The 123,788-nt window shown below is 42.9% G+C and overlaps 2 protein-coding genes and 1 pseudogene across 3 annotated transcripts in view; 2 read left to right on the top strand and 1 right to left on the bottom strand.

Moving 5' to 3' along the window:
* Positions 1-2,205: 2,205 nt before the first annotated feature.
* LOC115197767 (hydrocephalus-inducing protein-like) lies at positions 2,206-65,507 on the bottom strand (annotated as a pseudogene).
* Positions 65,508-97,912: 32,405 nt separating this feature from the next.
* Positions 97,913-112,749, top strand: LOC115196668 (purine nucleoside phosphorylase-like). Of its 2 annotated transcripts, XM_029757509.1 has the most exons (7): positions 97,913-98,046; positions 101,802-101,971; positions 102,320-102,411; positions 105,715-105,890; positions 106,155-106,345; positions 106,493-106,617; positions 112,580-112,749. In XM_029757509.1, the coding sequence occupies exons 1-7, from the start codon at positions 98,018-98,020 to the stop codon at positions 112,634-112,636; spliced, it is 840 nt and encodes a 279-aa protein (XP_029613369.1). In that variant the 5' UTR covers positions 97,913-98,017; the 3' UTR covers positions 112,637-112,749. The 2 variants fall into 2 exon arrangements, with proteins under 2 accessions (XP_029613369.1, XP_029613368.1); XM_029757508.1 differs by lacking the exon at positions 112,580-112,749 and having other exon boundaries at positions 106,493-106,693.
* Positions 112,750-117,881: 5,132 nt separating this feature from the next.
* Positions 117,882-123,788, top strand: part of LOC115196789 (calretinin) — a 13,432-nt gene continuing 7,525 nt past the window's right edge. The window contains exons 1-4 of the mRNA XM_029757699.1: positions 117,882-118,067; positions 121,547-121,623; positions 122,720-122,809; positions 123,088-123,168. Coding sequence (XP_029613559.1) covers positions 117,974-118,067; positions 121,547-121,623; positions 122,720-122,809; positions 123,088-123,168 — 342 coding nt within the window. The 5' untranslated portion in view covers positions 117,882-117,973. The remainder of the gene's footprint in view (positions 118,068-121,546; positions 121,624-122,719; positions 122,810-123,087; positions 123,169-123,788) is intronic.

Below are 123,788 nucleotides of genomic sequence, written 5' to 3'. Positions count from 1 at the left end.
GCTATGCTAGCTAGCTGGCCATGACTATCCAACACCACACTGTAACTCTTCCATGTCAAGGTAAGCTTTTGGTTTTGCTAAGTGCTTTTGGTTTTTGTAAGTGCTAAACTGCTTACTGACTGTGCACTGTAACTTTACTGCATGATTGTAGTGGTTTTACTAATGCGTTAGTTGTATTAGCTATGTTGACTATGACGTTACTTTAGCTAATATGGTGACAACGATGAAGGCTGTGTGTAGTGGTTATGATATGGTTTGGCTTGAAAAGGTTTTTTCACCTGGTCACATATAGCTGATGTGTTGTGCATTGAAGTCCACAAGTGAAGGGAAAGGGTGAGAGGATAGATGCGAGAAGGAATACAACGTGGCTGCTATGAAAGTGAACCGTGTTTCACTTTCATAGCAGAAAACATTTCTTAAAAGGAAGCAAATGGAAAAAAACTAGGATAAATATACCTACATTTGGCCAATAGAACCTACTCCTTTGCAGCTGTTGGACTAATGATTACACCCTAGATCAGCTTGATGCAGGCAAGAGTGTGCAAGGCGGTATTGAATGTGTCACTGTATGTCCATGTGTCACTGTCTGTCACCTCAACATTTTCTCTCATTTTGTGTGCACCTACATTGTAAACTTTCAATAGGCTATGTTGTAGCAACCATGATGGGTATAGGGAAAATTTGAGAATCATGTAATCGCTGTTACATTGAAATGGGTGAATGGAATATGAATGACAGTCATCCAATATGCTGTAACAGAAATAAGGCCATGCTCATGAAAAGTAAAAATCATCCTCCCTCATCTTAAATGGCACGACCGCCACTGCTCAAACTTGTGTCTCAAACAGACCGTTTCAAAGATCCTTACTATTTCCTCATAGAACATTATGTCATGTTGGCTCATTGGCTGACCTGGCCAATCAGTGTTCTACTTGCGTGAATATTTTTAATGACCGGTATATGCCCACACCATTCTGTTGTTGGGGTATGCCCACACCTTTAAAAAAAAACTTGCTTTTAACATACTTAATTCAAAAACTTTGGAAGGAAAACTATTTCACTTACAGTATATTGTAATTAAATTTAGGTCATACTTCATAGAAATCAGGAAATTCTGTACAGCTTCTTTAAAGCTCTCCTACTCACCAAATTAAAAGCTCTGTCAGGAGACTTCAAACCCCTGCACAATATTTAAATATGAAAGAATTTAACAACTCATTGACTGTGAGAGAATGAAGGAGCATTTTAATAGTTACCTTTCCCAAAACACAGGCACTCATCCTGCTCGCTCACTGCTTGCTAACTGCTCGCTCTCTGTCTCTTGCACGCACACACGCACACACGCGCACACGCGCACACGCGCACACACGCACACACGCACACACGCACACACGCACACACGCACACACAGACACACAGACACACACACACACACAGACACACAGACACACACACACGCACGCACACGCACGCACACACACACACACACACACACACACACACACACACACACACACACACACACACACACACACACACACACACACACACACACACACTTCCACCAACTATTCAACAAACACACTATTGAATTGCTGTTTATGCTAATTGGAAACATATATTTCATGCATTCTGAACACCCATCCTGTTCCCACAAATGAGCCCAGGAGGTACAGTATCTGGTGCTGATGCCAAATGAGTGCTATTTTGAGAGGAGAAAGTGCTCTCCCTAGTGGCTCTGAGAAGAACACATGGATCTAGACGAGAGAAACGAGAAGAGATAACACCCAACAACAGAGATGGTGAGATGTCTGCTATAAATGTCTGCTATAAAAATATTTATTCTTTAATCTCACAATGGATAAATATCCTAAGGCTTTATAAATAATACAAAGACAAATAAATTCATATTTGTAAAATAAATACAGTAAATAAATGTAATTACTGGAGCCTGCTGTATATAGTCTAAATATGCAAATATTAAACATATTAAAACATTTCAAGTTATTTCAGTGCTAAAATTATTAGCTTGACATTTGTTTAAAACTATATAATTGAGGAGAAAACATAGTATCAACCACAATGTGCATTGGACTGTAGACAATGTGTAGGTTGTCCCTCCTCTAGGAGGTCTTGTCCCTCTGGGCCAGCTCAGGACATTAACCCTTCACGTAGAAGACCCAGGAGATGCTCTGGCTGTGGCCCTCAGAGCATGGGCTGGAAATGGTCAGCGTCTGACTTATAGGGCCCCCGGTAGCCAGGGGGAGACCCCTCGAGCATCACCAGGATGTTGTGGGTCTTCTTGGGCCTGAGGGTCTCCAAACCCTTCACAGTGATGAATGGGTTGTCCACCTGGAAGGAGAAAGTGGTGGTCTGGACAAACACGGTTCTTAAAGGGAATGGACACGTTGGATCCACCGCAGATGGTGAAGGGGTTCAGAGCTTGGGAGGGGTGCAGCAGTACACATAGAACATTGCATTTGCATGTAAGGAAGTCTGTGTGTAGCTGGTGTATAGGAGTCAGGCGCAGGACAGCAGATATGAGTAAATAACCGTATTTTACTCAACATATAGTAAATGCAATACTAAAACAGAGCCCACAATAACGGACCTTCCTACATAGAAACAATCACTCACAAACAAACATGGGGGAACAGAGGGTTAAATAATGAACAGGTAATTGGGGGATTGAAACCACGTGTGTATGACAAAAACAAAACAAATGGGAAATGAAAAGTGGATCGGCGATGGCTAGAAGGCCGGTGACGTCGACCGCCGAACGCCACCCGAACAAGGAGAGGGACCAACTTCGGCGGAAGTCGTGATATTGCATTACAGTTGAAGTCCGAAGTTTACATACATCTTAGCCAAATACATTTAAACTCAGTTTTTCACAATTCCTGACACTTAATCCTAGTAAAAATTCCTTGTTTTAGGTCAGTTAGGATCACCACATTATTTTAAGAATGTGAAATGTCAGAATAATAGTAGAGAGAATGATTTATTTCAGCTTTTATTTCTTTCATCACATTCCCAGTGGGTGAGAAGTTTACATACACTCAATTAGTATTTGGTAGCATTGCCTTTAAATTCTTTAACTTGGGTCAAACGTTTCGGGTAGCATTCCACAAGCTTCCCACAATAAGTTGGATGAATTTTGGCCATTCCTCCTGACAGGGCTGATGTAACTGAGTCAGGTTTGTAGGTCTCCTTGCTCGTACACGCTTTTTCAGTTCTGCCCACAAATTTACTATAGGATTGAGGTCAGGGCTTTGTGATGGCCACTCCAGTACCTTGACTTGGTTGTCTTTAAGCCATTTTGCCACAACTTTGGAAGTATGCTTGGGGTCATTGTCCATTTGGAAGACCCATTTGCGACCAAGCTTTAACTTCCTGACTGATGCCTTGAGATGTTGCTTCAATATATCAACATAATTTTCCTCCCTCATGATGCCATCTATTTTGTGAAGTGCACCAGTCCATCTTGCAGCAAAGCACACCCACAACATGATGCTGCCACCCCCGTGCTTCACGGTTGGGATGGTGTTCTTCGGCTTGCAAGCCTCTCCCTTTTTCCTCCAAACATAACAGTTCTATTTTTGTTTCATCAGACCAGAGGACATTTCTCCAAAAAGTACGATCTTTGTCCCCATGTGCAGTTGCAAACCGTAGTTTGGCTTTTTTATGGCGGTTTTGGAGCAGTGGCTTCTTCCTTGCTAAGCAGCCTTTCAGGTTATGTTGATATGAGACTCGTTTTACTGTGGATATAGATACTTTTGTACCTGTTTCCTCCAGCATCTTCATAAGGTCCTTTGCTGATGTTCTGGGATTGATTTGCACTTTTCGCACCAAAGTAAGTTAATCTCTAAGAGACAGAATGCATCTCCTTCCTGAGTGGTATGACAGCTGCGTGGTCCCATGGTGTTTATACGTGCGTACTATTGTTTGTACAGATGAACGTGGTACCTTCAGGCATTTGGAAATTGCTCCCAAGGATGAACCCGACTTGTGGAGGTCTACAATGTTTTTTCTGAGGTCTTGGCTGATTTCTTTTGATTTTCCCATGATGTCAAGCAAATAGGCACTGAGTTTGAAAGTAGGCCTTGAAATACATTCACAGGTACACCTCCAATTGACTCAAATTATCTCAATTAGCCTATCAGAAGCTTCTGAAGCCATTACATCATTTTCTGGAATTTTCCAAGCTGTTTAAAGTCACAGTCAAGTTTGTGTATGTAAACTTCTGACCCACTGGAATTGTGATACAGTGAATTATAACTGATATAATCTGTCTGTAAACAATTGTTGTAAAAATGACTAGATGTCCTAACCGACTTGCCAAAACAAATGTACTTGAAAAACTAATTTCAATGACTCCAACCTAAGTGTATGTAAACTTCCGAATTCAACTGTATGTCATATCATCATAGACATCATTTTATGATAGTGCATTCCCTGATAGTATGTGTTAAATCTATCATGGAAATGCTAAAGGTGGTATTGTCCAATGTCTACAAGATATTCTCTACATTTTTTGGAGAAATGCAGTGAGACTCCAATAGATTTCCAGGTAACAGTGGCCATGAAGCATGTGTGCCTGGCTATGTGGGTAAATGATTACAGGTGGCTCCAGAACCTTGCAGGCATACTCTGCCTTGACACGGGAGTAGTGAACTTGACAGACAGAGTGTCCGATGCCCAGCGGAGCACGGAAGTAGAACGGTTTCTCATGTGGTGCTGGCAGAGCCTTCAGCAAACGTTCATAGTGGAAGTAGCCCAACTCTCCATTATGAAGAATGGGACGAGCGGGGGACTCGCCCGCTCACAAAGGCTGGTACTCAAATGACAGGGTAGCCTGCAATTGAAATAAACCAAACAAAAATAGAACAGTCATGCATTTGAATGATACACTGTGTATGCCAAGATAAAGAACAATCTTGTCATTACGTTAGATGCATGCCGACCCACCTTGGAGAATGCAGGCACAATAGTTGTGGAGACAGTGACATCTGGACTGCGGCACTGAGCACTGAAGTACAGGCTAATGAGGTTCTCCATCCTCACAGAGGCAGAGGCTGTCTGGCGCACCGGAGTCACCATATCTATTGTGCTGATGACACCCGGCTCTGTGGCCTTGTGGTTAAGGTAGGAGAACAGGTACTCCCCTGTAGACTCATTAGAGGAGGACAGGACACATATGATTGAATACAAATCAACTTGGAAAACAGCTGCATTTACAGCCTTCAACTATCAGTAGGTAGCAAGGTGGAGTGATGATCTGGGTTTTGGAATCTATAAGTACCTGAAGATGGTCAGTATGCATTTTTTTATGTACATCTACATGAGCAGATTCTCTCCACTGACGTCTGCATTGCATTGGCCCTTCTTGTAGGTGAAGAAGAAGACCGTGTAGTCCCTCTTGGCCAGAGCTGGTACATCCAGATAGTCCAGGCCCTTCAGGGGCACAGTGCTTGATGATCTCCACCACAGCAAGGAACCTGCACACAGAACATCTTAGTACTGGCAGCTGACAAAGTTGTGGTGATGTAGTGTAGTGTGACAGAGGTAAAAGCAGTGGCATTACAATGTGTTAAGCAGCTGATAAACATCCTGCTAAAGTAGTAGTGTGGTACTGCTGAGGGTTGGAGCGTCAGTTGTGGACAGGCCCTGTCTCAATGTACGACCACAGCCTTGGGAGCCTCAGAAGTGCCATGCAGAGTGTAGAGTATGCCTGTCCCATCTGGGAAGAAGAACACGGAGTCCTGGAAGAGGAAGAGGAGAGTAAGACAGTGTGGTCAAGCAACTGAGATGAATAACAGGATGCATCTACAGTACGTAATGGTATAATATACTGTATCATATAAACATATTATTTGACAAAACCAAAATAACTCATCTAAAAGGGCTTTGACGTTCATTGTCAGCAACAGAATGTGTCCTCATATTCAAGGCTCTTCACACTACAGACACACTCAGTCTGTTCTAGAGCTAAGACAGTAATCCCTCTAGACATCCGCGTTGCCTCCCACAATTATCTAATTTCCCGGCTTGCCTAGGGTCTGGTTTTCGAGACTACTAAGACGCTCCAGTAAAAGTGTCTCTCCCCAGGTGCTTCTGGCCATCGGGGGTCAAGACCATGGGTTTGTATGTGATCTCATAAGCCTTGTGCTGCTGGTAGGGATCAATGATGAAGGAGGAGGGCCACTCCAGTGTTCCCCCTCGATCACAGGCTTCAGAGTCCAGCGCTGATTTGTGAGGTAGGACAAGGTCAATGATGGGGGGCATGATTCAGGAGCCTGCCAGGGTGAATTTGATGGCTCCCTCTACGGTGTATGTAGAGCAGGTCATTATATTTCAGGTCCTGACTCAGCTCCACAGGGGCAAAGGCCACCTCAAAGGGAACCTCCATCCCAGGGCAGATGTAGCCCTCTGCAGGGGTGATGTCTCTGCCAAACCTCTTTATATCCCACTGGAACTAGCAAAATATCAAAATGTATCATGAGCACCGGTATGTGTGTCAGAGTACCTACCTGGCTCCAATTTCTCCAGTGGTCCGCATGATGCGTTTTATGGCCTTGCAGCGCTGAGCGACAGCTCCAAAGGGCAGGTAGTCCTGGTCCAGCTTGACCTCCATGCCATGACAGCAGCCATTCAGCACCAGCAGGGGGCGTACCGTGCCCAGACACTCAAGTTACAGCTCTGAGGTGAAGGGAGCCATGCGCTACCTGGCAGAGAATAGCACCTCCACCAGACAGCGGCCCCCAAAAGGCTTCAGGGTCACCTCACCTGACTTCACTAACAGCACCTACGGTACAGGAGAGGAATACACGTCTCACCACACTCACTCACACAGGTAGAACTCAACTAGTATGACAACTCTCAACTGTGTTCTCTTTATAGCTACATTCTGAGCAAAACATCCATTAATCTAGCTACTGTACTACTTGCCAGGTCGAGGTAGCCATATGGCTTGCCTTTCAGCGAGAGGACACAGTGACAGTGATGTTGAGGTGGTTCTGAGAGGCGTACAGTACCCTGGAGTCAAGCAGAGTGTGTTCAGTGGAGCTGAGCAGAAGGGAGCAGGTCAGATAGGAGTGGCTGTTGTTCACCAGGGGAATCACCCTCCTGATCTTCTGACCAATCTGCAGAGCCCCCAGAATCACCACCTTGTGTCTGGTGTCCTCAAAGTCAACCTGGGAGGATGAAGTGCACAGAAAATGTATGCATAAAGACGCATGCAAGCACACAACACAAGCACACACACGTATGCACACACACACACACATACACACACACAGACATCTCCTCACCTTCATCTCAATTCCTTGACCTAGGGTCTCGACCACCTGCTCGGCACAGTCATTGATCTCAAAGACCACTCGCTCATGGTATTGCACTGCCTCCTGTGGGTAGAAGGTGATGGGCACCTCCATGGACCCACCAGGGGGCAGCACTTCCAGCTGGAACCCCGCCTCCCGAAACGGGGTGTTAGAGAACTGACAATATACACCAGGATTCCCCAACTGACGGCCCGCTGGTGGTTTTATTTCTTTCTGAGCAACAAAAGAAATAAAAAATCTGTTCCCAAGTATTCCCACGCATAATAGAGAGACACGACGTGATCAAATAAAATGTAAGCAAGGTTTGAAATTGTTATGTTTTAGTCAAATATTATATCGGTTTGGGCTTCGTGCTGTCAATTTGCAGTCTACTAATTAGATGTCATTATTTTCCGGCCCCCCGACCATCCGCTCCGGAAAAAAACGGCCCGCAGCTGAATCTAGTTGATTATCTCTGATCTGGACTGAAGAGGAGAATAACACGCTATGGCAGCTCTTTCATTGAGAGTCACTAATATATATGACCTCTGCTTTTCCCTGCCAGTGCAGTGAGGCCCTCTGTCCTTTTCATTACATTTCATTTGGAAGTATAAACGAGAGAAAATGAAAAGGGCCAACAGCGAGCCTGTCAATGGATGTAGGCTGGGTTTTTTTCGGTTTTAAAGTTGTAGCTCAAACAAAGGCAGAGTGCGAAGCAACTTGTCAGCAATTACCTGATGCCCCTCTCTCCGTTGTTGCTTATGGTCAGTGTCTGTATAGCTGGCACCATCCCTGCATCGTAGATTAAGCCCATTACAAAGGTGTGTTTGAGGAAGGAGAAATCCAGGCCAGCTGAAATCAGGATGGAGCAGCGGAACGCAGGCCCATTCTTAATCTGAAAAGGTGTGTGTGTGTGTGTGTGTGTGTGTGTGTGTGTGTGAGTGTGAGTGAGTGAGTGAGTGAGTGAGTGAGTGAGTGAGTGAGTTGAGTGAGTGAGTGAGAGAGAGAGAGAGAGAGAAAATCATGAATCAGAACAAGTGGTAGACATAGAGGGAGAAAGAGGGAGATTCATTTCTGCTAAGAGATCCTTTGATGTTGAGGCCCACGTCTTTGAGCACACACTACTGCAGGGGGAAGAATGTCATTATAAAACTTCAGACAAAGCAAAGGAGTGAAAAGGTAGCTGTGAATTTGCATTATGAGGAGTTGAGTGTATAATTAGCCTTTCTGTCTGAGTCTTAAGCTTTGAAGCCGACATTTCTCACCCGTTTGAGTCCACCTGGTGAGGAGAGTTGCCTGGAGACAGCTCAGCAACGCCTCCCTCGGTGCTCTCACACAGCATATAGGCGTTCATGCTATAGCCCTCTGTCTTGACATTCATAGTGAGGGGCTGGACCTTCCCCTTCACCTGAACTAGCAGGTTAAAGATCACCACTCCATCTTGTGTTGGGGTGAAGGACACTACCACAGGAAACCTGCAGGACACCAAGAGAGAGAGGATGCTTTGTGTCAAAGGTATCACTGACAATGCATTAACTGTAACAACAGATGGACTGCTACACCATTCGGTTACATTACATTTAGATGATTTGTTGATGTACCACTGATAAGCTGAGAGTTGAGTCACACACCTGTCTTTAGGTGACACTACCCCTTACATAGGCTGCAGCTGCAAGCTGTCCAGATAGGCTTCCGAGTGGCAAGACATTTCTTCAACGATAAACTGGAAGGGCTGATTCTCCCTATTCACCAGATACACTGTTTGGTGAGCCTGGTCTGATAGAGCAGTGTGTACTTTGATGTGGATGGTCACCGCTTCAAGGTGAACTTGGCATAATCACACACAGCACTGATGCTTAGTTCCATAACTCTGAATGAGTTCTCGACCATAGCCCTGTGTCTGTCTCAATCCCCTGGGGACAGACAGGGCACACTCAATTTACTTCACAAGTTACTGGATTTAAAATACAATGGCCTCTCATCCCTTGCCTGACGACTCAAACGGGATTCTTCCACCGCTGTCTGTTCACAACATATTTCATTCTGAGACAGCCACCCTTGAAGTCATTTGTGGTAACGTCAAAATAAGGGGTGTTGTACAAAACAGTCATCAGCAATTGGATCATCTCTAACCAATCAGAGTATTAAAGCTAATGACACATTTTCAAAACGCTGCCTTACCCTGGCTCTGACCCAACCCATGGGTTTCTGGGACCAATCAGAATGGATAGAATGTGTTTGCATTCCAGAAATCGTTGGGGAGGGACTCAGATCCACATTGATTGTGAAGAAACTGATGTCCGTGGGCGTGGTGTAGCATTTGGCCAGAGCAAGGAGTCTGGGTAGTCAGGAAATATCCTCCCTGCATGGGTCATGATGATAAACAATAAATACAGTCACAAAAAGGTAGCCTTATAGCTATGTGTGACTTTACCTTCTTCTTTGCAGGCTGTTGACTACCCGCCTGCTTCCCAGAGTTAACCCACATGATGGTCCTGAGGCGGTCCTCTCGATTCTGGCACCTGGTCCACAAGCTGCTGGAACACCACCCTGCACAGCTTACACTTGATAGGCTGGGCAGTCAGCACTACGGGCGGCTCTGAGCAGAAGGTCACGGTCACCTCCTTGGCACAGTCTACATGGAGGTGGTCGGGGCTGTCTGTTCCTCACATCAGACACCTAACACACACGGCAACACACAGACAGAAAGGCACAAAACAACAATATGAGGTAAACAGGAATAATACAACAGTCGATACCAAACATCAAATCAATCATCATCCAGTAATGTACCTCAAGGCATATGGCTCCCTTTAGGTTGATGGTGTCACGACTTCGCCGAAGTCGGCTCCTCTCCTTGTTCGGGCGGCGTTCGGCGGTCGACGTCACCGGCTTTCTAGCCATCGCCGCTCCATTTTTCATTGTTCCATTTGTTTTGTCTTTAGAGATTTATCCGGGGTCTTGGCCAGGTGGTGGCTCCCATTACCACACTGCTGAAGGGGGGTCCTGTACGTCTGCAGTGGTCGGTTGAGGCAGACAGGGCTTTTGGGCACCTAAGAGCTCTGTTTACCTCGGCTCCAGTGCTGGCCCATCCGGATCCCTCTTTGGCGTTCATAGTGGAGGTGGACGCGTCCGAGGCTGGGATAGGAGCCGTGCTCTCTCAGTGCTCGGGCACGCCACCGAAGCTCCGCCCCTGAGCTTTCTTCTCGAAGAAGCTCAGCCCGGTCGGAGCGGAACTATGATGTGGGGGACCGGGAGCTGTTGGCTGTGGTTAAGGCTTTGAAGGCGTGGAGACATTGGCTTGAGGGGGCTAAACACCCTTTTCTCATCTGGACTGACCACCGCAACCTGGAGTACATCCGGGCAGCGAGGAGACTGAATCCTCGTCAGGCAAGGTGGGCCATGTTCTTTACCCGTTTTGTGTTTACCCTGTCCTACAGACCAGGTTCCCAGAATATGAAGGCGATCCTGGTTATTGTTGATAATTTTTCTACGTCCTGTCATCTCATCCTTTTGCCCGGTCTCCCTACGGCCCTACAGACTGCGGAGGCCTTGTTTACACACGTCTTCCGGCACTACGGTGCCTGAGGATATAGTGTCGGATCGGAGTCCCCAGTTCACGTCGAGGGTCTGGAAGGCGTTCATGGAACGTCTGGGGGCCTCGGTCAGCCTTACCTCAGGTTTTCACCCCGAGAGTAACGGGCAGGTGGAGAGAGTAAACCAGGATGTGGGTAGGTTTCTGAGGTCCTATTGCCAGGACTGGCCGGGGGATTGGGCAGCGTTCGTGTCCTGGGCAGAGATGGCCCAGAACTCACTTCGCCACTCCTCCACTAACCTCACCCCCTTCCAGTGTGTATTGGGGTATCAGCCGGTTCTGGCTCCTTGGCATCAGAGTCAGACCGAGGCTCCTGCGGTGGACGACTGGTTCCGGCGCGCGGAGGAAACATGGGACGCCGCCCATGTCCACCTTCAGCGCACTGTGCTGCGCCAGAAAGTGGGCGCAGACCGTCACCGCAGTGAGGCCCCGGTGTTCGCACCGTGGGACCAGGTCTGGCTCTCGACCCGAAACCTGCCCCTCTGCCTGCCCTGCCGGAAGCTGGGCCCGCGGTTTGTGGGGCCATTCAAAGTCCTGAGGAGAGTGAACGAGGTGTGTTATAGGTTACAACTTCCCCCCGATTACCGCATTAACCCCTCATTCCATGTGTCTCTCCTCAGGCCGGTGGTGGTTGGTCCACTCCAGGAATCTGAGGGAGATTCCTCCGCCCCCTCTGGACATCGAGGGGGCCCCGGCGTACTCCGTTCATTCCATCCTGGATTCGAGGCGTCAGGCCGGGGGCCTTCAGTACCTCGTGGAGTGGGAGGGGTACGGCCCGGAGGAGAGGTGCTGGGTTCCAGTGGCAGATGTGTTGGACCCTGAACTGCTGTGGGAGTTCCACCGTCGCCGGCCGGATCGCCCTGCACCTCGCCCTCTGGGTCGTCCCCGAGGCCGGTGTCGGCACGCCGCTGGAGCCGCGCGTCAAGGGGGGGTAGTGTCACGACTTCCGCCGAAGTCAGCTCCTCTCCTTGTTCGGGCGGCGTTCGGCGGTCGACGTCACCGGCTTCCTAGCCATCGCCGATCCATTTTTCATTGTTCCATTTGTTTTGTCCTGTTCCCTGCACACCTGGTTTACATTCCCAATCACACTGCATGTATTTATTCCTCTGTTCCCCCCCATGTCTTTGTGTGAAATTGTTTCGTGTTACGTGTTTGAGGTTACGCGCCAGGCTGGTGTTTATGATCCGTGTTATTGCACATAGTATGTTTATTTTGATATCATTAGCTTTTGTGACTGTGTTTTGCGCTCTGCACTTTTGCTATTGTGGCTGGAGGTTTTGACGCAGTTGCATTCATCTGCTGTTTTCTCCTGCCTCAATAAAGTGTGCGCCTGTTCACAACTCTCTGCTCTCCTGCACCTGACTTCACTACCAGTACGCACCCAACACCTTGACAGATGTGCCATTGTCTCACGTCAGATGGCGTCACTCCTAAGCAACGCTCGTTCCTCAACCGATCAATGCAGACGGCAATCGTGCTATCTGGTTTGAGACAAGGGTCCATGCTATCCGGGATCCTTGGGGCGTCTCTACCCCTTTGAAGTTGAAATTTAAAATGGTTAAGGTAAGAATTAACGTTAGGGTTAGGGTTAGGTAAGGGTTATGGTTTAGGTTATGGTTTGAGTAAAGGTAGGGTTTAAGTTTAGGGTTAGGGGTTTAGGGTAGGGACATACCAAGGATCCCGCAGTATCATGCCCTGGTCCTGGGACACACTGAACTCATCCCCCAGCACCTCTAGCCTCCAGGCTGCGGACAGCAGCGTGTTGTTACGCAGGTACAGACTCCTCGTGTTCTTCCTGAGGTTCACAACCAGCATAGGGAGAATGGAGTAGAGTAGTCGAAAGGAAAATCAACAGAAAACTACCATGGCAAAAACAAATCTCCTACTTTGTTACTGAAGCATGTTAAAAAGCTATACAGTAGTTCTGGGTAATGTTAATTACAGCATTAATTAATTTCAGACCTGTGCAGCAGATTCTTTCAAAATGCTTCTGCTCGCTTCGAGTTCGGGACGGACCCCGCGACAGGAGAAGCAGAAATGCTGGCTCTGGGTTCTCTTTGATACACCACACTGTCTCCATCAGCCAGGGCACAACCGTGGATTATTGGAACACTGTGCTTATCGCACAAAGTTTCAAAAAGAGAACAAAAGTAAATGAATGTGAAACTGTTCACTGATAATAGTAGTGAACAGTGATAACTTCTAGGTACGTTTGTATCACACAGCCAGGGTTCTGACAAATCTGACATCTCAGACTACATTCTACGATGTTATGAGGAGTTCTGATTGGCTTCTTGTCTCTCGATGGGTTTAAGGGTCATGTTGGGAGGGTCCAGTTGGTAGGTGGCAGCCTTGGTGTCATGCTGGAAGAAGAAGTGAATCTCAGCATCAAGTGGGGAGTTGTTGTGTATCACCAGCCTTTCCATGTTCTCTGGATACTTTCTCTCTTTACACCTATGGCACAGACAGGTAACACACAGGCATGCATCACACATGCTGTCCTCTACGGAGTTACAGTGAATAAACTCACAGAGTAGGGTAGTGGAAGTTAATCCCCTTACCTATCTGTGGTCTTCCCACAGAGAAGCGGGCCAAACTCATAGAGGCCAGAGCGGATGATGTAGCTCTTCTGCAACGCTTCATCAAAGGACCCTCTTCCTGTGGGCAAATACCATCCTGGGATAGACCAAACGACACACACTCAACACATCATTTACAGCGATAATAAAACATTTCAACCTAGAAAAAAGTATGAGATCTGACAAAATTCAGCTACTTATTGGTTATATTTCACAAGGAATAAAAAAAACACAAATGTCTTTTAGAAACAAACAATACTCACTGTGTGTATCTGCTGATGGACAGATTCCCCCACAGTACATTTTGGAACATATCTTGGTACCCAACAACTCAAAGTTCAGTGTTTTGTCAAACTTGCCAGGGACTTGGGAGTGGAATCAGATCTTCAGGATCGCCTCTCCATAGGGCGGGACATTCCAGTGGAATGTGGTGAGCCTATAGAAAACAACACAAACCTTTAAGTCACATTCATGCACATCAGTGTTTATTCTTGTGTATTCTTATGTAGTTTGCCCTCCTGTTGGGACTCCTGTTGGCACTGCTCAGTGTCAAATAAGCGAGTCACAGCGTTTAGAGGAGGGGAGTGGGTGTCATTGGTCCTGGACCCCTTTTTGGCTAGGGTGCGTCTCTTGTCTTTCTGACTCTCTCTGCCCATGTCTGCCTTCTTCCCCCGTCCTTCAGTAGAGGTCACCACCTCTTCCTGTAAGACCCATTCAGTTAGATCTGGCTATAATTAATAGCTTCATTAATTCATTTATCATCCCATTTAAATGGACAAACGTAAAGTGCATACAGAAACAGTTGTTAACGAGGTTAACAAGTGTTCCAGGGAATGAGCATAAGTCTAGACATAATGTTAATACAGTATCATCAATCATGTTTTTCAGAGTAAGCAAGGAGTTCAATATAAACAAGTGAATATGGTGGCAATAGTGGTTTGATGTGTGAAGTTATGCTATTTTTCATGGAGGACCTTTATACCTTGACCGAGCCTTAAGCTTCCTCTGGGGCTGAGGGCACCATGAAGGGGAAGCAACTAATGATCTGCTATGCACAGGCCTCTTCTTAGGGTAGGGTATGACAGAGAAGATAGTGGAGGAGGGGATAGGAGGGCTTTTGAGTCCAAGCCCTAAACCCTCAAACACATGGGGAACAGAGAAGAGAGGGGGACATCAATTAAAGATCATCATTATTATTATTATAATAAATTCATGGGCAAAAATACATAGAAAGGTCAATACGTATTTACCTCTTCAAGAGGCGGCAGTCTGTTGCTCTTCAGGGTCTCTGTTCCACTAGGATAGTCCCTCCCAAAAACAGAGAGGTTTATATGGCACAGTCTCCTTTGGACTAGTTTGTCCTCACCCTCTGCCTCTCTCTGTGCCCTCTCCTTGGCTTTGAAGGCATAGTAGTTGTTTGCTGCTGGGGTAGCGGCAGGACAGCGTCTCCATCCCGTCCATCACAACACCCCGGTGACAGTCACTCAGCTGCCAGGGGACAACACATACAACACATGCATCATTTACACGCTCAAGGATCACACAGGAGATTTATTCAGGGTCCATGGACTATAAATTATTGTTGTTGCATTGTTGAGAAGGAACCTGCAAGTAAGCATTTTGTTGGACAGTGTATACCATGTGTATCCTGTACATACTGTATGTCTAATAAAACTTGAAACATCCCAGACCAAGGACTGGGAGGCCCATATAGGCTCTGTGGGTCTCTGTACTGTATGTCACCTGTGGTCTCTCTGAGAGGATGCTCACCAACAGTTGGTCTGGTAGCAGACAGTTCATCAGGCCCAGCTCTACGACCTGGCTCACACTCACATTGATGCTCAGCTGCCGGTGGATAGGAACACCACCCTGCACAGAAAGAAAGCACTAACAAGAGACATTACAAACTCCTAGCTTTGATATAGTAATACACACTACTGTGATGAGCTGCGGGTACCATTGAAGGGGCAGTGATCCGTTAAATCCTCATCCGACCCACAACACTGTCCTTGTTACTGGTAGAGATGGATGGGGGTCGTTGACTTGACTGCCCTCAGCAGTGTGTGTGGCTATAGTCTCCACACTCAGAGTACCAGCACCCTGACCAGCAGAGACAACTACAAACACAGTATTTAGTTCATCCAAAGTTAGTTTAATGTTAGGCTTTGAGACACACTGTAAATACCTATCGATCAAGCTGAGACTCACCGGCCTCCTCCACCCTCTTCTGAGCATGCTCAATGGCAGCATTGGCACACAGCTTGTGGGCCTGCAGGTTAGCAGAGGTCATCCCTGAGGACAGTGCACACAGATAAATGCTTTTCTCACTGCTACTTCCTGAGAGGGGAGGCCCATGCACAATGACTGCGATGTCCGACGGTTTGGTGCAGCCTGGCCCTCAGGTGATAGGTCAATGCCCATGTGGTGGGCGATAGCTCTGGACACTGGGTTGACCTCCATGTCCCCCACACTGGCAGTCCTGCTGTCCACTGTGTCTTTGATCAGGTCTAGGGACAGAATGCAACATGATACCTGCTGTTTTTGCTCTCTATGACTATTATAGTGTCACGGATCCCTCTGAACTGTGTCATTGCGCACACCTGGTCCCCATTCCCACTGATTGTATTTGTATAAATGTTTCACCATTGGACTGTCGATTATTGTTACTATGTCCATTGGTCGTGCGAGCACCTGTGCTGTGTGTTTTGCGCTTTCGTGCCATTGTGGATTGCGCTGATGATTACGGGTCTCGTCCCGTGTGTTAATCATTGTGCTCTTGTGTTATTTATTCGAGGTACTCCTCGCTCTTTTGTTTGGGTTTCAACCCTGTGTGATGTACATGTGTTTGTTTGGTCTTCGTCCCCGTGCCTTTACATGGCACGCTGTAATTTGAGTGAAATAAAAAAAGCTATTACGCATTCCTGCGCCTGTCTCCCGAATCACTCATACCAGCGTGACATATAGTGTCTGTGGTATTCTGTGACAAAGTTGCATACTGTGAGCAGTGTGAATGATGTTCAGCTGGTCTATCTGTTTCTGCAATGGTAAGTCATTTGTACTGTTCGGAGTGTTGTAGTGTTATGTATTTGGTCTTGTTCAGTACCTCCACATGACGTCTCATCTTTGAAGGGAGCTGCCTTTTTCTTTTCCTCCATGAGTCGTCCTGGAAGGGGTGGGGTGGCCTGCTCCTCCTTCTGCTCTCCCTTCTCCCCTGCTTCAGACGCCTCCTCATCTTTAGAGGAGCCAGCCTTGGACTCTGGGGAACCAGACAATGCTTTGAGTCAGTGAGAACTTCCACTACAGATTATCTCAGGTCAACTCAATGCTTCCACTGCAGATCAAACTAGGCCTTTTATACCGAAAGTCCCAGAACTCACCCCAATGGATTATACATGACCTTTAAATCAGTAAGCTATCAGTAAATATTAATGTACTGCTCCGCAGACGCTTTCATTTTATAGATATGTCTTCTCCATCCTGATAAGAGATGTTCAGACAGTCTGACAGCAGAATAAAAATACAAGTGTGATTCCACCGCAGAGCAGACCTACCGTCCTCCTCCTCACAGTTGTGGTCATTATAATAGTCGATTAGCTCAGGAGTTAGTGACTCTCCTGGGGCGCGTGGGGGCAACAGCAGGAAATGCTGGCCATCATAGCCCTTCATCATACGCAGAATCTTAAGAGAGAGGGAGAGATTTAATCCAAAGCTCTTAAACAGTCTTTCTTAGTACTTGAAAGGTAATACAACCTAAACAGAACATAGGAGATCATTCAACATAAAATTGATGTTTTCTTTGATAAGAACCATGTCTGCCAAGGTTCACCATTAGAGGCAGTCAATAGATTTCACCTTCTCTCCTCCTGGTATTTCTTGGCAAACTCCCGGGATTAGAACTCGATGGGAAAGAGGCAGGGGTTCCATATGACCACGTCAGCATCCTCTCCAGCACTGAATGGGAGGGTGGGTCCCAGTTCCAGCACAGAGGAGGATAACTCCAGCTGGGGATCCTCTTCTTGCCCCTGGGCCAGCAGCAGCATCTTCTGGGTGCTTTGGGTCACTGACACCACCAGCCTCTGGTTGTATACCCTCTATGGAAACAACACAGCCATTCACGTCCAGGGAAGCAGCCAGACACCATCTGAACTGCAGCTCAGCCAACACTCTCTCTTTCTCCCAGTATTCCCTTAGTTGTCTCTGTCTCTTCCTGACTCTTCAACATTACTTTCACCAACCAGACACACACTGTAGAGGCTTCACCAATCTTTTAGCTAGGTTCAGCTAATCTCCACAAAAAGCCATCAAGACTCTAAAGCACCAGGCAGCAGAACTGTCATAGGTGTGTGTGTATCTGATGGAGGAGGTCCTTAATGCGGCCGAGAGAGATAAGGCCCTCTGTGAGTCTGTCCTCTTATCTGTGTCTCCCAGGGCACATTTCTGTTCCCAGCTGGCTGTGACCAGTTCATCCTGACTCCATCATTCATGAAAAAGATGAACTCTGGAAATACTGAGAAAATGCCGACATGCAATGTTAACAGAACAGACGAGAGAGAGACAAGTTCAAACTTCTTCTGTCATTTATGAGAGAGCCGTGTTCCCTGCAGTCATGACTGCTTAAATATATTAAACTGTAATGGGCCTTTTGGACTTACTTACCCACTCAGCTGGGCTGAATTCGACCTGGATGTTGACCCTGTCTCCAGGATACAGCACGCCTGTTGAAGGAAGCATCTCAAACACAACTGGAGAAGGATGCTGCTCCAATCTGGCCTTCCATCTCAGGTGGAGGGGGACATGCTTGTCAATCTAAACACAGGCTATAGGCACATATTCCTCGAATTAATAACAGTTATGAACAGTAAAGAAAGGGATAATCAACGAGGGGAAATGCGTTCTCTGGAAAATAATGAACGACGTGGATGGTGTCTTCCACAACGCAAGCCCGGAGTTGATTGTCCCTTTTATACCAAGGCTATAATTTAACACAGAATTGTGTTCATTTGCAGGTAGAAATGTGTTCAACATCCACTGAAGTAGCTAGGAAGTTTACTAGCTAGCGACAGTAGTTGCCTTGGTAACCAAACAGACTTGCAAGTTTAGCTAACCAAACCATCAGTCCTAGCTTGCTACTATGAAAATCGAAATCAATAATGCCAATCATGTTTTCGATTCGACTTTTGCTTTCAAAAGCAGCTCAAACATAGAACATGTAAGAACTATAGCCATTGAATTCTACCGTGCAAATATATTGTGCATTATAGGGAAATAATGCACGCTCTAGCATGCCCTTCAAGCCCATTAGAAACGAGTATTCAACAATGCCATGGTATAATACATTTAAACAATAACAGAGAGATACAATATCTATACCATAGCCTAATTAATATCTATATGGATCATTTCATTACTGAAGAGGACTTGGTGAATATTTGTATCGTGATATTGGTTTACTCTGTGATACAATGCAGTCCTATTGGTAAAGATAAAGCCCAAATATAAATGAGATGAGCTTCACCTCTCAGTAGACGTAGTGTGGACCCTGGGGTCTATAATTATTCTCTGAAGACACACAAGACAAGACGAAAAATGGGCCAAAGCCCTGCAGCTAATACCCTTAATATCCAGTTTTTAAATATTTAATCCATAATAAAACACAAGATAATGAACAAAAATGCACCTAATTAGCTATTTGCTTTAATGGTAAAAGCACATCATTTAGGTTAAACACGCTGACAAGTCATCTGTTTAAAGGGTGTGTTCTTTTGTGCTGTACAGTTTTGCTGCCTGCTGTTTGTGAAAATATCCCTCAGCTTCAACAAACCCCTTATAAACCATGAGGCAGTATAGAATACCAGTGCTTATGCTGGGTAGTGTACCTTCTTCTTGGGCTGTTGCTCTTCTGCGATGCTCCACTCACAGGGGACTGGCTCGTGGTTGAACAGCTGGACAGCGGTCACCTGAAACAGTCCACACTGGATGCTGTCAAACTGCAGCATATCCGTGGAGGTTGAGAGGGCGGATATGGTGACTACTGCACACAGACGGATCTGGACTGCAGGGCCACCAACTATCTGGGAATCACATCACACAGTACAACGGCACCATGGCACATTCAGCCTGTTTGACCTTAAAAAACTAAGGGTCGAAATATTTTCCACATATGTTGGAAAACAACAAAACAGCACATACACAGAGGATACTCCAGAGTGCGTAGCGATCTAAGGCACTGCATCTCAACGCAAGAGGCATTACTGCAGTCCCTTGGTCTAATCCAGGCTGCATCACATCCGGCCGTGGTTGGGAGTCCCACAGGGCGGCGCACAATTGGCCCAGTGTCGCCCGGGTTTGGCCATCATTGTAAATAAGAATTTGATCTTAACTGACTTGCCTAGTTAAATAAAGGTTAAATAATTGTTTAAAATAAAAAATCCATGTACTGAAGTAGAGACCTACTGTTAGCTATTCGTGCAACAGCTTTCCTGCTGTGCCTGTATAGGCATGACAGTGCTGATCTCCCCCAGATCCAGATTGGCTCAAACTTCACGTCAGAAGTCTCACTCTAACAATAGGGCAGGTTCTTCACCCCGAGGACAAGAGACAGCTCTGGATCAAAACCATCCACATATAGCATCTATCCACATATAGCATTATCTATCTACATTCATTCCAAATGCTGCCCAGGAACCCCCCTGTGCCTGTAAGTGATCGGCGGTCAGCCCAGAAGGAAACAGACATGGGCCCAGTGTTTGTCACTTTGACTAACTATGTGAGTAGAAACACTACCTTGGATCACATAGCTAAAATCCAGTGTGTACTCCATCAAGAGGATCTTAAACATGAGACTTAATGAGGTCCCATTTTCAGTAATGAGCTGAATATATGCATAGCCATGGTGTGATTACGTACCTGCATGTGAGCCTACCTGCTAAGCTTCTTGCGCCACAAATTGGCTTTGTGGCATCTTATGGCGACAATGCTAATGGTGAAATCTATGTACATGAATCACGGGAAAATAGATTAGTGATAGAGTTGACTATACTGACTGTAGGGGTGTAGTCCTCGTCAGACAGGAGGTCCTCTCCAGTTGTAGGCCGACTGGTACCTTTATCTCTCCTGTCCTCCTCTAGGGCCTCCATGGACTCCTTCACCGCTGCAGTATATCTCTCATCATCTACACAAGGCAAGAATGGAGAGTTACATACTGTAACAAAACTGTTTCACAGTATGGAGATAGAACTCCACAATGAGCAAAGGCACATACAGAGCACTGGGTCCAGACACATCCTGGGGAAAATGCCCTCTCCTCTGAGAGCGATGCACTCTGGTTCACACAAAGCCACCTGCAGCTGGAAAGTCTTGTGGAAAACCTAAGGGATCCCAGGGAGATAGTACAACGACAGCTTCCGCTCAGCCTTCGCCTCGATGTAGCCCTTTGAGTAATGAGAGACAGGTAAATGGTTACAGACAAAACACCCTAAATAGCTACAGTAAAACCACTAGATGTGTGTATGTAGTTATGCTAAATACTAAACATGGGGTGCTGGTAGAGAGGATTGGTACAGAAAGCACTGTATATCCTCTATACTATGGGCTGTCTCACCGTTCTAGGGAGGATCAGGGATGTCCAGGCCGAGTGTCCTCACACTCATCCCGGTGCCCCAACAGAGCACTGAACTCAAAGCCCACCTTCCCTGTGTTCCTCACGATGATTTTTACCTCGGCCAGATGGTCAAACAACTGCAGGAGAAAGAAGAGAAGAGGATGCAAAATAGATCCCAAAATTGATGCTGAACCGGCAAGGAGGAGATATTCTGCTGATTCACTCATTTACAAATCAAAAATCAAAAAGTCCCTGTTTGAATATCAATGATAATTGCCTGGATGCATTCATTGCACACCCAAACAGGGACGAATGAAAAACACAAGCAAAGAAAGCTTTCACAGATACCTTTATTCTTCACAAGTAAACCGGACACAACTAACACAGTTTCAGGATGATCATGGTATAGCTAAATACCTGAAGGCCAAAGTCGATCTCTGTTCTGTCCAGGCTGTAGGTGACCAGTGAGAGCTCTCCTTTGAGTTTAATCTCATACGTGGTGCCCTCCTTGACCTCACACGGAGCCAGAACCAGACCACTGATATCTGCCTAACCGTAAAAGGAGAAGGATACCATCTGGCTTTCACCTGGCTGCAGCAGCCGATACAGTAGATAGGTAGGATATCAAAGACGAGAGACGGAGAGACCGATAAGGAGGTATACTGTAGGTCAGAACAATGATAGAACGATAGATAAAGACACAAGGACATATGGATAGAGCAATCATGAGAGAGGGTAGGGGATGCACAAAGGAATAGTCGATAAAAGGAGAGGAACTGAGATTCAATACTGTAATTCAATTCAACAATGCTCTCGGTTAAGGTGTTCCTAAGGTCTGAGCAATAGAGACAGAGAGGAAATCTCATCAGCACGCCACCTGATAGTGTGTACTGTACTGTACCTCCTTCACTCCAGCACTGGGGTGCTCTTTAGTTAAATGGCTTGCTGTGCCTGTGTTCTGATCAGCACTGGCTGGCAACTGTGCTGCTGGGGACTTGTTGTGCTCCTGTCTGCTGGGGGTGTAGCTGTTTCACACCTGCCTCTGACTACCCATTTGTGATGAGAGTGGGGGTGACTGGAGCTGCCAGGGGATCTTTGGGAGACCCCCTCTCCTCCTTAGTCTCATTCTCTGGGTCTCTGTTCCTCAATTTCCCTAAAACAAAAAGTATAAACGGCATAATCTTTATGTCTACAGTATTGAGCTGTAAAAAAGGAAACTCACTGGATACTTCATCTTGGATCTCGTAAGCCAACCAAGTTACAGACACGTAAAATGAGCAATAAAACAAATCAGTGAATGAATTTATTCTATCACATTAAGTCCTCTCAGCATCTTCATGATTCTCCCCCAACAGCACTTCTCTCTCTCTCCCTCTCTCTCTCCCCCTCTCTCCCTCTCCCTCTCTCTCCCTCTCTCTCCCTCTCCCCCTCTCTCTCTCCCCCCCTCTCCCTCTACCCCTCTCCCTCTCCCCTCCTCAGTAGCTTCACAGTTGGTGCATCCATGATGTTAATTAATTACAGCATGCTCCATAATTAAGAGACATTATAAAATAACTACTACTACTAACTACCTATTTTGCAAGAAAGGAAACAGGACATATGTTGCTAGACAATAAACGAGAGACAGACATGCAAAATGACAGAAATGTACTGACATGGCGAGATAGAGAACCACACAACTGCAGAGATACAAAATATAAGGAGACATGGTGATGAAAGAGACCATGCAGGTAGAGCCTGCAGACTATAGTAACAGTAGGTGTTCTGGAGAATAACAGCAGGGGGCAGTATTGTATGGGGAATTCTATGATGTAGTCCTTTGACGTTCAGGCCGCAGGCAGAGATTCTTAAATACAGATCATTAATATAATCCAGAGGACCACTGTCAGGCAGAAACACCATCTTCTCTCACTAGAATATAGAGGATTGTAAGCTTTCTATCTGTTTTCATTTGTTTTCATTTGTGCGTGTTTGTGTGTGCGTGCGTGTGCGTGTGTGTGCGTGTGTGTGTGTGTGTGTCTGTGTGCCTGTGTGTGTCCATCACACTAATCCCCAGACACCTCAAGAGGTTTCCCCAAAACAAATTACATTTCAATAACACCAGACTGTCAGCAGAGAGAGGAAAGTAGAGATTCATATATTGTTAATGTGGTCCACGAAGCCCAATGCCTTTTCAACGAGTGTCTGAAGTGGAGACCCTCCTGGGAGAAGCTTACTATGGCTATTCTCTGCTATAACCATGGTAGACATAGCTTGGTTGCTGTCTATGTTCAGTTACTGTATTATGTTCCACTCCTTGCCACAATCCATGTCTCAATTGTCTCAAGGCATAAAAATCCTTCTTTAACCTGTCTCCTTCCTTTCATCTACAGTGATTGAAGTGGATTTAACAAGTGACATCAATAAGGGATCATAGCTTTCACTTAAATTCACCTGGTCAGTCTGTCATGGAAAGAGAAGGTGTTCATAATGTTTTGTACCCTCAGTGTATATAAACTCAATGTACACCGTAAACGAGTTTAGCTAAGCAGATGAAAATGGTGCAATAATAGCAGAATCACACCTGGTTTAATTACTGATAGGCATTTAATTAGCAGGGTGGCCGGCGCATTGTGAGAACCATGCAAATATTGATAGGAAGGGTCATCCACTTCTAAGAGGATGGGTCTGGAGAAGTGAAAGCAGGAGGTTGAGTGATTAATCTTCACTGGCCTGCACTTTAGTCGCACAGAGAGACAGCACTATTGATTTATCTGAGGCAGCTTTAGAACAATTAAAAACTACAAAAACTAAATCCTACCCCACCAGAAATTGGGACTGTATTGGCAGCTGAGATTTACAACAGAGCCAGCATAGGCCTTTGAATGCTTAGTGCTGCATTTGTTTTATTTTCTACTTCACTTTACCACGATTTCTGCTATCATGTGCCCTCTGTTCCCCATTGTCCGGGTCGGTTATTGTTCCCTTGTCTGTTGGTCTTGTGAGTACCTGTGCTTTGTTGTTTCGGCTTTCGTGTTACGTGTATTGTGCACTATTTCGGGTCTCGTCCCGTGTAGTGTTATTACGGGGCTTGTCCCGTGTAATTAATAGAGGTTTAAACCTCGCTCTTTTGTTTGGGTTACATCCCTGTGTATTTTATATACGTGTTTGTTTTGGGCTTTGTCCCCGTGCCTTTTAATGACATGGAAACACTTATCTCCCTCACTAGCTTTATGCACCAGCTGTCAGAGCAGCTCACAGATCACTGCACCTGTACATAGCCCATCTATAATTTAGCCCAAACAACTACCTCTTCCCCTACTGTATTTATTTATTTATTTTGCTCCTTTGCACCCCATTATTTCTATTTCTACTTTGCACTTTCTTCCACTACAAATCTACCATTCCAGTGTTTTACTTGCTATATTGTATTTACTTTGCCACCATGGCCTTTTTTGCCTTTACCTCCCTTATCTCACCTCATTTGCTCACATTGTATATAGACTTATTTTTCTACTGTATTATTGACTGCATGTTTGTTTTACTCAATGTGTAACTCTGTGTTGTTGTATGTGTTGAACTGCTTTGCTTTATCTTGGCCAGGTCACAATTGTAAATGACAACTTGTTCTCAACTTGCCTACCTGGTTAAATAAAGTTGAAAAAAAAGAACATGCTGTATTTTTGGATGGAGTAAATAAACCCCCCCTATTACGTATTCCTGCACCTCCGATCATTAATCAACGTGACAGGAGTCTATAGATCTTGGTTCAAGATGAACTGATATCTACTGAAGGCCATGGTATATTGTAGAGCTGCTTGGGGTTCATATTTCCTCAAAATAAATAGCTGGAAAGGGTAGCCAAATAGTTCTAGTGTAGCAGATTGGATCCTTTCTTGACTGGTGTGAGGAGATTAAGGGAGCGTGGTGGTAAGTAGTCACAGCCAAAGACAGGCTTTTGGACTGGTTTACTTTGTGTTCTCAAGCTGGATCCAAGGAATGGCTGCCAAGGTTGAACTAACTATGGATGAAAAAAGCAATATATGTGCAGAGGCGGACTTTGTGCTTTGGAGGCCCAGGCAGAGGCCAGTTTGAGACCGTCCCCCCATTGCACATTTTTTATGGGATTTATAGTAAAGACATATCATGATCTTTTCATCTGATTGTCAAACAAATCACTTCAAAAAGTAGGTTGCCTTTGCACGTTCATCCAAAATAACTCCAGCATCCAAACAGTGCGCTGTGCACCCGCCAACTTTCCGTCAATTTGCAAGTGGGTGAAACAATGTCACCAGAGAAAGCATCATAGCGAGCTAAACAGCGCCCCTCTGTCTTACTACAGTTTATGTAGCCCATGCCACAATCTTTCTGGCCAGTCAGCATCAGATACATGGGGTACATATACATGTCCTCTGCCTCGATGATAATGGCAATATTATCAGCAGCACCTGTCTTTTTATAGAAATATGTATTGTATTTGAGTCTAAGGGCCCGGGGCTGGGTTTCTACTAAGCTAACATATGGAATTGTTTTAAGATGGTCATACCAAGGATCATTTAGCTATTTCATTATTTATTTTAGGAACCCTGTAGGTAGAATATCATTTTTTTCCTAAACATTGAATTTGGCCTTACTGCTATTAGCCCATAGAAATGTGCTGCATTTCTGGGGGCGGCCCGTCAAAGTCCAGGACCCAGTTGCACAGGGCGGGGTTGAGACCGAGGGTCTCAAGCTAAATTACGAGTTTGGAGGGTACTATGGTGTTAAATGCTGAGCTGTAATTGATGAACAGCATTCTTACATAGGTATTCCTTTTCTCCAGATGGGTTAGGGCTGTGTGCAATATGATTGCATTTGCGTCGTCTGTGGACCTATTGGGGCGGTAAGCAAATTGGAGTGGGTCTAGGGTGTCGAGTAGGTTGGAGGTGATTTGGTCCTTGACTAGTCTCTCAAAGCACTTCATGACGACGGAAGTGAGTGCTACGGGGCGATAGTCGTTTAGCTCAGTTACCTTAGCTTTCTTGGGAACAGGAACAATGGTGGCCCTCTTGAAGCATGTGGGAACAGCAGACTGGGATAGGGATTGATTGAATATGTCCGTAAACACACCAGCCAGCTGGTCTGCGAATGCTCTGAGGACGTGGCTTGAGATGCCGTCTGGGCCGGCAGCCTTGCGAGGGTTAACACATTTAAATGTTTTACTCACGTTGGCTGCGGTGAAGGAGAGCCCGCAGGTTTTGGTAGCGAGCCGTGTCAGTGGCACTGTATTGTCCTCAAAGTGAGCAAAGAAGTTGTTTAGTTTGTCTGGGAGCAAGACGTTGGTGTCCGCAACGGGGCTGGTTTTCTTTTTGTAATCCGTGATTGACTGTAGACCCTGCCACATATGTCTCGTGTCTGAGCCATTGAATTGCGACTCTACTTTGTCTCTATACAGACGCTTAGCTTGTTTGATTGCCTTGCGGAAGGAATAGCTACACTGTTTATATTCGGTCATGTTTCCGGTCGCCTTGGCATGATTAAAAGCAGTGGTTTGCACTTTCAGTTTTGCACAAATGCTGCCATCAATGAACGGTTTCTGGATGGGGAAGGTTTTAATAGTCACGGTGGTACAACATCACCAATGTACTTGCTAATAAACTCGCTCATCGAATCAGGGTATACATCAATGTTGTTGTCTGAGGCTATCCGGAACATATCCCAGTTCACGTGATCGAAGCAATCTTGAAGCGTGGAGTCAGATTGGTCGGACCAGCGTTGAACAGTCCTGAGCACGGGCGTTTCCTGTTTTAGTTTCTGTCTATAGGCTGGGAGCAACAAAATGGAGTCATGGTCAGATTTACTGTAAGGAGGGCGAGGGAGGGCTTTGTATGCGTTGCGGAAGTTAGAGTAGCAATGATACAGAATTTTACCAGCCCGGGTTGCGCATTCGATATGCTGATAAAATTTACGGAGCCTTGTTTTCAGATTAGTCTTGTTAATAAATTCTCTGGGCTACGTGGGATGCTAGCGTCCCACCCGCGGTACACACTATCAACAGCCAGTGAAATATCAGGGCGGCAAATTCAAAACAACAAAATCTCATTGTTCAAATTTCTCAAACATACAACTATTTTACACCATTTTAAAAATACACTTCTCCTTAATCCAACCACATTGTCCGATTTCAAAAAGGCTTTACGGCGAAAGCATAAAGTTAGATTATGTTAGGACAGAGCCTAAACAAGAAAAAACACACAGCCATTTTCCAAGCAGGAGAGGCGTCACAAAAACCAGAAATACGGCTAAAATTAAGCACCAACCTTTGACGATCTTCATCAGATGACACTCCTAGGACTCAATGTTACACAATACATGTATGTTTTGTTCGATAAAGTTCATATTTATACCCAAAACCCCATTTTACATTGGCGCATGATGTTCAGAAAATATTTTGCCTCCAAAACTTCTGGTGAATGAGCACAACAATTTACAAAAATACTCATTATAAATGTTGATAAAATATTAAACTGTTATTCAAAGAATTATAGATAAACATCTCCTTAATGCAACCGCTGTGACAGATTTCAAAAAAGCTTCACGGGGAAAGCACACTTTGCAATAATCTGAGTACAGCGCTCAGAAAACAACAGCAGGCAATACAGATACCCGCCATTTTGGAGTCATCTAAAATTATAAATAGCATTATAAATATTCACTTACCTTTGATGATCTTCATCAGAATGCACTCTCAGGTATCCCAGGTCCACAATAAATGTTGTTTTGTTCGATAAAGTCCATAATTTATGTCCAAATACCTCCTTGTTGTTAGCGCGTTCAGTAAGCAACTCCAAATGTAGGAAGCGCGATGAAAATGTCACGATGAAAAGTAAAAAAAAAGTGACATTTAAGTTTGTAGAAACATGTCCCCTACAACTCATCCAGAACGCCGCAGCCCGTCTGGTGTTCAACCTTCCCAAGTTTTCTCACGTCACCCCGCTCCTCCGCACACTCCACTGGCTTCCAGTTGAAGCTCGCATCTGCTACAAGACCATGGTGCTTGCCTACGGAGCTGTGAGGGGAACGGCACCTCCGTACCTTCAGGCTCTGATCAGTCCCTACACCCAAAGAAGGGCACTGCGTTCATCCACCTGTGGCCTGCTCGCCTCCCTACCTCTGCGGAAGCACAGTTCCCGCTCAGCCCAGTCAAAACTGTTCATTGCTCTGGCACCCCAATGGTGGAACAAGCTCCCTCACAACACCAGGACAGCGGAGTCAATCACCACCTTCCGGAGACACCTGAAACCCCACCTCTTTAAGGAATACCTGGGATAGGATTAAGTAATCCTTCTAACCCCCCCCCCCACCCTCCCCCCCAAAAAAGATATAGATGTACTATTGTAAAGTGGTTGTTCCACTGGATATCATAAGGTGAATGCACCAATTTGTAAGTCGCTCTGGATAAGAGCGTCTGCTAAATGATGTAAATGTAAATGTAATGTCAAACGATGTATAGCATCAATCTTTAGGGCCTTTTTAACATAAATCTTCCATAATATTCCAACCGGATGATTCCAATGTCTTCAAAAACGTTATGGAACACAGCTACCTTTCACGTGAATGCGCGCCACTGAACTCATGTCATATTCTGAGTCACCAACTTCAAGGACTTCTTGTTCGCTCTCTGTTCACTGCAAAAGCCTGAAAAAAGGTTCTAAAGACTGTTGACATCTAGTGGAAGCCTTAGGAAGTGCAAAATGAACCCTAAGTCACTGTGTGTTAGATAGGCAATGACTTGAAAAGACTACAAGCATCAGATTTCCAACTTCCTGGTTGGATTGTTCTCAGGTTTTTGCCTGCCATATGAGTTCTGTTATACTCACAGACATCATTCAAACAGTTTTAGAAATGTCAGCGTGTTTTCTATCAAAACCTACTAATAATATGCATATCCTACCTTCTGGGATAGAGTAGCAGGCAGTTTAATTTGGGCACGTCATTCATCCCGAATTTCCGAATACTGCCCCCATCACTAAAAAGTTTAAAATCCCCAGCTACAATAAATGCAGGCTCAGGATATGGGGTTTCCAGTTTACATAGAGTCCAATGAAGTTCTTTCAGGGCCGTTGAGGTGTCTGCTTGGGGGGGATATACACCGCTGTGATTATAATCGAAGAGAATTGTCTTGTAGATAATGTGGTTGTGCCCCTGTGACCACATTTTGGACCCCCTTGTGGCCCCCCTAAATGTGGAGTATGAAATAATTTTTAGATAACAAATGTTTGCTATCGTTCTTTTTTTTACATCCGTTATTAGACAGTGGCAACGCGGAACACTAATTTAACCCACACATTTTCTAGAGGGACGGCTTTAGGAACACAACAGTATCGTACCACATGCAAAACGATATGACAACAATAACGTCTAATGTAACTGGCCCCTCTAACCGTACTACTGGCCCCAGCTTGGCCCCCCCCAGTTGAAATGGTCTAGAATCGCCACTGTCTGGAAGGAAACCCTTGCTCGAATTTTGTCTACCTTGTTGTCAAGAGACTGGACATTGGCGAGTAGTATACTCGAGAGCGATGTGCCCATCTACGGAGCCTGACCAGAAGGCAAGGTCAGTACAGGTGCATCAAAGCTGGGACCGAGAGACTGAAGAACAGTTTCTATCTCAAGGCCATCAAACTGTTAAACAGCCATCACTAACATTGAGTGGCTGCTGCCAACATACTGACTCAAATCTCTTGCCACTTTAATAATTAAAAATTGGATGTAATAAATGTATTGCTAATCACTTTAAACAATGCCACTTTATATAATGTTTACATACTCTACATTACTCATCTCATATGTATATACTGTACTCTATACCATCTACTGCATCTTGCCTATGCCGTTCGGCCATCGCTCATCCATATATTTATATGTACATATTCATATTCATTCATTTACACTTCTGTGTGTATATAAGGTAGTTGTGAAATTCTTAGATTACTTGTTAGATATTACTGAACAGTCAGAACTAGAAGCACAAGCATTTCGCTACACTCGCATTAACGTCTGCTAACCATGTGTATGTGACCAATAAAATTTGATTTGATTTGCATAACAGATTCATACATGGAAAACAGCTAGTCAAACATTTACTCAAAAGTGAGTATGTTTTGAAGTGTCTGTCCTATATCTGAGAGATATAGGAATTACCCGTATACCTTCTATTTATATTCACTTCCATTCATTTTTCAGCCCAGTACCAAGACTGATTTTCAGGATGTCTGCTGGTCTGACAAAAACTCTATTGCTCGGCCACCGTCCACCGCAGATGCTGTGGATTGAGACGCAGCCTGTGCAAAAACAAAACATATCTCTCGACGGATTTTTATGGGGATTTTTTTATTTTATTTACTTCGTATGTCTTGAGTGGAGCATGTGGGGGCCTCAAGCGGATAAATTATTATTATTTGACCAGCTCATGAGGCCCTTTGATGATGTGAGGCCTGAGGCAATTGCCTCTTCTGCCTAATGGTAAGTCCGCTAGTGTATATGTTTGCACTTTTTCTAGAAGTGTCTCAGATATTTTTTCCTGTGGGTTTCCTTCGATAATAGCTGGATTTGGCTTTCCTAGCGGGCAATCATCTTGCTTTTGCCACTTCAGAAAACTGTAAATCCATAATCCCAGATGTGGGCACTCCAGTACAATACAGTGCGTGTTTACACACATACACTGAGTGTACAAAACATTAGGAACACCTGCTCTTTCCATGACATAGACTGAACAAGTGAATCCAGGTGAAAGCTATGATCCCTTATTGATGTTACCTGTTAAATCCACTTCAATCAGTGTAGATGAAGGGGAAGAGACAGGATAAAGAAGGATTTCTAAGCCTTGAGACAATTGACACATGGATTGTGTATGTGTGCCATTCAAAGGGTGAATGGGCAAGACAAAATATTTATGTGCCTTTGAGGGTAGGTTAGTAGGTGCCAGGCGTACTGGTTTGAATGTGTCAAGAACTGGAACACTGCTGGGTTTTCACGCTCAACAGTTTCCCGTGTGTATCAAGAATGATACACCCAAAGACATCCAGCCAACTTACATTTACGTCATTTAGCAGATGCTCTTATCCAGAGCGACTTACAGTAGTGAATGCATACATTTCATACAATTTCATACATATCATACATTTTTTTCTGTGCTGGCCCCCCATGGGAATCGAACCCACAACCCTGGTGTTGCAAACACCATGCTCTACCAACTGAGCTACAGGGAAGGCTAACTTGAAACCACTGTGGGAAGCATTGGAGTCCACATGGGCCAGCATCCCTGTGGAACACTTTCGACACCTTGTAGAGTCCATGCCATGACAAATTGAGGCTGTTCTGAGGGCTAAGGGGGGTGCAAGTCAATAATAGGGAGGTGTGTTGATTATTTTGTACACCCAGTGTATGTGTCCTGTTTAGTTAATCTTTAATTCTTAGGGCTAGGGTCTATTTACCTGAATTTCCACCTGACTTATGTGCCCAAAGTAAACTACCTGTTACTCAGGCCCAGAAGCCAGGATATGCATATAATTGGTACCATTGGATAGAAAACACTTTTAAGTTTGTAGAAATGTTAAAATAATATATGAGACTATAACACAATTGATATGGTAGGCTAAAATCTAAAGAAAACCAACCGGAATGTTTTATTTTTTGAGGTCCCAGGCTCTTATAATGGAAAGCTATGGGTCCTATGCAATTCTAGCACTCAGATTGCAATTACTATGGCTTCCACTAGATGTCAACAGTCTTTGTTCAAGGTTTCAGGCTTGTTTCTTCCAAAACGAGGAAGAATTTGGAGTTTTGGTACAAAGAGTGTCAGTGGAACATCAGAAAAAGAGGACGTGCGCCTGATAATTTTACTTTTCTATTGAACATACTACTTTCTGTATGAAATATTATAGTTTATTTACATTTCAGGGTACCTGAGGATTAAATAAAAATGTAGTTTGACTTGTTGGAACAAAGTTTAGCGGTAGCTTTTTGGATTAATTTGTCTGCATGTTGAACGAGTGGATTACTGAAATCGATGGAGCCAACTAAACAGACCTTTTGGGATATTAAGAAGGATTTTATCTAACAAAACGACCATTCATGTTGTAGCTGGGACCGTTGGGATTGCAAACAGAGGAATATTTTCAAAAGTAAGTGATTTATTTAATCGCTATTTGTGATTTTATGAAGCCTGTGCTGGTTGAAAAATATGTTGATATGGGGCGCCGTCCTCAAACAATCACATGGTATGCTTTCACTGTAAAGCCTTTTGTACATAGGACAATGCAGTTAGATTAACAAGAATTTAAGGTTTTAAATTATATAAGATACTTGTATGTTCATAAATGTTTAATATTACGATTATTTATGTTGTCGACAGGTGTCCCGCTAACGGGACGCCTATCCCTAATTAAACACTCCTCATTAGAAATTCTTACACCCACAGTTAACAGGAGTGGAATTTGTTATCAGCCTCTTAGGAGAAAGTAAAGTGGTTTGATGAGCAGTCTGATGCTCTGCATCTTTTCAATTGAGGGCGAAATTAACAGCTTGACTAAATGCAGTCTTAATAAGGAGAAGTTCCATTCCTCGGCTATACCAGCTGCTTCTACACCATCTGTCCCCTTCTGAAACTACATGAAAACTGGAGCCCTCCTGTGTGCCTCAATATAATCTCAAATAAACAGTGGAACCACAATATCCACAACATTTATAACAATAAGCCACCCAATACAGGGAAGGTGAGGAAACGTTTAGGAGCACACACACGCAAAGGTCAGGGATATTCTCTGCTTAATTCGTACGTTTTAGAAGTGGAGAAGTGGAGGGTGGGGAAGTGGACCTCTCTCATCAGGCCCACTGTGTCCTGCTGAGGATGGTCTGCGTAGCGCACTTCCAGAACCTCCTCAGCCACTCACCTGGCGGTACGAGGGGTCAAAGAGCACCCACAGCTCTGTCTGCACTCCTACAGTCAGCACCCGGGTCTACAGGCACATAGACATGGGGATATGGTACCCGCAACTCAATACTAAGCATGAATAGTCACCTACAAATGTTACATAGTTAGATTATATTAAGTCTGAACCGAGGCTATTTTCCCTGTAATGTATTGTACAAATACTAGTTGTTCGAGGATAGGCAGTTCGTGTGTTAGATTCATACATCTAACACACAAACACATTTGAAAGTAACTACCGGTATTCAATACTGTAAACTCTAGAGACTGGGAGCATGTCAATTGATTATAATGCCCATATAAAAGCTGCCCTGTCGTCCTTAATAACTCCTTAAAGGTTAAGCAAAGCAAAAAAGACCCAATCTATAATCTCCATCTATCCCTCTCTTGTGTGGGCAGCACAATTTACTGCAGGCCTTATAGATGGGCAATTCATTCTCAGCCTCTCTCCCTCTTCTCAACTCTACTGCATTTCTTATCCCTTTCCTTCTTGCTGTCTTTCCTTACCCCTTCCTCTCTCTCTCTCTCTCTCTCTCTCTCTCTCTCTCTCTCTCTCTCTCTCTCTCTCTCTCTCTCTCTCTCTCTCTCTCTCTCTCCCTCCCTCCCTCCCTCCCTCTCTCTCCCTCCCTATCCCCTTTCCCTCTCCCCATCCCCTTTCCCTCTCTCTAATTGCTTTATCCCGGAGAGTTCCTCTGCACAAGCAGCCTGTAAATCAAGAGGAAAGACTGTCAACACATAGATGAATGGGACAGAGTCAGATAAAAGAATGCCACTGAGAAATTATAATTTTCAGTTCTAAGAAGCTGATCAGCAACAGGACCTGAAAGCAGCTGCCAGGAGATGTGAGATGTGTGTAAAAATATGCACAGGTTCAGCATGAAAGGGGCGATAATACAAACATTGAGCTAGAGTTTGTGCTTGTGATAATGAAAGTGAAATAGGGGGGACAGAAAATCATTATGATGATAGTGGTGACTCCTCATTCTTCCTCTCATTCAGAATTAAATCATTCTGATGATATGAGATAGAGAGTGCTTTTTGCTATCCCCACAAAATCCTTAAATTACTTACCCTAGTTTTTGTAACAATAGGCATAATGTGTATCAGGTTTAAGCTAGCAATATCAGGTTTTTTACATTGGATTCGTCCTCAAACCACCACATCCACCGATGTTACACTTCCACATCTACGGTGAAAGGTGACAAAACTAGAGCGGTGTTTGTCAGACCATGAGACATCCCGAAAGTCTGTCTTCTCGCGAAAATGTCTGTAGTGTCCGAACGGTTTGACCTGCAAACTATTATGACCACTGTATGGAAAAGGGACACTCTCACGACGGTCGTCGATACCAAGTCAGTACCATCGATGTGCCAACTTCTGTTTGTAGCGTCTGAACCGTTTGGTCTACAAACTAATGTGACCACTCTATGGAAAGGGGAGGTTCCCACAAACATTATGGTGTTCATTTTGCTTTATAGCTCCCATAAATATCACGGTACTCCTCTGAAGGTAACCAGTACCAGTAAAAATAAATGAATGGAAGTATGAAGGTAGTTTTGTGCCTACTATTATATTATAATAACATATTCCCTGAGCTTTCTTGTACCGCTTAGATACAGGACAAACACTTCAAAACCTTTCTTTTGTGACTGTATTTTTGCCATTTATGAATGTGTTATTCAATGCATTTCTCTGGGCTATAGTAGTAAATGCCAAATTACATTTTTGATACATAAAAGTGTCCTAAAGTTCAAAATCAAATAGCTAAATGATCCATAGTATGACCAATTTAAAACAATTCCATAATTATGTCAACTTAGAATTTTGGACTTGAGCCAGAACCCCTCAAGTCAACAACTTCCTCTCCTGTCCACTGGGCCCATGCATATATGTATTATTGGCAGTGGCGACCCGTCATTCAGGGCAGGTAGGGCAGAGCACCACCTGTTTTGAGCATCACACTTTTATTTTGGCATTGTCATTTTGCCATTAATACGTGTCACAATGTAAAAAATTGAAATGTCATTGAGTTAATAAAGCCGCATACAAACATGGTCTCTTTTATGCTTTCTTGAGTAAGGCAGCTCCAAAATGCAGGTGTTTCAGCCTAGCTCAGTGCTTTCTGTGGTGGTGGGGCTAGCCAGCAGAAAATACAGACCGTTGTGCCTGATTGGCCAGTTTTCTGTCATGATTGTCTCAGTTTTTTGTCACTCATGGGACAGTACGTCGTCCCTATTTCTGAGTTTAGAGCTTGAAAATGTTAGCCCCTTGGGTTCTGCCTAGTTATATTAGAAGTGCCGATCCAAGAAGGCTCAAGGTCATTGGCCATAGAATGACATCAAATCACATTATATCTACTGTACAGTAGCTTTGATTGGACTTATCATGTCAATATCTTACTTTCAAAGTCTTAGCAAGCAGTCATCATCAGTTGTCGACAATCTACTGACAAATACTTTTTAATCCTTGTCATATGAAGAGAAATTATAGATAAAACATATCGGTGCTCATTGGCCGTTGTGCATAAAGATTACACAACAAGTTGGAATTCGCAAATTCAACAATGAGTCATTTGGAAGGAACCAGTGACTAACTGCAAGTGTTGCAAAGAAACCACTAAAGTTAGCCTGCTGTTCAATGTGTTTTTCTTTTCAGAGTTCCCACCATAAGTCCAGAGAATGCCAGACTTTGATGACAAAGTTTGGTGACGAAATTTGCCCACAAAGGACTGCTGCGCCACCTTCACAAGGTGAGTCCAAAAATGTATTGTATGCTGCTGCATCAATGATGTAATATGCCAGGGAGATATGTATATGGTAGCCAAGAAAGTAATACTAAGTGTATGTTGTGTAGTAAGCTCTTAGTAGCCCATGTGCCTCACCCTACTAATTTGTATTGTAAACACATCGTTCGTGGCCCGGTGTTTGCTTGTTTGCCTACTTTTTTGTACAGCTTTGACAGTGCTACTGATAGTAGTGGTGGTGCTTGGCTTGCACGTGCAAATGAATAAAATTGGGTTATTTGACGTGTCAAATTCAAAGCTTGTCAAATAGTGTTATATGACATACCTTTTTTGACACACAAAGACCCACCTACTGTTTTAACTTGGTGGTGCACAAATAGCCTATAACCTGTTTTAGAGAAATGTAATCATCGAATATTGTAAGAGCTTTCATTGTCTGTTTAGATGCCCCATTTATTTATCCTACGGTTCTAACTTGTACAGGGAGTACACTGTAAGAACGGCACATGTTCTGAATTCTGTCGCTGTACATTTCAAAAGTGCTGAACAAATAGTTCTATTGACTACGTCTGTCCTAGCTCGGTCATTAATGTCTTTTATCGAAATTACAGATTGCCTCTTATCTGCTTGTTGTCCCCTTATGCCATAGTTTGTACATCTCAATTGTCAGTAGAAACCACATTTGTTTAAGCAAGTCTGCCATATTAGCTATGTTTTCTTAAAAGGCAGTAAATGAGGCTGAATGAACTGTAACGCTGCCAGACAAGACTCCGCTGACAGCCAGGTGTAGCAGTGGTAAGGTGTTGGGACTCTGCTGTTGGGACAGCTTTACCAGGCAGTGTAAGAAGATGGCCCTAAAAATTGTCAAAGACTCCAGCCGCCCTAGTCATAGACTGTTCTCTCTGCTACCACACGGCAAGCAATACCGGAGTGCCAAGTCTAGGTCCAAGAGGCTTCTAAACAGCTTTTACCCCCAAGCCATAAGATTCCTGAACACCTAATCAAATGTCTACCCAGACTATTTGCATTGCCCTCTCCCCCTCTTTTACACCGCTGCTACTCTCTGTTGTTATCATCTATACATAGTCACTTTAATAATTCTACCCACATGTATATATTACCTCAACTAACCGGTGCCCCCGCACATTGACTCTATACCGGTACCGCCCTGTATATAGTCTCGCTATTGTTATTTTACTGCTGCTTTTTAATTACTTTTTAGTCGTTTAGTCGTTTTAGTCACATGCGCCGAATACAGCAGGTGTAGACCTTACAGTGAAATGCTTACTTACGAGCCCCTAACCAACAATGCAGTTTTTTTATATATAAAAAACTGCATTGTTGGTTATGGGCCTGTAAGTAAGCATTTCACTGTAAGGTCTACACCTGTTGTATTCGGCGCATGTGACTAAAACGATTTGATTTATGTAGGCGCTAACAGTTTGTAGGCACCGTTTGTCACCGTTAAAGTGCAATTAATGTATTGTTTAGTGTTGTGTAGCGGCTTTGCTGGCATGTGTAACCGATGTGAAATAGTTAGCGGGGTGCGCGCTAATAGCGCTTCAATCGGTGACATCACTCGCTCTGAGGCCTTGAAGTAGTTGTTCCCCTTGCTCTGCAAGGGCTGCGGCTTTTGTGGAGCGATGGGTAACGATGCTTCGTGGGAGGTAGTTGTTGATGTGTGCAGAGGGTCCCTGGTTTGAGCCCAGGTAGGGGCGAGGAGAGGGACGGAAGCTAAACTGTTACACATGCATCCCACTTTTTTTTTGTTTGCCCCACCAAGATTTACATGCTAAAATCAACACTGATTATTGGTTACTAGAATCAGGGGCAAAGCTTTTGTGCTCTGCCAGAACCATTGCCATCTCCACATCATAAATCAGGAACAAACTGGTGCAGAAGTGTACAGTGTAATTTGCTTAGGAGGTAGGAGATAATCACTGAGATCCAGCTTCACAGAGCATGCAAAGCACTTCTGACACTGGAGCTGTAGAACATCGAAAAAACACAATGTCTCAACCCAGCCACTGATCTGCTGCACAATGAATGCCTTCAATGAACAAATGACTGATGTGAGGTCTCCTTTTTCAAGCATTATGAAATGTGTGTCATTGGGCATGGATGGCTGCACCATGATTGTAGAAACTTATGAGAGGAATTCCATGCACTTGCACCGAGGCTTGTTTCTGTTACGTAAGGTGTGAGCAGAGAGGCAGTGAGTTTTAGGCTGTGGGTGGTTGGTGTCGCATACTGTACCATCTCTGCTAAGAAGCTAAGCTGCTGAGAGGAGATGTCCAAGACAGGTAATAAGCTCCTTCCCACTCTGGTGACCTTAGCATGGCGTGACACACCAGCCTCTCTCAGACCACTTGGGTTAGAAACACAGGTATTCAGTACACACATTCAGTTAGCTCAAGACAACATTTATACCGTTATATGCAATTCTGCACTGAAGCTCAGATTTTGACCTTGTGTAGGTATAAATGTGACAGTTTCCTATAACTACCCAACAGAAATACAGCCCTGTCCTGCCCTGCCAAAGCTTTCCTGAAATACAGCCATGCTCTGCTTTGCTTGGGATTTCCTGAAATACAATCCTACAATTGCCATTCAAAGATATAGGGGATCAGCAGAGGCTGCAGTGGCATGGGCTTACCTCTGGTTCTCGCTTCTTTCCCTCTCCTGTTCACCATTCAATCAATAAGGACTCAAGGAGAAATGCATCCCAGTAATACGCCAGAGAGGAAGTCAATACCCAGGCCTGTGCAGCGTGACTATGGTCAGATGAAGGGGGCTTTAAACACCTTTATTTCTGTAGTATTCAACCTTGAGCCCCCTGTGTCATTATCTGAAATCCTAGCTAAGAGTGCACTTACTGTTATTCACATGTTTGTCCAAATGTTAACGAATGTCAATAACCAGCTGTGAATACTATTATTAAACACTGGTAATGGTACACTAAAATTAACTGGTTTGGCTGAACATAAAAACGAATCCATAAAGTTAGTCCAATGTGGTGAAACATACTAGATTCGTTTTGCAAATAAAATTGAATAATTTATTCAAAGTCCAACAACTGTGGGTGCTGACGAAGACCAATGCAGTCGGTGTCGACATTTTCCCCCCCGTAACACATAATAAATTATCCAAATGCACAGACTGTCACTGACGAACAAAGACTGTTAACACAGGCAGCCCAATTCTGATCTTTTTTTCACTATTTGGACTTTAGACCAATCAGATCAGCTCAGAAAAATATTTGAAAAGATGTGATTGGTCAGAAGACCAATACGTGGAAGAAATATCAGAATTGGTCTGGCTGTGTAAAGGCAGCCATATCTGTTGCTTGAGGGAGTGTATCAAATCAAATGTTATTTGTCACATGCACCGAATACAACAGGTGTAGACCTTACCGTGAAATGCTTACTTATAAGCCCTTAACCAACAATTCTGTTTAAAAAAATATTTACTAAAATAAAAAATAAATAAAAAAGTAACACAATAAAATAACAATAATGAGGCTACATTATGTATAGACTGGTAGTACCGGTACTGGTGCCGAGTCAATGTGCGGGGGTACAGATTAGTCAAGGTAATTTCTACATGTTGGTAGGGGTAAAACGACTATGCATAGATAATAAACAGCGAGTAGCAGTTTGTGTAAAAAGAAAGGGGGGGGGGGTTTCAATGCAAATAGTCCGAGTGGCCATTTGATTAATTGTTCAGAAGTCTTATGGCTTGGGGGTAGAAGCTGTTGAGGAGCCTTTTGGACCTAGACTTGGCGCTCCGGTACCGCTTGCCGTGCGTTAGCAGAGAGAACAGTCTATGACTGGAGTCTTTGACCATTTTTTTGGTCCGTCCTCTGACACCGCCTAGTATATAGGTCCTGGATGGCAGGAAGCTTGTCCTCAGTACTGGGCTGTACGCACTACCCTCTGTAGCGCCCTTACGGTTGGATGCCGAGCAGTTGTAATACCTGGCAGTGATGCAACCGGTCAGGATGCTCTCGATGGTGCAGCTGTAGAACTTTTTGAGGATCTGGGGACCCATGCCAAATCTTTTCAGTCTCTTGAGGGGGAAAAGGAATTGTCGTGCCCTCTTCCCAATTTTCTTGGTGTGTTTTGACCATGATAGTTTGTAACTTGAAACTCTCGATCAGCTCCACTACAGCCCCGTCGATGTGAATGGGGGTGTGTTCGGCCCTCCTTTTCCTGTAGTCCACGATCATCTCCTTTGTCTTGCTCACATTGAGGGAGAGGTTGTTTTCCTGGCACCACACTGCCAGGTCTCTGACCTCCTCCCTATAGGCTTTCATCGTTGTGTCGTCAGCAAACTTAATGATGGTGTTGGAGTCGTGCTTGGCCACGTATTAGTGGGTGAACAGGGAGTACAGGAGGGGACTAAGTACACACCCCTGAGGGGCCCCCGTGTTGAGGATCAGCGGGGCAGATCTGTTGCCTACCCTTACCACCTGGGGATGCGGCCTGTCAGGAAGTTCAGGATCCAGTTACAGAGGGAAGTGTTTAGTCCCATGGTCCTTAGCTTATTGATGAGCTTTGTGGGTACTATGGTGTTGAACACTGAGCTGTAGTCAATGAAAAGCATTCTCACAAAGGTGTTCCTTTTGTTCAGGTGGGAAAGGGCAGTATGGAGTGCAATTGAGATTGCGTCATCTGTGGATCTGTTGGGACGTATGCGAATTGGAATGGGTCTAGAGTTTCTGGGGTGATGGTGTTGATGTGAGCCATAACCAGCCTTTCGAAGTGTGTTATGGGGGCGTAGTCATTTAGGCAGGTTACCTTCGCTTTCTTGGGCACAGGGACTATGGTGGTCTGCTTGAAACATGTAGGTATTACAGACTTTGTCAGGAAGAGGTTGAAAATGTCAGTGAAGACACTTGACAGTTGGTCCGCGCATGCTCTAAGTACACGTCCTGGTAATCCGTCTGGCCCCGCAGCCTTGTGAGTGTTAACCTGTTTAAAAGGTCTTGCTTACATTGGCTATGGAGAGCATGATAACCGAGTCGTCCGGAACAGCTGGTGCTCTCATGGTTCTGTGTTTCTAGATCTCAACTTACTATCTTACTATCAAGTTGTGTCTGACAGAGGAGTGTTTGCCACCGTTGTCACATGTTCCCACCTTGGAAGAGTTAGAGGAGCCCTCCAGCAACATGTCAGCAGTGTGTCCCGTGGCGAACGCATGGGATGCAGGCTGAAGACTGGCCCATCTACAGCTGGGTGAACCAGGGAGCTGCGACCCTTTTCCTCCCTGGTTATATTGGTGGGCGGGGGGGGGGGGGGGGGGGGGGCCTCTACGGAGGAACTGGAGGTACCCCTCTGTGTTCCAGTATAGCTGGTGGGAGGGCTGACGTCAGTTGGTCACTCTAAAAGAGTACTGATATGGACCAGAGCTGGGGAGCAGAGGACAGAAAACAAGCTTTCAGGGAAATAATTGTATGACTGGTGGATTTGAATGGGATTTGAATGACTGATTTGATTGAATATGTAAAGTATGCACATATGTACACACTCCCTGCCTGTACCTGAAATGTGCCCCCAGGTCCAGACTGGGGACAAAAGCACGGTTGGTGACAATGGTAGTGCCCTTGCCATTGGCAGAGAGAAGGATGGTGTGTTTCATTATCCTGGATGGACAGGTGCAGCTTGTCCTGGAAGTGCACCCTCTACAACCATTTGATTATTATTTGACCCTGCTGGTTATCTAACGTTTAAAAATCTTGAAGAACAATCTGGCCTTAAATGCCCATATACTCTTAAAATCTCCACCAGCCACAGAGAAAAAGAGGACTGGCCACCCCTCAGAGCCTGGTTCCTCTCTAGGTTTCTTTCTGGGTTCCTGCCTTTCTAGGGAGTCTTTCCTAGCCACCGTGCTTCTACATGTGCATTGCTTGCTATTTTGTGTTTTAGGCTGGGTTTCTGTATAGCTCTTTTTGACATCTGCTGATGCAAAAAGGGCTTTATAAATGCATTTGATTGATTGTCATCTAGGTGAGCCACCAGCCTCAGCTCCAGCTTCCCCTGGGGTGGAACCTCTCCCTCACTGGGCTCCACCTGCTGCGAACCTGGAAAAAAACAGTGGCCTTCTGTTACACAGGTTTTTACATCTGATGTAGTAAACGACATAGAATCACTATGTAATAGGTGTAGTACTGCCAGTTTAACCATAGTTTATAATGCCGTAAGCCAAAACACATAATACAATTTAGCAGACGCTCTTATCCAGAGTGACTTAGTAGTGAGTGCATACATGTTCATACTTTTTTTGTACTGGCTCCCAGTGTGAATCGAACAGACAACCCTGGCATTGCAAGTGCCAAGCTCTTCAAACTGAGCCACATGGGACCAAATTCAATATACCTGTATAATGTATGATAGATTCATTGAGGGGCTTTGAAAGAGTATGTCTGTGATGTTCATTAAACATTCTCAGGTTAGTCAAACATCCAGGAGGTTAGCCAAAGGCAACAACAGGCAGTGAACCCTTTTATGTTTGGGCCCATAGAGATCATATATTCTATAAAATTCTGTGTTTGGGCCATTCTTACAGAGGGTCTGAGTGCTTTCGATTAACCAAGAAATAAAATGAGGGCACCACACATGAAGCAATTTGACTCCTTAATCAGAACCTTATCTGTCTCTTGGACCAAGCACTGTTTTATAATGAGCGGTAATGTAGTGATAGCAGGTCCGGGCTCCCTCCAGTCTCTTCCCTACTAATACTGTCTTCTCTGTGGGCCTTTTGGGAACCTGGTGAAGGCAGAGGAAGGCTGCAGTGGGGCAGCTCACTACTCGTCTATCAGTTTTACAGAGAGTGTGAAGCTGCTAATTGAAGCAATCACAGACAGGCTAGGGTTTTATCAGATCCAGGGCCCAAAAGCTGTGTTGCTATAGATACCAGGATTGATACAGAGGATTCAGCCTGCTTTCGCCCTATTAGATGTACTGAACAATCTAATTCAGCTTGAAAACTGAATCTTCATCTAAAGAAAAAAAGCAGAATTCCCCATTCTATACTGCACCATTCTAGATTGCTGATTGATTTAGATTCAACAAGGAAATAATCTAAAAAGGAAACAGACATTCATCTTCTCTCCCACTACATCTTCAGCCTTGTTCACATCAGCAGATAAGACCAAAGTGCACCAGTTGCTCTCAATATATCTTAACTATTAGCTGAAAGAGGATTTAAAATCAATTTTCCATGCAGCAGCTTCCTGATTGATTTGTTGCACATAAAGTTTTAATGGAGATTTTCAGATTGAATCCAGCGCTGTGACACTGGAGTAGGCTCTCTGATTGATAATACTTTATTTTTTCACCACCACACTGGGGGGCTCGTCCAACTATCTGGATGCTTCCATGGACTAAGCAGAATCATTACATTTGACTGCCATCATGATGTCTTCTTCAGGACCACGACCAACCAAAGACATTAATGAGCTCCGTGTATGTAGGGGAAAGGTGATGGCAGAGAGGTACAGGCACTACACTTCTGTAACAAACTATCTAGTCTACAAGGGCAGAAAGGCTCACTTTTTTTACAACTTCCTTGCGCTGACATTGGCTATGCAATGAGTTGGATTTAATTGGAGTTTCAGTGTGTGCTCGAGTGTGGAGGGGACCTTATTGAACAGAGCATGGTCTGCTGGCGACAGGAGATGCTCTTGATGTTACAAGCAGTCATGTAGAACCAACCGATCATGGATCATAGCTCCTGATTAATCACCATCAACAACATTATCACTAGCTGAACTTTATAGCTACTGGAAGTTACTGAGTCACGCAGACTTCTTTACTCTCCATAAATGCAGAATCTGATTCTTTAGAGGGATTAATCATAGGCCCCAAAGTCTGTTGCATATCGGTATCTTGTTCATTTGTACATTAACTTGAAGATATAAGTATATTCTGCTACCCTGTGAGACAGAAGCAGGGCAGATTTCTATGTCTAGTCAAAGGAAGATGTCTAGTCACATTTAATATATTCTAATATAGACTCTCTACAGTGTACTTCATTCTCACTTGTAGATCAAAGAGGGATGTCAGCTCATTACAGAGGGACTTGCAGAGAAAGGGGAGTAAATGGCAATTGAGGCATTCAGCCACTACACCTCACATAAAAGACACACGGTAACCATCCATGTGAGCGGTGTGTGACTTTGGGATTCATCTGAGAGTCATAGATCACTTTCTCAGGCTTTATGTGCCAGAGAGCTAGTGAGAGCTGAGCTGCTGGTCGATACATAGGTGATCATGGAGGGGTATGAAGAACAAGCCAGCTGAAATGTCAATAATCAGATCAGACTTGCATTACAGAGGTTTAATAAAATGTATTGCTTTGAACCATGGCATGTCAAGGAGGTTTAAAATGAAAACCACTGAAAAACTCAGTAGCTAAGACCCCAAATAGCAGATTTGATAGGGCCATCATACAATATACTTTATTGTCCATTTACATGCAAACGCATTCTGTGACGTCAGCAAACAAATGCACAAACACAACACAATATATTACATGCAGTACGGAAAAATGCAAAGTTCGTACACTCGTCACAATTTTACATTTCCACATATTGAAAGTCTCTGCGGCCTACTGTCCAACTGTTCAACAGCCCGATGGCCAATGGAGTGAAACATGCTCTTATTCTTACTGAACAGTGTGACCCTTAATCTCCTTCCAGAGTGCAGCAGCTCAAAACATTGGGCAGGAATATACTAATGGCAAAATATAAAGCATGCTTTGTTTTAAATCTTTTACATTCTTTTGCCATCAAGTTTTCACTGGCTCTTTGCCATGCTATTGAGCGACTCTGTCATTCTAGAAGAATGACCATCGATTGATGCTTGAAAATGCTTAGTAAAAATCCTGCCTTATCAACGCACAGCTCTTTAGCCTTAGAGGTGAAAAGAGTGTCAGAAGTATTTCCTCAGCACTGCACTTTAAAGATTTAAGCGCAATACAAGACACTGTGTGTGTGTGTGTGTGTGTGTGTGTGTGTGTGTGTGTGTGTGTGTGTGTGTGTGTGTGTGTGTGTGTGTGTGTGTGTGTACGTGCGTCTTTGCGTTTGTCTGTAGACTGCAGTACTTCAAGGTCCCAGCATAGCAGGGTACCAATGACAAGGTTGTTTTGCACCAAAGGGATTCAAGGCAGCGCTGGTTAATGAGAGAGGCATGAAACAGAAATAGAAACAGAGGGAAGAACACTATGCACAGTGCATGAATTAATATTATACATGCAGGTGCGTCTAATCCTGAATGCTGATTGGTTAAAAGCACATTCCAGCCGGTGTCTATTCCACAAGTTACCACTGGCTAAATCTATGACTTTAAAATATTTACTCTGTTCCATCTGACTGCCAATCAACTGTCTCATCAACCCAGCCAGGCAATTTATAAACTTGATCTCCACTGTAAAAATCATCTAGACATTATCTCCCATTTCTTTTAGACTAACATTTAGTTTTCAACCGCAGAGATTTGTATAAACCTTCCTGTCTGTCTCTCCGACATTTACAACGTTGTTTCAATATTCAAATTCGATCTCCAGCTGTCCCATAGTAATGAACGTGTCGGGGTTGGGAGTCGGGACGAGACAGGCAGCATTTCTCAGCCAGTCGAAATCATGAATCAGCTGGCATCATTTTTATGGATATATACAAAGAATTGTCAATTGAAAAAAGGTAAAACAAAACAAAGCAGCTAGTTTGCAGTCTTTACAGCTTCAGTGTTTGAAGTGATTGTGCTAGCGGTGTTGATGGCTAGCTCCTCTGAACAACAGTGACCTGACTAGAGCACATTTTCTATGTCAGGCGAAATCGTGCCTCATTAGCTCATTGTTATGGATGTATCCAAATAAATGTCACTAGAAAACAGCTTAAACAAATGCAAATGCAGCTACTGTTGTTATTCTTTTTGACATTTGACGTGACTGTAAGTTAGATGTAGTTGGATGGCTAGCAAGCAAATAATAAGAACGTTGCCAGCCGGTATGGCAATGGAACCATTAGAATGAACGACTGGGTTGTGTCCATAGATACAGATCCAATAGAACAAATGACCAACCGGATTGGGTAGCAACCCTAGATTTGTGTCAGGACTATATATTGTGGAATGATGAAATAGTATGAATAAATTAATCAAAATAACGTTTTTTATGAAAATTTGTAAATCATTATTTGAATATGTTGGTAACCCGTATAAAAGTGATAACGCCCTCAAAGCCGGTGTTTGGAGGATATATTTGCACGGTTTGCCGTGCTACAATTACCCTAACCCCGTGCCAATATATCCTCCAAACACCAGCTTCTCGGATATTATCACTTAAACACAATGTACAGTATGTCTAATAGAACAAACTCACTTTTACTCTGTTGGTACACACTATCTAAAATACTGGAGGCTCGGGCAGAGTAAACAAAGCCCCATCTTTAGTGAAAATTGTGCATAGTTAGATAATTGAAGATGAAATGATTATTGTTATGCTTCTAATTTGTGCCTATTGGTCAAGACTGAAAATGTAGGAGGACAGATGCAGCATGGTAATAAAGGAAGAGCCATGGAGCAAATATAAAGGTCTGATGAGCTGTTACTGGGGATTGGATTGCACTGGCAGCCTGATATCTAGAAAGCTAACAAAGCATTGAACAAATGAACTAATTAATTGCACACTCTCAATTAGGTTCGACATTAATCAGAGGCAGCATGTAGACAGAAAATGAACACGTAGGGAAACAGAGCTAAAGGTTGAAGAGATAGAGAATTTACCTTTGGAAGAAAGAGAGAGTTTGCCTCACCATTTGTGCCACAAAGCGGGCTGGTATCAGGGACTGGTTTGAGAGCTGCAGTGTTCTGGAGACATCGGTCAGAACCGGTATGCTGCCAAAGTCCACCTCTGTGGTCATCACATGGACAACCGCACCCTCCCCAATGCAGGACAGGAGCAGATTCTATGGAATTAGAAGACTTTAGATGGACCAGGGGTATAAACGCAAGGCTACACACACACACATACTGCTTGAAGCAGTGTCTGTCCTATATCTGAAAGATATAAGAAAGACCCATATTTAACAAACACAAAATCATCACTCAACTATTTCCATATATATACAGTACTTCAAAAAACAATTTAACTGGTTCCTGGGCTACCTTCAGACGAGTCTTGTAAGACTTGTGGGCATCTCGCCTTTCCATAGAGGTGTCATATTAGTGTGCAACGGACGCGACAGACAGGAGTTGGAAGATCGGCGGTACCGACTTCAGATGAGTCCCGTAACGCTTGTGGGTTTCGTAGAGCAAAACAGAGAACACCATCATGTTCGTGAGAGTCATCCTTTCCATAGAGTGGTCATATTAGTTTGTTGGCCAAATCGTTCTGCCACTACAGACATTTTCGTGAGAAGAGCGATTTTTAGGATGTCTCATGTTCTGACAAACACCGCTGTAGCTCGGCCAGTCTGCAATTGGTAGATGTCATGGATTGAGATGCAGCCCATACAACAACAAAAAACAGATATCTCTATTTCAAACAGATATCTCTATTTCAAACAGACTTCACTATTTTAAACAGATGGATTTTGGTGGGGATTTTTGTATTATGCTAATTCGATTTCCTGGTGGGCGCTGACATCGACTCTAGGGGATCACCTGCTCTGAATGAGGTGCTTTAAAATGAGTGCCCTCTGACCATAAATCAGGACATTTACTGTAAGAGGTGTATTTTGACCCTGGGTGTAGATCTCTAACCTGGCATTGATGGGTAGGGCCAGCACCTCCTCTCCCACTCCTTGTGCATTCAACACTAGAGCCAGGCTGTAGCGCTGCACTCTGTGGGAGCACAGGGTCACCTGCAGCTAGAGGTACACAGCATATATAGACAGACAAGCATAGCCATGGCATTGGCATCTCTGTGAAGTAGAAGTGCTCGTTTGGCAAATATATTCCCAGTTCACACAGATTCACAGACTTTTACCTAGTTATCAAATCACAACATTTCCCAATCATGCTTCCATTTTGGTTTCTTTACACTTCCTGTATTACATACAGAAGAAACCTACTACGCTACCTTCTAACACCTGTCAAGGCTGTCATCAGAGGAAGACACTACACTGAGAGTACACTGCAGGTTCCAAGGTGTCTGTATCTGTGGAGATTTCTGCACCACCCATGAAGAACTTCCAATACTGTGAAAGGTTAGCCAAAGCCCATTTCCTCTACTAGGTGAGAGATTACCTCCCTCTAGCATATTTGACTCCCTCCGACCTCTTCTATATATTCCGCTCTTGTAAGAGAGCTCATTAGAGCCCGGGAGTGCCGCTGTGCGGTCACTGGGCTGGAGAGCGAAGCAGAGTTTTCCAGACAGCCAAAGGAAGGCAGCAGACATGAGACACCCTATACAAAGAGTCCAAGACAGCTGCACAGATTCCCCTGATCTGCCCGCCGCAGCGCCTGACAGCTCTCAGTGATGGGAAAAGACCAAACAGTCTCCCATTGATAGGAAAAGACCAGCGTATGACAGATACACTCAGTAACCAGAGGCAGCCAGAGCAAGCTGATGTAATAATCTAAGCTCTGCAGAGCCACAGGGAGAAAGGCATCTTCCTAGGCATTTATCTGCAACAGATTCTTTCAATATTCAACTCCACTGCTGAATAAAATTAAGGTCTGGCCCCTTCAGTGCCAATCATTGATTGAAGCCGTTGTGATTAGAGGGAATTAATTTTATGATTAGTTTATTCAAAATCTCAAATGAAAAATCTACAACACACAATATAGCACTAAATTGGAAAACAAACTGACTCAGCATGATCCACCAGTCCACAATTAATAACAGAGTTAAATGATAATCTTCTACAGTGAGCACATAAGCACTTTTTCATTGGAATAATGTTCACATACTGTATGTTTTCAGATAATACTTAATATCTATAACAAGTAGAAAATGGAGGTAACTTCCTGGTTATGCTCCCTGCTAATTTCACACACCTGGATGTCAACAAGTCCCTGAGGACACATGGTTCCTAAGGTGGGTGTCAGGGTGAACACAGTGGGCCGGTTCGGTCAAACTGAGGTCTGAAACCTAGAGGTACTGGTGATGCTGGTAGGCCCACTGCCATCCCCTGGAACCCTCAGCCCAAAGGTCATAGCGACGTGTCGTTCAGACTGCAGGTCAGTGTGTGAGGGAAACCTGGAGGAGAAGAGGAATAAGGAATAAAACATAGAGCAAGCAATGTTACGGTTCTAAAGATTAGGGCAAAATAAAGTCCAAACAGTGTTAACTGACATACAGCTACAATGCCAGAGGGCATTTCATTCTAAAGAGGTTTATTTGTCTGTCTGCTTTAAAAAGGTCTGGTTTGTGTGAGGGAAATAAACAGTGAGATGAAAAAGGTGTCATAGCATACTTATTATCTGTCTGCAAGGAACTTTTCTGTTATTGATCACAAGAGAAATGTGCGTTCTACCCTAGTTGATTCCGTGTTTAGTATTATTCCACAGTAAGCCATATACAAGTCATATAGGAGATAGATAAAGGCCTGCTCAAAATAATTCCACAGAAAATGTATCAACCTGGACAATTTTGGGAGGGTTGAATATTTGTTCATTTTTTTTATTTCACCTTTATTTAACCAGTTAGGCTAGTTGAGAACAAGTTCTCATTTAAAACTGCGACCTGGCCAAGAATAAAGCAAAGCAGTTCGACACATACAACAACACAGAGTTACACATGGAATAAACAAGCATACAGTCAATAATACAGTAGAAAAATCTATATACAGTATGTGCAAATGAGGTAAGATAAGAGAGGTAAGGCAATAAATAGGCCATGGTGGCAAAGTAACTACAATATATCAATTGATTGATGTGCAGAAGATGAATGTGCAAGTAGAGATACTGGCGTGCAAAGGAGCAAGATAAATAAATAAATACAGTATGGGGATGAGGTAGTTAGATGGGCTATGTTACAGATGGGCTATGTACAGGTGCAGTGATCTGTGAGCTGCTCTGACAGCTGGTGCTTAAAGCTAGTGAGGGAGATATGAGTCTCTAGCTTCAGTGACTTTTGCAGTTCATTCCAGTCAATAGTTGAATAGTGTGTATTTTAAGAGCTCCAAAGGCAAAACTTTGCATTGAGGAATGGGAGAAAATGTGTGCAATAATTGTTGCAAGAAGCACACCAACACAGTTTTTTAAGGGACTATTATTGCAAGACAATACACATAGCCCACAATATATAATTATCTATGTATTTCATTGACTTGTGGTAATGGTTGCTTATTTGCATCTGTCGCTCATTGATGTGTGTGTGCTTTATACTGTAAATAGTACTACAAAGCATTAAATCTGCCGCCAAGCCTAACACAAGCATCTAGCGACAAGTAACAGGCAGCATTGATGAGGATGAATGAAAAACTCACCGAAGGACACATCCTCAAATTTGAGCTCTGAGACATTGAAGTGAAACGTGGGGCCCATTATACAACCCCTACAATAAATAAAAGTGCCAGGAAATACAGAATACATCTGTGCTGACTAGCAAATGTGAAGGTCACTGGACAATGCATAATCATTAAAGGGCTGGGCAAGTATAAAACAGCTGAAGAAAAAAAACAAGATCAGTCAATTTCTTGGATGACAGTGTGGAAGGGTAATTCTGTAATCCTTCCACTCAGCACTCCTCAACAGTAATACATCTTAATCGAGGAGAGATGCCAAGACTGGCAGGTGTGTTATGGAAACAAAGGGGTTTTCACCACTGTTCTGCTTTGTACAATTTAAACACAACCTTTAGGGAATAATTTACTCAAACCTAGAGTATAAAAATGTGTTCATCAAATGGGCAAGTCAGGGAGAGCAAGAATTCAGGAGATGAAGCATTCGGTTGATTAATGTAGCTCATGTGTTTTCTACATTGCTACATTTACATTTTAGAAAAGTCTAGCTGTTGGGGTTTGGGGTGATAGATGTGTCTGGACATGCCCACCAATGTTTTATCTACCAAGGTGGGGATGTACTGTACCGACCCTAACAAGACAATGATGGAGAGGTATAGGATTGTGCAGAGATGGATGAGCGAGGTGATGGGGTGAGGGAGGGTTACCTGAACGTGAGGCTGATAGGCTGAGGGTATCCCCCACAATGAAGAGTAACTCCTCAGAGAAGTCCCCCAGGGTGCTGGAGGAGAAGCAGACCTCCAGAGCGTGGCAGGCCCCAGGGAGGGGTGCGTCACTTGAGTGGGTTGAGTCACTGACGTGATCATCCTGTCCGGGTTTGGCGCCCCCCTCGGGTTCGTGCCGTGGGGGAGATCTTTGTGGGCTATACTCAGCCTTGTCTCAGGGTAGTAAGTTGGTGGTTTGAAAATATCCCTCTAGTGGTGTGGGGGCTGTGCTTTGGCAAAGTGGGTGGGGTTATCCTGCCTGGTTGGCCCTGTCTGGGGTATCGTCAGACGGGGCCACTGTGTCTCCTGACCCCTCCTGTCTCAGCCTCCAGTATTTATGCTGCAATAGTTTATGTGTCGGGGTGGCTAGGGTCAGTCTGTTATATCTGGAGTATTTCTCCTGCCTTATCCGGTGTCCTGTGTGAATTTAAGTATGCTCCCTCTAATTCTCTTCGTCTCTCTCTCCCTCCCCTCCCGGAGGACCTGAGCCCTGGGACCATGCATCAGGACTTCCTGGCCTGATGACTCCTTGATGTCCCCAGTCCACCTGGTCGTGCTGCTGCTCCAGATTCAACTGTTCTGCCGGCGGCTATGGAACCCTGACCTGTCCACCGGACGTACTACCTTGTTCCGGACCTGCTGTTTTCGACTCTGTCTCTCTACCGCACCTGCTGTCTCTAACTCTGAATGCTTGGCTATGAAAATCCAACTGACATTTACTCCTGAGGTGCTGACCTGTTACACCCTCTACAACCACTGTGATTATTATTATTATTTGACCCTGCTGGTCATCTATGAATGTTTGAACATCTTGGCCGTGTACTTTTATATTCTCAACTCGGCACAGCCAGAAGAGGACTGGCCACCCCTAGAGCCTGGTTCCTCTCTAGGTTTCTTCCTAGGTTCCTGCCTTTCTAGGGAATTTTTCCTAGCCACTGTGCTTACATCTGCATTGCTTTCTGTTTGGGGTTTTAGGCTGGGTTTCTGTATACCACTTTGTGACATCGGCTGATGTAAAAAGGGCTTTAAAAATATATTTGATTGATTGATTGAGGGGGAACCATCCTCTTAGTGGGGCTGAAGGAGAAACACTGGCCAAACGCTGAGATGGGAGGAACCAGGTTAAAGGGGCCCTTGGGGCCTGCCACGCTCTCAATGAGACCCTTATTGGATGGAAGCAGCACCTGAGAACCAGGGAGAGAATACTTGTAGTGAAAACCAATCTACTGTAAATGTAAGAATGATTAACCAAGCACCATTTGTTTTCTATCTAATGCATAAGATTTGATCAAATCAGAATTCCCATGTAGCCTACTGTAAGTGTAGTGCAGTAGAAATGTGTGTATATTGCATGGTTTTATCTACAGTTGTTTGCTGCCACTGAAAAGATAATGTCTTTTACAGAATCTATCTGGCAATACATGACCCAACAGTCTTTTTTGTCTGTGGGAACCAGTTCCACAGGGGTTGGATTATTACAGTAAGGCTGCCACATATGCCCTAGAAACTGAAGGGGTTGACTGGGCAGGCAGACTTTAAATAATTCACCTAAAAGTGAATTCAAACAGTGCCTGCCAGGTGCTGTTCTATTATAGGACTAACAGTTATCACAATTATACTTCAATTATTCAATGATTAAGCATGGGCATCTGCTGACTAGCGTCAGCAGCATTGTGATTTATTTTGATGTGAGCCACGTCTTATTACAGGAGATCCTCTCACAGCGGCTCTTGTATTACATCTTTATAACAGCTGAGACTTTGTATGTTATGAGTCTCAGTTGTGGTGAGCGGAACAACTGGACCCACGGTATATAACAGAACACTGTCATTCTAATTCAGTGTATTTAAGTGTCGATTTTTCAGTGTTTTTGGCCTTAGCTGTTTTTGTATATTAGTACCGGGCATCTCTTAACTAAGGTTAAGTACCTCATAGCTGTGCTTGGAGGCAATAAAGATGTTACCCATGTCAAGGAAGTCAAATTTGAATTGCAATTTGGGGCCTACGCCCTCCCCCTTTATTCATAGAGGTAGGCGAGACTCACGGCCTAGATGATGAAGAGCACAAAGACAGAGAACACAAAGACGCATTAAATAAACACACTGAATGTGCAAACAGATCAGCATGAATCAAGCACATCTGCCACTCACCGGTGTGTAAATAAAAAAATCATACACATACTGTACACTGCCATAAGGAAAAAATCTACTCTCAATGATGTGTTATTGAGGTCACCACATGCCCATTAAACCCTGTCAGACATGGAAATGAATGGAAATCTGACCTCCGGAAGTGGAAATATAGATGGATACCAAATGCAAAACAACCAACAACTTCTCTCTCAGTATGAGAGGATAGAAATCTAACTGAGGCTTTCTCATCAAAGTTTAATTTAATTGCTGTTCATCAGACTTTCTGCTTGTGACCTCTTTAGAATTGGATTCTACATTATTAGTCACTATTAATGCTTCAGCAAGTAGTTCATCCCTGAGCATTCTCTAGCAAAATCTGATCAAATCTGATCAAACTCTTCACCTGTAATGTCAAAGTAGATCATCTGCTGATAGATCTTGGCTTCCTGTGGTTTGAAAATGATGTTGACATCTGAGGTGGTGTTGGGCCAAATGTCCCCCTCCTGCAGGCAACAGAAAGGCAACAGAAAAGGCTACCTTAAACACTATACCTCTTACAGTATCAAACATGATTACTGATATCCTGCTGGTGTAAAAACTGCCATAGCTTGTCTTTGTCATGTAAGATACTGTATATTTTTTATTTGTCAAGTGTAGAGTAGCTCAATGATATAATGCTGCTGATATACACTATTTAAGCAATAAGGCCTGAGGAGGTGTGGTATATTGGCCATATACCACAAACCTGCAAGGTGCCTTATTGCTATTACAAACCGGTTACCAACATAAATCATTTTGCGTCATACCTGTGGTATATTGTCTGATATACCATGGCTTTCAACCAATCAGCATCCAGGAGCCAAACTACTTCGTTTATACACTGAATAAAAATATAAATGCGACATGCAACAATTTCAAAGATTTTACTGAGTTACCGTTCATATAAGGAAATCAGTCATTTGAAATAAATTCATTAGGCCCTAATCTATGGATTTCACATGACTAGGGATACAGATATGCATTTGTTGGTCACACAAACCAGTTTGTTTCTGGTGCAACCCCCATTTGCCTCATGCAGCTCGACAACTGTCCTTTACATAGAGTTGATTAGGCTGTTGATTTTGTCCTGTGAACTGTTGTCCCAATCCTCTTAATGGCTGTGCAAAGTTGCTGGATATTGGCGGGAACTGGAACACGCTGTCGTACACGTGAATCCAGAGCATCCCAAACATGCTCAATGGGTGACATGTCTGGTGTGTATGGATAAAATTCAATTTTATTCATTGTCCGTAGCTTATGCCTGCCCATACCAGAACCCCACCGCCATCATGGGGAACTCTGTTCACAATGTTGACATCAGCAAATTGCTCGCCCACATGACGCTATCTGCCCGGTACAGTTGAAACTGAAATGAATCCATGAAGAACACCCTTCTCCATTGTGCCATCGAAGGTGAGCTTTGCCCACCAAATTCGGTTACAACGCCGAACTGCAGTCTGGTCAAGACCCTGGTGAGGACGACAAGCACGCAAATGAGCTTCACTGAAACAGTATCTGACAGTTTATGCAGAAATTATTTGGTTGTGCAAACCCACAGTTTCATCAGCTGTCTGGGTGGCTGGTCTCAGACCATCCCATAGGTGAAGAAGCTGGATGTGGAGGTCCTGGGGTGGCATGGTTACACGTGGTCTGCAATTGTGAGGCCGGTTGAACGTACAGACAAATTTTCTAAAACAATATCGGAGGCGGTTTATGGTAGAGAAATGAACATCCAATTATCTGGCTATAGCTCTGGTGGACATTCCTGGAATCAGCATGCCAATTGTACTCTCCCTCAAAACTTGAGACATCTGCATCATTGTGTTATCTGACAAAACTGCACATTTTAGAGCGGCCTTTTATTGTCCCCAGCACAAGGTGCACCTGTGTGATGGTCATACTGTTTAATAAGCTTCTTGATATACCACGCCTGTCAGGTGGATGGATTATCTTGGCAAAGGAGAAATGCTCACTAACAGGGATGTAAAGACATTTGTGCCCAAAATTTGAGAGAAATAAGCTTTTTGTGCGTATAGAACATTTCTGGGATATTTCATTTCAACTCATGAAACATGGGACCAACACTTTACATGTTGAGTTTATATTTGTATTCAGTGTCATATAAAATTATATGTTATAATACTCCCCTAAACCAAGTATTATTCTTTATCATCAAAGACAACTTATGTCTGATGAAAGATAAAGCTTCTGTCCAAATGATAGTGTCTTTATCAAATAGATAAAGTCATCCAGTGGAAAAGAAAAGCAGCTGGGTGCTAATGTAGTACTTAGAAAGACACTAATGTAATCATAATCAGCAGAGCTCTGGAGAGCAGAAGGACAAGTTTGCCTTAGGGTAACAGTGGGGTTCTGGCCTTACTCTGTGCTGACAGAGCACGCCTCTTCAAGGTGCTATACAGAATACTTGGGTGCAGAGTTTGTCTTTGGGAGGCTTGGCTTTTTTTGGAGGGTGTCTGTGTTTGTTTTCCACTCTTCCTTTCCAACTCTCTGACACAAAACCACATGACCAGACAGGACAGTGAGACATCAAGGGCAAATGATGGTGAGACTTCCCTGAGGACATAGTGTGCTTAACAAATGCCTGGGGCGAGTTGGGTGTCAGGATGGATGAGAGAATGAGTGGCTGTCTCCCCAGGGGCGTCTCAGTCCAACGGTCAGACTCCGAGACAGCAGGTGAGATCAGGTTAGAGGCTGAACTGATCCATGTGGCCACGCCTCTGACTCAGCAGGGACAGCCTCCCCCTGTGCTTGGGAATGCTGAACACATGGCTACTCATAAGTGCTCACACACACTGCCATACAAAAAAAATCAGCACAAATTGGGATGAAGAATATGAAATTGAATATAGGAATATCCAGGGGACTTTTATAGCTGCTGTGGAGCAGTGACTCACTGCTAGCTGCATGGCAAAATTATATGCAGAGACAGTTTTAAACGTGTTTTTAAAGGTTGGGGGTATTTCATCAAAGTGCTAAAGTTTGTCTTCTACCACAGCTGAGTACTCCACAGAGACAGATGTGTCACTGTCACCAGAGGCTGGAGGTGTGAACCAGGCAATGGGAAAACAAAGCCCTACGCCCAACCACGGCAGACACCACACTGAGTTATAGGGGTTGGTACAGAATGCTGGTACAGGGTATAATGCGATAAAGTGCATCCATGAAATTAGTTATTAAAGTTTCCTTAGGGATTACAGCGCAAACCAAATAAGCATGAAGATAGTATGGGAGGATTTTGGTATGCAAGTTGGCCTAGCTACTGCTGTGTAAAAAAATATGATGGCATTTGAAAAAACTATGCCTTAAATGCACTTTGCATGCACTTTGTGACTCACATACTGAGTAAAGTCTATAATCCCAGAGGTTGATTAGGTATCATGTAATTCAGCCTTGGTGATACTGTGTACTGTAGCGTAGCCTGCATTAGACCATAAGCTAAGACAAACACATTAAGTTGGTTAGACTGTTGGTCAATGGGCATGGGCACCAAAGCTACTGTACCATAGACCATTGGATACCCTATAAGAAAACATTTGCTATCAGCCCACAGTAAAATGCCCCCATCCTCCCTCCATAGCACACCAGAGGTTCCACTATGATGTAGTTGTCTGAGAAGGACAGCCGTTTCTCCTTCAGCTGCCTGCGTCAGTCTTGGAAGGTGTGTGAGAGCAGGGACAGGCGGTCATGTGGAGTGGGGTCTGCGTCACACTCTGTCAGGAACTGATCCATCTCATCCTCCTCTTCCCGCTGTCTGTTGTTTCATCCTCCCCTGAGGAGAAACAGACACACACAGCTACTGGATTATCTAAGAACTCATTAAGAGTACTGTAGCTGTCCTACTGGATCTCCAACACCACATCTCCCATCTAGGGACCAACCAGGACCAACCCTGCTTAGCTTCAGAAGCAAGCCAGCAGTGGGATGCAGGGTGGTATGCTGCAATTAAATGACAGTATCGAATTGCAATACATATAGAATCATGAGAATTGCAATACATATTGTATCGGAACCAAAATATTGGGATAATTTAGTGTTGTGAGGTCCCTGTCAATAGCCAGCCCTATTTTCTATACAGTCCATTATCTGTCAGGACTTTATGGCAAAGCCACAAATGTGATGCTATAATCTAGCCCAGGGTTTCTTAAACCTTTTCAGTGTAAAACCCAAATGAGAAATTGAACAAGCCTCCCGTGACCCAAATCGTCATCCAACGACCCAAATTAAGAAACATTACGATATATGTATTCTTATAACTGCAAGCCAACTCTCACATGCCCAGGGTCCACCAGGGCCCATAGTTTAAGAAACCCTGGTCTAGCCAGTGGGCTATTATTGGTCAGTGCTTCATAATTGGTCATGGAGATGGCGCTGTTGGATTAGCATGACAGATAGGCTGTACTCTGTCTGAGCCATCCACAACAATTACAGAGTCTCTCTTGGACCATGTGACACAAAACACATGGTTCCCACCGGAGCAGTCAGCTTACAGAATGAAAACAGAAAAACAATGCAAAAATCAGCCTGTGGAATATGTAAATACCTTGAGCATTTTGTTTTGTTTGGCTAGTTTGGATACATTCAAAACAGAGCCATGGTGCTTTAGCAGAGATCCCGATCTGACCCTAACGAGTGAACCAAGCCAAAATTGAACCCAAAATGAAATAGGCTGGTATTCAAATTGCATCCTGGATTTAAACAGGCAGTAAGCACTAGGCAGCCACAAAATGAGGTTTGTGTTAGATTCAAGTAATACAATACAATTAAACCCAATGTGATGGTGTGGGTCATTATCTAATAGGCTTTATAATTATTATTATTACTACAATTTATCTACAACAGTATAGTCACATTTAACATTATTCATATTTTCTTCAAGGCAGAATGAGCTAAATCCATCAATAAGAACAAACCTGTAACAGAGAAGCCCGACTGCAGATTTACAAACAAGTTAAATGTCCCTCGGCTCGGCAGAGCAAGAGAGGGAGGAGGAGGAGGAGGGGGCATCTGTGTCCCAGTTCCTTGGAGAATGCACTGAGTAAACACATACTGAAAGTGCACGTGAACAGTCTTTACCATTGCATCAATGACATACTGACTGACAGACTGACTGACTGACCAACTGTGATAGATACCCTAGACAAATAGGCTAGACAGACAAGCTAGACAGACAGGCTAGACAAATAGGCTAGACAGACAGGCTAGACAGACAGGCTAGACAAATAGGCTAGACAGATAGGCAAGACAGACAGGCTAGACAGACAGGCTAGACAGACAGGCTAGACAAATAGGCTAGACAGATAGGCAAGACAGACAGGCTAGACAGACAGGCTAGACAGACAGGCTAGACAAATAGGCTAGACAGACAGGCTAGACAGACAGGCTAGACAAATAGGCTAGACAGATCGGCAAGACAGACAAGCTAGACAGACAGGCTAGACAGACAGGCTAGACAGACAGGCTAGACACATAGGCTAGACAGATAGGCAAGACAGACAGGCTAGACAGACAGGATAGACAGACAGGCTAGACAAATAGGCTAGACAGATAGGCAAGACAGACAGGCTAGACAGACAGGCTAGACAAATAGGCTAGACAGACAGGCTAGACAAATAGGCTAGACAGACAGGCTAGACAGACAGGCTAGACAGATAGGCTAGACAGATAGGCAAGACAGGCTAGACAAATAGGCTAGACAGACAGGCTAGACAGACAGGCTAGACAAATAGGCTAGACAGATCGGCAAGACAGAGAAGCTAGACAGACAGGCTAGACAGACAAGGCTAGACAAATAGGCTAGACAGACAGGCTAGACAGACAGGCTAGACAAATAGGCTAGACAGACAGGCTAGACAAATAGGCTAGACAGACAGGCTAGACAGACAGGCTAGACAAATAGGCTAGACAGATCGGCAAGACAGAAAAGCTAGACAGACAGGCTAGACAGACAAGGCTAGACAAATAGGCTAGACAGACAGGCTAGACAAATAGGCTAGACAGACAGGCTAGACAGACAGGATAGACAGATAGGCTAGACAAATAGGCTAGACAAATAGGCTAGACAAATAGGCAAGACAGACAGGCTAGACAAATAGGCTAGACAAGGCTAGACAAATAGGCTAGACATATAGGCAAGACAGACAGGCTAGACAGACAGGCTAGATAGACAGGCTAGACAGACAGGCTAGACAAATAGGCTAGACAGATAGGCAAGACAGACAGGCTAGACAGACAGGCTAGACAGACAGGCTAGACAAATAGGCTAGACAGACAGGCTAGACAGACAGGCTAGACAAATAGGCTAGACAGATCGGCAAGACAGATAGGCTAGACAAATAGGCTAGACAAATAGGCTAGACAGATAGGCAAGACAGACAGGCTAGACAAATAGGCTAGACAAGGCTAGACAAATAGGCTAGACATATAGGCAAGACAGACAGGCTAGACAGACAGGCTAGATAGACAGGCTAGACAGACAGGCTAGACAGACAGGCTAGACAGACAGGCTAGACAAATAGGCTAGACAGACAGGCTAGATAGACAGGCTAGACAGACAGGCTAGACAGACAGGCTAGACAGACAGGCTAGACAAATAGGCTAGACAGACAGGCTAGACAGACAGGCTAGACAAATAGGCTAGACAGATAGGCAAGACAGACAGGCTAGACAGACAGGCTAGACAAATAGGCTAGACAGACAGGCTAGACAGACAGGCTAGACAAATAGGCTAGACAGATCGGCAAGACAGACAAGCTAGACAGACAGGCTAGACAGACAGGCTAGACAAATAGGCTAGACAGACAGGCTAGACAGACAGGCTAGACAGATAGGCTAGACAAATAGGCTAGACAAATAGGCTAGACAGATAGGCAAGACAGACAGGCTAGACAGACAGGCTAGACAAATAGGCTAGACATATAGGCAAGACAGACAGGCTAGACAGACAGGCTAGACAGACAGGATAGACAGACAGGATAGACAGACAGGCTAGACAGACAGGCTAGACAGTCAGGATAGACAGACAGGCTAGACAGACAGGCTAGACAGACAGGATAGACAGACAGGCTAGACAGACAGGATAAACAGACAGGCTAGACAGACAGGATAGACAGACAGGCTAGACAGACAGGCTCACACTTGAATTGTGTAATAAAAAACATGTTGTTGTGTCTTTTAAGATAGTTCCACAACAGGCTCATTAGTAATTCGTAGTCCACCCAGTGGGACCAGTCTGTTGTCAAGTAAACTGTCCCTGTGGGTTTCCTTGCCCTTATTCCACAAATGTGAGTAAATAATTCAGGTAGTGAAATTGAAACAATTTAGGCTTTGTTTTCCAATAAGGAGCCTGATTCTACAGTAGACCTAAATCCAATGCTGGAAAACAAGTCAATCTCTATCAAAAATGATGTATAGCCTACAGTACTCTACCCCTTTAAAATATTAGTCAAAGAACGATAAATGTACTTAAGCCATTATATACACCTCCTGTAACCATACATCTTTTATCTGCAAAATGAGGGATGCAGATTAGGCCATACAGTGCAGTAAAATTATCGCATTACAAAATAACTTCAAAGAACTTACTATGAAGGATTGGCTTGACAGTTTGTCTCTGAAATGGGTGGCTCAGATCAAGTCAGATGAAGGACAACATCCAGGGATAAGAAGCTTTTTCATTAAGACATTCGTATCAATGTCACAACCTTATAAATCTATCCACTTTGTATTTGATCCACCAAGTTCTCCTGTTGAACACCGTAGCAGACTTATTACAGTGGATAGACTGTGAGAATTCAGTGAAAGCACTCTGTTGGGACGCAGGGACAATGCAAGGTGGGTAAGCAAGCTAGCTACTATAGTTGCTGCCCAGTTAAATAACTTAATGTAGTCTCAGGAGGAACCATGGATGGTTAATAGCATCTCTAAAGCAAATATACACTTAAAACCAGCATGTACACTAAGTGTACAAAACATTATGAACACTGCTCTTTCCATGATATAGACTGACCAGGTGAATCCAGGTGAAAGCTAGGATCCCTTATTGATGTCACCTGTTAAATCCACTTCAATCAGTGTAGATGAAGGGGAAGAGACAGGTTAAAGAAGGATTTTTAAGCCTTGAGACAATTGAGACATGAATTGTGTATGTGTGTCATTCAGAGGGTCACTGGGCAAGAGAAACTACTGAAGTCCCTTTGAACAGGGTATGGTAGTAGGTTTCAGGTGCACCGGTTTGTGTCAAGAACTGCAACACTGCTAGGTTTTTCACGCTCAACAGTTTCCCATGTGTATCAAGAATGGCTCACCACCCAAAGGACATCCAGCCAACTTGACACATGGAGTCAACATGGGCCAGCATCCCTGAGGAACACTTTCGACACCTTTTAAAGTCCATGCCTCGACAAATAAAGGCTCTTCTGAGAGCAAAAGAGGAGGGGGTAGGGGTGTTCTTAAATGTTTTGTACACTCAGTGCATAATGACAAACATGCCTGAAGCCTATAGAATTGATATATATTTTTAAATTATCATATGTCAGGTGCAATAAAGCTGTGATATACTTGTATATCCTACAAAAAAAGAGAATAGAAAATAAGGGAAAATTAAGGCACCATCATTATCGCTGACATCCTGATGCTATGACAACTGTTGACAGGCAGGGAACATTAGCCTCTCTCCCACAATGCTCAAGCCAATCTCATGCTTTCATCATCTCATTTTCTCAAGAGATTAATTCTGCACAGCCATCAGTTTCCAGGCTATGCAGAGGATATTTTAACCTCAGCTGATACTACTGCTGAAAGTTCTCCATTTGATTGCCCATGCTGCATTTGACAAGAGACTGTGTGTGTGTGTGTGTGTGTGTGTGTGTGTGTGTGTGTGTGTGTGTGTGTGTGTGTGTGTGTGTGTGTGTGTGTGTGAGAGAGAGAGAGAGAGAGAGAGAGAGCTCCTGTGCTTTCCTAAAAGAGTCTAGGGTAAACTCATCAAGGAACTGTCTCTTTGTTCCTAAATCAACACAAGAAAAAAGTAAATATGACCAGCGATAAGACTAACTAATTCATTAATTCCAATAGCTAAGGTAGCCTGTCTTGAACCCAATGATAGCATTTCTCACCAGAATTGACTTAGAGGTTTTTTTCCTGTGTGAATATTGTTGCTGGTTTTTATCTAGCACATCAAAAGAACAGGAGAGAGTACCATTTCTTGTCTCCTGTCAACTAGCATCCAAGTATCCAGGCAGGAGCAAAGATAGCAACCTGACCCCTGTTTTCATTATTGTGTTGATTTTAGGAAAATGACATAGCAGTGACTGGGGAACTGGACACATATCTAACTAGATGGTTGTCATATTGAATCTCAGTACTAGCAGTCACACTCTTGAGCAAAGGAGGCTAATTTGTCACGCATCAGCTACAGTTCAATAAAATGTACAATATGCAAATGTTTTCAAGATGGGGGTTTCTCGAGGGCAAATTAATAAATCAATAGATCGATTGATTAGAATAGATGGACACTGTATGTACAGTAACATCAGGGAGATAAATGCATCCCACCCCTGCCAAAATCTTACCATGGTTAAAATTATATGTTCATGGGTCAAACATGTACTACTTGTCTGGTACTTCTTGACAAGATACTTATGACTTTCTGCCAAGAAATGTAAGTTTGAAGTCCCAATATGAGAGTGAGAGCCTGCAGTGAGGCTGCTCTCTCTGGCAGGCTCCATTCACTGACTCCAGAGCGTAACCTCCAGATCAGCTTAATCTGAAACATAGATGAGAAGGAGACAGGGAAAGGTGCTAAATTAAAAATGATATTCAACTGATGGGCCTAAAGTGGTCTTTTAGAGCAGAGCACTTTATAAAACGTTAATGCTGCTGCCCTTCAGTAGACCTGGATGTTTATGCAGTGAGACAGCAGAGCACCAAGCACCACCTGAGACACACACACACACACACACACACACACACACACACACACACACACACACACACACACACACACACATACATACATACACACACACACACCAGGGCTTGACATTCAGGGCTGCCCACTGGCCCACAGAGGTTTTGGAACCCCCCTGGCCAGTTGATCATCCCCGTCAGTGGCTATTAGTGCAAAATGATTATGTGTATTATTTATCACATGGGCGCTGCACACGTAGCCTATAGCCTAGTTTGAGATTGTTGCATGGAGCAGCTCACTGTAGACCGACAGCGATAGGAAATGTTCCCAATGATGATATATATCAGTAAATGCTAAGGCAAGAAAGGGTATGCAAACCAGGTATAAAAACATCAGTCTTGATCCTGACCAAACATCTCTGGAGAGATCTGAAAATAGCTATGCAGCGACGCTCCCCATTCAACCTGACAGAGCTTGAGAGGATCTGGAGAGAAGACTGGGAGAAACTCCCCAAATACAGGTGTGCCAAGCTTGTAGCATCATACCCAAGAAGACTTGAAGTAGTAATCACTGCCAAAGGTGCTTCAACAAGGTACTGAGTAAAGGGTCTGAATACTTATGTAAATGTATAAAACCTGAGGGAAAAAAACTATTTAATCCATTTTTGAATAAAACTGTAACATAACAAAATTCCCAGGGTGTGCAATTGTCAAATTGACTTGAATGTCAAGACCTGCACACACGCACACTCACACCAATCAAGTACTCCTTTGTCCGTTATGGGTTTACTGTATCTCACACAGATACAGTTCTCCATCACATCTTGCATTAACCTTTTAGCAAATTTCATGTTTTTTATTTATTTTTATTTTACCCCTTTTTCTCTCCAATTGGTAGTTACAGTCTTGTCCCATCGCTGCAACTCCCCTACGGACTGAGGCGAAGGTCGAGAGACATGCGTCCTCCAAAACACAACCCTGCCAAGCCACACTGCTTCTTGACACACTGCTCGCTTAACCCGGAAGCCAGCCGCACCAATGTGTCGGAGGAAAGATCGTCCAACTGGCGACCGTGTCAACGTGCATGCGCCTGGCCCGCCACAGGAGTCGCTAGAGTGCGATGGGACAAGGACATCCCAGCCAGCTAAACCCTCAACTAACCCGGACGACCCTGGGCCAATTGTGCACCACCTCATGGGTCTCACGGCCACGGCCCGGCTGCAACACAGCCCGGGATCGAACCTGGGTCTGTAGTGACACCTCAAGCACTGCCTTAGACCGCTGCGCCACTCGGGAGGCCCAAGCAACTTAATTTCTACCAAAGACTTTAATTTCTACCAAAGACTTGTCACAATAATTAAGTGATAAAGCGGACTACTCTAAATCCTCCATCAACCCTGGATTTCACCATAGCCTAAACCCTTTTTTTCAAATTGTATTAACACTGCAATCACCTCTGAATTCCACATTGTCACTTTTCCAGCACACCCATCATCACAATCACAAACGTAGGACAGTTTAAGAGCTCTAATTAAAAATAAATAAATAAATGCACATCCGTTTACAGTCCAGCTGGAAAAGAAAGCAGTTCTATCAATATCTCAAACCATTAAATGGTATAATCACACAAACAAATCAAGAGAGAAGTGTCTCCAGGGGCTGATAAAGCCCGTTCTAACTGGGCTGAGCACACTGCTGTAGGAACAGATAACACCCTCACCCCCAGCCATCCACACTCATAAATCTGTTAATAGGATATGCATAGAGGGTGTTTTCCCTCTATTCTAGGTGCAACCTGTGTGAAAGAGCAGAGATTAAAGACTGTGTGGATAAATGCCCCTGAAATGATTAGCACTGTTTTACCATTCCTGCTGCAGGGTCATTAGGGAGGAGATATTTTATTATTATGTTCACAGCGAATGTATGGTAAACAGATTCATCCTTTTAGTTCCACTACACTTGACGTAGCTGATTATCTTTATGCAAAAATACTTATGTAACATGAGTGTGTGCATTCATGTGTTTCTGTAAAGTACCTTACAAGTGTAGAGCTAGTACTTGTGTGCTAGTGTATTGCAAAGTGAGTTGGTCTATCGGTAGGGATTCTGGGGAGGGGTGTATAATCAGTATGTTTTGTACTTTGTAGGGGGGATTTTGTAGATGGTTGTAGAGTATAGATGCGTGGGTAACATCTGTATAATGCTGAATGTTTCCCTGACCATTTGAAAAGTTCCAGAAGATACTGAATCTCTACTAGCCAGACCTGTGTGGCGTAGCTGGTGATTTAGCGTAATGGTCTTGCATGTGTATGGTAGTGAAGCAACAGGTCCTCATTGTGGTCTCCTTCAGTCTTGGGAAGGTTGCGCACTAGCAGGGTCGGCAGTGAGGAGCACTTCACAGGGCACAGAGAGAAGTGCAGCTGGTAAGGGAAGTCTAGGATGGTCCACGCCATCCTAGAGAGGTTACTTTATAAATTCACAAGGACAACGGAGGTAGACTTCACATTCAACTTTGATCAGTTTCTTATGTACTTCCTGTTTAATGGCTTGCGCCTCAAGTGGCGCATGAAGGACATGTCCTGATCGGGAACATCTAGTTACTATATAACACATGCATAACTGAAGGTTCACTGCTGCTCCAATTGTTCAAATCATTACAACATTAAGAAAAAGTATGCTTTTTCCTTGAGAATCTGTCATCCAAACAGTCATCATCGCTCACTATTGTCTCCATACTGATGAGTTGCTTCAAGGCCTGATTATATTGCCAAGGGCTCTGAGTCTCTCTCTCTCTCTCTCTCTCTCTCTCTCTCTCTCTCTCTCTCTCTCTCTCTCTCTCTCTCTCTCTCTCACTCACACACACACACACACACACACACACACACACACACACACACACACACACACACACACACACACACACACACACACACACACACACACACACACACACACACACACACACACACAGCTATAGGATAGCTACAGCACTCGGTATTCATGTGCAAACAAAGCAAAGCAGATTACCAAGCCATATAAGAGCCTGGAGAATGGAAGCTAATGGAGAGCGGGTAGGCGGTAGTGGAAACATTTCCTCTCATGCTCATCAAAGCACACTCTCTGATAGAATTACAGTGCAGAGGCGCATTAACAAGGAATATGAGCTTTGTCATTAATGTTTCACCGGGTTATCATTACTGAATAGGAAATCTGAAGAATTGCAATCTTTCATTCAGACCAAATGTTATGAATGAGACTGGTTTCATAACTAGGCCTACATTTCTTTCAGTAATTTTCAGAACATAAGAAAGCAGGTTTTCCTTTGAAATCAGACAGAGGACATTTAATGAGCATCAATAGATTCAATTAAGTTGTAATACAGTTTGAAACTCTTTTGATTTGATCCATAGCATTTAAATAAAACGTAAAGGTTTAATACAGTGTTCCAACTGTTTGTTAAGTCTGTTGCCATGATTTAAAAAAAAATATTTGTGTTCACAGTACCTTGTTCTCCTGAGGGTGTAAAGAGGACATTGAATGTGGACGCCATCCCTGGTGCCACTGTTTTACATACATCCACTGGACTGACCAATTTGAAATCTAGGGAGTCGTCCTCCACCACCTTCACCAGCCGTGGACTCTGGAGACCAGACACACATGCATGCACACACACACACACACACACACACACACACACACACACACACACACACACACACACACACACACACACACACACACACACACACACACACACACACACACACAAAGGTTTTAGAACACCTCCTCATTCAAGGGTTTTTCTTTATTTTTACTATTTTCTACATTGAAGAATAAAAATGAAACATGAAAACTATGAAATAACACATACGGAATCATGTAGTAACCAAAAAAGTGTTAAACAAATCAAAATATATTTTATATTTGAGATTCTTCAAATAGCCACCCTTTGCCTTGAGGACAGCTTTGCACACTCTTGGCATTCTCTCAACCAGCTTTACCTGGAATGCTTTTCCAACAGTCTTGAAGGAGTTCCCACATATGCTGAGCACTTGTTGGCTGCTTTTCCTTCACTCTGCGGTCCAACTCATCCCAAACCATCTCAATTGGGTTGAGGTCGGGGGATTGTGGAGGCCAGGTCATCTGATGCAGCACTCCATCACTCTCCTTCTTGGTAAAATAGCCCTTACACAGCCTGGAGATGTGTTGGGTCATTGTCCTGTTGAAAAATAAATGATAGTCCCACTAAGCGCAAACCAGATGGGATGGCGTATGGCTGCAGAATGCTGTGGTAGCCATGCTGGTTAAGTATGTCTTGAATTCTAAATAAATAACCAACAGTATCACCAGCAAAGCACCCCCACACCCTAACACCTCCTCCTCCATGCTTTGCGGTGGGAAATACACCTGCAGAGATCATCCGTTCACCCACACGGCGTCTCACAAAGACACGGCGATTGGAACCAAAAATTGCAAATTTGGACTCCAGACCAAAGGACAGATTTCCACCAGTCTAATGTCCATTGCTCGTGTTTCTTGGCCAAAGCAAGTCTCTTCTTATTATTGGTGTCCATTAGTAGTGTTTTTTTGTTGTTGTTTTTTACAGCAATTTGACATTGAAGGCCTGATTCACGCAGTCTCCTCTGAACAGTTGATGTTGAGATGTGTCTGTTACCTGAACTCTGTGAAGCATGCATTTGGCTGCAATTTCTGAGGCTGGTAACTCTAATGAACTTATCCTCTGCAGCAGAGGTAACTCTGGGTCTTCCATTCCTGTGGCGGTCCTCATGAGAGACAGTTTCATCATAGCGCTTGAGGGTTCTTGCGACTGCACTTGAAGAAACTTTCAAAGTTCTTGTAATTTTCCGTATTGACTGACCTTCATGTCTTAAAGTAATGATGGACTGTCGTTCCTCTTTGCTTATTTGAGCTGTCCTTGCCATAATATGGACTTGGTCTTTTACCAATTAGGGTTATCTTCTGTATACCCCCCCACCTTGTCATAACACAATTGATTTTCTCAAACGTGTTAAGAAGGAAAGAAATACCACAAATGAACTTTTAAGAAGTCACACCTGTTAATTGAAATGCATTCCAGATGACTACCTCATGAAGCTGGTTGAGAGAATGCCAAGAGTGTGCAAAGCTGTGATCAAGGCCAAGGGTGGCTATTTGAAGAATCTCAAATATAAAATATATTTTGATTTGTTTAACACTTTTTTGGTTACTACATGATTCCATATGTGTTGTTTCATAGTTTTGATATCTTCACTATTATTCTACAATGTAGAAAATAGTAAAAATAAAGAAAAACCCCTAAGTAGGTGTTCTAAAGCTTTTGACCAGTAGTGTGGTCTTGTACAATTAATCTTGTGGGGACACAATTCAGTCCCATTCAAAATCCTATTTTCCCTAATCACCTAAACCTAACCCTAATCTTAACCCAAAAGCCCAACCATAACCATAAACTTAAACCTAATTCTAACCCTAACACTAATTCTAATCTTATCCCTAAACCCCCTAGAAATAGCATTTGACTTGTGGGGACTAACAAAATGTCCCCAGTTGGTCAAATGTTTGTTTGTTTAATGTTCTTGTGGGGACTTCTGGTCCGCACAAGAATAGTTCAACTCGTACACACACACAGAGAGAGAGAGAGAGAGAGAGAGAGAGAGAGAGAGAGAGAGAGAGAGAGAGAGAGAGAGAGAGAGAGAGAGAGAGACCCTATCAGACTACAGCAAAATCACAGTCTACTTGAACAGAGCAATACTCAGTCATGAGGCATCAAAGCCAAAGGAACTGAGTAACATTAAGAAATGCTATAGATGGAAGGAATGCAGTTTGGAAACCTACCAAAAAACAATTAGCCAACAACAAATTCAATCCCTTTTAGACAACTTCATGGGTAAAATGTTCCACTGTAGTAAGTGAAGGTGTAAACTTCACTTATTAACAGTATATCTGACCTCTCAGCTTCCCTATCAAATCTAAAAATCTCAAATAGAAAACAGAACAAAATGAACAACAATGACAAATGGTTTGATGAAGAATGCAAAAATCTAAGAAAGAAATTGAGAAACCTGTCCAATCAAAAACATAGAGACCCGGAAAACCTGAGTCTATGCCTTCACTATGGTGAATCACTAAAACAATACAGAAATACACTACGGAAAAAGAAGGAACAGCACGTCAGAAATCAGCTCAATTTAATTGAAGAATCCATAGACTCTAACCACTTCTGGGAAAATTGGAAAACATTAAACAAACAACAACATGAAGAATTATCTATCCAAAATGGAGAAGTATGGGTAAACCACTTCTCCAATCTTTTTGGCTCTATAACAAAGAACAAACAGGAAAAACATATACCTGATCAAATACAAATCTTAGAATCAACTATTAAAGACTACCAGAACCCACTGGATTCTCCAATTACCTTGAATGAGCTACAGGACAAAATAAAAACCCTCCAACCCAAAAAGGCATGTGGTGTTGATGGTATCCTCAATGAAATGATCAAATATACAGACAACAAATTCCAATTGGCTATACTAAAACTCTTTAACATTATCCTTAGCTCTGGCATCTTCCCCAGTTTTTGGAACCAAGGACTGATCACCCCAATCCACAAAAGTGGAGACAGATTTGACCCCAATAACTACCATGGGATATGCGTCAACAGCAGCCTTGGGAAAATCTTCTGCATTATCATTTACAGAAGACTCGTACATTTCCTCAGTGAAAACAATGTACTGAGCAAATGTCAAATTGGCTTTTTACCAAATTACCGTACAACAGACCACGTATATAATTGACAAACAAACCAAAACAAAGGCAAAGTCTTCTCATGCTTTGTTGATTTCAAAAAAGCCTTCGACTCAATTTTGCATGAGGGTCTGCTATACAAATTGATAGAAAGTGGTATTGGGGGAAAAACATACGACATTATAAAATCCATGTACACAAACAACAAGTGTGCGGTTAAAATAGGCAAAAAACACATTTATTCCCACAGGGCCGTGGGGTGAGACAGGGATGCAGCTTAAGCCCCACCCTCTTCAACATATATATCAACGAACTGGCGCGGGCACTACAAAAGTCTGCAGCACCAAATGTCTACTATTTGCTGATGATCTGGTGCTTCCGTCACGAACCAAGGAGGGCCTACAGCAGCACCTAGGCATTCTGCACAGATTCTGCCAGACCTAGGCCCTGACAGTAAATCTTAGTAAGACCAAAATAATGGTGTTCCAAAAAAAGTCCAGTCACCAGGACCACAAATACAAATTCCATCTAAACACCGTTGGCCTAGAGTACACAAGGTATACATACCTTGGCCTAAACATCAGCACCACAGGTAACTTCCACAAAGCTGTGAACGATCTGAGAGACAAGGCATGAAGGGCATTCTATGCCATTAAAAGAAACATAAAATTCAACATACCAATTAGGATCTGGCTAAAAATACTTGAATCAGTTATAGAACCCTTTGCCCTTTATGGCTGTGAGGTCTGGGGTCCGCTTACCAACCAATAATTCACAAAATGGGACAAAAACCAAATTGAGACTTTCTGCAAAAATATCCTCCGTGTACAACGTAGAACACCAAATAATGCATGCAGAGCAGAATTAGGCCGATACCCTCTAATTATCAAAATCCAGAAAAGAGCCGTTAAATTCTACAACCACCTAAAAGGAAGCAATTCCCAAACCTTCCATAACAAAGCCATCACCTACAGAGAGATGAACCTGGAGAAGAGTCCCCTATGCAAGCTGGTCCTGGGGCTCTGTCCACAAACACAAACACACCCCACAGAGCCCCAGGACAGCAACACAATTAGACCCAACCAAATCATGAGAAAACAAAAAGATAATTATTTGACACATTGGAAAGAATTAACAAAAAAACAGAGCAAACTAGAATGCTATTTGGCCCCAAACAGAGAGTACACAGTGGTAGAATACCTGACCATTGTGACGAACCCAAACTTAAGGAAAGCTTTGACTATTTACAGACTCAGTGAGCATAGCCTTGCTATTGAGAAATGCTGCCTTAGGCAGACCTTGCTCTCAAGAGAAGACAGGCTATGTGCACACTGCCCACAAAATGAGGTGGAAACTGAGCTGCACTTCCTAACCTCCTGCCCAATGTATGACCATTTTAGAGACACATATTTCGCTCAGATTACACAGAATCACAAAGAATTCAAAAACAGACCCGATTTTGATAAACTCCCATATCTCCTGGGTGAAATACCACAGTGTGCCTGTCACGCCCTGACCATAGAGAGCCCTTGTTTCTCTATGGTGTAGTAGGTCAGGGCGGGACAAGGGGTTGTTCTAGTTTAAAATTTCTATGTTGGTGTTTTGGTTTGGTTCCCAATTAGAGGCAGCTGGTAATCGTTGCCTCTAATTGGGGATCATATTTAAGTAGCTATTTTTCCCACCTGTGTTTGTGGGATATTGTTTTGTGTTTGTGCATGTGCACCACATAGTCACGTTTCGTTGTTCGTTTATTGATTTATTTGCTTTTGCTTAAAGTTTCACATTGTAATAAATATGTGTAACTCAACATCCACTGCACCTTGGTCCCGTTCTCACGACAACCGTGACAGTGCCATCACTGCAGCAAGATTTGTGACCTGTTGCCAAAAGAAAAGGTCAACCAGTGAAGAACAAACACCATTGTAAATACAACCCATATTTATGCTTATTTATTTTCCCTTTTGTACTTTAACCATTTGTACATCGTTACACTAAATATACATAATATGACATTTGTAATGTCTTTATTCTTTTGAAACTTCTGTGAGTACTGTTAATTTTTATTGTTTATTTCACTTTTGTATATTATCTACCTCACTTGCTTTGGCAATGTTAACATATGTTTCCCATGCCAATGAAGCCCCTTGAATTGAATTGAATAGAGAGAGAGAGAGAGAGAGAGAGAGAAACAATAGGCACATATTCCTACTCCCTACTGTCCTTAACCTCAAAAGAAGCTCAAAGACAAGGAAATATTTTTAAAATACAGGCAAAGAGAAGGCCCACCGCAGTCAAAATTCAAATTTCACAGTGTTTTGTATCATATTCTACACAGCTGATGAAACTAACATTGTAAAAGCGTGAGAAAAAAATCCTGACAGTTTATGGTTGAAAATAAATCTACACAGGACCATCTAAAAGTGTTGAGTGATTAGTCCAAATGATGGTTAGTTTTTGTTTTTTAAAGAATGAATCGACCGACGTAAGTTAAATTATTTGAATTCCATTTAGTTTATTTTTCTTCTGTGAGCTCAATGGGCACATTGCACAGTTTCTGTAGAGATAAATCAGATCAAGCCAGAACTGTGAGATGTACTGTAGTAGGGAGTTGTCATTTCCAACAGGCCAGTATTTTACATAGTTTAGCGCAGAAATCGTGTAATTAACTACAATGACTATAATGCCTGCTTCATTAGGTTAGTTTGGGGCAGACACAGAGAGAGAGCGAAGAAACAGAAGATTGCGAGATCAAGAGGGATAGCGAGTAGTTGCTTTGCGAGGTACGGTGCATTCGGAAAGTATTCAGACCCCTTGACTTTTTCCACATTTTGTTACTTTACAGCTTTATTCTAAAATGTATTCATTCATTGCTTTTCCTCATAAATCTACACACAATACCCCATCATGACAAAGTGAAAAGTAGTTTTGAAACATTTTTGCAAATGTATACAATTTTTAAAACAGAAATACCTTATTTACATAAGTATTCCGACCCTTTGCTATGAGACTCGAAATTGAGCTCAGGTGCATCCTGTTTCCATTGATCATCCTTGGGATGTTTCTGCAACTTGATTGGAGTCCACCTGAATTCAATTAAATTGATTGGACATGATTTGAAAAGGCACACACCTGTCTATATAAGGTCTCACAGTTGACAGTGCATGTAAGAGCAAAAAACCAAGCCATGAGGTTGAAGGAATTGTCCATAGAGCTCCGAGACAGGATTGGGTCGAGGCACAGATCTGGGGAAGGGTACCAAAAAATGTCTACAACATTGAAGGTCCCCAAGAACACAGTGGCCTCCATCATTCTTAAATGGAAGAAGTCTGGAACCACCAATACTCTTCCTAGAGCTGCCAAACTGAGCAATCGGAGGAGAAGGTCCTTGGGAGAACCTTCCAGAAGGAATACCATGTCTGCAGCACTCCACCAATCCACCAGGCCTCTATGGTAGAGTGGCCAGATGGAAGCCACCCCTTAGTAAAAGGCACATGACAGCCCGCTTGGAGTTTGCCAAAAGGCATCTAAAGGACTCTCAGACCATGAGAAACAAGATTATCTGGTCTGATGAACCCAAGATTGAACTCTTTGGCCTGAATGCCAAGCATCACGTCTGAAGGAAACCTGGCACCATCCCTACGGTCAAGCATGGTGGTGGCAGCATCATGCTGTAGGGGTGTTTTTCAGCGGCAGGGACTGGGAGACTAGTCAGGATCGAGGGAAAGATGAACAGAGCAAAGAACAGAGAGATCCTTGAGGAAAACCTGCTCCAGAGTTCTCAGGACCTCAGACTGAGGCGAAGATTCAAGTCATCAAATGAAACAAATGTAAATTACACAACTTAAATATTTTATTAAAGGAAAGAAATGTGAATAAAATATGGTTAATAAGTGATAAGCAGTAATGGGCAGTCACTACCATCATGGGACTTTTATTAATTGTTTTATTCTGTGTTGTCGCAGCATTCAACCCACAAAATGCATAGTGCATTTAATGTTTAAAAAATAATCGAAACCGTAATCAAAAAACGTGATTTCTTTTTTTAATCGAATCGAAATCGAACCGACCTCAAAAAGCACTAATCGCTCAGCACTATCTTCTAATCAGCTAGTTTGCATGGGTGGGAGTTTCGGCTTTCCATGGGGACATCACCACGTGGTAAATTGGTTAATAGACCAATAACAAAGAGAGTTCCAAACCTCTCTGCCAATAACAGCTAGTTTTCAGTGTTCGCCTCCCCATTCAGACCCCTCCCACAGTCCTAGAAAAAATATTGCTTGAGAAATAGTTTTTTGCTAACAGCTATTTTTGCCCATTTTAATGGAAATCTATTACAGTAAGGTACATAAAGGTGCAATCAGCAGTTGCTATTTATTTTTGGACTCATATGTACCCATTGATTCTTGAAGAATATAACTTATAAATGCCTCATGAGCTTAGTTTTACTGTCGTTCCCCATCAGAAACCCAAATAAAATTTTATGATATACATTGACTTACACTTTAGCAATTTTGGCTTAATCTGATATTGTGACTTTTGTTCTATCCAGATATGTGTACATAAATACAATTGTAATATAACATGTATACACCAGTGATTATGACAAAAAATATTTTAAAAAGGGTATATATTACGATAATAAAAGAAGTTATGAAATAAATGTGTATAATTGATTTTTAAATAAAAAATGTCAGGGTTATGTTTATCTCAGGCCTTTTCATTAAATATAATTTGGGGAACTTTGAAAACTGTTGCAGTAATTAATTCGATTTTTGCATTGGTAATTGTGAAAATTGTGGTAAAATGCATAATATCTGTTAAAAATATATAATAATTATGAAATACAGTGGAAAATTACAGATCCTAATCTCAGTGATCCAAGAGGAAATTTATTGAAAAATACTACAATAATTTTTGTGTCAAATGTCAGTTTCTTGAGAATGACCAATTTAGAGATTCAGGATTTATGTGACAAGTAAATGAAAGGAATTGACTGTACTGTCAATATTTATTTCTAGGCATGGGACTGCAGTGAGACATTTCTTAATATTTCATACAGTGCCTATTCATACCCATTGACTTACTCCACATTTTGTTGTGTTACAGCCTGAATTCAAAATTGATTACATAGATGTTTTTCTCTCACCCATCTACATACAATACCCCATTAGGACAAATTGAAAACACACCTACAGAAATATCTCTTTTACATAAGTATTCATGCATTTACATGCACCTCTGGCAGCGATTACAGCTTTGAGTCTTTCTGGGTGTATTTAAGAGCTTTATACACCTGGATTGTGCAACATTTGCCTATTATTCTTTTGAAAATGATTCAAGCTCTGTCAAATTGGTTATTGATTATTGCTAGACAAACATTTTCTGCTCTTGCCATAGATTTTCAAACAGATTTAAGTCAAAACTGTAACTCGGCCTCTCAGAAACTTTCACTGTCTTCTTGGTAAGCAACTTCTGTGTAGATTTGGCCTTGTGTTTTAGGTTATTGTCCTGCTGAAAGATGAATTCACCTCCCAGTGTCTGGTAGAAAACAGACTGAACCAGGGTGGCTCAGTTGGTAGAGCATGGTGTTTGCAACACCAGGGTTGTGGGGTCAATTCCCACAGGGGGGCCAGTACAGAGAAAAAAATGTATGAAATGTATGCATTCACTACTGTAAGTCGCTCTGGATAAGAGCGTCTGCTAAATGACTTAAATGATGTGTGGGCGAGTGGTTTGCTGATGTCAACGTTGTGAACAGAGTGCCCCATGGTAGGGTTATGGTATGGGCAGGCATAAGCTATGAACACAATTGCATTTTATCGATGGCAATTTGAATGCACAAAGAAACTGTCGTCCATTCATCCGCCGCCATCACCTCATGTTTCAGCATGATAATGCATGGCTCCATGTTGCAAGGATCTGTACACAATTCCTGGAAGCTGAAAATGTCCCAGTTCCTCCATGGCCTGCTTACTCACCAGACATGTCACCGATTTAACACATTTGGGATGCTCTGGATCGACGTGTACGACAGCGTGTTCCAGTTCCAGCCAATATCCAGCTTTGCACAGCCATTGAAGAGGAGTGGGACAACACTCCACAGGCCACAATCAACAGCCTAATCAACTCTGTGTTAAGGAGATGTGTCTCGCTGCATGAGGCAAATGGTGGTCACACCAAATACTGACTAGTTTTCTGATCCATGCCCCTACCTTTATTTTTAAGGTATCTGTGACCAACAGATGCATATCTGGTAACTAATGCACTCATAGTTGTTCTTTAATGGGGGTAGCAAAGGGGTAATAATGCACAATGCACATCATCTGGGCAAGTCCAGAGCTTTATTATGTTGGGAATCGATGTTGCATTTCATAGTAATATTACTGCGTCTCCTAATGTCTGTGACTTCCACAATGCATTATCAACATTCATCTCCATGTTCTAATGATTTTACGCTGCCTCTTTTCTCATATCCACATAAGAAGATATAATTGTGTTCTTCAAGTGTAGAGTTATAAGAAGCCTATTGTTTCCGTATGCATCATGCTGTCTTAGAGAACTAAGTTCATTTCATAGTTGGCCTACTTCACTTCATGTGAAAGAGGAGAGGATGTACTGTAGGTGTTACTATAAAACATTCTGTGGTCTGCTCCAGAAACACCATTCCTCATTGATGAATGGTGCCCACAACTGAGAGAGGCTAACGAAAAAGATAACAAGTATTGCAGCGTAAAGATTGTCAGGCCATTTCGAGTGTCAAAAACAAGAAAAAGTGTCAAAAACAGACATTCTCCAGATTTCATGCACTTCATGCGCAGAACACTTACACCTTTTAATAATGAACTGACAGTTACAATCTCATTTAAAATGTACACAATATGTCAGTCAGATATATGGGGTTGGGTATTCACACTTTCTGCTAAGGTCTAGGCACCCTATGCATTAAATCTAGAAGCGAGGCCTTACAATAGATTCCCTTGACCTACCTTTTACACCATAACTGGTTTTTTAGAGATACATATTTTCTAACTGTAATTGAGCCCATTTAAATGATGGATCTATTCATGATTCAGCCCTTTCATCTGATTAATTACAGTAAATGTAGTGTTTGTTCTGGGGCACTTTTTAATGGAGAATCCAATCACGTATTGCTGTGGCACATGTGGAGCTATAATTAATGACATTTGGGCTTGATCCGGCTGACTTCACTGGGAAGTCAGCCGGATCAAGCAACTCTCCAGATCTACCCACTCTTCACATTTCTTGTATACTGAGTATATCATGTACAGTTATAATTAATATGCTTTGTTTAACTGATTAAACTGATTTAACAGATTATTTGTACTTATTTATGTGGTGTGGTTTAAATATGAGCCCTTTTGGGCTTCCAACCTCACCTGCGCACCGTTTTTACCAGCTTTTTTTATCTGTACTGTTTTGTCTTTCACTTCTTTTCTTTGGTGTGAATAAATACAATTCAGAACTTAAAAAGATTGCTGCTCACTCAGCTTGGTCTTGAAATATAATGTCCACATCAACCCTCCACGCTTCCCTGGCACCGAAACCCACCCTGCCCTACCTTGTCATTGTTACGGAGAATCTCATAGGTCTCTGAAGGCATATAATTCTGGAACACAATCTCTGAGGGTTATGGTTGGAACATGGCCTTGTCCACATCTACAGTGGAGAACTGAGAACAGCACAGAGAAACAGTTGATCGCTTTTCTGATCAAGCCACATTGCACATTTAGTAACAAATATGTCACAAAATAAAATAACATAATAATGTAAATTCTTAAAGTTACTTTAAAAGGCCTCTATAACTGACTAAGGGAAAGCTGCTTACAGGTGAGGTTCATAAACTCAACTGAATTAGCCTATATCAAAATGACCTTCATCTCATAATGATGACGCATGCTGTACGATGAACTGACTTAAACCACTGACGTTGTTCAAATGGACTCCAAACAATTGGTCAGCTTGTAAGTCAAACAGAGAATCACTTGATTTGAGACCCTTTACTCCTTTTTGACTTCCTTTTTATCAGCTTTGATTTATTAAGCTGCATTTAGATATTTCCTGATGCCCCAGGTAATTTTTCTGCTAATGTACATACTGCTTACACAAGCTGGTAGAAAAAAGCCCTGTTAGCTAACATTAGTGTTACAGAGGCAATAAAAAGCCTCTGTTACAGAGGTAGAAAGAGAGCGAGAGAGAAAGAAAGAGACAGAGAGAGGGGGGAGAGAGAAAGAAAGAGACAGAGAGAGGGGGAGAGAGAAAGAAAGAGACAGAGAGAGGGGAGAGAGAAAGAAAGAGACAGAGAGAGGGGGGAGAGAGAAAGAAAGAGACAGAGAGAGGGGGGAGAGAGAAAGAAAGAGACAGAGAGAGGGGGGAGAGAGAAAGAAAGAGACAGAGAGAGGGGGAGAGAGAAAGAAATGAGACAGAGAGAGGGGGGGAGAGAGAAAGAAAGAGACAGAGAGAGGGGGGAGAGAGAAAGAAAGAGACAGAGAGAGGGGGGAGAGAGAAAGAAAGAGAGAGATAGAGGGGGAGAGAGCGAGATAGAGGGGGAGAGAGCGAGATAGAGGGGGAGAGAGCGAGATAGAGGGGGAGAGAGCGAGATAGAGGGGGAGAGAGCGAGATAGAGAGGGGAGAGAGCGAGATAGAGAGCGAGAGAGCGAGATAGAGAGCGAGAGAGCGAGAGAGCGAGAGAGAGAAAGAAAGAGACAGAGAGAGGGGGGAGAGAGAAAGAAAGAGACAGAGAGAGGGGGGAGAGAGAAAGAAAGAGACAGAGAGAGGGGGGAGAGAGAAAGAAAGAGAGAGAGAGAGGGGGGGAGAGAGAAAGAAAGAGACAGAGAGAGGGGGGGAGAGGAAAAGAAAAGAGACAGAGAGAGGGGGTGAAGAGAAAGAAAGAGACAGAGAGAGGGGGGAGAGGAAATAAGAGACAGCGAGAGGGGGAGAGAGAAGAAGAGACAGAGAGAGGGGGGAGAGAAGAAAAGAATGAGAACAGAGAGAGAGGGGGAGAGAGAAAGAAAGAGACAGAGAGAGGGGGGAGAGAGAAAAGAAAGAGACCAAGAGAGAGGGGGGTAGCGAGAAAGAAAGGGAGAGATAGAGGGGGAGAGAGCGCGAGATAGAGGGGGAGAGAGCGGATAGTGGAAGGGGGGGAGAGAGCGAGAATAGGAAGGTGGAGAGAGAGCGAGATAGAGAGCGGAGATGTAGCGAGATAGAGAGCGAGATAGCGAGAGAGCGAAGAGAGAGAAAGAAAAGAGACAGAGAGAGGGGGAGAGAGAAAGAAAGAGACAGAGAGGAGGGGGGGGAGAGAGAAAGAAAGAGACAGAGAGAGGGGGGGGGAGAGAGAAAGAAAGGAGACCTCAGAGAGAGTGGGGGACCGACCGGAGGGAGAGAGGAAAGGAAAATGAAAGAGACAGAGATATGGGGGAGGAAAGAGAGAAAAAGAAAGAGACAGAAAGAAAAAAGAGGGGGGGAGAAGAGAGAAAGAAGTGGACAGAGAGAGGGGGGAGAGAGAAAGAAAGAGGAACAGAGAGGGGGGGAGAGAGAAAGAAAGAGACAGAGAGAGGGGGAGAGAGAAGAAAGAGAGAGATAGAGGGGGAGAGAGAGCGAGATAGAGGGGGGGGGGAGAGAGCGAGATAAGAGGGGGAGAGGAGACGCGAGATAGAGAGGGATGAGAGCGAGATAGAGAAGCGAGGAGATGCGAGATAGAGAGCGAGAGAGCGGAGATCGAGCGAGAGAAAGAAGAGACAGCGAGAGGGGGAGGAGGAGAAGAAAGAGACAGAGAGAGGGGGTAGAGAGAAAGGAAAGGGACAGAGAGAGGGGGGGGAGAGAGAAAGAAAGAGACAGAGAGAGGGGGGAGAGAGAAAGAAAGAGACAGAGAGAGGGGAGAGAGAGAAAGAAAGAGAGAGATAGAGGGGGAGAGAGCGAGATAGAGGGGGAGAGAGCGAGATAGAGGGGGAGAGAGCGAGATAGAGCGAGATAGAGGGGGAGAGAGCGAGATAGAGGGGGAGAGAGCGAGAGAGCGAGAGAGCGAGAGAGAGAGAGAGAGAGAGAGATAGAGATAGAGATAGAGATAGAGAGAGAGAGAGAGAGAGAGAGAGAGAGAGAGAGAGAGAGAGATAGAGGGAGAGAGAGAGAGAGAGAGAGGATCCGGAGGGCAGATGCTTTATAAGATGAGAAAAATGTCTCTGTTCTTTCACATTTCCACAGTAAATGAAATGATTTTCCTCTATAATCAATCCAATCTAATCCAGTTTATGTTCTAGGGAAGGAAGAAGGGGTGGATGCACAGTCCTATTTACAGAGGCACGCTTCATGCATGTTGCTAAAAATAAAGCTAAAAGTGACATGAAGCCCATCCAGGGCCATTTTTATGACGTAAAAGCTGAGCAATATGTTGAAACCATACACTTCTAACATCAATCAGGTTGGAATGAATGGCCTAGGATCTGATTGGTTGTTTTCTTGTTCGATACAAGCTTTTGGCCACTGTATTATCAGTAGCCTAATATTTAGAAATACATTATTCTCCAAGCCAACAGAAACAGTTTAAGTGTTAATACTTATCCTAAGATTGACTTTGTGTATACACTGCATTTGCACAGACTTTACCCTCGGGTGAGTGATCTCACTCATGTCAAGCAGCTCTAAAATGTGTGGTGGATGCATCTCATGTGTGTTTGCCAGGTTCTTCTGTGTAGATTGGGACATCTCATGTTAAAAAAAAGCAGATGGTGTCAGCTACAATGAGACAGGGAATTCAATGTGTGGTAAGGAATACACAAGTGACCATTAAAGCTAAGTAGGAGGATACATTCAATATTTAATAGTTGCCAGTTAAATGTGTATTCAAAACATATACTCCTCTGAATAATTTAAGGACAAAAAAAAATGCTAACCATTGCTTTATTCTTTAAAGAAGTCTGTACGAGTAGGCCTACTTTAACCAGACAGGCCTAGCCTATACTGTAGGCTGGTGAAGGGGACTACATCATTGTGTGGCCATCCTTCCAAATCTGGATAACCCTGGGCTTTTTTAAATGTATTTTTATTTAACCTTTTGAGGTTATTGCTACATGAACGTACTCACTTTTTGGGGATTATTTTCTCTTCTAACTAGTTTGAGATTCCTGGGTGCCACCACTTTGCTCTTAAATCCTTCTGGCGTTTTCAGAGACAGGATTGGCAGAGGGATGCCTGAAATTCGGTGGTGGGAATTGTGAATTTGGCTCTTTCTAAAGTTAGTAATCATGGTTGAAATACCGTCCTGGGGCCCAGTCTAACTCAGATATCATATTAAAAACTGCAAAGATTTCTCTCCTCCCTATGGCAAAATGTGTACGATTGCAGGAAATGAGTTATAAAATTGCAAAATCTTCTCTCTGCCCAATGGCAAAATGTGTAGAATTGCCGCAAACTTGCTTTAAAACTGCAACATGTTCTCTACATTTTCATCTCCCGACGTCCTCAGACATGGATGGACGTCGAGAACTGACTTGTATCAAGGGTGACCTGGCTCTGCAGACCTGCGAGCAACTATGGCCAGTCATGATGAGTTCAGATTTGCCCAACCCTGCTATAGATAGTTAGCTTGCTAGCTATCTTCCAATGTGATGTAGCTATAAGTTATATTGTAAACTCAGCTACTGCTATGATAGAAAGTAAGTTTGTTAGCGTTATAAACTTCAGTAAATGTGTCTACATTACCATTTTATATTAAATTCTAGGTCTTGATAATCAGGCATTGGCAGTTGTTTTGAAACTTACATAGTCACCTATGGTTGCCCCTCTCTCTCTTTCTCTCCTTGTTTGTAGCCAGTTTGTAGCTCATGAAGTCATTACAATGGCAAAGACTCTGCAGGTGTCCAGTGTTCCTCCTTTTTGGCCACGTGGATTGAAGTAGTTTTTTTTCGGTGAGCCAACATCATCAGCAAAAAAATGTATCCAAAGAGACCTACAGTATCTGAGGCGATGCTGAGCATTTCTTTATCACCAGCAGACTTCTCCCCATCTTTACAACAATTGAATCAATATGCCTTGACCATGACAATTTACAGTCTAAGGTGACAACAAGAAGTTTAGTCTCCTCAACTTGCTCAACAGCCACATCATTCATTACCAGATTCAGCTGAGGTCTAGAACTGTCACGTTGGCATGAGGGATCGGGAGACAGGCGCAGGGATGCGTAACAGGGTTTTTTATTCAGCCCCAAATTACGGCGTGCCGTGTAAAGGCACAGGGACAAAGACCAAACAAACACGTAACAAAAACATAGGGTTGAAACCCAAACAAAAGAGCGAGGAGTACCTTGAATAAATAACACAAGAGCACAATGATTATCACACGTGCACAAGACCCGGAATCATCTGCGCAATCCACAAGGGCACGAAAGCCCAAAACACACAGCACAGGTACTCACACGCACCAACGGACATTATGATGAAAGTGATGAAAGTTCCGGAGGGATCCGTGACAAGAACTTAGGGAATGATTTGTACCAAATACAATGCTTTTAGTGTTAGATATGTTCAGGGCTAGTTTCTTACTAGCCACCCATTCTAAAACTGACTGCAACTTTTTGTTTAGGGTTGCAGTAATTTCACTAGCTTGTGGATGCTGACATGTATAATATTGAATCATCAGTGTACATTGACACACAGGTTTTGCTTAATACCAGTGGTAGATCATTAGTAAAGATAGAGAATGTAAAGGGCCAAGAGAGCTGCCTTGTGGAATATCACACTTTACATGTTTTACTTTAGAGAAGCTTCCATAAAAGAAAACCATCTGTGTTCTTTTGGATAGATAGCTCTCAACCAACGATATGCAGAGGATATAAAGCAATATCACATATGTTTAGCCATTAACAGATGAGGGTAAATAATATCAAAGGCAGCACTGAAGTCTAACAATACATCTCCCACAATATTTTTATTATAATTTTCTTTCAGTCATTTGTGTCAGTGCAGTACATGTGGAGTGCCCTTCTGTTCACAGAGAAATAACATTGTATATGGTCAAATAATTTGTTCCGAACATTTGCTAAGAGCCGGCAGCAAGCAAATTGGGTAGCGGAATAACTTTAGTTTCACTCCAGGTCTGAGGACAAAAACTTTTCTCCAGTTCTCAGATTAAATACATGACAAAGGAGTGGCACATAGTCCACTACCATCATCAGTAGCTTTCCATCTAAATTGTCAATACCAGGTGGATTCTCATTATAGATGGACAACAATAATTTTTCCACCTCTCCCACATCACATTACAGAAATCAAAATGACATGGCTTTTCTTCAATTATTAGGTATTTTATGCATGAATATGATGCCTCACAGTTTGTTGTTGGCATGTCATGCCTGAGTTAGCCCACTTTGCCCATGAAATAGACATTAAAATAATTGGCAATATCAAATGTTTTTGTGATGAATGAGCCTTCTGATTCAATGAAAGATGGAGTTCAATGAGAATTCCTGCCCATAATTTCATTTAAAGTACTCCAAAGATTTTTTCTACCATACTTTACAGTCATGGCCAAAAGTTTTGAGAATTATACGAATATTAATTTTCACAAAGTCTGCTGCCTCAGTTTGTAGGATGGCAATTTGCATATACTCCAGAATGTTATGAAGAGTGATCAGATGAATTGCAATTATTTGCAAGTCCCTCTTTGCCAAGCAAATGAAGTGAATCCCAAAAAAACATTTCCACTGCATTTCAGCCCTGCCACAAAAGGACCAGCTGACATCATGTCAGTGATTCTCTCGTTAACACAGGTGTGAGTGTTGACGAGGACAAGGCTGGAGATCACTCTGTCATGCTGATTGAGTTTGAATAACAGACTGGAAGCTTCAAAAGGAGGGTGGTGCTTAGAATCATTGTTCTTCCTCTGTCAACCATGGTAACCTGCAAGGAAACACGTGCCGTCATCATTGCTTTGCACAAAAAGGGCTTCACAGGCAAGGATACTGCTGCCAGTAAGATTGCACCTAAATCAACCATTTATCAGATCATCAAGAACTTCACGGAGAGCGGTTCAATTGTTGTGAAGAAGGCTTCAGGGCGCCCAAGAATGTCCAGCAAGCGCCAGGACCGTCTCCTAAAGTTGATTCAGCTGCGGGATCGGGGCACCACCAGTACAGAGCTTGCTCAGGAATGGCAGCAGGCAGGTGTGAGTCCATCTGCACGCACAGTGAGGCAAAGACTTTTGGAGGATGGCCTGGTGTCAAGAAGGGCAGCAAAGAAGCCACTTCTCTCCAGGAAAAACATCAGGGACAGACTGATATTCTGCAAAAGGTACAGGGATTGGACTGCTGAGGACTGGGGTGAAGTCATTTTCTCTGATGAATCCACTTTCCGATTGTTTGGGGCATCCAGAAAAAAGCTTGTCTGGAGAAGACAAGGTGAGCACTACCATCAGTCCTGTGTCATGCCAACAGTAAAGCATACTGAGACCATTCATGTGTGGGGTTGCTTCTCTGCCAAAGGAATGGGCTCACTCACAATTTTGCCTAAGAACACAGCCATGAATAAAGAATGGTACCAACACATCCTCCGAGAGCAACTTCTCCCAACCATCCAGGAACAGTTTGGTGACGAACAATGCCTTTTCCAGCATGATGGAGCACCTTGCCATAAGGCAAAAGTGATAACTAAGTGGCTCGAGGAACAAAACATAGATATTTTGAGTCCATGGCCAGGAAACTCCCCAGATCTTAATCCCATTGAGAACTTGCGGTCAATCCTGAAGAGGCGGGTGGACAAACAAAACCCCACAAATTCTGACAAACTCCAAGCATTGATTGTGCAAGAATGGGCTGCCATCAGTCAGGATGTGGCCCAGAAGTTAATTGACAGCATGCCAGGGCGGATTGCAGAGGTCTTTAAAAAGAAGGGCTAACACTGCAAATATTGACTCTTTGCATCAACTTCATGTAATTGTCAATAAAAGCCTTTGACACTTATGAAATGCTTGTAATTGTCACGCCCTGACCATAGAGAGCCCTTTTATTTCTCTATTTTGGTTAGGTCAGGGTGTGATTTGGGTGGGCATTCTAGATTTTGTATTTCTATGTTCTATTCTATGTTTTCTATTTCTTTGTGTTTGGCTGAGTATGGTTCCTAATCAGAGGCAGCTGTCTATCGTTGTCTCTGATTGGGAATCATACTTAGGCAGCCCTTTTTCCCACCTTCAGTTGTGGGATCTTGTTTTTGTATAGCTGTTAGAAGCCTGCAAGACCTTTCGTTCGTTGTGTTGTTTATAGTTTTTTTTTCTGGTTCACCTTAAATAAAATGCTGACGAACCCAACTCACGCTACGCCTTGGTCTACCCATAACGGTCGAACGTTACAGTAATTATACTTCAGTATACTATAGTAACATCTGACAAAAATATCTAAAGACACTGAAGCAGCAAACTTTGTGGAAATAAATGTTTTGGTCATTCTCAAAACTTTTGGCCACGACTGTATGTAATTTATCTTTGTTTCATAAAACAGTACGTACAGTATATTCGGAAAGTATTCAGACCACTTGACTTTTTCCACATTTTGTTACGTTACAGCCTTATTATAAAATTGATTCAATAGTTTTTTTCCCTTCATCAATCTACACACAATGCCCCATAATGACAATGCAAAAGCTGTTTTTTAGAAATGTTTGCAATTTTAGAAAAAATGTATTTCAAACAGAATTACATTATTTACATAAGTATTCAGACCCTTAGCTATGAGCCTCGAAATTGAGCTCAGGTACACCATTTCCATTGATCATCCTTAAGATGTTTTTACAACTTGATTGGTGTCGAGGCTGTAATCGAGGCTGTAATCGAGGCTGTAATCGAGGCTGTAATCTCTGCCAAAGGCGCTTCAAAAAAGTACTGAGTAAAGGGTCTGAATACTTATGTAAATGTGATATTTTTGTTGTTGTTTTTCATACATTTGCAAAAAAATCTAAAAACCTGTTTTTGCATTGTCATTATGGGGTATTGTGTGTATATTGATGAGAATAACAAATATTTAATCAATTTTGAAATAAGGCTGTAACATAACAAAATGTGAAAAAAGTCAAGGGGTCTGAATACTTTCTGAATGCACTGTAATACAGTATGTAGCCAATGAAGTAAATAATTGAATTAAATAGATGATCTGATTAAGTAATTGTATGTGGGTATCTATATATGATGCATTTTAGATCTATCTCACTAGGCTTAATTAGTAGGCTACACTTTTAGAAAAAAGGGTTCTTCGGCTGTCCCCATAGGAGAACCCTTTTTGGTTCCAGGTAGAATTGTTTTTGGTTCCAGGTAGAACTCTTTGGGGTTTCATGGGGGAAGGGTTCTACTTTGAACCAGAAGGGTTCCACCTGGAACCAAAAACTGTTCTTCAAAGGGTTCCCCAATGGGGTCTGCCGAAGAACCCTTTAAGTTCTAGATAGCACATTTTTTCTAAGATATGCATGCATTCATTTCTGATGTTTCAGCATAGCACTCAAACTACAACTGAAATAAGTTATAAAGTCTTGCTGGAGACAATATGTTCAGTAAATGTGGGATATGAATCTATAAAATATGATGCAAGCATATTTATACTGTTTGCCATCAAAAACACAGTGTTTTATTTCTTTAACAGTTATTTTATCTATCGCAGTAGAGATGTATGCATGTGTACACAATACATAGTAGAACGTGTGGAGGAGAATGAATAATAGAACAGCAGACCTGTCCTGAAGAAGACCGTGATACCAAGGAATATATGTGCTTATTCTGCATAAAAAATTATACGTCTGGGTCTAGGCCTAAATCCCTGATCCCACATTCATTGATAAGATATCTTATGTCAGGATGAGTTAAAACAGTACAAAGTAGAGGACTGACTACAGCAAAAGCAGTGGTGGAAAAAGTACTCAATTGTCATGCTACAATAAAATTCAAGATACCTTAAAAACCTCTTAAGAATAGGACCCTTTCTTTCAATTTTCGCCTAAAATGACATACCCAAATCTAACTGCCTGTAGCTCAGGACCAAATGCAAGGATATGCATATTTTTGATACCATTTTAAAGGAAACACTTTGATGTTTGTGGAAATGTGAAATTAATGTAAGAGAATATAACACATTAGATCTGGTAAAAGATGTGGCCTTTCTCTTGAAATTCAAGAGAAAGGCCACAATATACACCTAAGAGGCTCAACCCAGACATGCTCGCTGGGCACTCTTCTTCACCCGCTTTAACTTCACTTTCACCTATCTGCCTGGCAAGAAAAATGTGAAGGCTGATTCCTCATCCCGTCTGTTTGACTCCCCTTCCTCTAACCCAGCTCCTGAGCCCATCCTGCCTCCATCTTGTGTCATGGGAAATCCAATCAGCCGTCCAAGAGGCCCTATGCCAAGACCCAGCACCTCCCGACACCCCTGCAGGCAAGACCTACGTTCCAGCATCCGTCAGACCCCAACTAATGCAGTGGTGCCATACCTCGCTGAGTTCTGGCCATCCCAGGATCACCCGGACCGTGGAGCTGCTGACACGCAAGTTCTGGTGGTCATCCCTAACAGCAGACGTCTGAGATTACGTTATTTTCTGTCCCGTCTATACATGGGCAAAGAGCCCTCGCCAACTACCTACCAGTAAGCTCAAGCCTTTACCTACAACACAAAGACCATGGTCCCACATCGCCATGGATTTCCTCACTGATCTGCCAGACTCTTCGGGCTTCACTACTACACTGCTCAAAAAAATAAAGGGAACACTAAAATAACACATCCTAGATCTGAATGAATGAAATAATCTTATTAAATACTTTTTTCTTTACATAGTTGAATGTGCTGACAACAAAATCACACAAAAATAATCAATGGAAATCCAATATATCAACCCATGGAGGTCTGGATTTGGAGTTACAATCAAAATTGAAGTGGAAAACCACACTACAGGCTGATCCAACTTTGATGTAATGTCCTTAAAACAAGTCAAAATGAGGCTCAGTAGTGTGTGTGGCCTCCACGTGCCTGTATGACCTCCCTACAACGCCTGGGCATGCTCCTGATGAGGTGGTGGATGGTCTCCTGAGGGATCTCCTCCCAGACCTGGACTAAAGCATCCGCCAACTCCTGGACAGTCTGTGGTGCAAAGTGGCGTTTGTGGATGGAGCGAGACATGATGTCCCAGATGTGCTCAATTGGATTCAGGTCTGGGGAACGGGCGGGCCAGTCCATAGCATCAATGCCATCCTCTTGCAGGAACTGCTGACACACTCCAGCCACATGAGGTCTAGCATTGTCTTGCATTAGGAGGAACCCAGGGCCAACCGCAACAGCATATGGTCTCACAAGGGGTATGAGGATCTCATCTCAGTACCTAATGGCAGTCAGGCTACCTCTGGCGAGCACATGGAGGGCTGTGCGGCCCCCCAAAGAAATGCCACCCCACACCATGACTGACCCACCGCCAAACCGGTCATGCTGGAGGATGTTGCAGGCAGCAGAACATTCTCCACGGTGTCTCCAGACTCTGTCACGTCTGTCACATGTGCTCAGTGTGAACCTGCTTTCATCTGTGAAGAGCACAGGGCGCCAGTGGCGAATTTGCCGATCTTGGTGTTCTCTGGCAAATGCCAAACGTCCTGCACGGTGTTGGGCTGTAAGCACAACCCCCACCTGTGGACGTCGGGCCCTCATACCACCCACATGGAGTCTGTTTCTGACCGTTTGAGCAGACACATGCACATTTGTGGCCTGCTGGAGGTCATTTTGCAGGGCTCTGGCAGTGCTGCTCTTGCTCCTCCTTGCACAAAGGCGGAAGTAGTGGTCCTGCTGCTGGGTTGTTGCCCTCCTACGGCCTCCTCCACACCTCCTGATGTACTGGCCTGTCTCCTGGTAGTGCCTCCATGCACCGGCAGCATTCAAAAGTGACCAAAACATCAGCCAGGAAGCATAGGAACTGGGAAGTGGTCTGTGGTCACCACCTGCAGAACCACTCCTTTATTGGGGTTGTCTTGCTAATTGCCTATAATTTCCACCTGTTGTCTATTCCATTTGCACAACAGCATGTGAAATGTATTGTCAATCAGTGTTGCTTCCTAAGTGGACAGTTTGATTTCACAGAAGTGTGATTGACTTGGAGTTACATTGTGTTGTTTAAGTGTTCCCTTTATTTTTTTTAGCAGTATATTATTGCAGTTTAGGTGCAATTTAGATTTTGGCCACTAGATGGCAGCAGTGTACTTGCAGCGTTTTAGACTGATCCAATGAACCATTGCATTCCTGTTCAAAATGTTGTGTCAAGTCTGTCCAAATGTGCATAATTGGTTTATTGATACATTTTCAACTACATACAGTTGAAGTCGGAAGTTTACATACACTTAGTTTGGAGTCATTAAACTCGTTTTTCAACCACGCCACAAATGTCTTGTTAAAAAACTAGCGTTTTGGCAAGTTGGTTTAGACATCTACTTTGTGCATGACACAAGTCATTTTTCCAACAATTGTTTACAGACAGATTATTTCACTTATAATTCACTGTATCACAATTTCAGTGGGTCAGAAGTTTACATACTTGACTGTGCCTTTTAACAGCTTGGAAAATTCCAGAAAATGATGTCATGGCTTCAGATAGGCTAATTGACATAATTTGAGTCAATTGGAGGTGTACTTGTGGATGTATTTCAAGGCCTACCTTCAAACTCAGTGCCTCTTTGCTTGACATCATGGGAAAATCAAAAGAAATCAGCCAAGACCTCAACAAGTCTGGTTCATCCTTGGGAGCAATTTCCAAACACCTGAAGGTACCACGTTCATCTGTACAAACAATAGTGCGCAAGTATAAACACCATGGGACCACGCAGCCATCATACCACTCAGGAAGGAGATGCATTCCTATATTCCTATATCCTATATTGACATAATCTGAAGGCCGCTCAGCAAGGAAGACGCCACTGCTCCAACACCACCATAAAAAAAGCCAGACTATGGTTTGCAACTGCACATGGGGACAAAGATCGTACTTTTTGGAAAAATGTCCTCTGGTTTGATGAAACAAAAATAGAACTGTTTGGCCATAATGACCATCGTTATGTTTAGAGGAAAAAGGGGGAGACTTACAAGCTGAAGAATACCATCCCAACCGTGAGGCACGGGGGTGGCAGCATCATGTTGTGGTGGTGCTTTGCTGCAGGAGGGACTGGTGCACTTCACAAAATAGATGGCATCATGGGGCAGGAAAATTATGTGGATATATGAAAGCAAGATCTCAAGACATCAGTCAGGGAGTTAAAGCTTGGTCGCAAATGGGTCTTCCAAATGGACAATGACCCCAAAAATACTTCCAAAGTTGTGGCAAAATGGCTTAAGGACAACAAAGTCATGGTATTGGAGTGGCCATCACAAAGCCCTGACCTCAATCCCATAGAAAATTTGTGGACAGATCTGAAAAAGCGTGTGCGAGTAAGGAGGCCTACAAACCTGACTCAGTTACACCAGCTCTGTCAGGAGGAATGGGCCAAAATTCACCCAACTTATTGTGGGACGCTTGTGGAAGGCTACCCGGAACATTTGACCCAAGTTAAACAATTTAAAGGCAATGCTACCAAATACTAATTGAGTGTATGTAAACTTCTGACCCACTGGGAATGTGATGAAAGAAATAAAAGCTGAAATAAATCATTCTCTCTGCTATTATTCTGACATTTCACATTCTTAAAATAAAGAGGTTATCCTAACTGACCTAAGACAGGGAATTTTTACTAGGATTAAATGTCAGGAATTGTGAAAAACTGAGTTTAAATGTATTTGGCTAAGGTGTATGTGAACTTTCGACTTCAACTGTAACTGTGCACTCTCTTCAAACAATAGCATGGTAATCTTTCCCTGTAATACCTACCGTAAATTGGACAGTGCAGTTAGATTAACAAGAATTTAAGATTTCTGCCCATATCAGATATGTCTATGTCCTGGGAAATGTTCTTGTATCAGGTAAGACCCAAGTGCAGAATGTGTGAAGTAACAATGTTTAATAAATCGAACATGGTGGTCAGGCAAAGGTACAGGACGGCAGGCAGGCTCAGGGTCAGGTCAGACAGACAGAGGTCGGTAATCCAGAGTAGTGCGGCAAAGGTACAGTAAGGCAGACAGGCTCAGGATCAGGGCAGGCAGAAAGGTCAAAACTGGGAAAAATAGAAAAATAGGAATTATAGACAAGACAGGAGCAAGGGGGAAAACACTGGTAGGTTTGATGAACAAAACAAACTAGCCACAGACAGAGAACACAAGTATAAATACACTGGGGATAATGGGGAAGATGGGCGACACCTGGAGTGGGGTGGAGACAAGCACAAAGACAGGTGAAACAGATCAGAGTGTGACTAGCTGGGCGCATACCTGGTTGACTGGGGTGTCGGCGTTGGAACTCAGCGATGAGGCCTGGGTCCAGGATATCCCTAACGGGGACCTAGCACCTCTCCTCCGGGCCATAACCCTCCCAGTCAACCAGGTACTGGAATCTCCTGCCCCCCGGTCGAACCTTCAGGAGGCGCCTCGCCGTGTATGCCGATTGGCGGTCGATGATACGGGGAATAGGGGTGGGCCTGGAAACAGGAGACAAAGGGCTGTGAGACATGTAAAGTGGGATGTATACAGAGGGTACGGGGCAACAGAAGATGAACAGCATAGGGGCTATTGATCTTGGAGATTGTAAAAGGGACGATAAAACGGGGGAAAGTTTGACTCTACCCGGAGGGGCAGATCTCGAGTGGTGCCGGGGTCCGGTGGCGGTCGCTTGTAGCCGATACCTGGAGGTAATCTTGAGAATAGCTGACCGGGCTCTCTTCCAGGTATGGCAACAGCGGCGGACAAACATCTGGGCCGAGGGTATGCCAACCTCTTCCTCTTGCTCCGGGAAGAGTGGGGGCTGATAACCCAGGGAACACTCGAAAGGCGAGAACCCGGTGGCAGAGCAGGGGAGGATCAAAAACCAGGAGGATGAGAAAAAGAGAGGCTGGGAAAAAACAGGGGCTGAAAGGACAAACGCTGGTAAGCTTAACGAACTGGCAACAGACAAACAGAAAACACAGGTATAAGTAGACAGAGGATAAGTGGGGAAAATGGGCAACACCAGGAGGGGGTGGGGACAAACACAAGGACAGGTGAAACAGATCAACGTCATGCTAATCACATTAGCGCATGTTAGCTCAAGCGTCCCGTGTGGGGAACATCGATCCCGTAGAGTTTTTTTTTAATTAACGCAAGTGAATGTCACCCAGGAAAATATAACTTGACTAAAAGTCTTAAAATATCTGGTTTTGAATTAACTTTAGAACAGTGGTAGGAAAAATACTGAAATGTAAAAAGTACAATTAAATGCTATACATAAAATTCCTTATATTAAGCAAACAAGCACAATAAAATGTATTTATGATCAGATAGGGGCACACTCCAACACTCAGACATCATTTACAAAAGTACTATTTGAGTTAAGTGAGTCCGCCAGATAAGAGGCCATAGGGATGGCAATGTGTTATATTAATAGGCATGTGAATTGGACCATTGCTATCCTGCCTGAGCATTCGAAATGTCATGAGTAGGCTTACTTTTGGGTGTCAGGGAAAATGTATGGGAGTAAAAATTACATATTTTCTTTAGGAATGTACTGGAGTAAAAGTTACCAAAAATATTAATAGTAAAGTATTGATACCAAAAACAAAAACTACTTAAGTGGTATTTGAAAGTTTTTTTACTTCAGTACCTTACACCACCAAGCAAAAGTGTGAATAATGCACCATGTTTTTATATAGAAATAGCAAACATCTCCTCATTTCAATTCAGCACTAGGAGTTCCATTATTATTTATGCTTCTCATTTACAACAGACTCTTATGAAGTCATTCCTACTAACCCAGTTGGTTCCCACCAAGTTCCCAAATAAATAACTATCCCTTTTAGTGCTCTGTAGGTTTAGGTCATTGTTCTCATTCATCCCAGTGTGTCTTGCAGAGGTTGTAGATGTTGATATACTGTTTCACAACACAGTATGATCTTGGAGAGATATTCCAGATTACACACTGATCTCATATCGAAAGAGGCAGGCAGCATGTTATAAGAAATTGCAACTATTTGTTCATGTCATCATTTACTGTAATCACAAAGCTACTGTAGTGAATTCTCTGTATCACATCTACGCACCCTCATTGGAAGTCTGACCATGAAGGTGCAGTTTTAATTGAGATGTCTGGTATTTCAGAGCAGCCTTTGCACAAGGCACATGATGGACGGGATGGGCGGGACGGGGGACGGGGCACTATGGGGGGGGGGGGCACTATGGGGGACATGGTGTCTCACAGGGAATGTAGAACTAGAACAGTAATGACAGAAGGGGAATTTGCTTTCCGTTTCATGCCTACAAATCCTATTAGTTTGATCCTTTTACAAATATGTCTGGCTCTGGCTGATTTTGTAGAGTTTTGTAAGTCTTGTTCCTCGAGTGGTGACTGTTTGGAGGTTTCTGGAGGTTCATTACATTTTAACACTATTGTACAACAACTATATAACCAGCTATTATGTGCCCTCTGCTTATCCGCTGTCATTGGATTTTCTACTAAAGAACTGTGGGAAAAAATGTGTGTGTAACCCTTATGCATGTATTAGTTAAAAGGGTGGAAAATCTGACAGAAAAAAACATCAGTGTTTCTTTTCTCAACCATGTTACACTTTATGCCTGACATCTTACATAGTTAGCAATTCTGCTCACTTTTTGAATTGGCTTTCCAGACACACCTCTATGGTAGACAGTACACACTACCTGAAACCGAAACAGTGCTGCAAAGCGTTATATTTTAGCATGAAAGCTGCTCCTTCCTGGAACTCAGTGAAGTCTTTCGTCTTCTCGCACACTGACCTAAAACTAAGGGATAGGCCTATGTAGCCAAATTGTATCTATGATCGTATGCTATCCATTCATGTTTTTGGTATGTTATTTTTATATCTGAGAATTAACCAATGATATCAGACCACCACCGGCCATGGTTACAGACACCTGTGTGTGTCCTTTGACACTATTTAAACTAGTCACCCCGCAGTGTTTGTCATTATACCCTGACGAAGACAGCTTGTCTGCCGAAACATTGGTTATTAGGTTATTAAATTATTGCATCTGAGCTCCTAGTGTCCAGCTCCCCTTTAATTTTTCAAGTGTTCTACTCTGCTAGCCAGCACCTTGCCTAAATTGGTGTGCGTTTCTTTCACCTCTGGAGAACAGAGAACCTGACAAGGCAGTGCCATGTCTCAAATACTACCAGACAATGCCCTCAGACGCTTTGAAACATAATCCACAGGGGGAGAGAAAGACAAGGGCCAAAGCCTGGCATTTGAAGTATTTTATTACAGCCTATGTGTTCTAAAAAGGAAGAAAAATACAATCACGAGGATCCACTTTTATAGACAATATACCAACTCACAGACAACGCATTCCGCAAACAAAACAACCCTTGTAATATCACCTGGAATTACTGAACTTTTTGTTGAAAACAAATATTTGAATGGGAATTGACTGTCACTGGCAAACATGGTTACAGACCCAACAACATTATATAGTATCCCGTCCTCATGAAGAAAAGCACATGAGCTAATTTATGAAGCAGCATACAATAAATGTTTGGACTCCCCGTTGTTGTGCTGCGCTCACTTGAACAGGAAGGTGGGGCAGTCCTTCTTGTGGACAAATGTTGTCATCAAAGGTGCTTTCAAAACAACTGGGAACTCAGGAAAAACAAGGTCAAATCATGACGTCAGTGATCTTCAGGTCGGAGCTCGAGAAAGAAGCCTGAGTTCCCAGCTTGGAATTCGGAGTTGGATGACCATTCAAAACGGATTTTCCAAGTCGTAGCTCGTTGTTTTCCCTGTTCCCAGTTGTCTTGAACTCACTGAAGTCTGTGATTTCCCAGTTCCAAGTTTCCAGTTGTTTTGAATGCGGCAGAAATCATGCTGGATTGATAGCATGGCAAATGTATTCAACCTTTTCTGGCCCATGGTGTTACGTGTGAATGTTTATCCTTTTAAGCTTGGAAAATAGACCCTTTCAGACAGATGTTTTAAATCCTTAAAGCCAGACTTGGACCACACACCCACTCCACCAAATAGCAGGCCTAGCTCACCCTGTAGATTCTGCAGAGACGTAGTGTCCCCATGAGTGACAGAACACTGAGACAATTATGGCGCAACTAGAGAAGATTACCAACACCTACGTTCTGTATATTCTGCTGGCTGCCCCAACACCACAGAAAGCACTGAGCTAGGCTGAAACACCTGCATTTTGGAGCTGCCTTACTCAAGAAAGAGACCTTGTTTGTATGTGGCTTTATTGACTCAAAGTTTGCAAACTGATATGTTACATGAATTAATGCAAAAATAACAGGCAAAACAGGTGGCGCTCAAAACAGGTGGCGCTCAAAACAGGTGGGGCTCAAAACTGACAGGTTACCACTGCATATACCCCTTAAAACACCCATCAAAAGAGAGGCATAATAAGTCATGTCAAACTGTGTAGAATTGCAGGAAATTCATTTTTATGTACAAATGATATGCATTTTTTAACATTCCTTTATGAGGAAATATCAAGCATTTTTTTAAACAGTCTGTTTGAGATAGAAGTTTGAGGTGAGGTTTTTGAAGTGTTTTTTTCTCTAATTCATACTCTGACAACAAATACGAGTATAGGATGAGTCAACAACATTATTTGGGTATGAGTCTCTCTCAATGTAGGCCTTCACAAGGCAAAATGAAATAAAAACCTGACATTTAACCACACTCAAACGACAGACATCATGGGCATTGCTTGCTGTTTGGGGTTTTAGGCTGGGTTTCTGTACAGCACTTTGAGATATCAGCTGATGTAAGAAGGGCTATATAAATACATTTGATTTGACTTGAAATCATGAAATATATTGAGGCAAAGAATATATTTAGGCAAAGAATAGTCAGTAGCCTACAAATAGAACTCAATTGACTGAACATTACATTTATTTCAATATGATTAAAATATATACAGTGAGGGAAAAAAAGCATTTGATCCCCTGCTGATTTTGTACGTTTGCCCACTGACAAAGAGGCCTATAATCAGCCTATAATTTTAATGGTAGGTTTATTTGAACAATGAGAGACACAATAGCAACAAAAAAATCCAGAAAAACGCATGTCAAAAATGTTATAAATTAATTAGCATTTTAATGAGGGAAATAAGTATTTGACCCCCTCTGCAAAACATGACTTAGTACTTGGTGGCAAAACCATTGTTGGCAATCACAGAGGTCAGATGTTTCTTGTAGTTGGCCACCAGGTTTGCACACATCTCAGGAGAGATTTTGTCCCACTCCTCTTTGCAGATCTTCTCCAAGTCATTAAGGTTTCGAGGCTGACGTTTGGCAACTCGAACCTTCAGCTCCCTCCACAGATTTTCTATGGGATTAAGGTCTGGAGACTGGCTAGGCCACTCCAAGATCTTAATGTGCTTCTTCTTAAGCCACTCCTTTGTTGCCTTGGCCGTGTGTTTTGGGTCATTGTCATGCTGGAATACCCAGCCCTGGCTGAGGGAAGGAGGTTCTCACCCAAGATTTGACGGTACATGGCCCTGTCCATCGTCCCTTTGATGCTGTGAAGTTGTCCTGTCCCCTTAGCAGAAAAACACCCCCAAAGCATAATGTTTCCACCTCCATGTTTGACGGTGGGGATGGTGTTCTTGGGGTCATAGGCAGCATTCCTCCTCTTCCAAACATGGTGAGTTGAGTTGATGCCAAAGAGCTCCATTTTGGTCTCATCTGACCACAACACTTTCACCCAGTTGTCCTCTGAATCATTCAGATGTTCATTGGCAAACTTCAGACGGACATGTATATGTGCTTCCTTGAGCAGGGGGACCTTGCGGGCGCTGCAGGATTTCAGTCCTTCATGGCGTAGTGTGTTACCAATTGTTTTCTTGGTGACTATGGTCCCAGCTGCCTTGAGATCATTGACAAGATCCTCCCGTGTAGTTCTGGGCTGATTCCTCACCGTTTTCATGATCATTGCAACTCCACGAGGTGAGATCTTGCATGGAGCCCCAGGCCGAGGGAGATTGACAGTTCTTTTGTGTTTCTTCCATTTGCGAATAATCGCACCAACTGTTGTCACCTTCTCACCAAGCTGCTTGGCGATGGTCTTGTAGCCCATTCCAGCCTTGTGTAGGTCTACAATCTTGTCCCTGACATCCTTGGAGAGCTCTTTGGTCTTGGCAATGGTCGATAGTTTGTAATCTGATTGACTGATTGCTTCTGTGGACAGGTGTCTTTTATACAGGTAACAAACTGAGATTAGGAGCACTCCCTTTAAGAGTGTGCTCCTAATCTCAGCTCGTTACCTGTGTAAAAGACACCTGGGAGCCAGAAATCTTTCTGATTGAGAGGGGGTCAAATACTTATTTCCCTCGTTAAAATGCAAACAAATTTATAACATTTTTGACATGCGTTTTTCTGGATTTTTTTGTTGTTATTCTGTCTCTCACTGTTCAAATAAACCTACCATTAAAATTATAGACTGATCATTTCTTTGCCAGTGGGCAAACGTACAAAATCAGCAGGGGATCAAATACTTTTTCTCCTCACTGTAGGCCTATGTAGCCTATAGGCCTGCTGTAGGACTATTTATTGTTTAATGCAGTCATCTCGGTTTTAATTTTAAGCATATATTTATCCTTTGCTTGTTCAATTGCAAAGACATTGCCGACTTTGCATTTGAAGGCAACTTTGTTCCCAAGTGATCTGTGGTCCCAGAGAGACAGATAAACAGCTTGATTATATGTTTATAGATCTTCTGTGTATAAATTGACGCGGAAGGGCAAAAAATTATCTAACGAGCATTTAGATGTTTTACGAATGGTCTGAGAGGCAGTCTGGTGCAACTTTACTAACGAAGGTCTAGTGAAACAGCTCGGAAATGTAACGATGTCGATGTTCCTACGAAGGTTGTAACGATGAACTTGGCTCTAAGATGCTTTGAGAAACCGGGCCCAGTCTGTTAGAAATGTTGCATAGGACAACGAGCCCTATCAAAGGAACCGCAAGTCCACCGACTCCTCCTCTGTCACGCCACCCTCCCATCACATCTGTCCGTCGCAACCGCGACCTCGTCCTACGATTACCGTTTGTCGCTAAACTCAGTAGCTGAAGAACAAACAGCAATGAACATTTCATCTTCGAACCCATCCAGGTAAGATAACATATCGGTGTAGCCTATATCGGGGTGAAATGCACTCTGGTTTAACAGTTGTCCTCATGGTAGGCTACAGTAGAGCCTATAACAATTTAGCAACGGTTATATGCTAATCAATTCGTCTGTGTCAGGGATTGGAAGCGCACAGTAACCCATGAATGTTCTGGGCCTAGTTTCCCGATAGCGATGGAATTTAGGCCTACGAGTGTTTTAGAGATGCATATTTCCTACAACAGCCGAAGATGTGTCAAGCGTTTCCCACGCAAAAAGAACGGTCGTCGTTGGAGCATGTGTCCATACTGAAGGATCGAAAGAAAGGGCCCGCTGCTCTATGATCATTTTACTCCATTCAAATCTAAATACTGACGACGGATCAGCTCCTAGAGAGATATTACCACCTACGGCTGCAAATATTGAGGCGGCTTATTATAATGCTTACCCAATAACAAATGCACCAAATCACCAATTTAGCACATCATTGCATACATGTTAGGCTACACATCATGAAATATGTATTGAGACAAATTACAGACGGTAGCATACAAGTAGCAAAATAGAAATCAATTGATTGAACATGAAATTTCAATATGAATTAAATAGGCCTATAGACTACTGTTTTTAGGCTATATTTTAATGCGCTCATCCCGGTTTTCTTTGTATGCGTCGCTTGTTTGTTTCAATTGTTAAGACATTGGCAGCTTTGTACTTACTTGTATTTAACTTTGTCCTGAAGTTATCAGCGGTCACAGAGAGACGGATAAACCATGATATTCTATGTTTAGCGGAGATCTTCTGCGTACAAAGTGAAGCGGGAAGGTGAAAAAAACAGTGCAGTGCAGTAATATCTAACAAGTAATCTAACAATTCCCAACAACTACCAAATACACACAAATATACGAAGTAAACTAACAATTCCCCAACAACTACCTAATACACACAAATCTAAAGTGGTGAATGAAAATATGTACATATAAGTATATGGATGAGCGATTGCTGAGCGGCATAGACAAGGTGCAGTAGATGGTACAAAATACAGTATATACATGTGATATGAGCAATGTGAGATATGTAGACATTATTAAAGTGCCATTATTTAGAGTGACTAGTGATCCATTTATTAAAGTGTCCAGTGATTGGGTCTCAATGTAGGCAGCAGCCTCTCTGACTTAGTGATTGCTGTTTAACAGTCTGATGGCCTTGAGATAGAAGCTGTTTTTCAGTCTCTCGGTGCCAGTTTTGATGCACCTGTACTGACCTCGCCTTCTGGATGTTAACGGGGTGAACAGGCAGTGACTCGGGTGGTTGATGTCCTTGATGATCTTTTTGGCCTTCCTGTGACATCGGGTGCTGTAGTTGTCCTGGAGGGCAGGTAGTTTGCCCACGGTGATGCGTTGTGCAGACCTTACTACCCTCTGGAGAGCCTTACGGTTGTGGCCTGTTTAGTTGCCGTACCAGGCGGGGATACAGCCCGACAGGATGCTCTCGATTGTGCATCTGTGAAAGTTTGTCAGGGTTTTGCGTGACAATCCAAATTTCTTCAGCCTCCTGAGGTTGAAGAGGTGCTGTTGCGCCTTCTTCACCACACTGTCTGTGTGGGTGGACCATTTCAGTTTGTCTGTGATGTGTGCGCCGAGGAACTTAAAACTTTCCACCTTCTCCACTGCTGTCCCTGATAACGATGGTTTGGAGAAAAATCACGGATATTTAACGATGCTCATAAGAAGTTCCTAACGACAAACTTGGCCTTAAGATTCTTTTGGGAAACCGGGCCCTGGTTCGACTTCCAATATTCCAGCTTCAGTCAGTCATTCATAGGCTACAATGTGGCAATGGATTGGGCTACATGAAATGGGCAGATTTGTAAATGTTCATGGCAAGAGATTATCGTGGTTCTCTGGTATAATTGACTAATCTGATAGATATCAATACAAATTGCTGATATAGGCCTACATATCGAAAATCTCTATTCCTAATATAAGGTTAATAATATTGAACAATATTTTAGCTTTTTTTCCTCCCTATTATTTGTGTTTAGGCTACATCCTAATACGTAGGTACACGATGACCTGGGTAACACTTAAAGAGACATGCTTACTTTTCATGAAAACCCAATGCAAAATGGTATTGTTATTCTTCTATATTTTTATTGTTTTACTTTAGTTCATTTAGTAAATATTTTCTCAACTCTTATTTTTCTTAAAACTGCATTGTTGGTTAAGGGCTTGTAAGTAAGCATTTCACGGTGAGGTCTGTGACAAATAACATTTGATTTGATTTGATTGAAGCATTGAAAGCAGCCCAACTTTTGCAAGCTCATTTGAAAGGAAAGGGACTCGGCGTTGTAAGTACACAATGAGTGGCCATTGTGCGTGTTCATTGAGCGCCTGGTTCAGGGAGTGTGCAGTCGCGCGGCCCCGTGGACCGTGCTGAATGGGGGGTCCTGATCCGGCAGTGGCCAGCAGCACCACGGACAGCTCCGTGATGGAAGCGCTGCGCTTTCACGGAATCAGCCAATCCGTCTCCTGTCCTGTGAGCTCCCCCCATTTACTACAGCGAGCAGAAAACTACCAGTATAAAAAAACAGCTTCAATACTTCAAATTAAACATGCCTGAAATGAACGTTTATGGTGACGAGATTTATTGCTAACATTGTACACCTTTTATTGCCCCCCAAAGAAAATTGAGGAAGACGAACTGTTTACTTTGGGCAGGACTTTGTTTATTCTGTGGCGAATTATTGGTTCAAAACGTAAATAAGACACTAATTCCCAGTTCCCATCTGTATGATTGGTTCAAAACGAAAATAAGACAGTAATTTCCAGTTCCCACCTGTATGTCCTGTTTCATATAATCATGCAGTCCACTTCACAGGTTTACAGTAGTATCTGTTGTACAGTAAAATAACATTAAGGAATATTTTTTATTTTGTTAAAAACAACAGAACAAACTGCTTTCTATGCCACTAATGTTGGTTAGATTGGCCTGCAGACCAAGTGATCTCATTGGATTTATGGTCACTTATAAAATCTGTTTATGCCTACTTTTTAATGACAGGACTTGCAATCATTCACCATGTCCACCCGATGAGTATGCCAACAACCATAATGTCTCAAATGCCAATACAACTTGATATGCTTGTAGAGTTTAAATGTGTAGAAGTTAATTACATTTTGTTGTATTCAATTTAATACAATTAGATAAGCTCTCCCACTCTCTCTCTCTCTCCCTCTGTCTCTCCCTCCCACACACACACATTCAGTACCAAGAGAGCGGATTCATTTATTTTTAAATTTAACCTTTATTTAACTAGGCAAGTCAGTTAAGAACAAATTCTTATTTACAATGACTTGCCTACACCGGCCAAATCCAGACGACGCTGGGCCAATTGTGCACCCCCCTATGGGACTCACCATCACGACGGTTGTGATACAGCCTGGATTCATACCAGGGTGTCTGTAGTGACGCCTCAAACACTGAGATGCAGTGCTTTAGACCGCTGTGCCGCACGGGAGCCCGGGGTGTGAAAGGGTGTGTTTGTCTATGATTCTGTTATTAGTAGCTGAAGGAGTTGCTAAGATACTTGACAGTAATTGACAGGTTTTGCATAATCAAAAAACAAATGTTCCCATTGGTTGTGTTCAGATGAAAGGTGTATAGTAATCCATCTCTGCAGAAACACAGATGATCATTGATGATTTAGATTGTAACATTATACTGAATAGCATGAACTTACTATCTGTTTCTTCCCTCAGTTACAAATATGAAGATTACAGGGAGACAGCTGATTGGTTGCTGTCCCACACTGAGCAGAGGCCTAAAATAGCCATCATCTGTGGTTCCGGCCTCTGTGGTCTTGCTGACCTGCTGGACAACAAGACTGTGTTTCCCTACAAGGGCATCCCACACTTCCCCAACAGAACAGGTCAGACACCATCCTTATCCTGCACTCTACCACCTGAAACTGTACAGCATCATGCTGTCTTCAGTTTGTACATGCATCATTACATCATCCAGCTCAATAGCTCTATAGAAGTTATAATGATCATTGATAACTTACGCATTTAGTTATTTAATGTCAGATAAGAAATGTTTATGTAGATGTTTTGAAAGTTGAAGTAAGAACACCAGTCCTTCACTGTGACCCAGAACCAGACCGTCACCCGATGGTGGCTGCTGCTTCCTGTCCTTGGGACCTGACTGAAATATTTACATTCGGCAATTCTATTAAAATCCTCCTCCTGTCTTTCTTGTTGCACCACTGCTGTACAAGGACATGTCAGTCAGCTGGTATTTGGGGAGCTGCAGGGGAAGCAGTGTGTCTGCATGCAGGGCCACTTCAACAAGGGCTATGACATTGCCACGGTGAGCTCCAATCTTTCCACCCACCAGAGCCATATCCTCATTACATTGGATTAATATTTAATGAAAAAGTGTATTGGAATGCTTGTATATCCCATGATAAACTTGACACCTTATGGGATGATATTTCTTTTTAAATACAGCTACTATATTCTTTCAAATGAGTAGTGAGGTCCTCAATGATATTTCAGCAGTTTGCACTTTTATGAAGAAGTCCCGTTATGTTAGAATAACACAGTTAGTGTCTTTAGTTAGCTTTTGACCTCTATGAAAGTAGTATAGCAGTCAACTTGGGTTAACCTTTGACAGTGTTAGTTGAATTTTCACGTCTAAATCTTGGGACCCTCTTAAAACACAATCTGGCTGCACCCTGACCTACTATAAGCATTTTTTAATCTATTTTCTATTTAACCTTTATTTAACTAGGCAAGTCAGTTGAGAACAAATTCTTATTTACAATGACGGCCTACCAAAAGGCAAAAGGCCTCCTGCAGGGATGGGGGCTGGGATTAAAAATAAAAATAATTTTAATTAAAATATAGGACAAAACACACATCGCGACAAGAGAGACAACATAACACTACATAAAGAGAGACCTAAGACAACAAGAGAGACCTAAGACAACAAGAGACAACACAACATAAAGAGAGACCTAAGACAACAAGAGAGATCTAAGACAACAAGAGAGACCTAAGACAACAAGAGACAACACAACATAAAGAGAGACTTAAGACAACAAGAGAGACAACACAACACTACATAAAGAGAGATCTAAGACAACAAGAGAGACCTAAGACAACAAGAGAGACAACACAACATAAAGAGAGACCTAAGACAACAAGAGAGACAACATAACACTACATAAAGAGAGATCTAAGACAACAAGAGAGACCTAAGACAACAAGAGAGACAACACAACATAAAGAGAGACCTAAGACAACAAGAGAGACGACTTAACACTACATAAAGAGAGACCTAAGACTAGGACATTAAAACTTCTTCGGGATCTTTGTCCCGTGCACGGGACGGTTGAGCTAACGTAGGCTAAAGCGATTAGCATGAGGTTGTAAGTAACAAGAACATTTCCCAGGACGTAGACATATCTGATATTGGCAGAAAGCTTAAATTCTTGTTAATCTAACTGCACTGTCCAATAATCTAACTGCACTGTCCAATTTACAAATCAAATCAAACCAAATTGTATTGGTCACATACACATGGTTAGCAGATGTTAATGCAAGTGTAGCGAAATGCTTGCGCTTCTAGTTCCGACCATGCGGTAATATCTAACAAGTGATCTAACAATTTCACAACAACTACCTTATTTATTTATTTATTTATTTTACCGTTATTTTACCAGGTAAGTTGACTGAGAACACATTCTCATTTACAGCAACGACCTGGGGAATAGTTTCAGGGGAGAGGAGGGGGATGAATGAGCCAATTGTAAGCTGGGGATGATTATACACACAAGTGTAAAGGAATGAATAAGAATATGTACATATAAATATATGGATGAGTGATGGCCGAACGGCATAGGCAAGATGCAGTAGATGGTATAGAGTAGGGTATATACATATGAGATGAGTAATGTAGGGTATGTAAACATTATATAAAGTGGCATTGTTTAAAGTGACTAGTGATACATTTATTACATCCATGTTTTATTATTAAGTGGCTAGAGATTTGAGTCAGTATGTTGGCAGCAGCCAATCAATGTTAGTGATGGCTGTTTAACAGTCTGATGGCCTTGAGATAGAAGCTGTTTTTCAGTCTCTCGGTCCCAGCTTTGATGCACCTGTACTGACCTCGCCTTCTGGATGTTAACGGGGTGAACAGGCAGTGGCTCGGGTGGTTGTTGTCCTTGCTGATCTTTTTGGCCTTCCTGTGACATCGGGTGGTGTAGGTGTCCTGGAGGGCAGGTAGTTTGCCCCCGGTGATGCGTTGTGCAGACCTCACTACCTTCTGGAGAGCCTTACGGTTGTGGGCGGAGCAGTTGCCGTACCAGGTGGTGATACAGCCCGACAGGATGCTCTCAATTGTGCATCTGTAAAAGTTTGTGAGTGTTTTTGGTGACAAGCCAAATTTCTTCAGCCTCCTGAGGTTGAAGAGGCGCTGTTGCGCCTTCTTCACCACACTGTCTGTGTGGGTGGACCATTTCAGTTTGTCCGTGATGTGTACGCCAAGGAACTTAAAACTTTCCACCTTCTCCACTACTGTCCCGTCGATGTGGATAGGGGGTGCTCCCTCTGCTGTTTCCTGAAGTCCACGATCATCTCCTTTCTTTTGTTGACGTTCAGTGTGAGGTTATTTTCCTGACACCACACTGTGAGGGCCCTCACCTCCTCCCTGTAGGCCGCCTTGTTGACTAGTCTCTCAAAGCACTTCATGATGACGGAAGTGAGTGCTACGGGGTGATAGTCGTTTAGCTCAGTTACCTTAGCTTTCTTGGGTACAGGAACAATGGTGGCCATCTTGAAGCATGTGGGAACAGCAGACTGGGATAGGGATTGATTGAATATGTCCGTAAACACACCAGCCAGCTGGTCTACACATGCTCTGAGGACGCGGCTAGGGATGCAGTCTGGGCCGGCAGCCTTGCGAGGGTTAACAAGTTTAAATGTTTTACTCACGTTGGCTGCGGTGAAGGAGAGCCCACAGGTTTTGGTAGCGGGTCGTGTCGGTGGCACTGTATTGTCCTCAAACAGTAGCTATTACAGTGAAAGAACACCATGCTATTGTTTGAGGGGAGTGCACAATTTTGAACATGAAAAGTTATTAATAAACCAAGTAGGCACATTTGGGCAGTCATGAAACAACATTTTGAACAGAAATACAATGGTTCATTGGATCAGTCTAAAACTTTACACTGCTGCCATCTAGTGGCCAGAATCTAATTGCACCTAAACTGCAATAATACATTGTGGCCTTTCTCTTGCATTTCAAGAGAAAGGCCACATCTTTTACCAGATCTAATGTGTTATGTTCTCTTACATTAATTTCACATTTCCACAAACATCAAAGTGTTTCCTTTAAAATGGTATCAAGAATATGCCTATCCTTGCATTTTGTCCTGAGCTACAGGCAGTTAGATTTGGGTATGTTGAAAATTGAAAAAAAGGGTCCGATCTTCAAGAGGTTTTTAAGACCATAAATGTTTCATTTGACTTTATTTTGTTAAAATTATTCCACCCTCTATAATGATTATAGTCTAGTCACCGAGTAATAATGACAACAGTGCAGTTTTTCTGTTGAAAAATGTCAGCACTGAGTGATCCCTTATCTCTAGTTCCTCTTTCTCTCCAGGTGACGTACCCGGTCCGAGTGTTCTTCCTGCTGGGGGTGGAGACCTTGATCATTACCAATGCTGTTGGGGGGCTGAACCCCAACTTTAAAGTGGGTGACATCATGCTGATCAAGGATCACATCAACATGCCTGGCTATGCAGGCCAGAACCCACTGTGTGGTCACAACGATGAAAGGTTAGAATAGCAGTCTTTTGATCTTTGGAAGGGTTCCGTTGCATGCTCCCTCTGTCTGAAGAGGATGGGCTTCTCTTTCTGCTGTGGAAAAGGCTCCCCCAGAGGTCTCCTCCCACATTTTCCCATATATGGAGCCTGATTATTGGCATTTTATTACAGTAAAGTGCATGGGTCTTACCCTTGTGGAGTCCTTGGATTGTACTTTGTCCTTTACCTGACATCGAGGGCCTCTGATATGACACAGGACTTTATGTATCGTTTCAGGTTTGGAGTCCGTTTTCCCTGCATGTCGGACGCCTATGACAAAGACCTTTCTAGTCTGGCCAAAGAGGCTGCTGAGGAGCAGGGCTGTTCCTCCTTCATCCAGCAAGGTGTGTACTGCATGCTGGCAGGTCCCACCTTTGAGACCATCGCAGAGTGCAGAGCTCTCCAGAAACTAGGCGCAGATGCTGTGGGTAAGTATGGTTCATTGGGTTTTTACCATGGCCTTCAAGTCTCTCAATAGCCATGTCCATTTCTTCTACAGAAAATGTACGAGTGTCAGGTTGAAAATGACCAAACTCAATGCTTGTCTTCTCTCACCCTCTGTCTGTGCTCTGTAGGTATGAGTACAGTCCCTGAGGTGGTGGTGGCCCGTCACTGTGGTCTCCGTGTCTTTGGCCTGTCTCTCATCACCAACAAGGTGGTCACAGACTACAATAGCCAGGAGAAGACCAACCATGATGAGGTACTGGAGACCACACACATGCGTACTCAGGACCTACAGAGGTTGATCAGTAACCTGCTAGCTAAGATGTAGATCAGCCCCAGTCTGTCTGTGTAATCAGCCCAGGAACATAGTTACTATAAGGGGATGTTATATAGGAAGTACAGATGAATATATTCCAGACTAGAGAAATGTCAATAGCTAGCATGAAATACAGAGGGATCATTGCAATGATATACAGTTGAAGTCGGAAGTTTACATACACTTAGGTTGGAGTCATTAAAACAAACTATAGTTTTGGCAAGTCGGTTAGGACATCTACTCTGTGCATGACACAAGTAATTTTTCCAACAATTGTTTACAGAAAGATTATTTCACTTATAATTCACTGTATCACAATTCCAGTGGGTCAGAAGTTTACATACACTAAGTTCATTTGAGTCAATTGGAGGTGTACCTGTGGATGTATTTCAAGGCCTACCTTCAAACTCAGTGCCTCTTTGCTTGACGTCATGGGAAAATCAAAAGAAATCAGCCAAGACCTCAGAAAAAAAAATTGTAGACCTCAACAAGTCTGGTTCATCCTTGGGAGCAATTTCCAAATGCCTGAAGGTACCACGTTCATCTGTACAAACAATAGTACGCAAGTATAAACACCATGGGACCACGCAGCCGCTCAGGAAGGAGACGCGTTCTGTCTTCTAGAGATGAACGTACTTTTGTGCGAAAGGTGCAAATCAATCCCAGGACAACAGCAAAGGACCTTGTGAAGATGCTGGAGGAAACAGGTACAAAAGTATCTATATCCACAGTAAAACGAGTCCTATATCGACATAACCTGAATGGCCCTCAGCAAGGAAGAAGCCACTGCTCCAACCGCCATAAAAAAGCTAGACTACAGTTTGCAACTGCACATGGGGACAAAGATCGTACTTTTTGGAGAAATGTCCTCTGGTCTGATGAAACAAAAATAGAACTGTTTGGCCATAATGACCATCGTTATGTTTGGAGGAAAAAGGGGGAGGCTTGCAAGCCGAATATCCCCATCCCAACCATGAAGCACGGGGGTGGCAGCATCATGTTGTATTGGTGCTTTACTGCAGGAGGGACTGGTGCACTTCACAAAATAGATGGCATCATGAGGCAGGACAATTGTGTGGATATATTGAAGCAACATAAGACATCAGTCAGGAAGTTAAAGCTTGGTCACAAATGGGTCTTCAATGGACAATGACCCCAAATATACTTCCAAAGTTGTGGCAAAATGGCTTAAGGACAACCAAGTCAAGGTATTGGAGTGGCCATCCCAAAGCCCTGACCTCAACCCCATAGAAAATTTGTGGACAGATCTGAAAAAGTGTGTGCGAGCAAGGAGGCCTACAAACCTGCTCTGTCAGGAGGAATGGGCCAAAATTCACCCAACTTATTGTGGGAAGCTTGTGGAAGGCTACCCGAAATGTTTGACCCAAGTTAAACAATTTAAAGGCAATGCTACCAAATACTAATTAAGTGTATGTAAACTTCTGACCCACTGGGAATGTGATGAAAGAAATAAAAACTGAAATAAATCTATTATTATTCTGACATTTCACATTCTTAAAATAAAGTGGTGATCCTAACTGACCTAAAACAGGGAATTCTTACTAGGATTAAATGTCAGAAATGGTGAAAAACTGAGTTTCAATGTATTTGGCTAAGGTGTATATAAACTTCCGACTTCAACTGTACGTTATTTGATTGCAAGCTAGCTAGCACAGAGGCTAATTCTAGTATTGCTACCTCAGCATGATTTGACACCTTATAGGCTGTGATTTGTCCTCATTGTATAATCATGTGCAGTATTCATCTTTAGACTGAATAACTGCGAAGAGAGATACTAACCAAACTCACGTCTTCGAAAAGAGGTTGTCCTTATGCCAATAAAAGTAATGTAATGACCAGTTAACTTAATTATAAAGAGATAGGAGATGGTACAGACATGAGAATAATATACTGCTCAAAAAAATAAAGGGAACACTTAAACAACACAATGTAACTCCAAGTCAATCACACTTCTGTGAAATCAAACTGTCCACTTAGGAAGCAACACTGATTGCCAATAAATTTCACATGCTGTTGTGCAAATGGAATAGACAACAGGTGGAAATTATAGGCAATTAGCAAGACACCCCCAATAAAGGAGTGGTTCTGCAGGTGGTGACCACAGACCACTTCTCAGTTCCTATGCTTCCTGGCTGATGTTTTGGTCACTTTTGAATGCTGGCGGTGCTTTCACTCTAGTGGTAGCATGAGACGGAGTCTACAACCCACACAAGTGGCTCAGGTAGTGCAGCTCATCCAGGATGGCACATCAATGCGAGCTGTGGCAAGAAGGTTTGCTGTGTCTGTCAGCGTAGTGTCCAGAGCATGGAGGCGCTACCAGGAGACAGGCCAGTACATCAGGAGACGTGGAGGAGGCCGTAGGAGGGCAACAACCCAGCAGCAGGACCGCTACCTCCGCCTTTGTGCAAGGAGGAGCAGGAGGAGCACTGCCAGAGCCCTGCAAAATGACCTCCAGCAGGCCACAAATGTGCATGTGTCTGCTCAAACGGTCAGAAACAGACTCCATGAGGGTGGTATGAGGGCCCGACGTCCACAGGTGGGGGTTGTGCTTACAGCCCAACACCGTGCAGGACGTTTGGCATTTGCCAGAGAACACCAAGATTGGCAAATTCGCCACTGGCGCCCTGTGCTCTTTACAGATGTAAGCAGGTTCACACTGAGCACATGTGACAGACGTGACAGAGTCTGGAGACGCCGTGGAGAACGTTCTGCTGCCTGCAACATCCTCCAGCATGACCGGTTTGGCGGTGGGTCAGTCATGGTGTGGGGTGGCATTTCTTTGGGGGGCCGCACAGCCCTCCATGTGCTCGCCAGAGGTAGCCTGACTGCCATTAGGTACCGAGATGAGATCCTCAGACCCCTTGTGAGACCATATGCTGGTGCGGTTGGCCCTGGGTTCCTCCTAATGCAAGACAATGCTAGACCTTATGTGGCTGGAGTGTGTCAGCAGTTCCTGCAAGAGGAAGGCATTGATGCTATGGACTGGCCCGCCCGTTCCCCAGACCTGAATCCAATTGAGCACATCTGGGACATCATGTCTCGCTCCATCCACCAACGCCACGTTGCACCACAGACTTCCAGGAGTTGGCGGATGCTTTAGTCCAGGTCTGGGAGGAGATCCCTCAGGAGACCATCCGCCACCTCATCAGGAGCATTCCCAGGCGTTGTAGGGAGGTCATTCAGGCATGTGGAGGCCACACACACTACTGAGCCTCATTTTGACTTGTTTTAAGGACATTACATCAAAGTTGGATCAGCCTGTAGTGTGGTTTTCCACTTTAATTTTGAGTGTGACTCCAAATTCAGACCTCCATGGGTTGATAAATTGGATTTCCATTGATTATTTTTGTGTGATTTTGTTGTCAGCACATTCAACTATGTAAACAAAAAAGTATTTAATAAGATTATTTCATTCATTCAGATCTAGGATGTGTTATTTTAGTGTTCCCTTTATTTTTTTGAGCAGTGTATATTCCTCTTACTTCCCAAAAAAATGTAAATGCATAAACAGTGCATCAATGATCACACTGAACAAACTATAAGATATTAAGTAGCATAATATATCTAAACCATCCACTGTTGCATAGAAATGTCATATTTGCCTTCATGAAAGAAACGTGCCCAGACAATAACATATACATGAATGTATTGCACTATGTACTGTAATACTGTACTGTAAATGGACATTTTAGGCACAAATCATTTTAGGCACAAATTATTCTCATAATCATTGTGATTAAGGGATCAAGCACTGAAAGACCAATCAATGGCCTGTATGTCACGTGGACCAACAATCATTGTGTTGTATTACTCATTAGTAATAAATAACAATGTATATATTCATTGGTGGACCTATAATTCCACCATTTTAATCTGAGTTAAGTATTTTCATTGGAGACATCTCCTTGATGGAGAGATCGCCATACCTAGTCATGGTTATAAGTTATGGTTATAAGAATAAAAAGTATAACATTTTTAAAAGCCACTGAGTGTGAAAAACATTACGAACGCCTTCCTAATATTGAATTGCACCCCATTTTGCTCCCAGAACAGCCCAAGCTGACTCCAATGCTTCCCACTGTTGTGTCATGTTGGCTGGATGTCCATTGGGTGGTGGACCATTCTTGATACACACTGGAAACTGTTGCGTGTGTTTAAAACCCAGCAGCGTTGCAGTGCTTGACACAAACTAATGTGCCTGGCACCTACTACCATACCCTGTTCAAAGGCACTTAAATATTTTATTTTGCCCATTCACCCTCTGAATGGCGCACATACACAATCCATGTCTCAATTAACTCAAGGCTTAAAAATACTTATTTAATCCTCCCCTTCATCTACACTGATTGAAGTGGATTTAACAAGTGGCATCAATAAGGGCTCATAGCTTTCACCTGGATTCAACTGGTCAGTCTAGAGCCATGTTCTTAATGTTTTTTACACTTAATGCTTTTGGCCCACTTATTTTCGTAGTCATATAGAAGAAGCCTGTTGACTTCAGATGTTTGTCACAGTTGAGGAGTAGTAATGTATGTAGGAGATTAACTTCTTTACTGTAATTTCAGTCCTAAAAACAAAGGCATAATAACTCAAATAAAACCAACAAATTACACTTTTAAGTTGTGTACTATGAGTGTGTGTTTGTGCAGGAGCAATGTCCGTGTGAGATTACAGGTAGGGAAAGTCCTTTGAAGGGAATGGTTTATGTCCTATCGTTTATATTCATATTGACTCTCCAGCAATATGGGAAGAGAACAGAGTCCTGTCTTTTCAACGGCCACGTCGGCCACGTCCGTTCACCACGAAAAAGAAGTTACTACAAACAACAAATGATGTCCCTCTGCCATCATTGCGCGTGCAATAGAACAGCAGCATATGTACTGCAATATTTTTTTACCAGGATGCACAACGCTCCCCAGCTATGCTGAGTCAACAAAACAAAAACAATAACAGCCGTGGGGCGGACAAGGCACTGTTTCCCGTAGTGAGGATTCCATCTTTAAGGTGCTTCCTAGAGAAGTAAGGAATTTTATGCTTTGTTTGAAAAAGGCAAGAAATTGATTTGTCATCAATGATGTTGATTAATAAAAGGAGGAATCTTTTGAAATGAGAGAAAAATAGAAGGGGGATACGCTTCCACTCTCCATCTCAACTGTCCCTCCCAATCAGTATTTAGAGAGACCTGTGTCACAGTATTGTATGCCTAAACACAAGACATGAACACATCAACAACTAAACACATATGCTGCAAAATGTGATGAATGAAAAGGAACTTTCCCATCCCCTATCCACTACATAATTCAACAGTTCTGCCAACACACTGAAGAAGTGGACCTGAGATGAAATATTAACACGGTGAGCCTCGCAGCCTGCCACCAGAAATAGAAACACCTTTGGAGATATTTCTCCATCTATGGCATACTGTACCACTGCAAATATGCAACAAAATGAAGACAATGACAGTGCAGAAAAAAACATCTTTCTCAAATGGTTTAAGAACAATATTATGTGTCATACATAGTACACTGTTGGCTCACCCCATCACTGTAGCAATCTCGATAATAACCGCTCATTGTTGTGCATAATGTAGAATGGTCAAATGCACAGTCTATAAATGGCTCAGGTCAAACACAGTGTGTTGTCCTGAGTGAGCGAGAAAAAAATAGTGACATGACAATTGAAGACTCTACTGATGCATGTTGTCAGTTACTACATGAGAGTACACGTTGTTATACTCTCATGCTTGATCAAATATGATATTGAGTTACCCATCATGATGAACTTAATGTTCATCAATGTTTCAAATACCATCTACTAATGTCATGTGGATCAGTAAATAATTCAGGAGTTGATGACACGATGCTCTCCCTTTGTCTCTTAGCATCACCAGCAGTATCTGCAGACTGCAACCACCCTTGTAATCAGTGCTGGAATATGAATGAATCAGCGAATGCCCTGTGTAAGCTGCATAAGCAGTAGGGAGGGAGGACAGGCTAGGGCCCCCGTTACTCTCTATTAACAGACAAGATAATAGTCACTCCAAGATACATTCATGAGGGCATTACAGTTGTAAGGTTATGTATTTATTTTCTTAGTCAACCTTATGTTCTGTTCCGTTGTGTTCTTGAACGTAGCCCTGTTTCTTTGTGTTCTTGAACGTAGCCCTGTCTTTCATTTTTGTTCATTGATTTCACCTGTGTTAGTTACTCACCTGGTCTCATCAGCTCCTTATTTAGTTCTGTTCATTCTGTTTGTGCCTTTGTGAGGTATTGTTCGTTTTGACTCTACTAAGCCTTTTCCTAGCTCGTTTGTGAGAACCAGTTAAAGCCTTCAGTCCTAGTTTTGATTCACCTGTCTGTTTGTCTACCTGTGTATGACCATTGCCTGCCTGTGACCACGATTCCTGCCTTTGGCGAAATAAACACCTGTCGCGTTCTGCGTGTGAATCTACACCGTTTTCTTCCTGAGTATTCATTACAACAGTGCTACACTGAATAAAATAACGTGTGCGTGCGTGCGTGCGTGCGTGCGTGCGTGTAGTGTGTGTGATGCATGTTTTGAGTGACTACTTTTTTGTTTTCTCATCATGCAATTGGTGTCGCTCTACAAAGTAGTTATTTGTCTCTACATGCTCCAAGATAAATTTAATTGACATATCAAGGAATACATGATCTTCATCTTGCCTGAAATGGAGGCAACATAAGCGTTACTGAATTCCTATGATCCAGATAGGTCAAATCTATTTGATCACCACGCAAAGGTCAGCTTAAAAAACACTGTTGTCTGAAACAGTGCTGTGTAATAACAGTGTTCTGAAGGGAACGTGAAGACAACCCTGGCATTGCTATGAGCCATTGTGCGTACAGATGTAGGATCTTAATTTGAGCCAGTTTGCAACGGCAGGAAAATAATCCTGCAGTAGCAAGGAATGTGAATTATTATGTGCATTATAATTGATCTACATTTTTGTAAGGGTTGATACATTTTTTCTTAAAGGAAAATCAAGTCTGAAATTTCAAAGTGGAAATTACAAACTTCAGAAGCCTTTTTAAACCTCAGATACACTACAAATGTTAAAGTTATCCTGCAACGGGGTGATCGAATTAAGATCCAACACCTGTACATCACAGTATTGCAGTTAGCCACTTGCAGTCGTGTAAATAATGCAAAGCTGTGTGTGCAGTGAGGTCTGCATATTGAGGCAATCTCATAGTTCATTGCACGATGTCATGATATCTCAGTGAGTTAGCTAGATAACTTGTGGTAATCATGCATTGTACACTTTCTTCCATCTTGGGTATGATGTCAGAGATTGTTTTTGTGTTTCCTCCTGTCTTTTCCCTCTTTCTCCTTTCCAGGCTCATTTTCCTTCCCTTTTTGCAGCTTGCCCCCTCTATCGCTCAAACACCAACTGCTAAATCATCCTAGAGATCCCAATTCCATTTTAGCTCACTACGAATTAATGTCACTTTGCGTTAAGGTTCTCACAGGCCCCATATTTCCTGTTTCAGGGGCACTCTGCTTTCCAAGGTCTCTATGTGGATGACTGATTTCAGTTAAGACTAAACCCATATGAGCCACTAAACTTGTAAATCACTCACAAGAAATCGAGGTAATGATTCACGAATGTGATACTAGTTTGGAGTGTGGTTTTTCTACTCTATATAAACACACACAGAAGAAGAAACAAACGATATTCATTTTTAGATCAAGCGGCACGCTCTCCCTGTCTTCTACCCAGATATCTGTTAACAACACACTACTCACGCATTCCCCTCCTCCATCCTGTTCTTTTTATCTTTTTCATTTTGGTGTAATCAGTGCAGTGCAATCCCACTGTTGATGGAGAGCTTTTTTTTTATTTCCCCACTCACTTGGCTCAAATCTTCTAAGCTACCAGAGGGGGAAAGCCTGTAAAGAGAGAGTGCCATAATAAGAGAGGGATTTAAAAGTATTCATTTCCCGAAAGCAGTTTGGGAGATTCCCACCAGCACACAACAGTGCACAGTTGAACAACACACACTCTTTTAAAAGTTTGCTTAAGTTTATCTTTATTTGTTCATTAAAATCATAAACTAGTAGAGCCGGAAGGAAGAATGAAAATGAATACATGAGCAGTGGAGGTGGGAAACCCACAACTGAATACAACATTATGAGTCAGAGATGGTTTTAATATTTATATTAACAATTGCTATTCCCTGTTTGTAAATCAATCAATCTATATTCATGAAGGGGACAAACGACCACCTTCCTTGAATAGACAAAGTAAGAGTGATAACTGAAAAAAGGGGAGGGGGTGAAGGACTAGAAAGCCTTTGCTATTGTTTTAAGGTCAATTTAAGGTCAATGCTTTATTCCTACTCTGCATGGTGACAACTCCCATCTCAGAATGCTGATCTATCTGTCCCTGTCTTGCCAATAAATGTGAAGTGAGACTATTGATTGCATGGTCAAAAGACCTGCGGTGGAAATAGACTGAGACATCTCTGCTGAACAAAGGCTTTCAATGTTCCCAAACCGCCCTGTCAGCATTGGATATGAAGGAGGATGGAACTGTGCCAAGATTCAGGTGACAACTGTTCAGATTTTATTGGATGACTGTCTGTTGCAGATCATATTAGCTGACCGCTAATTTCAGATTATGTTAGCTGACTTTCCATAAAAAAAGTTGTATAACTTATTGAGCACTTTATGACATCCAAAAGATGTCTGTTGCACTGGTCAGTGTCAGAACACAGAGCCAGTCTCAGAGCCAGTGTCGTCCCAACCTGCAGCATGTCATGAGGAGACAAGGGGGAAGTGTGACACTGCCAGGTCGTGGATACAATGATTTACAAGACATATTTCCTCAATAACTGAGCAAATTTACAATTTTCAGTTCTAGCCAGAGGATTATATTGAGGCGGTGTGCCCTAATTTTTGAGCTTCCTACAGATAAGGCATTCATCATTGTTACATTATTGACCATTGAAACTCCATCTGAATGTCCAAGGAGAGTTGAGCATGACTAAGATTGTATAAACCAATAGAGAAACGCTAAACCAGGAATATCATTACCCTTGACATGTCCAAACAAAACAAGTACATTATATGTACAAAAGTATGTGGACACCCCTTCAAATGAGTTTCAGCCACACCCGTTGCTGACAAGTGTATAAAATCGAGCACACAGCCATGCAATCTCCATAGACAAACACTGGCAATAGAATGGCCTTACTGAAAAGCTCAGTGACTTTCAACATGGCACCATCATAGGATGCCCCCTTTTTAACGAGTCAGTTCGTCAGAGCTTCCCCCGTCAACTGTAAGTGATGTTATTGTGAAGTGGAAACGTCTAGGAGCAACAACGGCTCAGCCGTGAAGTGGTAGGCCACTCAAGCTCACAGAATGTGACCGCCGAGTGTTGAAGCACATAGTGCATAAAAATCGTCTGTCCTCGTTTGCAACACTAACTACCGAGTTCCAAACTGCCTCTGGATCAACGTCAGCACACAAATTGTTAATCGGGAGCTTCATGAAATGGGTTTCCATGGTCGAGCAGCCGCACAAAAGCCTAAGATCACCATGCGCAATGCCAAGTGTCGGCTGGAGTGGTGTAAAGCTCGCCGCTGTTGGATTCTGGAGCAGTGGAAACACGGTCTCTGGAGTGATGAATCACGCTTCACCATCTGGCTGCCCGACGGATAAATGTGAGTTGGCGGATGCCAGGAGAACACTACAGTACCTGCCCCAATGCATAGTGCCAACTGTAAAGTTTAGTGAAGAAGGAATAATGGTGTGGGGCTGTTTTTCTTTGTTCGGACTAGGCCTCTTAGTTCCAGTGAAGGGAAATCTTAACGCTACAGCATACAGCGACATTCTGGATGATTCTGTGCTTCCAACTTTGTGGCAACAGTTTGGGGAAGGCCCTTTCCTGTTTCAGCATGACAATGCCCCCGTGCACAACGCGAGCTCCATACAGAAATGGTTTGTTGAGATTGGTGTGGAAAAACTTGACTGGCCTGCACAGAGCCCTAACCTCAACCCCATCTAACACCTTTGGAATTAATTGGAAAGTCAACTGCGAGCCAGGCCTAATTGTCCAACTTCAGTGCCCAACCTCACTAATGCCCTTGTGGCTGAATGGAAGCAAGTCCCTGCAGCAATGTTCCAACATCTAGTGGAAAGCCTTCCCAGAAGAGTGGAGGCTGTTATCGCAGCAAAGATGGGGCCAACTCCATATTACTGCCCATCATTTTGGAATGAGATGTTTGACGACCAGGTGTCCACATACTTTTGGTCATGTAGTGTATGTTATAAGTTGCATGGAAAATTCCTTTTCATAATTGTAATGTTGGTTGGATGTTCTGGTCCTCAAAGAATGCAGCCTAATCACAGATTCCTCTAGGGCTGTATAAAATGTGAATAGAGTGTGGATTTCTAATGAATCTGGCGTTGGTTGAATCATTTCACTGAAGCCCGAGTAATTGGCATTAATTAAAGCTGAGTGGGTTGTGCATGCAGCAGCTCCATGCAGTGCAGTGGCTGTGCAGCAGCAGGACTACAGTAATTACTGCTGTGCGTCCTCAGTCCCAGGGCACAGGCACGACTCCTCCCTGGGCTCTTGTTCTCCTTACTGAGCTAGTCTCAATGCATGAACGCCAAAGGATAATTAACCCAAGCCTTTGGGAAGTTCCTTGGAGACCAGTGTCTCTTACTGTGATTGTAAACACATTTAAGAGGTGTCCATGTAGTCCATTGAACACACTTAAACACAGTAAGGATTAACACTCTATCCAATGCCAATCCATCCCCATCTTCTACATGAATGCAAATTGACAGTGGAAATAAAGGAAGGAAATGACACCGCAGTTTTTTGCTCATGGAGCTAGACAATTCCTGCGCATCTCATTGTGATTTACATCATTCAAGGCACATAGTCTAGAAATCTGGTTCTTGATGGCAGAGCTCAAACCTGAACAGCAACAGACGGTTCAGTCCATTGAAGTTCTTCGGATGCATTCCGACTATTGAACGTCCCTCTCCGCATGGAACAGTGAGTCCCTGTGCCTTGCGCGATTCCTCGCATCAGCAGGCGAACGCAGACGAATGGAGGTGTGAGGGCGTTGAACTTGGTGTCACTGCGCCACCTGCGTGGCTACATGGGAACTGCAGTCTCTGCTTTGGTTTAAAAGCTCTGGCAACACGCAGGGGGGTTACAGTGTGGATTGTGGTCCTACAGATAAAAAGTTCGCAGGGGATATTCTAGCGCACAAGAGGAAAAGTCGTTGAGAACATGGCAAACAAACCACAGCAGCCTCCTCACCTTCATCTGGCGGAATTGAGCGCCACCCAGTTCATCGACATCTGGAACCATTTCGATACGGACGGTTAGTATCGGAGCACAAAGTTATCCAAAATGTTACCTTGAATTTTACGCAGCACTTTTTTGAACGAGTCATTGTTTCAAATGCAGACACAAATGTAAGCTAACATGTCGAATAGACTAGGTTACGTATACTCTATCACAGATTTTAGTTTACAAGTTAAACATATCATAGGCGTACCTTCAATACTTTTCGTTTTTTTTTTTTTTCAAAGATGCCGCTTGGATATTGCGATAGCTTTGTCTAAAAAGTGTTGTGTATCATAACTGAAATTCACTTTTGGTCATGATGGAAAAAGCTTGGGCTATAAACTGCTGGATGCTTGGAATTTTGATTGGACAAGACAATAAGTGTTTGATCAAAAATGCTGGATAAGTATTCTAGTGCATTTACTTTCTTGACAGTTAGAAAAGCAACTGGATAACTCCTGGTGTTACTGTTGAGGTTTCTGTTCGATCTAATGATAAAAAAAGACATTTTTTAAAATGTAATTAATTGTGGGCACTAAATATTGTATCTTTAGAAAGGTTGGAATAGACTACCTGTGTATTCATTGATCCATTTAATGTTTGATTTAAAAAGGTTGGTTGAATAGATGCATGACTTTTATTCAGTTACTAGAAGAACCCATTCAGATACAACTAATACATCAGTATTACAACGTAGATTAGTCTACCGATCAAAAGGCATCAGAAGTCTAGGTTATACCTCAGTGCACGGTGAGCTAAAGGAGGGATGGCCGTGTGGCACACTGTCTTCCATAGAAAACGTATATGTAGCCTTACCACACAATAAGTGTCATTTTTGTATTGGCCTATCAAAAAATGAGGCTTCACTAACTTGACTGAATACTTAAATATTGTAATAATATTATTCCGCTGTATTGTTTTATAAAGCACGATTAAACAAAAGAAACACATCTGGATGATGTCAGGACAGACTCAAGAGTTCCCATAGGCATCATAACTGATGGTTGGAATCCTGCTTTAAAAATGTGCGTCTAAAATGTAAGGAGGGAGTTTGTCAATCGAATTCCAGTATTATATGAATGTAATTCACTATACAGATGAAACCCCAACTCAGAGACAGACAACTATCTACTTTCAGTAGCCTATTACATGCTATAAAATGACGAGTTCTCGGCTCAATTCGAGCGAACGAGCCTACGCCCCTCCACGCGCATTGTCCTTGGGCATCCTCTAGGCATAATTGGTTTCCCCTATTGGTAGTGTTACTGCACATTCCGTCCCGGCCATTTGTTGAAGCGGAATGATAATAATCTAGGCGCGAGGAGTCTCTCGGATTACAGTACTAGTTCCCTCTGGGTGTTGAGTTCTCTGAGCACAAACAGAGATTGGTGCTGTTGGTCCACCCAATAGGGCCTATACTGCGCTGTCTCTATGGATTAAGCATTTTCTGCAAAAACAACATGACATAGGGATGTGAACATGGTTCACAGGGAATTGCTGCTCTTGTGCAAATAGGCTAGGCCAGAGCATCAGATCATGGGATTGACCTACCAATTTTGCCGCTGACCATGGTGCTGAAAGGATTAGACGAACCAACGATGTTGATGAACATTTTGCTATAGAGAACACACGGAGAGATACCTGACTAATGTCTGTCTGATATTGACATTTCAGTAATGCATAATTTATGATGCAGTTATAATGCATTGAAAGACTTGGCATGATCATGTTGTTGTCCCTTGATAATGTTTTCTAGTATTGTACCTTTTCCCTGTCTTGTGGGGAATAGGTTATCAATCAGCTGGTATTTGTTTTAACAGTTCATACATTTTTGGGGGTATGAGATAAATAACACCATAATGATTGCCAATGTTTATCAGGATTTGTTATTCACATAAGCCTAGAATATAATTATGTGTCAAAAACGACTCAAAATGGCTGATGGTATAGGCTAACTCAAAATGGCTGATGGTATAGGCTAACTCAAGATCAAAATGAGATGATAAGCCATAGAGGTCAAATGTGCCTAAAACAAGTCACATAATGCATTCTGATTGCATGACAGTATGCTGACAGTATGCTACTCTTAAGTTGTCGCCTTCTGAGGGATACCTTTACATTTAATAATAAATAGGTAGCTTATATCAGATAATGTTGGAGATGGCTATTGTCTGTGACCGCAAATGGGACATAAACTAACACAGTAGGCCACATTCTATTGCCACAAGTGTTTCGATAACAAGCAGGATTCATTTGTTATTTGCAATTCTCCAATGAAATAGAAAAAAAGTAAATGAGTAGATAATTGAAAAAGAATTGGAGACTCCAGTACATAGGCTACTGTGGGCTAGTGTATATGTCATATCATCATACACAGCATACTCTGCAGTATACATGCACACCTCCAGCTTGTTTTGGATTTATTAACACGTATACAAAGTTCATACAAAGTTCATAGACAACGAGCATATAAAACCACTGGATCATATTGGTCATACTAACATGTAATGATAAACTAAATCATATGTAAAGCTATTATACAAACCTATATGTCAATAAAATAAAGAGATAATAAAATAAAATTGCATCATGATGATTTTGCTAGAATTACATCCGCTCTATATAGAGCAAGTTATGTTTTCTGTGGAATCAAACGCAAATGTGCTTTGCTCATAATGATATGTACTTGTTCGTCTGGTAAATATCAAACTGAGTGCTTCCCCAGAGACTTTCGGTACTCAGGTCCGTGCAAATGTGACTAGGATCCACAGGCAAATGAATACATAGGCAACTGAAAGACATTTCAATCGTGAAGCTGATGGAAAGGCTTGTTGGTATTTGTCAAAAGTCACCATAATAATCATCTCACTAGTCTCCCTCGATTTAGCAACATTAAGATTAAAGCTCTAGCGTTTCCTTCACCATTATTTGTAGACGTCCAAATAATCCTGGCAAGGGTGCAACTAGGCACATTTATTTGAAGTTGGGATTCCTGCATCGATTTCTTACACTGTCATGCCAGGCAGAAATGTACCCATTGTCTTTTTAAATAACTGGACTTAAAAGGCCTTGGGGGCCTCAATTAGAGGGAGAGAGAGAGAAAGAGAGAGTAGCAGTGCATTTCAAGACTGGGAGACCCCTTCAAGGGATTTAATTAAGCAGGTTCCAACGTTTGAGTGCAAGCTATCTCACAAATCACGTCAGCCAGAGCCAGCCTCGCAGCATGCTAACCATCTGGACAACAAATTAGTTAGTTATTATGTCAGTCATTGAGCCAGCCATCCAATCAGCCAGCAAGCAAGCCAGACAAACTTAGTTCTGGAATATTACTGTAAAACAGGGAAGCATTGGCCTAATTTGCTGTCAAATTTGTACAATCTCACTTCTCAAGAGTCACACATTCACAGTGGTACTTCTATGCATTGCATGGGGATCTTTGATGCTTCACAGTCACTGCCTGTATGATAGATAGTCTTGGGCTGATTTGTCAAATCTCTGTTTCCTCTGCTGCAGGCAATGGCTACATTGAGGGCAAGGAACTGGAGAACTTCTTCAGGGAGTTGGAGATTGCACGGAGAGGGGCCGGAGTGGTAAGGGAATGATCCCTGGGCCTTGGCTAAGGGCTCAATTCAATCAAACATGTCATAGCAATGTTTATACATTATCTATGTTTACATAACTACTGCCCACATACATTACGTGTACGTCGCAGGCCTATTCTGTCTCTGATGGGTCTATGTGGAATTTTTCACAGTACTGAATCCAATACCATTTTATAACATTATTTCCATTTGGGTATAAGAATGTATGCTACAGCAGATATACTGTAATGCTGGATTGACTGGCCACTTTCAATGAAAGTGTCATGGCTCTGGTCATTAAATACAACAGTAAATATGTTTTGGGTTTTATTAGGTGAAACCAAAGGAGTACAACCTCATGCAAACACATATTGGACATAGTAATTGGTGTAACGTGAGTTTCCTTTAAGGTACAAAGGTACAAAGTAATTCTACCACCAACTTTCCAAGTTTGACTGACAATAGTAAAGGTAGTATTTTGTTTGTTCTTTAATCCAACAGTCATATGTTGGCATCTTCTCACTAATCAAGGTTGTGGCCTATTCTGGTAGGTGGTTCATTGAGTTCCGGAACAAGCCCTATAGATATGAACTCATGTCTCTAAGCTGTCCAGTCTGTCTAGGACTGGCAGTAATTAAAATGCCACTGATTTGTCCAATCAGGAGCTAATTAATTATTTAAGCAACATCAGAACAACACATTTCTCCAGAGAGTTCTCCCACAGATGGAAGATATCCTCTTTCTTGGGAGGAGTCGGTGCAATAATCTTTGTGTCACCACATCTCGTGTGTGTAGAACACAGGAATCAGAGAGCATCAGTAATCATGTTACATATAATCTCCCTGTAGCTGCATAAACTCTGTGACTAGAAGATGATGAGCCCTTTAGCTGGGGAGAAGACGCTTGTCTGTTTTAGAGAAACAATCTCTCTGTCTGCCCAGTGTAGCAACCACTAACATCTAAAACTAGCTCTGTCACAACAATGTGTGTGACCACAGTCCTATAACACAAGAGGACGGTTTGCATAACAAAATAACAACAGATCTTTACTGATGTTTGTGTCATGACAAACATGTATTTGCGTGTATTTGTGCATGTGTTACAGGACCCATCAAACTCCACTTTCAGAGAGAAGATGAAGGAGTTCATGCAGAAGTTTGACAAGAACGCAGATGGGAGAATTGAGATGTCAGAGGTGAGCTGACATTTTTTCATTTTCAGATCAATGAGGATTTGATTATGCTAGTGAGAATTATTACCAATGATCTCAGACAGTTTGCATATCAATGCAGAAATAATCAGACACTATTATAGTAGATGTGTTCTGAAACTGTTGATTGACTCGATGATCTATGCTTCATTCGAGTAATCTTCATCGAAGAGAAGATTCTATTATTAAACAGTATTTTTCACACAATCAAACACAGGTTATTTTTTTTCCCCCCTAATTAATTTCTCTCTATACTTCTCCAGCTGGCTCAGATTTTGCCCACGGAGGAGAACTTCCTGCTTTGCTTCAGAGAGTTTGTTGGATCCAGTTCTGAGTTCATGGCGGTAAGTGGTGAAAATAGATGGTTTGAGTATTAATTTGGTTTGAGTAAGAATGTGAAGACTCATACAGGCTGTTTATAATGTGTGTTGGCGGGATTGGAAATACAGAGATACTGTAATAAGGTAGAATAAAAAAAAACAATTAGACAAAGCAATTAAAACACACAACAATCCACATTTTGGAATCTTTGCCTATCCCAAATCATACCCAAATCATATTAGGGAATTGCACTGCAAGTAATACATCATTTGAGAGAAAAGTCTCTGAACAAAATGTATTCTACTCACAGGTTATTTTTCTCTGTCATGTATGTGTCCTCTGCCAAGAGAAAAGCCACAATCAATCATTGGTAAAGGAGATTACATTTCAGAGACACTTGACAGCTCTGTCAGATTAGTTCTCATACAGTGTAAATGGAGAGAGTTTGATTATCAGTGATACCAGGAGGGACCATCCAGTCACCCACTGCACTCCTATTATGTCAAGAGCAGGAAGAATTACATGAGAAAGAGAAAATGAGGCTTTTTAATCACCCGGTGTGGTAGCGAAGACTTTTAAAGGGATTGAATGAGGAAGTACAAACTTCTATTTTCAGAATCATATATTATAGATGTGCGGCTGT

Source organism: Salmo trutta, chromosome 7, assembly GCF_901001165.1.
Source record: "Salmo trutta chromosome 7, fSalTru1.1, whole genome shotgun sequence".
Lineage (NCBI taxonomy): Eukaryota > Metazoa > Chordata > Actinopteri > Salmoniformes > Salmonidae > Salmo > Salmo trutta.
This window is presented reverse-complemented; position numbering and strand designations above follow the sequence as displayed.

Excerpts from the sequence above, each read along its gene's own strand:
- LOC115196668 (XM_029757508.1), top strand. The coding sequence starts at position 98,018 with ATGAACATTTCATCTTCGAACCCATCCAG. Across the intron at positions 102,412-105,714 it reads AGGGCTATGACATTGCCACG|GTGACGTACCCGGTCCGAGT; the intron begins GTGAGCTCCAAT and ends CTTTCTCTCCAG. Across the intron at positions 105,891-106,154 it reads TGTGGTCACAACGATGAAAG|GTTTGGAGTCCGTTTTCCCT; the intron begins GTTAGAATAGCA and ends GTATCGTTTCAG.